The 110,000-nt window shown below is 40.9% G+C and overlaps 5 protein-coding genes across 8 annotated transcripts; 1 reads left to right on the top strand and 4 right to left on the bottom strand.

Annotated features, from left to right (window-relative positions):
- Window positions 1-34,753: 34,753 nt before the first annotated feature.
- Window positions 34,754-58,643, bottom strand: LOC308313318 (GTP-binding protein 1-like). 4 transcript variants are annotated; one of them, XR_013963881.1, is made up of 16 exons: window positions 58,571-58,643; window positions 58,130-58,327; window positions 57,497-57,608; window positions 54,365-54,545; window positions 51,954-52,137; window positions 50,564-50,728; window positions 47,718-47,841; window positions 45,478-45,592; window positions 45,214-45,358; window positions 44,636-44,818; window positions 43,028-43,163; window positions 41,555-41,733; window positions 40,630-40,776; window positions 37,690-37,740; window positions 35,174-35,632; window positions 34,754-35,115 (listed from the first exon to the last, which is right to left on the bottom strand). XR_013963881.1 is itself a non-coding variant. In XM_080760391.1 (15 exons), the coding sequence occupies exons 2-15, from the start codon at window positions 58,310-58,312 to the stop codon at window positions 35,516-35,518; spliced, it is 2,022 nt and encodes a 673-aa protein (XP_080616517.1). In that variant the 5' UTR covers window positions 58,313-58,327; window positions 58,571-58,643; the 3' UTR covers window positions 34,754-35,515. The 4 variants fall into 4 exon arrangements, 3 of the variants coding, with proteins under 3 accessions (XP_080616517.1, XP_080616518.1, XP_080616519.1); XM_080760391.1 differs by having other exon boundaries at window positions 34,754-35,632; XM_080760392.1 differs by having other exon boundaries at window positions 34,754-35,632; window positions 58,486-58,578.
- On the top strand, window positions 58,601-69,288 carry LOC308313323 (galectin-2-like). The gene is made up of 4 exons (XM_080760402.1): window positions 58,601-58,731; window positions 66,635-66,708; window positions 66,844-67,003; window positions 68,899-69,288. Exons 1-4 carry the CDS (start codon window positions 58,699-58,701, stop codon window positions 69,043-69,045), a joined length of 414 nt encoding a protein of 137 aa, XP_080616528.1. The 5' UTR covers window positions 58,601-58,698; the 3' UTR covers window positions 69,046-69,288.
- A 2,497-nt stretch (window positions 69,289-71,785) lies between these two features.
- uts2r4 (urotensin-2 receptor 4) lies at window positions 71,786-72,880 on the bottom strand (the record flags this gene model as incomplete). Its single annotated transcript, XM_080758596.1, has 1 exon — window positions 71,786-72,880. One exon carries the CDS (start codon window positions 72,878-72,880, stop codon window positions 71,786-71,788), a length of 1,095 nt encoding a protein of 364 aa, XP_080614722.1.
- Window positions 72,881-76,852: 3,972 nt separating this feature from the next.
- On the bottom strand, window positions 76,853-97,957 carry LOC308313320 (arf-GAP with dual PH domain-containing protein 1). Its single transcript, XM_080760396.1, has 11 exons — window positions 97,456-97,957; window positions 95,555-95,685; window positions 94,109-94,200; window positions 89,891-89,973; window positions 89,675-89,787; window positions 87,274-87,420; window positions 87,016-87,099; window positions 86,771-86,833; window positions 82,569-82,640; window positions 77,254-77,485; window positions 76,853-77,111 (listed from the first exon to the last, which is right to left on the bottom strand). The coding sequence occupies exons 1-11, from the start codon at window positions 97,541-97,543 to the stop codon at window positions 77,083-77,085; spliced, it is 1,134 nt and encodes a 377-aa protein (XP_080616522.1). The 5' UTR covers window positions 97,544-97,957; the 3' UTR covers window positions 76,853-77,082.
- A 2,546-nt stretch (window positions 97,958-100,503) lies between these two features.
- On the bottom strand, window positions 100,504-100,860 carry LOC308311830 (elongin-C-like; the record flags this gene model as incomplete). The annotated part of the gene is made up of 1 exon (XM_080758606.1): window positions 100,504-100,860. The coding sequence occupies one exon, from the start codon at window positions 100,858-100,860 to the stop codon at window positions 100,504-100,506; it is 357 nt and encodes a 118-aa protein (XP_080614732.1).
- Between the last annotated feature and the right edge of the window lie 9,140 nt (window positions 100,861-110,000).

The raw sequence follows: 110,000 nt of genomic DNA on the forward strand, positions 1-110,000 counted from the left end.
ACACCTAGAAACCCCATTCAAACCTATTAGTGTGGAACTATAGTGGCCCTCTGGAGTGAGTGTGGAAATATAGTGGCCCTCTGGAGTGAGTGTGGAAATATAATATAGGGTTAGGGTTTGTAGAGCGTTAGGCTAAAGATTTAAAGGTCGGTTCCTGGTTCAATCCTGGATTTAGGCAGTTCAAATGAGGTACAGAAAACCCTTTGGCCCAATCCCAATTCGTTTTTTAACCCTACCCCTCAGCCCTTACCCCTTCCCCTTGTCCCTACATAATGAGTGTCAAGGGGTAGGGAGATAAATCATCCCCCTAGGATTTGGAACGTCCCTAAATATTGAACGTCCCTTGTAGATATTGATATACAACCTGTTCTCAGAAAATAGCTGATCTGCAAGCTCACTACAGGCCACAACTATGTACAAACTATCACTTAGCCCATAACCCACTTTGGAAACTACTTTCCATTTGATTTAAGCTGTAGAGATGGAACGTAAATATAACATAAATATGAATTGCGGAAATGGTGGAAAGTGTCAGAGCCACATGACTAATGTGGGATTTGAACCATGGACCTGTGGATCACTAGCACAGCCACTCATCACACTGAGCTAGCGCGCAGGGTCCGGCCCATTCCTCTCTGTTATGTCATATGACGAGCATTTAACTTTTAATATCACAATTATTGTAGCTAATCTTTAACTGAATCTGGAAGTATTCCTTTATTAAATGATTCTTCATAGTCTGGAATTGTAACTGATCAATTTTCTTTTGTGACTTTCGCCTTTATTTTATATGGAGGGACAGTCAGTGGTGTAAACTTTATTTATATAGCACATTTCATACATAAAATGCAACTCTGTCACATTCTGTCTCTCCCTCAGTCTCCACACTGGCCTCCCATATACCATTCCAGCACACCCAGTTCCATTTACACACCTGTCAACTACCTAATCAGCCCAGCAGTGAACACTTCTCCAATCAACCTGCTCACTATAAAACTGGACTCAGTACAAACACTCATTGTCAGTTCATAACCTGTGTCACAGATGTCCTGCCTGTTCATGTGTTGACTTTGATGTCATTCTGATTCATGCCTGATTCCTACCTGCATTCCCCTGTGTAAGATATCTCGTAATTCTTTATTAAATACTTTATTATTATACTCTAGTTTGTTGTGACTTTGCTCCTGGGTTCAACTCTGTCTGCATCCTTGACAACTAAAGTACTTCACATATTAAACTTTATTTATATAGCACATGTCATACATAAAATGCAACTCAAAGTACTTCACATGAAAATAAAATAAAAAATAACAAGCAGCGGAATGCCAGAAACAAAAAGTAGGTCAATCTACAATTAGCAAATAAAAATAGCAATACAAAACTAAAACATTAAAAATGGTAAGGAAATTTGTATTGGATAATACATTTTAAATTGATATTATTAGATATTCAACTTTATTGACATTTATAATTAAATTGGTGTCTTTACACTGTAGAATCCATTGTTGTTTGTTTCTGTTGCTTAACTCTGTTGCTTTAACTACATATAAGTGTCTATTTGTTTGTCTCTAAATGTTTTGATGAATTGAACAATGCCCTTTGTTCAATTCATGCCATACTATAGCACGCCGTTTTTCATCATTTTTGAGGATTTGAAGAAAATTCAAAATTTCAAAAAACATGGGTTATAGCCCATCGTTTTTTGAATTTTTGAAAAAAATGTTATCCTCATTTTACATCATTTTTGAACATGGGCTATAGCCCCTACCGTACGGCATACTATAGCACGCCGTTTTTCATCATTTTTGAGGATTTGAAGAAAATTCAAAATTTCAAAAAACATGGGTTATAGCCCATTGTTTTTTGAATTTTTGAAAAAAATGTTATCCTCATTTTACATCATTTTTGAACATGGGCTATAGCCCCTACCGTACGGCATACTATAGCACGCCGTTTTTCATCATTTTTGAGGATTTGAAGAAAATTCAAAATTTCAAAAAACATGGGTTATAGCCCATCGTTTTTTGAATTTTTGAAAAAAATGTTATCCTCATTTTTCATCATTTTTGAACATGGGCTATAGCCCATACCGTACGGCATACTATAGCACGCCGTTTTTCATCATTTTTGAGGATTTGAAGAAAATTCAAAATTTCAAAAAACATGGGTTATAGCCCATCGTTTTTTGAATTTTTGAAAAAAACGTTATCCTCATTTTTCATCATTTTTGAACATGGGCTATAGCCCCTACCGTACGGCATACTATAGCACGCCGTTTTTCATCATTTTTGAGGATTTGAAGAAAATTCAAAATTTCAAAAAACATGGGTTATAGCCCATTGTTTTTTGAATTTTTGAAAAAAATGTTATCCTCATTTTTCATCATTTTTGAACATGGGTTATAGCCCCTACCGTACGGCATACTATAGCACGCCGTTTTTCATCATTTTTGAGGATTTGAAGAAAATTCAAAATTTCAAAAAACATGGGTTAAACTTATAGCCCATCGTTTTTTGAATTTTTGAAAAAAATGTTATCCTCATTTTTCATCATTTTTGAACATGGGCTATAGCCCCTACCGTACGGCATACTATAGCACGCCGTTTTTCATCATTTTTGAGGATTTGAAGAAAATTCAAAATTTCAAAAAACATGGGTTATAGCCCATTGTTTTTGAATTTTTGAAAAAAATGTTATCCTCATTTTTCATCATTTTTGAACATGGGCTATAGCCCCTACCGTACGGCATACTATAGCACGCCGTTTTTCATCATTTTTGAGGATTTGAAGAAAATTCAAAATTTCAAAAAACATGGGTTATAGCCCATCGTTTTTTGAATTTTTGAAAAAAATGTTATCCTCATTTTTCATCATTTTTGAACATGGGCTATAGCCCCTACCGTACGGCATACTATAGCACGCCGTTTTTCATCATTTTTGAGGATTTGAAGAAAATTCAAAATTTCAAAAAACATGGGTTATAGCCCATTGTTTTTTGAATTTTTGAAAAAAATGTTATCCTCATTTTTCATCATTTTTGAACATGGGCTATAGCCCCTACCGTACGGCATACTATAGCACGCCGTTTTTCATCATTTTTGAGGATTTGAAGAAAATTCAAAATTTCCAAAAACATGGGTTATAGCCCATCGTTTTTTTAATTTTTGAAAAAAATGTTATCCTCATTTTTCATCATTTTTGAACATGGGCTATAGCTCCTACCGTACGGCATACTATAGCACGCCGTTTTTCATCATTTCTGAGGATTTGAAGAAAATTCAAAATTTCAAAAAACATGGGTTATAGCCCATAGTTTTTTGAATTTTTGAAAAAAATGTTATCCTCATTTTTCATCATTTTTGAACATGGGCTATAGCCCCTACCGTACGGCATACTATAGCACGCCGTTTTTCATCATTTTTGAGGATTTGAAGAAAATTCAAAATTTCAAAAAACATGGGTTATAGCCCATCGTTTTTTGAATTTTTGAAAAAAATGTTATCCTCATTTTTCATCATTTTTGAACATGGGCTATAGCTCCTACCGTACGGCATACTATAGCACGCCGTTTTTCATCATTTTTGAGGATTTGAAGAAAATTCAAAATTTCAAAAAACATGGGTTATAGCCCATAGTTTTTTGAATTTTTGAAAAAAATGTTATCCTCATTTTTCATCATTTTTGAACATGGGCTATAGCCCCTACCGTACGGCATACTATAGCACGCCGTTTTTCATCATTTTTGAGGATTTGAAGAAAATTCAAAATTTCAAAAAACATGGGTTATAGCCCATCGTTTTTTGAATTTTTGAAAAAAATGTTATCCTCATTTTTCATCATTTTTGAACATGGGCTATAGCCCCTACCGTACGGCATACTATAGCACGCCGTTTTTCATCATTTTTGAGGATTTGAAGAAAATTCAAAATTTCAAAAAACATGGGTTATAGCCCATCGTTTTTTGAATTTTTGAAAAAAATGTTATCCTCATTTTTCATCATTTTTGAACATGGGCTATAGCCCCTACCGTACGGCATACTATAGCACGCCGTTTTTCATCATTTTTGAGGATTTGAAGAAAATTCAAAATTTAAAAAAACATGGGTTATAGCCCATCGTTTTTTTAATTTTTGAAAAAAATGTTATCCTCATTTTTCATCATTTTTGAACATGGGCTATAGCTCCTACCGTACGGCATACTATAGCACGCCGTTTTTCATCATTTTTGAGGATTTGAAGAAAATTCAAAATTTCAAAAAACATGGGTTATAGCCCATAGTTTTTTGAATTTTTGAAAAAAATGTTATCCTCATTTTTCATCATTTTTGAACATGGGCTTTAGCCCCTACCGTACGGCATACTATAGCACGCCGTTTTTCATCATTTTTGAGGATTTGAAGAAAATTCAAAATTTCAAAAAACATGGGTTATAGCCCATCGTTTTTTGAATTTTTGAAAAAAATGTTATCCTCATTTTTCATCATTTTTGAACATGGGCTATAGCCCCTACCGTACGGCATACTATAGCACGCCGTTTTTCATCATTTTTGAGGATTTGAAGAAAATTCAAAATTTCAAAAAACATGGGTTATAGCCCATCGTTTTTTGAATTTTTGAAAAAAATGTTATCCTCATTTTTCATCATTTTTGAACATGGGCTATAGCCCCTACCGTACGGCATACTATAGCACGCCGTTTTTCATCATTTTTGAGGATTTGAAGAAAATTCAAAATTTAAAAAAACATGGGTTATAGCCCATCGTTTTTTGAATTTTTGAAAAAAATGTTATCCTCATTTTTCATCATTTTTGAACATGGGCTATAGCCCCTACCGTACGGCATACTATAGCACGCCGTTTTTCATCATTTTTGAGGATTTGAAGAAAATTCAAAATTTCAAAAAACATGGGTTATAGCCCATCGTTTTTTGAATTTTTGAAAAAAATGTTATCCTCATTTTTCATCATTTTTGAACATGGGCTATAGCCCCTACCGTACGGCATACTATAGCACGCCGTTTTTCATCATTTTTGAGGATTTGAAGAAAATTCAAAATTTCAAAAAACATGGGTTATAGCCCATTGTTTTTGAATTTTTGAAAAAAATGTTATCCTCATTTTTCATCATTTTTGAACATGGGCTATAGCCCCTACCGTACGGCATACTATAGCACGCCGTTTTTCATCATTTTTGAGGATTTGAAGAAAATTCAAAATTTCAAAAAACATGGGTTATAGCCTATCGTTTTTTGAATTTTTGAAAAAAATGTTATCCTCATTTTTCATCATTTTTGAACATGGGCTATAGCCCCTACCGTACGGCATACTATAGCACGCCGTTTTTCATCATTTTTGAGGATTTGAAGAAAATTCAAAATTTCAAAAAACATGGGTTATAGCCCATCGTTTTTTGAATTTTTGAAAAAAATGTTATCCTCATTTTTCATCATTTTTGAACATGGGCTATAGCCCCTACCGTACGGCATACTATAGCACGCCGTTTTTCATCATTTTTGAGGATTTGAAGAAAATTAATCAAAAAACATGGGTTATAGCCCATCGTTTTTTGAATTTTTGAAAAAAATGTTATCCTCATTTTTAATCATTTTTGAACATGGGCTATAGCCCCTACCGTACGGCATACTATAGCACGCCGTTTTTCATCATTTTTGAGGATTTGAAGAAAATTCAAAATTTCAAAAAACATGGGTTATAGCCCATCGTTTTTTGAATTTTTGAAAAAAATGTTATCCTAATTTTTCATCATTTTTGAACATGGGCTATAGCCCCTACCGTACGGCATACTATAGCACGCCGTTTTTCATCATTTTTGAGGATTTGAAGAAAATTCAAAATTTCAAAAAACATGGGTTATAGCCCATCGTTTTTTGAATTTTTGAAAAAAATGTTATCCTCATTTTTCATCATTTTTGAACATGGGCTATAGCCCCTACCGTACGGCATACTATAGCACGCCGTTTTTCATCATTTTTGAGGATTTGAAGAAAATTCAAAATTTCAAAAAACATGGGTTATAGCCCATAGTTTTTTGAATTTTTGAAAAAAATGTTATCCTAATTTTTCATCATTTTTGAACATGGGCTATAGCCCCTACCGTACGGCATACTATAGCACGCCGTTTTTCATCATTTTTGAGGATTTGAAGAAAATTCAAAATTTCAAAAAACATGGGTTATAGCCCATCGTTTTTTGAATTTTTGAAAAAAATGTTATCCTCATTTTTCATCATTTTTGAACATGGGCTATAGCCCCTACCGTACGGCATACTATAGCACGCCGTTTTTCATCATTTTTGAGGATTTGAAGAAAATTCAAAATTTCAAAAAACATGGGTTATAGCCCATCGTTTTTTGAATTTTTGAAAAAAATGTTATCCTCATTTTTCATCATTTTTGAACATGGGCTATAGCTCCTACCGTACGGCATACTATAGCACGCCGTTTTTCATCATTTTTGAGGATTTGAAGAAAATTCAAAATTTTAAAAAACATGGGTTATAGCCCATAGTTTTTTGAATTTTTGAAAAAAATGTTATCCTCATTTTTCATCATTTTTGAACATGGGCTATAGCCCCTACCGTACGGCATTTGTAAGTGTAAGGCTTAATTGGGTCGTCCACTCACAGTTAACAGTCTTTGTATTGAGTTTGTGCTTGAAATGTAGGCCTACTGTAATTCTGCAAACTGTTAATAAATATTTCAATCAATCAATCAATCAAAATTGACATTTCAACTATTGATCAGACGCTATGCATTGACGACACCTAGTGGTCATTCATTTTAATTGCATGCATGCAGAGAAATCACAACATTGTGAGACGCACTGGGTCGTTGCCTTGTTTTGCCACGGAAACCAGCGACCTGCCTTGTGTAAGTAAGTAAGTAAATTTTATTTATAAAGCACCTTTCTTAACAATGTTACAAAGTGCTGTACAGTGACACAATAAAATCAATCATAATTAAAACAGGACAGTACAACAAGCAAATAAGAACAACATAATCAAGTCAAATAAAATCAGAAAAATGTTCCCGAAATAAAAACGTTTTCAGTGGACGAAGCCAGGCTTGATACGAGCAGACGTGGCAACGCGATCGAAACACAGGGGCAATCTCCCGTTGGCCGAGAGGTTGGAACTCACGGGCCAATGGGAGCCTGTGTCGTGTAATTTCTCCCTTTACACTGACTATAATTCTATCTATTTGAGACAGAAACGGCTAAGCAATACGGCAGGCTGTAGGCTGTAGTCAAAAGCACCGGACGAATGAAGGCAGGCAGAGAGTGTTCTGAAGTGTAGTGTAGAGTCGATCATTTTATTGCAACCGAGACCAAGACAGAGAGCTTCGCCATTGTCCCTGAGCCTGGAGCTCAGGGACTCCCTCGTACTGAACCGCTGCCGCGGCCAGTTTAAGACTCCCTAAACCTTGCATTTTACAGGACATATATACAGTGTTTTTGCATAGACACAGATATACGGAGGTGGAGACTGAAACTTTACATACCGGTATTCATCAACATATTTCCACTTGGTAAGCAAAGGTCTCTCCTGGATACAATAGAATGCTAAGTTCCCTATCACACCTGGCCAGGCCAAGCTACTTGACTAAGGCCCACGACACCTTGACTTTAAATATCAAAGACAGGCCTCTGCAGACACAGTGACTGCAGATAGTGACAGTTGACTTATTTAGCATGACCAAATGCTAAGTCGGACATTTTAACATGGCTTATATATGAATATCATGAAATATAGATACCACACCTGCATGCTTTTGGGCGGCCAATAAGGGCAGGGGTAAAACAGAGAGAATTGTTCCGGATCCTTAACATCAACTAGCACAGAAAAGCTGTGTTGTAGTAACCAGCAGTTAGCTCAGTGTGATGAGTGTCTGTGTTTGTGATCCACAGGTCCAGGGTTCAAATCCCACATTATTCATGTGTCTCTGTGATGCTTTGCTTTGCACACTGACTTTCAGAAGGACAACTTTAAAGCAGCACAGAAATTCCCAATGATTGTGTGCCTCAGTGGACCAACGGATAAGTCAAATGATATCCGTAGTATACCTAGTAGAAGTGTGCCGGTTCGAACCCCGACATACTCAAATCTTTACTGACACTTTGCATTCCACACTAACATCAACTAGCACAGAAAAGCTGTGTTGTAGTAACCAGCAGATAGCTCAGTGTGATGAGTGGCTGTACTTAGTTGTGATCCACAGGTCCACGGTTCAAATCCCACATTATTCATGTGTCTCTGTGATGCTTTGCTTTGCACACTGACTTTCTTGAATAAAAAATAAAAACTCAAAAGCACCAGGAGACATCTGCTGAATGCCCCAAGGTGCCTTGGCTCAATGGTGTGGAGCGCTTGACCCGTTGCCTCTGCTTCAGACAGTTGGCCGGTTCAAGTCCCATGTCATGACATCAAGGTGCTGGGAAGGACCATCGGGAGACGGTGCTCTCTCCCCCTGTTTCCTGAAAAGTAACGGTCGGGGTTTATGCCGTACGATATAGGCTATAGCCCACGGTCCAAAATGATGAGAAACGAGGATAACTTTTTTTTTCAAAATTTCAAAAAACATGGGCTATAAGCCATCGTTTTTTTTCATTTATTCCGCAATTTCCGCAATTTCCATTTCCACAATTTCCATTTCCGCAATTTCCACAGTTTCCATTTCCGCAATTTCCGCAATTTCCATTTCCGCAATTTCGCAATTTCCGCAATTCCCGCAATTTCCGCAATGCCGCAATTTCCGCAATTACAATTTCCGCAATTTCCGCAATTTCCATTTCCGCAATTTCCGCAATTTCCATTTCCGCAATTTCGCAATTTCCGCAATTACCATTTCCGCAATTTCCGCAATTTTGCAATTTCCGCAATTACCATTTCCGCAATTTCCGCAATTACAATTTCCGCAATTTTGCAATTTTTCAACTTCCGCAATTTCCATTTCCGCAATTTGCGGAAATTGCGGAATAAATGAAAAAAAAACGATGGGTTATAGCCCATGTTTTTTGAAATTTTTAAAAAAAATCGTACGGCATAACCCCCAACCGTTACTTTTCAGGAAACAGGGGGAGACAGCACCGTCTCCCGATGGTCCTTCCCAGCACCTTGATGTCATGACATGGGACTTGAACCGGCCAACTGTCTGAAGCAGAGGCAACGGGTCAAGCGCTCCACACCATTGAGCCAAGGCACCTTGGGGCATTCAGCAGATGTCTCCTGGTGCTTTTGAGTTTTTTTTTTTTTTTCAAGAAAGTCAGTGTGCAAAGCAAAGCATCACAGAGACACATGAATAATGTGGGATTTGAACCGTGGACCTGTGGATCACAACCAAGTACAGCCACTCATCACACTGAGCTATCTGCTGGTTACTACAACACAGCTTTTCTGTGCTAGTTGATGTTAGTGTGGAATGCAAAGTGTCAGTAAAGATTTGAGTATGTCAGGGTTCGAACCGGCACACTTCTACTAGGTATACTACGGATATCATTTGACTTATCCACGTATCAAGCCTGGCTTCGTCCACTGAAAACGTTTTTATTTCGGGAACATTTTTCTGATTTTATTTGACTTGATTATGTTGTTCTTATTTGCTTGTTGTACTGTCCTGTTTTAATTATGATTGATTTTATTGTGTCACTGTACAGCACTTTGTAACATTGTTAAGAAAGGTGCTTTATAAATAAAATTTACTTACTTACTTACACAAGGCAGGTCGCTGGTTTCCGTGGCAAAACATGGCAACGACCCAGTGCGTCTCACAATGTTGTGATTTCTCTGCATGCATGCAATTAAAATGAATGACCACTAGGTGTCGTCAATGCACAGCGTCTGATCAATAGTTGAAATGTCAATTTTGATTGATTGATTGATTGAAATATTTATTAACAGTTTGCAGAATTACAGTAGGCCTACATTTCAAGCACAAACTCAATACAAAGACTGTTAACTGTGAGTGGACGACCCAATTAAGCCTTACACTTACAAATGCCGTACGGTAGGGGCTATAGCCCATGTTCAAAAATGATGAAAAATGAGGATAACATTTTTTTCAAAAATTCAAAAAACGATGGGCTATAACCCATGTTTTTTGAAATTTTGAATTTTCTTCAAATCCTCAAAAATGATGAAAAACGGCGTGCTATAGTATGCCGTACGGTAGGAGCTATAGCCCATGTTCAAAAATGATGAAAAATGAGGATAACATTTTTTTCAAAAATTAAAAAAACGATGGGCTATAACCCATGTTTTTTGAAATTTTGAATTTTCTTCAAATCCTCAAAAATGATGAAAAACGGCGTGCTATAGTATGCCGTACGGTAGGGGCTATAGCCCATGTTCAAAAATGATGAAAAATGAGGATAACATTTTTTTCAAAAATTCAAAAAAAGATGGGCTATAACCCATGTTTTTTGAAATTTTGAATTTTCTTCAAATCCTCAAAAATGATGAAAAACGGCGTGCTATAGTATGCCGTACGGTAGGGGCTATAGCCCATGTTCAAAAATGATGAAAAATGAGGATAACATTTTTTTCAAAAATTCAAAAAACGATGGGCTATAACCCATGTTTTTTGAAATTTTGAATTTTCTTCAAATCCTCAAAAATGATGAAAAACGGCGTGCTATAGTATGCCGTACGGTAGGAGCTATAGCCCATGTTCAAAAATGATGAAAAATGAGGATAACATTTTTTTCAAAAATTCAAAAAACGATGGGCTATAACCCATGTTTTTTTTTATTTTGAATTTTCTTCAAATCCTCAAAAATGATGAAAAACGGCGTGCTATAGTATGCCGTACGGTAGGGGCTATAGCCCATGTTCAAAAATGATGAAAAATGAGGATAACATTTTTTTCAAAAATTCAAAAAACGATGGGCTATAACCCATGTTTTTTGAAATTTTGAATTTTCTTCAAATCCTCAAAAATGATGAAAAACGGCGTGCTATAGTATGCCGTACGGTAGGGGCTATAGCCCATGTTCAAAAATGATGAAAAATGAGGATAACATTTTTTTCAAAAATTCAAAAAACGATGGGCTATAACCCATGTTTTTTTAAATTTTGAATTTTCTTCAAATCCTCAAAAATGATAAAAAACGGCGTGCTATAGTATGCCGTACGGTAGGAGCTATAGCCCATGTTCAAAAATGATGAAAAATGAGGATAACATTTTTTTCAAAAATTCAAAAAACGATGGGCTATAACCCATGTTTTTTGAAATTTTGAATTTTCTTCAAATCCTCAAAAATGATGAAAAACGGCGTGCTATAGTATGCCGTACGGTAGGGGCTATAGCCCATGTTCAAAAATGATGAAAAATGAGGATAACATTTTTTTCAAAAATTCAAAAAACGATGGGCTATAACCCATGTTTTTTGAAATTTTGAATTTTCTTCAAATCCTCAAAAATGATGAAAAACGGCGTGCTATAGTATGCCGTACGGTAGGAGCTATAGCCCATGTTCAAAAATGATGAAAAATGAGGATAACATTTTTTTCAAAAATTCAAAAAACGATGGGCTATAACCCATGTTTTTTGAAATTTTGAATTTTCTTCAAATCCTCAAAAATGATGAAAAACGGCGTGCTATAGTATGCCGTACGGTAGGGGCTATAGCCCATGTTCAAAAATGATGAAAAATGAGGATAACATTTTTTTCAAAAATTCAAAAAACGATGGGCTATAACCCATGTTTTTTGAAATTTTGAATTTTCTTCAAATCCTCAAAAATGATGAAAAACGGCGTGCTATAGTATGCCGTACGGTAGGAGCTATAGCCCATGTTCAAAAATGATGAAAAATGAGGATAACATTTTTTTCAAAAATTCAAAAAACGATGGGCTATAACCCATGTTTTTTGAAATTTTGAATTTTCTTCAAATCCTCAAAAATGATGAAAAACGGCGTGCTATAGTATGCCGTACGGTAGGGGCTATAGCCCATGTTCAAAAATGATGAAAAATGAGGATAACATTTTTTTCAAAAATTCAAAAAACGATGGGCTATAACCCATGTTTTTTGAAATTTTGAATTTTCTTCAAATCCTCAAAAATGATGAAAAACGGCGTGCTATAGTATGCCGTACGGTAGGGGCTATAGCCCATGTTCAAAAATGATGAAAAATGAGGATAACATTTTTTTCAAAAATTCAAAAAACGATGGGCTATAACCCATGTTTTTTGAAATTTTGAATTTTCTTCAAATCCTGAAAAATGATGAAAAACGGCGTGCTATAGTATGCCGTACGGTAGGGGCTATAGCCCATGTTCAAAAATGATGAAAAATGAGGATAACATTTTTTTCAAAAATTCAAAAAACGATGGGCTATAACCCATGTTTTTTGAAATTTTGAATTTTCTTCAAATCCTCAAAAATGATGAAAAACGGCGTGCTATAGTATGCCGTACGGTAGGAGCTATAGCCCATGTTCAAAAATGATGAAAAATGAGGATAACATTTTTTTCAAAAATTCAAAAAACGATGGGCTATAACCCATGTTTTTTGAAATTTTGAATTTTCTTCAAATCCTCAAAAATGATGAAAAACGGCGTGCTATAGTATGCCGTACGGTAGGAGCTATAGCCCATGTTCAAAAATGATGAAAAATGAGGATAACATTTTTTTCAAAAATTCAAAAAACGATGGGCTATAACCCATGTTTTTTTTTATTTTGAATTTTCTTCAAATCCTCAAAAATGATGAAAAACGGCGTGCTATAGTATGCCGTACGGTAGGGGCTATAGCCCATGTTCAAAAATGATGAAAAATGAGGATAACATTTTTTTCAAAAATTCAAAAAACGATGGGCTATAACCCATGTTTTTTGAAATTTTGAATTTTCTTCAAATCCTCAAAAATGATGAAAAACGGCGTGCTATAGTATGCCGTACGGTAGGGGCTATAGCCCATGTTCAAAAATGATGAAAAATGAGGATAACATTTTTTTCAAAAATTCAAAAAACGATGGGCTATAACCCATGTTTTTTTAAATTTTGAATTTTCTTCAAATCCTCAAAAATGATAAAAAACGGCGTGCTATAGTATGCCGTACGGTAGGAGCTATAGCCCATGTTCAAAAATGATGAAAAATGAGGATAACATTTTTTTCAAAAATTCAAAAAACGATGGGCTATAACCCATGTTTTTTGAAATTTTGAATTTTCTTCAAATCCTCAAAAATGATGAAAAACGGCGTGCTATAGTATGCCGTACGGTAGGGGCTATAGCCCATGTTCAAAAATGATGAAAAATGAGGATAACATTTTTTTCAAAAATTCAAAAAACGATGGGCTATAACCCATGTTTTTTGAAATTTTGAATTTTCTTCAAATCCTCAAAAATGATGAAAAACGGCGTGCTATAGTATGCCGTACGGTAGGAGCTATAGCCCATGTTCAAAAATGATGAAAAATGAGGATAACATTTTTTTCAAAAATTCAAAAAACGATGGGCTATAACCCATGTTTTTTGAAATTTTGAATTTTCTTCAAATCCTCAAAAATGATGAAAAACGGCGTGCTATAGTATGCCGTACGGTAGGGGCTATAGCCCATGTTCAAAAATGATGAAAAATGAGGATAACATTTTTTTCAAAAATTCAAAAAACGATGGGCTATAACCCATGTTTTTTGAAATTTTGAATTTTCTTCAAATCCTCAAAAATGATGAAAAACGGCGTGCTATAGTATGCCGTACGGTAGGAGCTATAGCCCATGTTCAAAAATGATGAAAAATGAGGATAACATTTTTTTCAAAAATTCAAAAAACGATGGGCTATAACCCATGTTTTTTGAAATTTTGAATTTTCTTCAAATCCTCAAAAATGATGAAAAACGGCGTGCTATAGTATGCCGTACGGTAGGGGCTATAGCCCATGTTCAAAAATGATGAAAAATGAGGATAACATTTTTTTCAAAAATTCAAAAAACGATGGGCTATAACCCATGTTTTTTGAAATTTTGAATTTTCTTCAAATCCTCAAAAATGATGAAAAACGGCGTGCTATAGTATGCCGTACGGTAGGGGCTATAGCCCATGTTCAAAAATGATGAAAAATGAGGATAACATTTTTTTCAAAAATTCAAAAAACGATGGGCTATAACCCATGTTTTTTGAAATTTTGAATTTTCTTCAAATCCTGAAAAATGATGAAAAACGGCGTGCTATAGTATGCCGTACGGTAGGGGCTATAGCCCATGTTCAAAAATGATGAAAAATGAGGATAACATTTTTTTCAAAAATTCAAAAAACGATGGGCTATAACCCATGTTTTTTGAAATTTTGAATTTTCTTCAAATCCTCAAAAATGATGAAAAACGGCGTGCTATAGTATGCCGTACGGTAGGAGCTATAGCCCATGTTCAAAAATGATGAAAAATGAGGATAACATTTTTTTCAAAAATTCAAAAAACGATGGGCTATAACCCATGTTTTTTGAAATTTTGAATTTTCTTCAAATCCTCAAAAATGATGAAAAACGGCGTGCTATAGTATGCCGTACGGTAGGGGCTATAGCCCATGTTCAAAAATGATGAAAAATGAGGATAACATTTTTTTCAAAAATTCAAAAAACGATGGGCTATAACCCATGTTTTTTGAAATTTTTAATTTTCTTCAAATCCTCAAAAATGATGAAAAACGGCGTGCTATAGTATGCCGTACGGTAGGAGCTATAGCCCATGTTCAAAAATGATGAAAAATGAGGATAACATTTTTTTCAAAAATTCAAAAAACGATGGGCTATAACCCATGTTTTTTGAAATTTTGAATTTTCTTCAAATCCTCAAAAATGATGAAAAACGGCGTGCTATAGTATGCCGTACGGTAGGAGCTATAGCCCATGTTCAAAAATGATGAAAAATGAGGATAACATTTTTTTCAAAAATTCAAAAAACGATGGGCTATAACCCATGTTTTTTGAAATTTTGAATTTTCTTCAAATCCTCAAAAATGATGAAAAACGGCGTGCTATAGTATGCCGTACGGTAGGGGCTATAGCCCATGTTCAAAAATGATGAAAAATGAGGATAACATTTTTTTCAAAAATTCAAAAAACGATGGGCTATAACCCATGTTTTTTGAAATTTTGAATTTTCTTCAAATCCTCAAAAATGATGAAAAACGGCGTGCTATAGTATGCCGTACGGTAGGGGCTATAGCCCATGTTCAAAAATGATGAAAAATGAGGATAACATTTTTTTCAAAAATTCAAAAAACGATGGGCTATAACCCATGTTTTTTAAAATTTTGAATTTTCTTCAAATCCTCAAAAATGATGAAAAACGGCGTGCTATAGTATGCCGTACGGTAGGGGCTATAGCCCATGTTCAAAAATGATGAAAAATGAGGATAACATTTTTTTCAAAAATTAAAAAAACGATGGGCTATAACCCATGTTTTTTGAAATTTTGAATTTTCTTCAAATCCTCAAAAATGATGAAAAACGGCGTGCTATAGTATGCCGTACGGTAGGAGCTATAGCCCATGTTCAAAAATGATGAAAAATGAGGATAACATTTTTTTCAAAAATTCAAAAAACGATGGGCTATAACCCATGTTTTTTGAAATTTTGAATTTTCTTCAAATCCTCAAAAATGATGAAAAACGGCGTGCTATAGTATGCCGTACGGTAGGGGCTATAGCCCATGTTCAAAAATGATGAAAAATGAGGATAACATTTTTTTCAAAAATTCAAAAAACGATGGGCTATAACCCATGTTTTTTGAAATTTTGAATTTTCTTCAAATCCTCAAAAATGATGAAAAACGGCGTGCTATAGTATGCCGTACAGTAGGAGCTATAGCCCATGTTCAAAAATGATGAAAAATGAGGATAACATTTTTTTTCAAAAATTCAAAAAACGATGGGCTATAACCCATGTTTTTTGAAATTTTGAATTTTCTTCAAATCCTCAAAAATGATGAAAAACGGCGTGCTATAGTATGCCGTACGGTAGGGGCTATAGCCCATGTTCAAAAATGATGAAAAATGAGGATAACATTTTTTTCAAAAATTAAAAAAACGATGGGCTATAACCCATGTTTTTTGAAATTTTGAATTTTCTTCAAATCCTCAAAAATGATGAAAAACGGCGTGCTATAGTATGCCGTACGGTAGGAGCTATAGCCCATGTTCAAAAATGATGAAAAATGAGGATAACATTTTTTTCAAAAATTCAAAAAACGATGGGCTATAACCCATGTTTTTTGAAATTTTGAATTTTCTTCAAATCCTCAAAAATGATGAAAAACGGCGTGCTATAGTATGCCGTACGGTAGGGGCTATAGCCCATGTTCAAAAATGATGAAAAATGAGGATAACATTTTTTTCAAAAATTCAAAAAACGATGGGCTATAACCCATGTTTTTTGAAATTTTGAATTTTCTTCAAATCCTCAAAAATGATGAAAAACGGCGTGCTATAGTATGCCGTACAGTAGGAGCTATAGCCCATGTTCAAAAATGATGAAAAATGAGGATAACATTTTTTTTCAAAAATTCAAAAAACGATGGGCTATAACCCATGTTTTTTGAAATTTTGAATTTTCTTCAAATCCTCAAAAATGATGAAAAACGGCGTGCTATAGTATGCCGTACGGTAGGGGCTATAGCCCATGTTCAAAAATGATGAAAAATGAGGATATTTTTTTTTTCAAAAATTCAAAAAACGATGGGCTATAACCCATGTTTTTTGAAATTTTGAATTTTCTTCAAATCCTCATAAATGATGAAAAACGGCGTGCTATAGTATGCCGTACGGTAGGGGCTATAGCCCATGTTCAAAAATGATGAAAAATGAGGATAACATTTTTTTCAAAATTTCAAAAAACGATGGGCTATAACCCATGTTTTTTGAAATTTTGAATTTTCTTCAAATCCTCAAAAATGATGAAAAACGGCGTGCTATAGTATGCCGTACGGTAGGAGCTATAGCCCATGTTCAAAAAAGATGAAAAATGAGGATAACATTTTTTTCAAAAATTCAAAAAACGATGGGCTATAACCCATGTTTTTAGAAATTTTGAATTTTCTTCAAATCCTCAAAAATGATGAAAAACGGCGTGCTATAGTATGCCGTACGGTAGGGGCTATAGCCCATGTTAAAAAATGATGAAAAATGAGGATAACATTTTTTTTTTAATTCAAAAAACGATGGGCTATAACCCATGTTTTTTGAAATTTTGAATTTTCTTCAAATCCTCAAAAATGATGAAAAACGGCGTGCTATAGTATGCCGTACGGTAGGAGCTATAGCCCATGTTCAAAAATGATGAAAAATGAGGATAACATTTTTTTCAAAAATTCAAAAAACGATGGGCTATAACCCATGTTTTTTGAAATTTTGAATTTTCTTCAAATCCTCAAAAATGATGAAAAACGGCGTGCTATAGTATGCCGTACGGTAGGGGCTATAGCCCATGTTCAAAAATGATGAAAAATGAGGATAACATTTTTTTCAAAAATTCAAAAAACAATGGGCTATAACCCATGTTTTTTGAAATTTTGAATTTTCTTCAAATCCTCAAAAATGATGAAAAACGGCGTGCTATAGTATGCCGTACGGTAGGGGCTATAGCCCATGTTCAAAAATGATGAAAAATGAGGATAACATTTTTTTCAAAAATTCAAAAAACAATGGGCTATAACCCATGTTTTTTGAAATTTTGAATTTTCTTCAAATCCTCAAAAATGATGAAAAACGGCGTGCTATAGTATGCCGTACGGTAGGGGCTATAGCCCATGTTCAAAAATGATGAAAAATGAGGATAACATTTTTTTCAAAAATTCAAAAAACGATGGGCTATAACCCATGTTTTTTGAAATTTTGAATTTTCTTCAAATCCTCAAAAATGATGAAAAACGGCGTGCTATAGTATGCCGTACGGTAGGGGCTATAGCCCATGTTCAAAAATGATGAAAAATGAGGATAACATTTTTTTCAAAAATTCAAAAAACAATGGGCTATAACCCATGTTTTTTGAAATTTTGAATTTTCTTCAAATCCTCATAAATGATGAAAAACGGCGTGCTATAGTATGCCGTACGGTAGGGGCTATAGCCCATGTTCAAAAATGATGAAAAATGAGGATAACATTTTTTTCAAAATTTCAAAAAACGATGGGCTATAACCCATGTTTTTTGAAATTTTGAATTTTCTTCAAATCCTCAAAAATGATGAAAAACGGCGTGCTATAGTATGCCGTACGGTAGGAGCTATAGCCCATGTTCAAAAATGATGAAAAATGAGGATAACATTTTTTTCAAAAATTCAAAAAACGATGGGCTATAACCCATGTTTTTAGAAATTTTGAATTTTCTTCAAATCCTCAAAAATGATGAATAACGGCGTGCTATAGTATGCCGTACGGTAGGGGCTATAGCCCATGTTAAAAAATGATGAAAAATGAGGATAACATTTTTTTTTTAATTCAAAAAACGATGGGCTATAACCCATGTTTTTTGAAATTTTGAATTTTCTTCAAATCCTCAAAAATGATGAAAAACGGCGTGCTATAGTATGCCGTACGGTAGGAGCTATAGCCCATGTTCAAAAATGATGAAAAATGAGGATAACATTTTTTTCAAAAATTCAAAAAACGATGGGCTATAACCCATGTTTTTTGAAATTTTGAATTTTCTTCAAATCCTCAAAAATGATGAAAAACGGCGTGCTATAGTATGCCGTACGGTAGGGGCTATAGCCCATGTTCAAAAATGATGAAAAATGAGGATAACATTTTTTTCAAAAATTCAAAAAACAATGGGCTATAACCCATGTTTTTTGAAATTTTGAATTTTCTTCAAATCCTCAAAAATGATGAAAAACGGCGTGCTATAGTATGCCGTACGGTAGGGGCTATAGCCCATGTTCAAAAATGATGAAAAATGAGGATAACATTTTTTTCAAAAATTCAAAAAACAATGGGCTATAACCCATGTTTTTTGAAATTTTGAATTTTCTTCAAATCCTCAAAAATGATGAAAAACGGCGTGCTATAGTATGCCGTACGGTAGGGGCTATAGCCCATGTTCAAAAATGATGAAAAATGAGGATAACATTTTTTTCAAAAATTCAAAAAACGATGGGCTATAACCCATGTTTTTTGAAATTTTGAATTTTCTTCAAATCCTCAAAAATGATGAAAAACGGCGTGCTATAGTATGCCGTACGGTAGGGGCTATAGCCCATGTTCAAAAATGATGAAAAATGAGGATAACATTTTTTTCAAAAATTCAAAAAACAATGGGCTATAACCCATGTTTTTTGAAATTTTGAATTTTCTTCAAATCCTCAAAAATGATGAAAAACGGCGTGCTATAGTATGCCGTACGGTAGGGGCTATAGCCCATGTTCAAAAATGATGAAAAATGAGGATAACATTTTTTTCAAAAATTCAAAAAACAATGGGCTATAACCCATGTTTTTTGAAATTTTGAATTTTCTTCAAATCCTCAAAAATGATGAAAAACGGCGTGCTATAGTATGCCGTACGGTAGGGGCTATAGCCCATGTTCAAAAATGATGAAAAATGAGGATAACATTTTTTTCAAAAATTCAAAAAACGATGGGCTATAACCCATGTTTTTTGAAATTTTGAATTTTCTTCAAATCCTCAAAAATGATGAAAAACGGCGTGCTATAGTATGCCGTACGGTAGGAGCTATAGCCCATGTTCAAAAATGATGAAAAATGAGGATAACATTTTTTTCAAAAATTCAAAAAACGATGGGCTATAACCCATGTTTTTTGAAATTTTGAATTTTCTTCAAATCCTCAAAAATGATGAAAAACGGCGTGCTATAGTATGCCGTACGGTAGGGGCTATAGCCCATGTTCAAAAATGATGAAAAATGAGGATAATTTTTTTTTCAAAAATTCAAAAAACGATGGGCTATAACCCATGTTTTTTGAAATTTTGAATTTTCTTCAAATCCTCATAAATGATGAAAAACGGCGTGCTATAGTATGCCGTACGGTAGGGGCTATAGCCCATGTTCAAAAATGATGAAAAATGAGGATAACATTTTTTTCAAAAATTCAAAAAACGATGGGCTATAACCCATGTTTTTTGAAATTTTGAATTTTCTTCAAATCCTCAAAAATGATGAAAAACGGCGTGCTATAGTATGCCGTACGGTAGGAGCTATAGCCCATGTTCAAAAATGATGAAAAATGAGGATAACATTTTTTTCAAAAATTCAAAAAACGATGGGCTATAACCCATGTTTTTAGAAATTTTGAATTTTCTTCAAATCCTCAAAAATGATGAAAAACGGCGTGCTATAGTATGCCGTACGGTAGGGGCTATAGCCCATGTTAAAAAATGATGAAAAATGAGGATAACATTTTTTTTTTAAATTCAAAAAACGATGGGCTATAACCCATGTTTTTTGAAATTTTGAATTTTCTTCAAATCCTCAAAAATGATGAAAAACGGCGTGCTATAGTATGCCGTACGGTAGGAGCTATAACCCATGTTCAAAAATGATGAAAAATGAGGATAACATTTTTTTCAAAAATTCAAAAAACGATGGGCTATAACCCATGTTTTTTGAAATTTTGAATTTTCTTCAAATCCTCAAAAATGATGAAAAACGGCGTGCTATAGTATGCCGTACGGTAGGGGCTATAGCCCATGTTCAAAAATGATGAAAAATGAGGATAACATTTTTTTCAAAAATTCAAAAAACAATGGGCTATAACCCATGTTTTTTGAAATTTTGAATTTTCTTCAAATCCTCAAAAATGATGAAAAACGGCGTGCTATAGTATGCCGTACGGTAGGGGCTATAGCCCATGTTCAAAAATGATGAAAAATGAGGATAACATTTTTTTCAAAAATTCAAAAAACGATGGGCTATAACCCATGTTTTTTGAAATTTTGAATTTTCTTCAAATCCTCAAAAATGATGAAAAACGGCGTGCTATAGTATGCCGTACGGTAGGAGCTATAGCCCATGTTCAAAAATGATGAAAAATGAGGATAACATTTTTTTCAAAAATTCAAAAAACGATGGGCTATAACCCATGTTTTTTGAAATTTTGAATTTTCTTCAAATCCTCAAAAATGATGAAAAACGGCGTGCTATAGTATGCCGTACGGTAGGGGCTATAGCCCATGTTCAAAAATGATGAAAAATGAGGATAACATTTTTTTCAAAAATTCAAAAAACGATGGGCTATAACCCATGTTTTTTGAAATTTTGAATTTTCTTCAAATCCTCAAAAATGATGAAAAACGGCGTGCTATAGTATGCCGTACGGTAGGGGCTATAGCCCATGTTCAAAAATGATGAAAAATGAGGATAACATTTTTTTCAAAAATTCAAAAAACGATGGGCTATAACCCATGTTTTTTGAAATTTTGAATTTTCTTCAAATCCTCAAAAATGATGAAAAACGGCGTGCTATAGTATGCCGTATGGTAGGGGCTATAGCCCATGTTCAAAAATGATGAAAAATGAGGATAACATTTCTTTCAAAAATTCAAAAAACGATGGGCTATAACCCATGTTTTTTGAAATTTTGAATTTTCTTCAAATCCTCAAAAATGATGAAAAACGGCGTGCTATAGTATGCCGTACGGTAGGGGCTATAGCCCATGTTCAAAAATGATGAAAAATGAGGATAACATTTCTTTCAAAAATTCAAAAAACGATGGGCTATAACCCATGTTTTTTGAAATTTTGAATTTTCTTCAAATCCTCAAAAATGATGAAAAACGGCGTGCTATAGTATGCCGTACGGTAGGGGCTATAGCCCATGTTCAAAAATGATGAAAAATGAGGATAACATTTTTTTCAAAAATTCAAAAAACGATGGGCTATAACCCATGTTTTTTGAAATTTTTAATTTTCTTCAAATCCTCAAAAATGATGAAAAACGGCGTGCTATAGTATGCCGTACGGTAGGAGCTATAGCCCATGTTCAAAAATGATGAAAAATGAGGATAACATTTTTTTCAAAAATTCAAAAAACGATGGGCTATAACCCATGTTTTTTGAAATTTTGAATTTTCTTCAAATCCTCAAAAATGATGAAAAACGGCGTGCTATAGTATGCCGTACGGTAGGGGCTATAGCCCATGTTCAAAAATGATGAAAAATGAGGATAACATTTTTTTCAAAAATTCAAAAAACGATGGGCTATAACCCATGTTTTTTGAAATTTTGAATTTTCTTCAAATCCTCAAAAATGATGAAAAACGGCGTGCTATAATATGCCGTACGGTAGGGGCTATAGCCCATGTTCAAAAATGATGAAAAATGAGGATAACATTTTTTTCAAAAATTCAAAAAACGATGGGCTATAACCCATGTTTTTTGAAATTTTGAATTTTCTTCAAATCCTCAAAAATGATGAAAAACGGCGTGCTATAGTATGCCGTACGGTAGGGGCTATAGCCCATGTTCAAAAATGATGAAAAATGAGGATAACATTTTTTTCAAAAATTCAAAAAAAGATGGGCTATAACCCATGTTTTTTGAAATTTTGAATTTTCTTCAAATCCTCAAAAATGATGAAAAACGGCGTGCTATAGTATGCCGTACGGTAGGGGCTATAGCCCATGTTCAAAAATGATGAAAAATGAGGATAACATTTTTTTCAAAAATTCAAAAAAAGATGGGCTATAACCCATGTTTTTTGAAATTTTGAACTTTCTTCAAATCCTCAAAAATGATGAAAAACGGCGTGCTATAGTATGCCGTACGGTAGGGGCTATAGCCCATGTTCAAAAATGATGAAAAATGAGGATAACATTTTTTTCAAAAATTCAAAAAACGATGGGCTATAACCCATGTTTTTTGAAATTTTGAATTTTCTTCAAATCCTCAAAAATGATGAAAAACGGCGTGCTATAGTATGCCGTACGGTAGGGGCTATAGCCCATGTTCAAAAATGATGAAAAATGAGGATAACATTTTTTTCAAAAATTCAAAAAACGATGGGCTATAACCCATGTTTTTTGAAATTTTTAATTTTCTTCAAATCCTCAAAAATGATGAAAAACGGCGTGCTATAGTATGCCGTACGGTAGGGGCTATAGCCCATGTTAAAAAATGATGAAAAATGAGGATAACTTTTTTTTCAAAAATTCAAAAAACGATGGGCTATAACCCATGTTTTTTGAAATTTTGAACTTTCTTCAAATCCTCAAAAATGATGAAAAACGGCGTGCTATAGTATGCCGTACGGTAGGGGCTATAGCCCATGTTCAAAAATGATGAAAAATGAGGATAACATTTTTTTCAAAAATTCAAAAAACGATGGGCTATAACCCATGTTTTTTGAAATTTTGAATTTTCTTCAAATCCTCAAAAATGATGAAAAACGGCGTGCTATAGTATGCCGTACGGTAGGAGCTATAGCCCATGTTCAAAAATGATGAAAAATGAGGATAACATTTTTTTCAAAAATTAAAAAAACGATGGGCTATAACACATGTTTTTTGAAATTTTGAATTTTCTTCAAATCCTCAAAAATGATGAAAAACGGCGTTCTATAGTATGCCATACGGTAGGGGCTATAGCCCATGTTCAAAAATGATGAAAAATGAGGATAACATTTTTTTCAAAAATTCAAAAAACGATGGGCTATAACCCATGTTTTTTGAAATTTTGAATTTTCTTCAAATCCTCAAAAATGATGAAAAACGGCGTGCTATAGTATGCCGTACGGTAGGGGCTATAGCCCATGTTCAAAAATGATGAAAAATGAGGATAACATTTTTTTCAAAAATTCAAAAAACGATGGGCTATAACCCATGTTTTTTGAAATTTTGAATTTTCTTCAAATCCTCAAAAATGATGAAAAACGGCGTGCTATAGTATGCCGTACGGTAGGGGCTATAGCCCATGTTCAAAAATGATGAAAAATGAGGATAACATTTTTTTCAAAAATTCAAAAAACGATGGGCTATAACCCATGTTTTTTGAAATTTTGAATTTTCTTCAAATCCTCAAAAATGATGAAAAACGGCGTGCTATAGTATGCCGTACGGTAGGAGCTATAGCCCATGTTCAAAAATGATGAAAAATGAGGATAACATTTTTTTCAAAAATTCAAAAAACGATGGGCTATAACCCATGTTTTTTGAAATTTTGAATTTTCTTCAAATCCTCAAAAATGATGAAAAACGGCGTGCTATAGTATGCCGTACGGTAGGGGCTATAGCCCATGTTCAAAAATGATGAAAAATGAGGATAACATTTTTTTCAAAAATTCAAAAAACGATGGGCTATAACCCATGTTTTTTGAAATTTTGAATTTTCTTCAAATCCTCAAAAATGATGAAAAACGGCGTGCTATAGTATGCCGTACGGTAGGGGCTATAGCCCATGTTCAAAAATGATGAAAAATGAGGATAACATTTTTTTCAAAAATTCAAAAAAAGATGGGCTATAACCCATGTTTTTTGAAATTTTGAATTTTCTTCAAATCCTCAAAAATGATGAAAAACGGCGTGCTATAGTATGCCGTACGGTAGGGGCTATAGCCCATGTTCAAAAATGATGAAAAATGAGGATAACATTTTTTTCAAAAATTCAAAAAACGATGGGCTATAACCCATGTTTTTTGAAATTTTGAATTTTCTTCAAATCCTCAAAAATGATGAAAAACGGCGTGCTATAGTATGCCGTACGGTAGGGGCTATAGCCCATGTTAAAAAATGATGAAAAATGAGGATAACTTTTTTTCAAAAATTCAAAAAACGATGGGCTATAACCCATGTTTTTTGAAATTTTGAACTTTCTTCAAATCCTCAAAAATGATGAAAAACGGCGTGCTATAGTATGCCGTACGGTAGGGGCTATAGCCCATGTTCAAAAATGATGAAAAATGAGGATAACATTTTTTTCAAAAATTCAAAAAACGATGGGCTATAACCCATGTTTTTTGAAATTTTGAATTTTCTTCAAATCCTCAAAAATGATGAAAAACGGCGTGCTATAGTATGCCGTACGGTAGGAGCTATAGCCCATGTTCAAAAATGATGAAAAATGAGGATAACATTTTTTTCAAAAATTAAAAAAACGATGGGCTATAACCCATGTTTTTTGAAATTTTGAATTTTCTTCAAATCCTCAAAAATGATGAAAAACGGCGTTCTATAGTATGCCATACGGTAGGGGCTATAGCCCATGTTCAAAAATGATGAAAAATGAGGATAACATTTTTTTCAAAAATTCAAAAAACGATGGGCTATAACCCATGTTTTTTGAAATTTTGAATTTTCTTCAAATCCTCAAAAATGATGAAAAACGGCGTGCTATAGTATGCCGTACGGTAGGAGCTATAGCCCATGTTCAAAAATGATGAAAAATGAGGATAACATTTTTTTCAAAAATTCAAAAAACGATGGGCTATAACCCATGTTTTTTGAAATTTTGAATTTTCTTCAAATCCTCAAAAATGATGAAAAACGGCGTGCTATAGTATGCCGTACGGTAGGGGCTATAGCCCATGTTCAAAAATGATGAAAAATGAGGATAACATTTTTTTCAAAAATTCAAAAAACGATGGGCTATAACCCATGTTTTTTGAAATTTTGAATTTTCTTCAAATCCTCAAAAATGATGAAAAACGGCGTGCTATAGTATGCCGTACGGTAGGGGCTATAGCCCATGTTCAAAAATGATGAAAAATGAGGATAACATTTTTTTTCAAAAATTCAAAAAACGATGGGCTATAACCCATGTTTTTTGAAATTTTGAATTTTCTTCAAATCCTCAAAAATGATGAAAAACGGCGTGCTATAGTATGCAGTACGGTAGGGGCTATAGCCCATGTTCAAAAATGATGAAAAATGAGGATAACATTTTTTCAAAAATTCAAAAAACGATGGGCTATAACCCATGTTTTTTGAAATTTTGAATTTTCTTCAAATCCTCAAAATTGATGAAAAACGGCGTGCTATAGTATGCCGTACGGTAGGGCCCATGTTCAAAAATGATGAAAAATGAGGATAACATTTTTTTCAAAAATTCAAAAAACGATGGGCTATAACCCATGTTTTTTGAAATTTTGAATTTTCTTCAAATCCTCAAAAATGATGAAAAACGGCATGCTATAGTATGGCATGAATTGAACAAAGGGCATTGTTCAATTCATCAAAACATTTAGAGACAAACAAATAGGCACTTATATGTAGTTAAAGCAACAGAGTTAAGCAACAGAAACAAACAACAATGGATTCTACAGTGTAAAGACACCAATTTAATTATAAATGTCAATAAAGTTGAATATCTAATAATATCAATTTCAAATGTATTATCCAATACAAATTTCCTTACCATTTTTAATTTTTTAGTTTTGTATTGCTATTTTTATTTGCTAATTGTAGATTGACCTACTTTTTGTTTCTGGCATTCCGCTGCTTGTTATTTTTTATTTTATTTTCATGTGAAGTACTTTGAGTTGCATTTTATGTATGACATGTGCTATATAAATAAAGTTTAATATGTGAAGTACTTTAGTTGTCAAGGATGCAGACAGAGTTGAACCCAGGAGCAAAGTCACAACAAACTAGAGTATAATAATAAAGTATTTAATAAAGAATTACGAGATATCTTACACAGGGGAATGCAGGTAGGAATCAGGCATGAATCAGAATGACATCAAAGTCAACACATGAACAGGCAGGACATCTGTGACACAGGTTATGAACTGACAATGAGTGTTTGTACTGAGTCCAGTTTTATAGTGAGCAAGTTGATTGGAGAAGTGTTCACTGCTGGGCTGATTAGGTAGTTGACAGGTGTGTAAATGGAACTGGGTGTGCTGGAATGGGATATGGGAGGCCAGTGTGGAGACTGAAGGAGAGACAGAATGTGACAGAGTTGCATTTTATGTATGAAATGTGCTATATAAATAAAGTTTACACCACTGACTGTCCCTCCATATAAAATAAAGGCGAAAGTCACAAAAGAAAATTGATCAGTTACAATTCCAGACTATGAAGAATCATTTAATAAAGGAATACTTCCAGATTCAGTTAAAGATTAGCTACAATAATTGTGATATTAAAAGTTAAATGCTCGTCATATGACATAACAGAGAGGAATGGGCCGGACCCTAGACGTAGTTCCACTGATAAAGATCTCTCTTTATTATCATTGAATAAGCGTCCATACAACGACAGCAATGACAGCATTTACGTGTGTGCGTCATAGACAGGTCTGCTCTCTCAACCTAACTAAGCCCATATGGGCTAACACGGGTGGGCCCTTTGTCTAAACTGGGTGCACGGCCCACTCGGAACCCATGCCCATAGCTCATGTCAAAACCCAAGTGGGGCCCAGATGGACATGTTAGCTGGGTAGCCTGCTACATTGTACTTGGACAGTAGATAATGACCATGCTGAATTTCTAATATTGAGTTGTAGCCTGCTGCCTATTGCTGCAATGTTTACCACAATTCTGTTGCAGGGAAGGAGTTGAAAAATATCTTCGATTTTGTTCTGGCTTAACAGCAGTGTTTTTTCTTCATCTCCTCGTAGCCACCGGCACTGCTGTCTGCCACCTAATTGGTGTTTTTTTCTGAATAATGGCGTGAACTTTATCTTAGCTGCCACTAGACCAAAGGCCTCCAGAAACCGCTAGTAGTGCATGGTCAGAGATAAACAAGTGATGCCAAAGCCAAACCGTGAATCTTAATGAGCAATGCCCACAAGGGCCAGTGGTGTTTGGGTGCGCATGAGCAGCAGGCATGCCCATATGTATAAGTGCAGACACACACACTTTGGCAAGAACACACTGACATGCAGCTACTACACGCTCACATAAGCATGTACTCCAGGTTCAGGAATGCAAGAACCAAAATAGCCTAGTACAACAACACATTGCCGTAGGTTTGATTATTAAACATGTCTGCATGTATTGTAGTAGAGGTTAAGAAGAACCACACATCTTTGTCCAGCCAGAAACGCTTCTCCTTTCAACCCCCTAGTCTGTCTCACTTTCAGCTTTACCGTGTCAGAGAAGGAAACTTTGTGGAATATAAATGCATCCATCGACTCTGGAGCTGCCCGTCTGCCAGACAGGTGCATGTCAGGTTCTACAGCCAATACAACGTTTGGACAAGGATAAGGTGAAGTTGAAACAATTTGTTTTGGCCTTTATTGGAGAGAGTATGTTTTGCACTCCGTTCGTGTGTGTCCGTCTGAGTACAGCTAATCTCCACCACCGTTGGCCCGGTAAATGCCAAATTGTGCATACAAATTCCCTGGATGCCAACAACGAACCTCTGCCCCAAATCTTCCACAATGCCCTGTTATAGCACCACCATATACGGCAAAACACATTGCTGTAATTACTCATACACATTTTATCCATACATCACGCAATTCAGTATAAACATCTCCAGTCATGTGATCAACACAGACCTGTCCCGCTTTCCCAAATTCCATCCCCATTGGCTAAGATTGCCTTACAAAGTTCACAGGATTGGTCCGTTTTGAACAAAATGCCTTGAATCTTTCCATGCACATTCCTACTAGTTTTTGTCCAGAGTGAGTTTATGGTCCACTGTGTGTACTTGTCCTTATTGTTTAGTTTGTTGTATTTTTGGCAAGTGACACAGTCATATACGACAAAGTATAAATATACAAACTTAAAGTTTGTAACTTGTATGGCCACATCCAACTAAAGTTTCAAACTTTTGTTGGATGTCAAGTTAAGTGAGGAGTCAGGACATAAATTGCTGACCAGGTTTGACAAGAGTTGGATTGAGTTGATACACACTGAATCAATATGAAGGCTATCACTGTCCTTAGATAGCACTGTAGACTTAGATAGCATTTGATACAGACTTATAGCATGTTATGTAGACAGCATTATAATTGCATAGTCATAGCACGTCATATAATACATATGTATAGCATAGTAGTATTATGTATAGTTTATATGTATAGTTTCATTATATAGATATTCCAGTTACTTTCTTAGCTTACGCATGTTTCATGATAAATGTTTTTATGTGATGTATTCCCATGCTTTTTTGTTCTTATTGTAAATCGCTCTGGATTAAGAGCGTCTGCTAAATGCCTAAATTGTAAACTGTAAATTCTTAAAACAGAAAATGTATTTTTGTCACACATGAGGGAACATGACATATTTTGACTGCCATCTGGCTTATTCACGCCATCCACTTTAATTATTTGCCAGTCGCATCAGCAGGTGGATAAAGTGCTTTGAAAACTGCCATTTGTGTTTGATTCAATCAAAGTGGGGAGAGGCACACATTTCAAACAGCAGCAATGGAGCATACGCAAAAACAATGAATGTGAGAAATGGCGTTGAAGGTTGATTTCATACTTTAATAAACTGTGCAGTGTGCAACATTGGAAAGCTCCACTGGTGTTCATAAAAATCATTCATCGATTCTGGGTTCTGCTTCAAAGACCATTTCGATTTCCATTTTTATTCCATCTGGGTGTGTGTACACACCAGCCCTGAAAATGAGGTGAGGAGTTCACACAGGAGGGGGTTTGATTGACCCGAGACTGAAGCAATGACTTGGTTTCAGCCAGCCGTGTTAATGCCCGGGGGGGGGGGGGGGGGGGTGTGTGTTAAAACAATTATCATGGCTGGAACTTTCTCTGGGATTCAACACATTCGATTTGAAATCTCTCTGGAGCCTTACAGGGCCACAACGAAAAAGTATCTTAAAGTTGAGGAAAAGCATAAAGCTTTGCCATTTTAATATACCCATACACCATACCTAACACCATGCCAACATTCAAAAAGTAGTTACCAATTGCATAATTGTGATTTTTTACATGTTTTACACAGTTTATAGGCATTTTAGCTCATTTTAGCCACCGTGGACAACAGAGCCGAAGAGTTTGATCAATCTTGAATACGATGCCTTTCTGGTTGTTCGTTTTTGACAAATCTATTTTATCAATTATTTTGGTTTACAACCATAGCTATACGTATCTAATATTTGAGCCTGTGCAAACAACCCACTAGGGGGCACACCCAACACGTTTGCACAGCTTTTTGAAGTCAAACTCTGTCCACTCCAAAGGACATTAAAGGAATCAACTCCAAGATTTTCCAACTCAATCAACTTTTATTTTCCAAACTTTTTCATGATGTGCAGTTGGCTTCACTTGTTGATTTGGTTGGTTTTTTTTAAGGGTTAGGTTGAAAACCTTTGAACACAGAGAAACAAAGAATTAACAACAATGTCAAACAACAAATTATAACTATTTTTAAACACTTTTCCAATCAATAAGTTCTTTTTAACCAGTCTTGTTTTTAAGCAATAAAGTAATTTAAACAAGCAAATGTATTTTAAGCAATTCAATGCCTCATTTAAAGGACTTTTAAACTAATTTAGCAAAGTCAATTTAAGAAAACCATTTTAATTAAATATTTCAAATTAACCATTTAAACACTTGGAATAAAGAAATTAGATAAATAGCTGATCCCAGAGCTTGTAGATCAGCTCTATTCTAAACAGGCATTTTAAACCTTCATCGTATGAACCATGAACTGTTCACATTTTAGTTGGTATTTTAAATTCTTAAAGTAAATCATTTCTAACTTTGTCTTATTTTGTAAAGTTATACTTTTGAAACACAAATGAATGCTTCCAATCATAACATGAAATACTGCAATGTGGTCCTTCGCCAATCCAAATTATAGCAGTTACTAAATACATTTAGCCCATTAAAGCCAGATTTTAAACACATTAAGCAGTATTTACAAATAAGTAAAACAAATAAGACAAAATATTATCACCGACCATTGGCGTCTTTGGACTTGGAACATCCCGAGTAGATCTTGCTTCTTGTTTGTGGTGTATAGTTTGTTTGAATGCTCACTCCACCTTTTCAGGTGTTCCAGCTCAGCCAAACGAGCAGCCATCTTGCTGGTGCACTCTGGGAGATGTAGTTGTCTGAGGTGCCTTGTTGAAGATTCATGCTCCATTTATGAGTTTATGCTCCACTTATGAGTTTTAACTCAACAATATCCATACCTAACACCACGCCAAAATTCTAAAACGAGTCACCGAAAGCCAAATCTTTACAAGTGCGCCCCCAGCTACAAGGGATTAACACAATCTATAAATCAATATCTCAATTCCTAAAATGACGTTCCCGTTGCTGGCGGATAGATCATCAGTAAGTCGAAATGATCAGTGGCTTTGAGCCACTGTAGCAGATATTTAGTGTGGGTCATGGTTGCTGATATTTTTGTTTTACAATATGCACCCTGAGATTCTTTGAGATGTCAGCTGAATGTGAAAGACAGATTGCTCCCACTTCTTATATACTCAATCTAGCATTTCTGAAACAACTAAAGAAGTCTACCAGCACCTGGTTATTATCTTGTCTTCCACCTATTTGAATCTCATGATAGGCCCACATTCTGAGGCCCAAGGACATTTGTCTGAATTAAATTAAATGAAATGTATGAATTTTGAACCTTTTAGAGAACATCACTTCTGGTTTCCTCAGAGGGATTACGAGCATCAGACGAACGTAAATAAAACTGGACTCGGTATCTTAATATTCTGAAACAGATTTATTTAAAATGATTTACAACACAGACTGGCACCACTTAAGTTAAATGGTATTTTCCTGTAACTCTTTGAACAATTGCTTTTTGTATATGTATATACATACAAACAAAATGTCTCTCTTCAAAAATAAAACCATGCACTATTAGCAAGTTATTTAGAAAACAAAATGGAAAAAAAAGAAAATACAAATTCTGGCAGTTCATATCCATCATAAAATCTGATACGAGTATGCAGCTGCCCCAAAGACACCGACCTCAAACAGTTTTAAGATTGACCAGCTCATGTTCATGGTACTGTATATGAACAGGCGAGTATGATCAGAGATCAGTGCTACAAGGCATGAGAATTATTATCCTTAACGCTATTTCACACTCAAAAGTAATACCAAGCGGGAAGGAGTGGGGAAGGGGGTCTTGAAACAACCCGATATATACAATTATCATTTGAAAATCATTTCAACGCCTTAACATCTTCCTTTGTGACTGCCTGGGTATCATAGCATCCCAGATGAGGCTGAAGCCTTTCCACTCGTCCGTTTAGCTTATTAGGGGCGTTGCTTGTCTAGACGCCAAACTGTGATGATCTTGAGTGCAGAGATAGAAACTCATTTTCTATCCATCGGTCACAGTAGCTTGCTCGGAGTGCAAACCAGCCACCATTTTTACAAAACAAATATGATTCATTTGAAAATTAATGGAGCCTCCAAGAAACCGCTTTAGTGGCTGACAGGATTGAGCTCACACCTCCCCTTTGTGGTGCCAAAACATTTCAGGGTCAGATGGAAGTGAATTCCAACTAAACAGGGCTGCTTCGCATAATTTCTTTGTCATTTATGCTTTAGTGTGCATCAACACTTCACACATTACACTATTTTACGTGGGTAGCACAACGTGGGCACAAACAGGGCCCAAAGAATGGCTCCCAAATGTTGATGGTGGCAGTGTAGGATCATAGTGGAGAACTTTGAAGTCAGGTCGGATTCTCTTGCTTGACAGAATCCAGTTTCCAATCGAGTTGTTCTGTATTGGTTGACATCAAAGCTAAAACTACAATTTGCACATGTCTTATTATATTTGTACAATTTACAAATTAAGACAGACTAGCTCATTTGAATTCAATGACGGCTTTTCACTTTTTTGCCTCTTTGCTATACACAAAGTCAGTTTGAGTCAACGGGTTATGGTTAAATAAAACATAAAATGAAGAATGTCAAGCAGGACTACACTGGGGGGAAGGGGGGGGCGCATGTGAAGTTGAGTAATGAGAATTATTTCCACAAGCAGCACAGTAGTATAGCAGCCATGAGTCCAGGGGCAGGAAACCAACTCTGGCCGTCACATCTCAATTTATTCAAGCTGGCTTTTCCAGACAGATGCTTCAAAAGATGTTACTTTCTCACACTGGTTATGAGCTGTACCAACCCTAAAAATGTGTATGTTCTAAAAACAGAGCTGCCTCTAAAAGTTGCTATTTAGGTTTTGGTTGTCCGAGATGTTCATCCTTATTGTTGGAATATATGGTACACTTTCACTATATATTTAAAAAGAGAGTATGCTACCGGGACACGCCGCCCCTCATCTAGACAGAAGTGGCAAAACATTGAGCAGCGTGGAGCATTGGAGTCTGGAAGTGCTCGTTGGAAATCACTCAAAAGGTCTTACGTACCAACCATTTCTATATTGCACATAATGCAGGAGGCAGCAGGACGTTGCATTGTTGAAAACGAGTGCTTCCAAACTGACACTCAGATTTCGCAGATAGAAAGAGGATAATTTAAGTTTTCCGTACATATGCAATGTTGGCGAGTTTAACGTTGTTTAATAATATCAGATAGGATGGATGCATGTGCTGTCAATACCGAAAATGTTCCCTTTTTTTGCCACTCAGTAGGCGTGCCCGCATAACTTCTGGGTTACGCATATAGCCTCTATTCCATCCACCATTTGCATGACTGTCAAGTCTAACATTACTCTATCAATCCCTGCCTTAGAGTCTCAACCCATTGATGCCTGGTGCAACGTATACGTCATTCTACCCTTGATGCCGGCTCGCTCTCTGTGTCTCATCAGCTATTGCTATACATGTAGCAACATAACTATTAAAAAAAAAAAATCAGAATTTGAAGGTTTTCAGAAACCTTAGGTCAGGCCCTAGAAGGCGTTCCCAGATTCGGCCTCAGGCATCAATGGGTTAATTTACACATTAAATCCTGAGCCTTACACATACAGTCCAAGGGACAGGATTTTGCCGCGTATAAAGCTTTAAAGGCAAAGTAGTTTTGAGGAAAAATCCACTTACTTGACTGAAATGAAAGTGAACACACTGCAGGTTATGGAAGAAAGGAAGGGAAACGGTTAAAAGGGTATGGGGAAATACAGCAAGGAAACAAGACAAACCAGCACACCCCACGCACTGGCTGCATCAATTCCTGAGAAAACCCCTGTTCTTTTCCCCCCAAAAATAACAAGCTAAAGTCCTTGTGAATATGTTGAATGAATCATTAATTTTAGGTGAGGGCAACAGACATGGCAAATTGCTTTCCCTTCTTATGTGGTACACGGAAATTAAATTAAAAACAACCTTCAACCACAAAGTTAAGTAGTTAGCGATATCTAGCCCATATACTGTAGATGTGAAGCCGATTTTAAAACTATTTTTATATGTGTGGTACTGTCCTTAAAGTGATGAAAAAAAGTTTTTGGAAATGTATTTATATTTTTTTTATATGTTTTCTGAGCTCAGTTGCACCCAAAAAACCTGAACATTTAACATTCAGTAGAGTTTCTGTGGTTTTCTGTCTCAAATGCTCTGGTTTGCCTGTGGACTGTGAGGTTAAGAGTCCACAAAACCCATACATGACATAAGAATTTGTCTATTTGGGTCCGTGGCCCAATAGATATAATTCTGGGGGTCCTTGACATGAAAAAGGTTGAGCACCACTGACATAGAAACATAGGTTTTTCCAGGAACATTTTAGGATTTAGAAGCCTTTTTTTTTAATCGACCTCAGTCAAAAATGGGTTAAGGTTTGCAATGAGGTCAAGTACTTAGACCATTATTTAACCCATTCTGACCGGGCACCCATTTTGGTGTTAGCATCATGTTATGCTTTACCTATTGAAAAATAGCAGATCTACAAGCTCATATCGCGCCACCGAGTGGCGCGATACGAGCTTGTAGGTCTGCTATTTTTGAAAAATTCGAAGAACGACTGACATTTTTAGAATCTGATCTCAGGTCAGAATGGGTTCATCAGACCAGTGTGTGTCCAGTGGAAACCTCGTATGAATCTGATCTGAGGTCAGAATGGGTTAACAAATGACCCATCTGATGATAGGAGAAAGGTCCTTGCAACTGAATGTGTTTTTAATCAAAGGAGGGGATGCGCGTGACGTCATCGTCAAACCAGGAAGTTATGCGGCAACGCCTACCGAGTGCCAAAAAAACTACTTTCTGGCCTTGACAGCCAATAAATACATCCAAACAGAAAAGTCCAATAATATGATTGCATTAAACGACGTTAAACTCCCTTCGCCACTCGATTTGCCATTCACTGTATGCATATGTGCATACCCTCTATTTCAATGCAGAGTGTGTCAGAGTGGGAATACTTTTTTTTCTTATATCAGGAATTTTACCATATAAGTCATATTTCAAAAACACACAAAAAACAACAATTTACCTACAATATGACTTATCTTTGTTTGGTTAAATGAAAGTCTTCTTCATTTTATATACATTTGCCGAGAGAGAGAGAGGGGGGGGGGAAACAAAAGGTTTTCAACGAGCTTTGAAGGCAAACCAGAGGGAGGACGGGCTGTTGTCTTTCATTCCATGTCACGGAAATCAGAGCTGAAGCTGGAGGCGGAGGAGGAGGAGAGGTGAAATAGGTCATTTTTCCTGGATTGGTGGTGGTGGTGGTGGTGGTGGTGGAGGAGGTGGTGGTGGTGTTTTTAAGCAATGCCGGCTCCTCCTCCCGCCGCCACAGGTGTGGCGGTGGGAGCGGCGTTCAGGGCTTTCCCTCGGTGACGCTGGCCTCCTCTCCGGCGGCCGCCACCTCCGGTCTTGGGCTGTGCACATGAAAGGAAAACACCAGTGTCAATGAGGGGGGAAACACACTACCAAGTGGTAGTAGTAGACCGGAGAGGATTCATTGTTTGGTATATCCGCCTGGCTGAGCTATACCTGGAGAGGAGCAATAATGTGCATTAACCCATTCTGACCTGAGATCAGATTCATACGAGGTTTCCACTGGACACACACTGGTCTGATTAACCCATTCTGACCTGAGATCAGATTCTAAAAAATGTCAGTCGTTTACAAAAATAGCAGACCTACAAGCTCGTAGCGCGCCACTCGGTGGCGCGCTATGGGCTTGTAGATCTGCTATTTTTCAATAGCTAAAGCATAACATGATGCCAACACCAACATGGGTTCCCGTTCAGAATGGGTTAAACCATTTAGGCCCCGACATAAAAAAAAGAAAAAAAAAAGTCTTCTGAAAGAATACATTTTCACGATTTTTCAGATATAGCAGACCTACCAGCTCGTAGGTCTGCTATTTTTCAATAGCAAAAAGTATAACATAATGCTTTCATTGCTTACCGGTAGTTAAAACACGACAAGGGAATGTCCAGAATGGGTTAAAGCACATTGATATGTATTTGGCCGCGGATCCCCATCTGAAAGGAGTTTGTGCCAGGGACCCCCCCCCCCGCCCCCAGAAGAGAATATGTAATTATGTACAACAGTTAGTCAATTGAATGGTTGTCACGGCAAAAGTGGAACGACCCAGGGTGAGAAATATGAGCGTTTTAGAAAATCCTCGAACATGGAAGTGGATGGGAGGAGACCAAACGGTTTCCTTCTTCCTCGCTTCACTGGGAGTTGAAGTTGTAAAAGTCATCCTTGGCAGTCAATGAATTACACCTGGACCCCCCCCCCCCCCTCCCCCTCCCAAGGACCCCCTGGGGGTCCCCGGACTGCTTTAAAAGAGACCGGGTCACTCAACAAGACGGCACATTTCTCAGCTTCAAGTTTTGAGCAGAGAAGGCGTTATTTACGAGTCATACGCAGCAGGTGCTTTTAGTTGTGTGTTAATGTTTAAGTCTCTGTAGCTGCAGTACCAGCGTACGAAACCTAACTTAGTTGACTATGGTCATTCAGATTTTTAAGTGGTGCAACCACTTCCTTAAGTGTGGGTGGGTGGCTGGGTGGGTGGCTGGGTATGATGAGCACGAAGACAGCATGGTTGTTTTTCACCACCTGCTGCGCAACCTAACACACACACACAAACCCACACGCATATATTAACTGTATATATGGTGATTTCGGGTGTGCCAGTACAGTACAGTGACAGTAAAGTACAGTACAGTGGAGGGTACAGTAGAGGGACCCCCACACGGTAACTCTGTCATTTCTCAACCGTTTCGCACCCTGGGTGCGTTCCTGTGCGTCTGGAACGCCCCGCCCCCCTGGGAACCCCACACAGAGTTGCACCACTTACTTCACACGGGTGTGATTTTTTTTACTTACTCACAATAGTTAAGCAACTAAAACAAAACAAACAATAACAGCATGCCAGTTTATAGGTCTGATATTGCCTTCCTTAAAGTTATAATCCGGGACAAATATTATTGAATACAATGTGATTTTAACCCATTTTGGGCGGGAACCCCTTTTTGGTATATTATGTTATAATTTAGCTATTGGAAAAATAGCAGATCTACAAGCTCACAAGCTCTACAAGCTTGTAGGTCTGCTATTTTTGAAAAATCGAGAAAATAGTTATTTCAGAAAACTGGAGGATATAGAAGTTTTTATTTATTTATTTCAAGGTCAGGCCAAAATGGGTTAACTATACCTTTCAAACCGGGATCCCCTTTTGGGGTTGTTGTTGTTGCCATGTACAGTATATACAGTAGCAACGTTTTTGTTTGTTTGTGTAAATAAATATTTGAAGTTTTTCAGAAAAATTGAAGCGTTTTTTTTTTTTTTCAATCGGCCTCAGGTCTAAATGGGCTATTGTAGTATTGTAATTTCAGGAGAGACACAAGAACTTATGGATTATAGCTTTAACGATGGAAGACATACTGTATGAATTTAGCTATGGAAGACCGGCTTTTACCTTGTTCTCTTTGTCGCCATCGTAACATAGCGTTTCCTCCTCTGCGGTTGTCTAACGCAGCACAGCCCAGCCCAGAAAAGGGTAGAAAGGCCATGCAGGGATAATGGCAGAAAGCCATGTTAAGATGCAAGGAGGTTTTTAAGATGTCACCATACGAGACGGGTGAGGGAAAGACGGGTGGTACATACGGGAGCAGAGCAGAGTCACATTGGCAGACAGGGGGAATAACATATGTTACAGGTGGAATAACATATGTTACAGGAGAGACAGGGGGAATAACATATGTTACAGGAGAGACAGGGGGAATAACATATGTTACAGGTGGAATAACATATGTTACAGGGAGAAAAACATATGTTACAGGAGAGACAGGGGGAATAGCATATGTTACAGGAGAGATATGGCAGACAGGGGGAATAACATATGTTACAGGAGAGATATGGCAGACAGGGGCAATAACATATGTTACAGGAGAGATAATCGGTTTAAGGGCAGAGGGAAGAGAGGAGGTTCGGAATGAGACGTTGGTGAGACGAAAAAGCAAAAGGGAGGAGACAAGAGGGAGGAGAGAGCAAGGAAATGAAAGATAAATTAGTCGGTGCAGAGCGAGAGACTGAAAGGAAGAGGGCGTATAGCAGTGCAAAACGGATGTTTTCCCATAACATTTATCAGTATAGCATGCACTGTGACTGCTGTATGATGGGCGGCTATCTGCATCCATCTATGTTGTTGGCAAAATTCCTACATGCTTGAGTGTATCGACTTATCTTGATCAATATCATAAGCCTGTGTTTGCCACAGACGGAGTGTATTTTTTACTATTTTCTTTATCTGTCTAAATTCACACAACCTGTGTCTGCAGGCCTGTGTGTCCAGGCATTGACACTAAGGGTTTCCCACCTGCCCCTGGCAATTAACTTAGACATTTTTAGAATCTGATCTCAGGTCAAAATGGGTTGTTTGAAAATGACAGTTTTCTGACATGTCGTTCTTCAATTTTTCAAGAATAGCAGACCTACAAGCTCGTAGTGCGCCACTCGGTGGCGCGCTATGAGCTTGTAGATCTGCTATTTTTCAATAGCTAAAGCATAACATAATGCTAACACCAAAAGGGGTTCCCGCCCCAAAATGGGTTAAACTTTCGGGCAGGCGGAGTTTGTTTTCAGGTTTTCCCGACCGTGCAAGTGCTCGTTTGAGAGAGGACGCAACACCACACGAGATATCCGTCCGTCTAAAAAGAAAACTGAACGTGGCCAGACTAGCACTCTGTCTTCTGGTCTGTAGAATGTAAAATAAGAGCACCGTTTACCTATAATGTGCCGTTTTCACTGTTGCTACACTATTAAAACAACAAAAATGTGAACCCATAGTCATATTCATAGCTATGTAGGTATTTGGCATAAACATTGAGGTATGACATTTTGTAACGCAAACGCGAATTGTTAAATTGAATGGTAATAGATTTACCTATCATTTTAAAATAGACCATTTACTTTTTGGGCAAGTGGGCAAGTAGAACATGACCTGGAAGTAGAACCTCTGAGACCTTAAGTGTCAATCCATGGTGTCCGTCTGTGTGTATACCTGTCTGTGTGTATACCCGTCTGTGTGTATACCCGTCTGTGTGTATACCTGTCTGTGCGTATACCCGTCTGTGCGTATACCTGTCTGTGTGTATACCCGTCTGTGTGTATACCCGTCTGTGCGTATACCCGTCTGTGCGTATACCTGTCTGTGTGTATACCCGTCTGTGCGTATACCCGTCTGTGTGTATACCCGTCTGTGTGTATACCTGTCTGTGTGTATACCCGTCTGTGTGTATACCTGTCTGTGTGTATACCCGTCTGTGTGTATACCTGTCTGTGCGTATACCCGTCTGTGCGTATACCCGTCTGTGCGTATACCCGTCTGTGTGTATACCCGTCTGTGTGTATACCCGTCTGTGTGTATACCTGTCTGTGTGTATACCTGTCTGTGTGTATACCCGTCTGTGCGTATACCTGTCCCGGGCATAACTCGAACACTATCGGACCGTGTGACTTTAAACGCGACGCAGATAACCCACATTCGGTGGAGACCAACCAATGGTTGTTGAGAACCGAAAAAACCAACACAAACCAACCCTTCGTCTTCACGGAGTGGCCGAGCTTTGCTGCACGTTTGTGCCGTTGCACGATACGAAGTGGTAGTGTGGAACTCCCATTTACAGTGACAGTAAAGTACAGTGACAGTGGAGGGTACAGTAGAGGGACCCCCACACATGTACAGGGATGGTGGTGGGTACCACACTGGGTACTCTGTACAACAAGTACAATAGGTATATTGTGGGTGGGGCATGCATTCCAAACTCGCATTGTTCGGAACTCGCATCGATTCCGAGTGGGCCAGTGTCCATCTATAAATCACCCACTGGCTGTAATATCTAACGTTATTTAAGCACCGTGGTAGCGATCGGCAGAGGTTCCCAACCACCGGTCCACCGGTCCGCGGGACATGTGCCACTAGTACGCGAGAAGGGAATCCCAAGTTTTCCCGTTGTATCTAGTAAATCCATTTGAAAAACACGACTGAGAAAAAAAAACACACCAGACCTGAGAACTATTAGTGGGCAGCGGATTTGCCGCTTGCGCGCATAGAGCGCTATTTTATCACACTCTGCGCTAATGAAACAAAAACACCACGCGGTGACGGTGCAGGATTATTATCTCATGTCAAAACATTCAAGTATCAGAAGATGATGTTACCCAGGTAAGGAAATAATGAGTCACTAACTTTTCCACATGTCCAAAGTCATTTCTGAAAAAGACATAAGCCTAATATAATAATATCAGCGGGTAGCCTATTTGAGGGCCAGTCAACTGTCTTTCCGTGAGAACGTTCGGTTTTGGCACGATGATCTCTTTAAGAGATTAATATCTCTGTATTAAAGTTTGAGCTCACCGGTAGTAGAGTTCCGTTGGGACTTGACGGCCGCATGCTGGAGCCAGACTCCTCATTGGCTGCAGTGCCTTCCTTAAAGGCCTTTTTATTGGCCAGCATCTTGGCTTGCTGATTCTTGGCTGCCTGAGTGGCTACCGATTGGAGCAACTGAAAACAAGAGAGTACACGATACAGTCCATTAGCAAAGTATCAATGCCTTAATTAATGTGCATCACATGACAAGGTTCAGACATCAATGTCATTTTATACTCACCTTTCATCTGAAAATAAACTGAATTAAGTGCCAAGTACATTTTATCAACGTCTGGTCATGCCACCTCACAAAACGTTCGGGCAATATGTAGCTTTAAAATGTGAAAACTGAGCTTTATTGAAACCTTTGTTTATTCTCGAAAATGCTGCCGAGAACATACACAAAATCAAAAATTAAGACAGATAAAAAAACAAAAACAAACCTACGAGTAAAGGCATAAAGATACGGAAGGTCAATGAATCTGTAGAAAAAGTGGAAAGTCACTCTGCAGGCACTAGTACAGTGTGCCTTTTATAGATAAGACACATCTTGCATAATATTTTATTTAGACCCCATGAATCTTATTGCGTTGGTGCTGGTGTCCATATAGCCTTGATGTGTTCTCTGAGCACCAGTCTGAGGTCACTTTGCAGATACTTACCCATTTGTTTTATAACCACATAACAATATTCCATTATGAACCCTTACAAAATCATGTAGTAGCTTGGCAACACAGTATGCAGCATTCGTATCAACATATTATAGCAGGATAGACTACACATATGACGTTGTGCAAAAATGCAAGTACAATATTTGAACCTCAACGATCATATTAAAGCTGCTATACGCAATAATATCTCAACATTTTAATGACCTTTTTATTTATTTTCCCATATTAACATCCCACTGTACCTTGGTGATGGTGCCCACAGCTTTTGTGCGTCCCTCCCTGAACACCAGCCTCTGGTCACAGTGGAGGTACTCGGGGGTCTTGATGAAGCGGAAGTGGACCGTGGCCTTGTCTCCTGTCCGTAGACAGTCCCTGTTCATGGTCAGGATGGTCGCCGTCTGCCGGATGCTCCCACAGTGGACTGAGGCAAAACGCAGACAGGCAGAAAATGGGACATTTAAAGAAACCGTTTCCATTTTGAAAAATCAGTAGGTTCTACTACAGTGTGGATTTGGGGACCTTCCAGAGGGATACTGGTTGGTTTGACTACAGCAGGGATTCTCAAACGTTTTCATCATAACACAACCCATTATTGCGAGGGAAACTTTCTGAAGTACAGAATCTTGTTTTGTGTTTGTATTTTCTTTAACCCATTTTGGGGCGGGAACCCAAATGTTTTAAACATTATGTTATAATTTAGCTATTGAAAATATTTATTTCAGAAAACTGGATGTAGAAGATTTTTTTTTAATTTCGAGGTCAGGCCTAAATGGATTAAGCAAAAATAATTTAACTCAAATCTTTACAAAATAGCTTTCAGACGTGGCCAAATTGTCGCGTTGAAGGTTTGAAGGTTTTGAGTAGCACTCATAACAACATAAGTTTTTCACAAAACTGTTTTGTAGAATCAGCCTCAGGGCAGTGTTGTTTTCGTCGACTAAAACCAAGACGAAAAATGTTCGTCAACTACCTTTTTTCACTGACAAAAACTAAATGGAAACTAAAATGAAAACTAAGCTATGATGACTAAAACTAAGACTAAATATACTGACAATTTTGTCAACAAATAAAAAATAGAAAAATAGATAAAATGTTAGGAAGGGACTAGTGGACAAGAGATCCAGTATAAGTCATTTTACACTTGGTTGCATGCTGAAAATAGCAGATCTACAAGCTCACAACGTGTAGATCTGCTATTTTCAGCAAGTGTAAAATCAGCCATTACGACGGCATCAAGGCCCGCCAAAACATATTTTAGTCGACGAAATCAACTGTAGATTTAGTCGACTAAAATCTTATGACATTTAGGGCTGTATTTGTATTTTGCGTGTCTTAAGTACCAGGTCTTATTCCCTATAACTTGAGTAAACTAAAGACCTGGAGGCGTGATCAATGCCATTTGCCTATTCTGAGTGGCCAAAGAGCATTGATCACGCCTCCAGGTCTTTAGTTTACTCAAGTTAGGGAATAAGACCTGGTACTTAAGACACGCAAAATACAGCCCTTAGTCGACTAAAACTAGACCAACACCAAGACCTTCCAGGTGACTAAAATGTGACTAATACTAACGTAACACTATTCAAGAGACTATGACTAAAACTAAAATCAAAACTTGCTGCCAAAAACAGCACTGCCTCAGGGTCTATGAGTGAGTGTGTGTGTGTGTGTGTGTGTGTGTGTGTGTGTGTGTGTGTGTGTGTGCTGCCACCACTGACCCATGGCCTGGTATCGTGGTGATATGGTGGTGGGGTGGTGGAGGACCAGGATCTCAGCCTCAAACTCCCAGGTGGCCTGTGGCGTTAGCTTGGGGGAGATCATCACCATGCCTTTCCTTATGGATGAACGTTTGATCTGAGAGAGAGAGAGAGAGAGAGAGAGAGAGAGAGAGGGACCGTCCAAAGAAGATTGATAACAAAAAACGAACAAGGGGCATATTAATAAGGAGGAAGAAAATAATCAAACGGACATTTACAAAACAACTTCTCTGTGCTCATCCCTAGGCTTTGTGAAGAAGTCATTTTTTTTTATGGCTGAGCTTAATGTTATAGCAGCCGAGTATCTGTGTCGACGCTCGGGATGTCCCTTTTTTCACTTTTCCGATCCGATCCCGACACCTCGATTTCTGCGTTAGCCGATACCGAATACCGATACTAGTGTCGTGATCTCATGTTGTGTTTATAGCTATCAAGCTATACAGTATATATCTCGTGTTTATAGCAAGACTCCTCACTCAAATGTGCACTTGCAGTTTGGGGCAACTCCAAAGCAAACTCCACATGTCCCAACATTTTATTTACCTTGCCATGGTGTCAACCCCTTACCCCCTGTGTCGGATCTGTGGTTTAGACTGGCATATTCACCGATACCGATATGACCCGAAATAAGGGCCGATCCGATACTTTTCCCCCATACCGATACAGTATCGGGACATCTCTAGTTGACGCGTATATCTGCCTTCTATGGCACCTCTCTGATCGCTAGATTTAACAAATATTGTTAACCCCGACTCCGCCAGATTGTGGCAGCATTGAGTTCACGACTTCCCTCCTCCTACCTTGATCTGGTCTCTCTCTCTCAAGCGGAAACGATGAACCGGAAGCAAAAAATCGGGACAAAAATCGGACAATTTCGAGTCGTGTCTTATACTGTCTTGTTAGGTTGCGTTTACATTTGCGCTGTGGCACAACTACAATACGTCACCGGTCTCGCGTTGATCCCGCCTCTAGCGGCCGCATATCGCTCCGATCAGATTTTGTTCGGAGTACATCATCGTCTCCGCCCGAGAGAGAGACCATAAAAAAAAGCATAATAAAGAAATTATACAAAATGGAAAAGGGAGCGCTACCGCCACCTCACGTTCATATTTTAATTTAAAGGGATTGTGACATTAAAAAAAAGGTTTTGGAATTGTTCTATTTTTTTTAGGTTTTCTAATCTCAATTGCACCCAAAAAACATGAACTTTTAACATTCAGTAGATTTTCTGTGATCTGGGGTTTTCTGGCTCAAACAGGTGCTCTGATTTGCCGGCAGTTTGTGATGTAAGAGCCTGCAAATCCCATATATGTCAATGGGATTTGCCAGCAGATGTCACTGTTTTCACAGTGTTGCCGGTTTTCATTGTAGCTCAAAAGGCTTCCAAACCCCAAAGGAAACTTCAGACCACAGAAAATCCACTGAATGTTCAAAGTTCAGGTTTTTTGGGTGTAATTGAGGTCATAAAACCTAAAACAAAAATAAATGAAAATGAATGTCATAAAACCTTTAACCCATTCATTCATTCATGCTTACTGTACGTAATGAAACGCTATCGCCACAACGAACCTTTTTGAGGGCAAAGGAGGCCGTCTGCCCTCCGCGGACCTCTCTGACGGGCATCCTCTTGCGGTGGATGGACTTCACAGCGATGGGGATGAAGGTGCCCAGCGGGTCGGGGCCTAACAGCAGTGTGTCGTTGAGCTTAATTAACCCGCGTAACGTCGTACCGGACACCACTGTGCCGACGCCCTGCGGACAGAACATACCACACGCACTCAACATTTATGGTGTAATGGCAGATATTTGGTGCAGAGTAATGCTGGCCTGACTTTATGCCACTGTGACAAGTTCACCCGCAAAAAAAAAACTAAACTAAAAGAAAACCCATATAAATGTACACGACACTATAAAACGGCAAATTACAAGTCATTCCGCTTTAGTGTCATTTCCGTGTGTTGCTAAGAAGGAAACTTGAGACGGGAACAAAAGTACAAAAAGTACTGTTGTGGGACGAGAAAAGTGACGAGATTGACTGGGCGCTTGGAAAAGATTAGAGAAAAGACCACAACATAGTTGCAGCTGCTGTGTGTGTGTGTGTGTGTGTGTGTGTGTGTGTGTGTGTGTGTGTTGTGTGCGAGTCGTACAGGTACAGAGTACGTGTCGTCTATCTGGAACTCGGCAGGCTCGTCGTCGCTGTAAGAGGTCCTGGAGGAGAGCAGGTTGAGGAACATCTTCAACAGGTCCATGTTCTCCCCCGTGACGTTGGAGATCTGAAAGATCGGACACATCCTGCAGCGGGGACAGACAGAGGAGCAACGGAGGGGAATAATATTCATCTGTCTCGCTTAAATGTTGAGACGTGTTGAGGTGTCTCCCGAGGTGACTTCTGTGTTCTCGCACACGCTCACCTCTCAGAGCTGAAGTTGGAGGCTGTGACGATGACGTCATCGTAGTTCTGGACGAGCACAGGGATTTTTCTGCAGCCCGGCGACTTTAATAGCCTCTGTAATAACTTCAGTGTCTCTGTGCGTGCGCACACACGCACGCACACGTACGCACACACACACACACACACACACACACACACACACACACACACACACACAATAGACAAACGTTTAAATGAAGCTGCCTTCGTCTGCAGGGCTGGGTTTTGACCTGAGATCAGATTCTAAAAATGTCTTCTAAATCCTGACAGTTTTCTGAAAAAGCTTATGTTTCTATGTCAGTCGTTCTTCGATGTTTTTTCAAAAATAGCAGACCTACAAGCTTGTGAGCTTGTAGATCTGCTATTTTTCAATAGCTAAAGCATAACATAATGCCGACACCAAAAGGGGTCCCCGCCCATTACCCACATTACTATTGGGTCTATTTTTTTATAGTGCTGATTTTTGTTTAGTGGTGAACTGTGTGAACTGAGTGGTGCAACTCAACTGAATGGATAACTTACGTCATAACATTTTTTATTCTTCATAAGATCGCAAGACATTTACATTTGCGGTGGAATCTCTAATCATTTTAACAGTTTGACTCCATAAAACGCGTTACCCTGCTATTTAATCAAATATTCTACGCTGCCAAGATTGTTTTATTACCTTTAGAGCATACGCTGAAGTATTTGCAGTTTTCAACGACAAAAATCAGCCTAAAAATGGTCCGTCGGCATGATCATCAGCACCAGCTGATGATCATAACATGATCAATGCGCTACAGGTTCCGCCTCCATGAGGCATTGTAGTCCAAACAAACCCCCCACGTCCACTTACATTGAGCTCAATTTCCCAGAAGCCCTAGCAGCCCAGATGATGACTTGATTTCCAGTTTCGTCATCATAACGCGTTTCTTTTTTAATTATTTTAAAACAGCGAATTGTACGCATTAAACAAATGTTGGGTATAGCGTTTTACTTGTAGGTCTGCTATTTTTGAAAAATGTGCCTGAAATCTTTGAATATACATTCTTTCAGAGTTTCAGTTTTTAACTCAAATCTTTGCTTCTGGGGTGTCCCTGGAACAACATATTTTTAAATATTGAGAACCACTGATATAGAAACATGAGCTTTTTCAGAAAAAAATCAAATGTAAAAATATTTTTTTTTATTTCGACGTCAGGCCTAAATGGGTTAGGTTTGGTATAACGTCCTTCTCCGGCCCCTCTCATGACTGAAGCTGAACGATGGAAAATGGAAAGTGTATTGTCCCTCTCAGAGCTCTACAATGTGGAAAAGGAGCTTCTCAGAGCTCTGAAATAATAGCATCAAGTGGCAAAAGAATGAATGTTTCATCATACTGTGTGCCATATCAGGAATCCATTTCACATCTGTCAAATACTGATAAGTCTGGTGTACTTGAAGCATAATAGTCAAAACCTACAGCCCCGTTTCATAGTCAACATTTCTCGTGGACGGCTAGCACAGGGACAGGTCTATGCAGACGGAACAATGACTGCTGCGCGGACCTCCGGAGGTCCACTCACACATTTTCGGCCACTATGAATAGGATAATACCGTGCAAGTTATATACACACAATGGCCGCTGTGAAGGCATGCCCAGACAGATTCTGTCCACCATTCTCTGAGCCCAACACGTCGCTCTTTAAACGGCACAATGGACACGCTACTGTCCGCCTCGTACGAGAGGACGAGAGGCCGAATCATGGCATCATGTGAATTAGCTCATTCCGTGCATTCCTCGAGACCTCTCATGGAAAGTTATTAAGGTCATCTGGGGCCATCCACGAGAAACACGATTTGATGACACCTGTACACCTGGCAATAACATGCCTTTTCCCTTATATCCAAATACACATTGCATTTTAACCCATTTAGGCCCAACGTCAAAATAAAAAAAGAACATACACAATATATATTCAAAGATTTGTGCCGCATTTTTAAGATTTTTCAAAAATAGCAGACCTACAAGCTCGTAGCGCGCCGCTCGGTGGCGCGCTATGAGCTTGTAGATCTGCTATTTTTCATAAGCTAAAGCATAACATAATGCTTAGTGAAAACACCAAAAGGGGTCCCCGCCCAGAATGGGCTAATACAAGGTGTATCCAAGGGGTGAACTGGATGGTTACTTTGAACGATACCACTTAAAACGGCACCAATAACCAAATATGTCAAGGACGTCGAAGTGCATCTTTTTACCTTGTAGGATGTTGGCTGGACACATGTCTATTTTAGTGACCACTACGAATACGGGCACGTTGAGGGCAAGTGCCAGGCCAAGGTGCTCTTTGGTCATGCCAACGATGCCAGCATTGCTGCCAACCTGAGGGGAAGGGTCGGTGGGATGGTGGAGACAAACAGAAAAGGGAGGGTGAGATATTAAGTGGTTCATTTAGCTCCGTTACAGACTCTTTGATTTCAAACTTGCGGCACTGAGAATCTTATATACACAGTACACACGTTACATTTTAACGGATACATATCATTTAAGAGGAACAGCCTTCCTATCGATTTAAGAGCATCCGCAGACCCTTAACTCTTTAAAAACAGGCTTAAAAACGTTTTTATTCAGGAAGGCCTTCATGTTAAAGGCAGGGTAACATTTTTGGCACTACTTTCTCCCAATTAAATCGTGTAATAAATGTTATAAACAGTTGCCAATGCAACTATATGCGTGTACTTTGAGAGCTGTCAGGAGGAGGAGGTTCAACCTGCGAAGCACCGCCCATCCACCTCGGAAAATGACTGAGTCATAATAGAGTGTCACTGGCTGCGGGAATCTCCAATAGAAATACATTGAAAAATTACGATATTAAACACTCTACTAACTAAGGGAGTAAATACATGTTACTAAACTAACCATGACCGGCGATATTTCGGCTATCACACGTTATGTTTTTTCGAGACACATGAACCAGGATCGAAGTAGTGTGTTGCATAAATCAGTACTCAGTAGGCTATTGATTAATTAAAAATATCAGGGTTTCCTGTATTTATAGTAAACTAAATAATATCTAATCTACTCCATCATGCAGATGTGAATAAAGTGGCTGTGATGTTTTGGGACTTTGGGACATCTCATTCAACCGTAATATGCAAAACCTAGTTTATTTTGTTAAAATGTATGTCATCATGAATTGTATCCATTGCAGACAGACGGTCACAGTGCTTGCTTATGCAATAGCATCCACGTTTTGTTATCTCCATTCTACCTCGATCGGAATCCTGGCTTCTTGTTCATCGTCACAATACTACTAGCTTGGCTTTGGATTCACGCGATGATAGCGGGGAGGAAGCGAGAGCGAATCCACAACGTTATCAGTTTGACGGCTATCAAAACACCTGAAGGAAAATTGTGAGGACCAGCAGAGCCATGAATACGTCTACTATGAGCAGACCTCCCACATCTGTAGCGTGTGTGAAAGCTTGATGCGTGCTTTTGCCGTATCATCCGTATGACGGTGTTGTTGTGTGCACTGAAAATAGCAGAGATACAAGCTCACAACGCGGCGCCTATTTTCAACGCACGACACCATCGTACAACGGATATATCGAAAAGACCGAGGTGTCAGCAGCACGCAGCAGCAGCCGCCACCACCATCGCGTTCTACGAGCCAGTCAAAACTCAACTTTGTAAGTACTCGAGGCTAGCCAAACTTGTGGCACTTTTATCGATTCTGACAGAACAGATAAAATAACATCTACGTCGAGATTCTAATACTTAGGGCTAGCTCGAGACGACCAGACAAAGAAATGGGTGTGTGTCGAGCTCAGAGGACAGCTCCCTGCTGTCCTCCGTTGGGCAGTGCGTCATCGAGGCATTCCGAAGTGATTTCCCCAAAATGGCAGATGATACACCTCAAATGTCAAATGCCCCCCCCCCCCCGCCCCCCCCAACAAAAATAAATATAAAATAAATAGTTGACATACTTAGGGGTTTATGAGAGACGTGAGTCAACAGTTTTGCAAATAAATAACAAGGTGCCTACACTTTAAATTGTTGTGCAACTACTGTCGGCAATATCCTTTTGTGCTTGACATTACAAATAAAATATATCAATATTAAAGGTTTTCATGAAAATGTATATTAAGCATGCGTTTGAATTCATTTTGTCAGCTCAAAAAAACTCCAGAACTGTAAGCTGACGGCCACCATTATCCATTTGTTTGGTTAGATTCGAATTGTTTTCCCCTAAAGACATTCTTGGAGGCAGCCAGCCATCATCATGTTACAATGTTGCAAATTATGGTAATCTTATGCAACAGCTGCTGACAAGTGCAACATCTAGAGGCTGAATGTTGTCTATTAAATAAAACCCACAAATACATTTTCAATGAGATAAGGCAGAGGGACCAAGCAGGCACAATACTGTGAAACTGCCGCGGTCGTGCTCGTCTCAGTCGAATAGTCTTTAACTTTTTCTACACTACAGTGCATCAGTTAAAGGACCACTTCACCACTTTTCAAACTCATATAATAGGTCCTCACTAATAATCATGAAAAAAATTGCACGATTTTATTCTACTCAGTCTGTGTCTAATAGGAGGGCTGTGGGCAGTTTAGTTTTTTTAAACAAGATTTCTTTACAAAGATATTTCGATTTTCATTATCGTGAGAACGATGGCTTCCATTTTCGCATTGCAACTTTTCAGGACTAGAAAGCCTGCAGTTTCTATTAGCTTGGATTCCCCATCGACGATGTCACTGGAAGACTGTTTCTGACCTATTATATGAAGATAGGTTGAAAAGTGGTGAAGTGGTCCTTTAACGAGAGACCGATCCTTTCAGCTCGTGTTGCCTGAATTACCTTTTATTAAACCGTTATGGGGCTTCGATATTTTCTAGGAATTTTGCAATAGCCTATAAAGAAAGAAGAAGATACAGCAGGCTGGTGGTGAAAAACTGGACATGAGTCGTTTCCATGGTTATATCACATACGAGCGCCTGGCTGTTCTTGCTCGTCTTTCTTGTCTTTTCAAACGAGGAGAACAGTGAGACCCTGCGGACACCTCCCCCCACCTCCCATCGATTCGTCTTCTCTCACCATAAGCATGCAGAAGTCAGGCAGGTGCCCCGTCATGCCGAAGACGGTCGTCTTGAGGTATTTCTCGTGGCCGGCCAGGTCGATGAAGGTGATGACCTTGGAGGACTTCTCACAGATCTTCGTCCAGTCTAGGCTGCCCCCGTGGCTGTCCGGCTTGTTCACCACCTGAAGAGGGCAGCAAAGACAAGCAACTTGCTGGTTACAGAACATACTAACTCGACCCGTCCAAGGACCTTTTTTAGCAAGAAAAGGAATCCTTCTCTGCTCAACCGACTACAAGGCAATTGCTACATGGAAAAAGGGCTGCTTCAGTAGGAGTTTTGTCCCCTCGGCCATCGCGGCATTAACCCATTTGCTATTTTTGCAATAGCTAAATATTTTTGAAAATTTGTTAAAATGTGGCGCAAATCAATGAATATATATTTCAGAGCGAACATTTTTAACTAAAATATTTGCTTCTGGGGGGGGGGGGGTTCCTGGAACTACATATTTTGAGATGGGGGTCCGTGGCCCAATAGAGATAATTCTGGGGGTCCTTGAAATGAAAAAGGTTGAGCACCACTGACATAGAAACATATTTCAGATTATTATTTTTTTTTAGAAGCTTTTTTATCGACCTCAGTCCAAAATGGGTTAAACGAACTTCCCCGCCGATAGGATGGTTCTGTGTACAGTGGGGCCCTCATGCTTTGTATTGTCTTGGCGATACGTTTTTCTGTGTTATGTGTTGTTTTGTTGTGGGTGTTGAACAGACTGTGAAGATGAATAGCCTTTGGGACAATAAAGATTATTATTACGTGATTGTACGGACTAAAACAAAACCCACAAAAGGGACAATCAGACAGAATAAGATAGAGGAAATAGAATGATTGTCTGAGAGAATGATGATTCAAATTCATCAAAAGTCTCAGGGGCAAACCAGGAAGACTGTGTGAAAAAATAACCAGACCACTACTGAGAGGGCAACGAAAATGCAGCGTTCTATTTTATCTTTTCAAACAATAGACAGCTCATTGATACAGTATGGACAGAGATTAAAGTGGGTACCCAGTTGTTGTACACAGGTCTGTCAGTACTATTACAATACATTTACAATACAGCAAGTCGCTTGATGTTGTGCGATTGAGTGCTCAAACAGCCATTGTCTCCAGAGGACAAACAGGCAAATCCCCACCCATTTGTGGTTTAAAGGAGTAAAAGGTGACAGCCAGAGCTAAGTACAAAGCACTTTGGAGCAGGCAGTTCCTTTCCCAGGGCTTGGTCGATGTCCACAGTTTAATCTAACATCTACTATCATCTATTCGATAATGTGTAAAATGTGCATAATGGCAAAGAAAAGTGATATTTTTATCGAATATCAAGCCTATAAGACCAGCCGTCTCTCCCTTACCTGTCCCTCTTGGTCAAAGCCCAGGATGTCGTTGCCTACGCTGCTGGTCCTGCCACTCTCCATCTCGTGTTTGTGTCTGAAGAGCTTCTGGCGGGCGAAGCCCCTGCCGTTGTCCAACTCGCCGTGGGTCAGCACGCCCAGGAGCGTGCTCTTACCGGCGTCCACGTTCCCCACCACCGCTACCCTGGTGGAAGTAAAAAAGGAACGAGGAGAAGTTGGAGAAGAAAAGCAGACGAGGATAAGAGACGAGGGTGCAAAAATGAGACCGCGAGACACAATGCCCCCGATACGAATAGGTGATAAAGGAAGACGGAGATATCTTTTCCGATTATCTGTTGCTAGAGGGTTCGCTCCTGTGTTCCGTAAACGTCCACCCTCTTGTTGAGTTTATTTTCCCTCATATTGAGTTATGCAGCAGTGGCTCAGGAGGTAGAGTGGTCACACTTGGGAACCGGAAGTTTCCATAGTTTATTCCGTAAGATTAAAAAATAAAACAAAATATGATGAGTAGCACTCTTTACACAATACACAATACTACCGAGTGTGGCGCCAGTGCCAGCAAAATACGCAAAAATAATCATGGAAGACGGGTCAAGCGCCGGAAGTTTCTGTAGGGTAAGCGTAGGGATGAGGAAGGGACGGACCATTTCCCTCATAGCAGCGATGATGATCAGTGCGGGTTGGATTAACGTTTTCTTTTAACTAATTTTCCTTTACCTCAATTTTTTTTGAGGTATTTATTGGAGACACTATAGATCCATATACATATGTATATCCAAAACAAACAAACAAACAAACAAGCAGTAGCACTGATATCATTGACTGTGCACTTGCTAAGATTTCATCAAGTGCACAGTCAATGATTTTGAACGTGTCATTCACGCTTTCATCACAGTGCCAGATATATGCATTATTGTGTATTTAATATCTTCCTTCCATTACATCTCTTTGCTCAACAATGTGCTCAGTCTAATTCATGCAGCTGTCAATCTAACAGCTGACTTGACTTCCTCCACGCTGTCGGCAAAGGTATACTTATTTGTGTGTCGCCCTTATGTTTAGCGCAGATCCGTATATGGACATTACATGACTATAAGGACTGTCTGGGAATGGGGGTTGAGGAGACTTGCGCCCGGATGGGCTGCTGGAACAGGCATGGAGGCCTGTTCCTCACTCTCTGTATGTTGTTTCTCTTCTTCTTAATACATTCTCAATACTTCACCCTGAAGAACTGTGTCATTCCTTCATCTTTGGAAGATTGTTTAACCTACAACATCTTCCGATGGCACGTCTACAACTGGCCCAAAGTTCTGCTGCGCGTCTCCTAACTGGAACCCGTAGGCGGGACCATATTATTACACCTGTTTTGGCCTCCCTTCGACTCAGGGCTCCCCGTCCGTTTTAGAGTTGATTTTTCAAGATTCTATTGTTTGTCTTTAAAATCACTGAACGGTCTTGCGCCACAGTATCTCTGTGACCTTATAGAGAGGTTTACACTCCCTCAAGGTATTATAATATTTATTGAGTGCACCACTTGTGCACTCAATAAAGTTCAATCTAATCAAATCTAGATTTTAGTGTAAACTGTGAAACTGCAGTCATGCTGTGTTTACGAATAAGTCGTTTGCAGTTCGGCTATTTGCCACCCCACTTTGAAATTAATCATCTGACCGTTTGATACAATGGCTTATACAATACATGTATTGTAATTCTAGAAATCATGGGTGTAACAAAAATGCACTTGCACTTGCGCAGAGATATATATATTGAGTTAAAACGGTAACAAAAACAAAAGATACAAGTCAAACTATTCTGGTTAATATCCAAACTGGTGTTTCCTGGTGTTAGAACGTTTATAGTTTATAACTGGGTGGATTTGTGGTCACAAGACACTAATAACCATCTCTCTTGCATTTATTAACCTTTACTTCACAAAAGGACAGTTTGCTGAGCACACAGTCATTCACACAACTACACCCATCTTCGCATTCATGAAACTAATGCATGAGCAAACACTGCGACTGCTCAGTACAACCAACAACAACTCTGTGGTCTAGAGCAGCCAGCCACGCTGGAGCATCCGGTCCATCCAGTGCTTGCTCAAGGCCACCTGTGACCCGAGGTGTTGTCAAACTTCCGCCCATTCAGGTCACAAGGTATTTATAGTTTGACTTTTTTTTTCTTTCCGTCATGTACCTTGAAAAGCAAAGCTTTTGCACACCTACAAACGACAGGTGCGTAGGAGAGGGTACGGTGTCCCAAAATTGAAAAAGGAAAAAACAACCGCACACCGTCTTCAAATGCAGTGACATTTATTAGGGAAATAGGCCGAAACGTTGCTATTTCCCTAATAAATGTCACTGCATTTGAAGACAGTGTGCGGTTGTTTTTTCCTTTTTCCGGTCACGTACCTGACTTCCAGGAAATCCTCTTCGCCCACTCGCCGGCGGATCAGGTAGTCCCGTACCCTTCCCCCGCTGTCCGTTCTCTCCCTCAGGAGGATGAGGTCTGCGCCGATCTGCTCGCAGAGCGAGTGTATCGTGGCCACCGACGCCTCCATGTCCTTGTCGTCCAGACCATAGTCGCCACCGTCTGGGGGAGTGGGAGCATAAGAGGGACATAAGAACAGTGATTTATCCATGTCCTTGTCGTCCAGACCATAGTCACCACCGTCTGGGGGAGTGGGAGCATAAGAGGGACATAAGAACAGTGATTTATCCATGTCCTTGTCGTCCAGACCATAGTCACCACCGTCTGGGGGAGTGGGAGCATAAGAGGGACATAAGAACAGTGATTATCCATGTCCTTGTCGTCCAGACCATAGTCACCACCGTCTAGGGATTGGGAGCAAGAGGACATGAGAACAATGATTCTAAAATCAGATTTTTTGTTCATGTAAACCTATCAAACTGGGGTTATATATGCACATTAGGCCACGGACCCCTACTTGGTACCATTTCATGACTTCCTGGTGGTCCCCAGAACCCTAACACCGGGGCTCCACCGGGCGCGTCGCGTCTCCGTCACCGTCAGGGAATGTCCCCTTTTTAATCAATGAAGGGTGGCTCCACCTCCCGCGTTGCGTGACTGCATTAAAATTGCCCCGGTTCGTTTTTTGACGCACGCGACGGAGACGCAACGCGCCCGGTGGAGCCCAGCCGTAAGTTGGAAAGCAATGCGTTAGAACAAGGAGAGGAAGGGACATATGGACGGAAAACAATGAAAGGTCGGTTAGGAAACTGTGAGGTGAAAGAGGAGCAAAGTAATAATATGAAACATGATGTAGGGGAGCTCCGATCAGGTTTTTGGGACCAATCCCGATCACAGTTTGTTTTGTTTTTCTCATGATCGGCCGATACCGATCTTGTGTGTAAGGGGAACAATTTGAATAGTTCCTAGATTATTGTCAAAACCCCATGTCAAAAACTGTTCCTGTGTGTGAGGAGGAAGGGGAGAATGTTCAGGCCAAAGTGATATTATACTATATATACGATTGACTTTTATACCACTTAAAAATGGTATAAAAGATCCGTTTCTCCAGATCGGGTAAATTGCCGATCACCGATCGAGTCAGTTGGGAGTGGAAATTGGCCGATTTAAATCTGTGGACGATGGATCGATCGGAGCACCTCGGAGGAGAGAGGGTGAATGAAGGGGATGGTATGGTAGGAATTAAGGGAAGGATGAGACAAAAGAACAGCATGCAGGAGGAACACAGGGGACATTTAAAGAGTGACAAAGTCGCATAAAGATTGAAGGAGAAAAGGGGAGTGGATGTACTGTGGGTAAGAAGTCAGTATGCACTATACAGTGTAAACCACAGGGCCTCGCCCAAAATGACAACCAGGGATAACATTTTGCACAGCCATTAACAACCAGTTACCACGGCCCTTTACTCAGCATCTCAACTAAATGTCTTCAGATGTAATCATAGTGAGCAAGCAGCGACGTCACTGCTCACTTATAATCGAGTACTGTATCACAATTTGTCACAGAGGTTTTTCCACCCCCATTTAATTGTTTGTTGTACGATGGGTGTCACGCCACGGAAAATAGCCAATCTACAAGCTCACAATGTGTCGCATCATGGCACGTTGAGTGCTTGTACATTAGCCATTTTCAAAATGCCTAAAACAGGACCGCCAGGTTGAAAAGTGGTTAACTTTATATATAAAAAGAAGTCAGAATTCCCCAGACAAACACAGGATTTAATTAGGTATGACTGCGGAACAATACTTCCAAGAACCCGTTGCCATATCTCACAATATGCCCATGAGAGACCACTTTCTGATGTCTTTGTCAAGGTAGACTGAGAGAATCACTCACTAGGTAGACAAAATTGCTGACAAGGCTTTTTTATTTCATATAGATATATTTGACGGGGGTCTTTTTTGGGTTGTTGAATATAGTCATAACCCAATATTGGCCTAGTTGCATAAACATGCAGTCTTGCTAGGTGTTCGAGCCAGCCATACAGCAAACCTAACCATGTTCTCTGACAAAACCTTCTCAAAAAGACCAATTCTCTACTAACTTCAAACTTCAAATGACACAAAATCATAATAAGAGATTACTTTCACCCTAGGCTAATTCCAAATTTGCTATTTTTGAAGTCTTGAAGATTGGTACAAACCTCTGAAAATATATATTTTAAAGCAAACATTTTTAACTCAAATATTTGCTTCTGTGGGTCCCTGGAAGAAAACATTTTGAGATGGGGGCCCGACGGTCAAATACATATAATGTTGGGGGTCCTTGACATGAAAAAAGGTTGAGATCGAGAACCACTGATAAAGCAACATAGGTTTATTAGGTCTTAATAGGTTAGTCCCGTCTATGGGCTGGAAGCACTATGTGTTGCCAGCAGATCTGGCTACTACCGCCCACCTAAATGTAAATAAATGACACGTCTAGCCTGTCCAAGCTACCAACAGGGAGTTGAGTTGCTACTAGTGACAGTTAATCCCCGATGCAGAGAGCAGGGTAAGACAAGACCCCTTTCACATATGCCCTTTGACCCTCAACAGGCCACATGGGTCAGACATGTTGCTGTGGTGGGCAGAAAATTGGCACCTGTTGACCAACAAAGCCCTGTGTGTGTGTGTGTGTGTGTGTGTGTGTGTGTGTGTGTGTGTGTGTTTGTTTTGTGGGATTCAGAATAGACGCTCAACAGTAGACAAATGGGGCCAGCTCAGCTGTCAGGGTGGACCTACACTGTCAGGCAATAGAATTGAGTTTTCCACTGCACATTTTGTGCATCAAATTGCACGCCCTCTTTCCCTGTGGGATGAGATGAGACGCATGACATAAAGCAACATTTTGCGCAGCCATGATGTCAAGCACGAAGTATATGTATTTTTCTTTTCCGGATAGCAGATTTATATGTGGCCGATACCCTTTTCCACAAGCCATCGCTGTTGTGCTGTAGTAAACATTTGTATTGTGGGTAACGAGGCTCTTTACAGTTGCTGTGCAATGCAGACTGTATAACGTGTCCTGGCATGTGAGAGGAGGACCAATGGACCATTACTTTATGTGCTCACCTGAGCCCACTCCCACCACATAGATTGTCTCCCCGCAGCCTTCATCCATCCGCTCCCTTAGTTGCCGTAGTAACGAGTCATACTGTTCTCCTGTCGGGCTGACCAAAACCAGCTAAAAGGATGAGGAGGAAGAGAAAAAAGACAGTGAAAACCTCAATAGTAACTACAAGGGGATAAATGTAATATTTGCGATCTGGAGACAAGAAAGCACTTTGTGAATCGTGACTATCATAGATTATTAGTTTATAGATTATTTTTTTTTACAGTAAAGTCAGATTCGATTAAATGCATATTATGATAGTCTTGATCCGAGGCTATTTCAGTGCTCAAGGTTGCATTGTTTATGAAATGCCAGCTGCCAGCTGGTCATCGTTGCAGCGACATACGTGTCACACGACTAAAACATTGTTGCAGATCACAAAAATGCAACGTGTCCAGTCCTTGCAGCACAGGTTGCCGAACAAACACAACTGTACATTGCATTCGTTTGCACATCAAAATCCGTGTAAACATACACCCTCATGGGGAAATAACTCATGGGCATGGGGACTGCGCATTAGTTCGACATCCCGCTAGCGGCTAGTCCAACTACACTATAGTCTAAACTTCATCGCAGGGAACCACTTGGCCTACCTTACTGCTGAAGTCTAAATGATCCACGGACTCGCCGTTGGTACCCTCGCCGTCCTCAAAGTCCTCTCCGCCGGATGGGTCGTTAGCACTGTATCCATGTTCTGGTGCAAACATGCAAGCTGGTACTACGGACTCCGTTGCACCAGGGACTAATCCCGGTTCTGTCGCCATTAACGACGCCATTTGATTTCCCCAAACCTTAAGAAAACAAAAGTTACACGAAACTGCAAGAAAATAAACAAACAAAAACACCTTGCTTTAGCCTGATCAGCTAATTATTACCATTAGAGGCAGCTAGCTGATGCTAAGTAAACACTGAGCTTACAATACTAACCCAGAATGGAACATTAACGTACCAACTATATGTTCTAATTATGTCGTAGCTGAACTTTAATTTCAGCTTAAATTGTTAACGAAAATCCATAAGAAAACTTTGCATACCAGAAGTAACTGGCGAAGCTAACTCTGTAGCTGCTGTTAGCTTCGATTTGTGTACGTTGAACGTATGGCACGCCCATAATGAAATACAGACAGGGGATTGGCTACCGTACTTTAAACTCCGCCCTATCATGATGAAGATCCGTGACCTTATGTTTGGCAAAGTAGGTGAAATTTTTACTTTATTACATAAAATTAATTACAACCAAACTGTGACCGAGGCCTAACTAGGCCTTGCCTGGTCTGAGAATGCCGAGGAGATAGGGAGTCAGGGACAGGGACCTATCTTCCTTGAGCGCAGGTGTCGAACCGGCGGTCACTAGCGAGATCTTGATATGGTATCCGAGGTCTGCTACTTGCTACGTGATCTGGGTTCTTCTTTACTTCATTCTGCCTGTCACGTGTGTGCGTGTGACTGTGTGTGTGTGTGTGTGTGTGTGTGTGTGTGTGTGTGTGTGTGTGTGTGTTTTGCACACACTCCCTGGATTTATGAACCTCTGCCCCAAAATTTCCAGAACGGCCTGTTATAGCGCCACCAGGAGGCCGACTTTTAAAAAACATTTTTTTAATATTACTCCTCTAGATTCTGTCCAAAAATCCTGCAAATCGTTAGACACTATCTCTTATAGTCATGTGTTCAAGACGGATCTGTCCGATATTTCATATTCCATCCTAATTGGCTAACATTGACTTTCAAAGTTTGCAGAATTGGCCCGTTTTGAACAAAAAGCCTAAAATCATGAATGCAGCGTGCAATTTACGCGAAATCTTTCACAGACTTTCCTACTAGGCTGAGGAATATATCCCACCCTTTTCATATTGGCCTGTTATAGCGCCACCAACAGGTGGATTTTTGCAAAACACATTTTTGGAACAAAATGCCTCAAATCATCCAATTGCCAATTTGCCCTCCAAGGCGTAAGAAGAAATGGTACTCTTTTCACATTGGTCTATTATAGTGCCACCAGGAGGCCACAACCTGACCTGCCATGGTGGAGACCTGTGCCCTGAGGGGCACTTTATCTAGTTGTTACTGTCATTGATTGATTGATTGATTGATTGATTGATTAACAGTATGCAGAATAGGTACATTTCAAGCACAATTCAGTACAAAAACTGTTAACTGTGGACGACACCATAAAGAATTACACAAAATATATTTATGTAGGACAGGTAGCTTTCATTACTACAGTTTTACACTGGCCAGGTTTAAAGGAGTGGATCATGCAATTTTGGGCAAGATTCTTATGAATTTCAGCTTAGGCCTATTGAATAATAAAGTGTAAAACATATGCATAGATACAATTTTGAAAGACAGGATAAGTCTCCTATAACATGAAATTCAACCTTTTCAATTTCTTTTGAGTTTTTGGGGCTCCCATATGTGTTTTCTATCCCCACAAATAACCAATTTTGAACAATCAGGCTTTCATATCATATTATGCTTTAATGGAAATTGCTCTCAGGAACAGGTCTCATCGTGATGTCATCAATACTTACCTACTTTGTATAATTCCTCCTCTTCTTTAGTCTTCAGTTCCAATTTGGAATTTCCACTTCGTTTACAATGTCCACCATTGTTGATTTTCCAAGCTGGCATGGAATGGAAACAAGCCTGGTTTTATCTAGCATCAGTATTATACAATTTACAATTTACAATTTAGGCATTTAGCAGACGCTCTTAATCCAGAGCGACTTACATCAAGCAAGAACAAAAGCATGGGAATACATCACATAAAAACATTCATCATGAAACATGCGTAAGCTAAGAAAGTAACAGTGGAATATCTATATAATGAAATTTAATAATTTATACGTATAAACTTTACATATATACTACTATGCTATACATATGTACTATGGCGTGCTATGACTATATACAATGCAATTCTAGTGCTGTCTACATAACATGCTATAAGTCTGTTTCAAATGCTATCTAAGTCTACAGAAGTGCTATCTAGGGTAGAGTAAGTGCTATGGGCCATGATGGAGTCTGAAAAGGTGGGTTTTCAGACTACGGCGGAAGATTGGGAGTGATGCTGCAGTTCTGACTGCCATGGGAAGTGCATTCCACAGTTTTGGAGCCAGAAGGGAGAAGAGTTTGGGACGTGTGGAGCGTTGTCCCGGCGTTTTTAGTGAGGGTACTTCCAGCTTCCCTGCGTTAGCTGATCTGAGTGCGCGGGAGGGTTTGTAGGGTTCAATCATACTTGCAAGATATGGGGGAGCCATACCTTTGGTTGCTTTGAATGCCAGCATCAGAGTTTTGTATTCTGTGCGGGCAGCGACCGGGAGCCAGTGGAGGGAGCGGAGCAGGGGGGAGACATGTGAGAATTTTGGCTGGTTGAAGACCAAGCGAGCTGCGGCATTTTGGATCAGCTGGAGAGGCTTAAGTGCACATGCTGGTAGGCCAGTAAGGAGGGAGTTACAATAGTCAAGTTTTGACAAGACTGTTGTCTGGATTAGGAGCTGGGCTGATTCCTGGGTGAGGAACGGTCTAATTCGTCGTATGTTATAGAGTGTGAACCTACAGGATCGAGTGACAGCTGTGATGTGAGCTTTGAACGAGAGCTGACTGTCCAGGACAACACCAAGATTCCTGGCTGTTGGGACAGACGTTACCAGGGCGTTGTCTACGGAAATAGTTAACTCCCGCATAGGGCAGGACTTAGCTGGGAAGAAGAGAAGCTCAGTCTTGTCTGGGTTCAGCTTGAGGTGGTTGGAGGACATCCACTGTGAGATGTCAGCCAGGCATGCCGTGATGCGCTCTTCCACCTGAGTGGCAGAAGGGGGGAAGGATAGAAACAGTTGTGTGTCATCGGCGTAGCAGTGATAGGATATATTGTGGGCGGAGATGATAGTGCCAAGGGATTTAGTGTACAGTGAGAAAAGGAGGGGACCAAGTACAGATCCCTGTGGGACCCCAGTTTGGAGGGTTCGGGGGGATGATAACAGACCTTTCCAGGAAACCTGGTAGGTCCGTTCGGTGAGGTAGGAGGAGAACCACTTTAGTGCCGTTCCACCGATGCCTAGATCCGCTAGGGTGTCTAGGAGCAGCTGGTGGTTCACTGTGTCAAATGCTGCCGATAGGTCTAGGAGAATCAGTACTGCAGAGTGGGAAGCAGCTTGGGCAGCATGTAGTGCTTCTGTGACTGCCAGCAGGGCAGTTTCTGTGGAGTGGGCCTTCTTGAATCCGGACTGGTTGGGATCCAGCAGGTTGTTCTGTGAGAGATGGAGAGAGAGCTGGTTGGAGACAACACGTTCAATGGTTTTAGAAATAAATGAGAGGAGTGATACCGGTCTGTAGTTCTTGACATCTGAGGGGTCAAGAGTTGGTTTCTTGAGGAGTGGTGTTACTCTGGCTGACTTGAGGGCAGATGGGACGCAGCCTGAGGTTACTGAGGTGTTGATGATGGAGGTGATGAAGGGGAGCAGATCAGGTGCGATGGTCTGGAAGATTGGAGACGGGACAGGGTCAAGAGGACAAGTGGTAGGTCTAGAGGATGTTACTAGTTGTAAGACCTCGTCTGGGGAAAGAGGAGAGAAGGAGGACATGCATGGTATGTTGGGGTTAGTGTTGGTTGAGTCAGATGCCACTTTATGTGGGAGGGGAGGAAAGGAGCTGCTGATATCATCAACCTTCTTCTCGAAGTAGTTGACAAAAACATCAGCAGTGAGGGATGATGGTTGAGTGGGGGGAGGGGGTTTAAGGAGGGAGGAGAAAGTGGAGATTATAATGATTATAATGACTCAAATATTAAATAATCTGCATATGCAGCACCGTCCCCCACCACCTCAGGACATTGTGGTACTGCAGCTAAAACTGCTTTCAAAGTCCAGAAAGAAATGACAAGGCCTGGTTATATCAGAGTGGTGATTGAGGCTCAAACCATTAGAAATAACTTTGAGGGACATAGACTATATGATATTAAATATTAAAAGCAGTTTTAAAATGCATGTTATTTGCGCTTTAAGTAAAAGTATGCATAAAAATGCATACAAATCTTTTGAAAATAGCAGATCTACAACCTTGTCACATATTGTGAACTTGTAGGCCTATGTATTGTAAGCGTAAGTTTTGTAATAATATTCAAAATCTTCAAAGTAAATAAGGTTTTCAAATAATTGTAGTGGAGTAAAAGTAACAATATGTGCCTCTGCGATGTATTGGAGTAGAAGTAAAAGTAGGCTACTGCAAATTGGAAATACTCCAGTAATTTAAAAACAATACCTCATTGTACTTACAAGTACAATTAGGTATTGTTTTTTAATTAATTAATTAATTAATTAAAGTTAAGTAGTAAAGTAAATAAATTTACTTTACTGTATTTACTGTACTACTTAACTTTCTACTAACTGTATTTACTTTTAGTGGTGTTGCACTTTTTTAACTTTAACTTTTAACTTTTAACTTTTTCTACTGCAATCTATTTACTGATGTAATGTATTTTTGTTCATCATGCTCTTTAAATTCTGTATGTATGTATTGCACTGGAGCTGTTGGACAAAACAAATTTCCTTTAGGATCAATAATGGTATAATCAATGTCGGTCTATCTAGTCTTGCATTGTGTCACGCACAGCCTATAGGACCAGCCCCATCATTGGTTTACTCTAGGGCTAGGCCCTCACATAGGCCAATGAGACTCAAGGCTGTAAAGTTTCTAATTGGCTAGGATTTGTACAACCTTTCCCATATTGGTTGCTTACTGTAATAAAAACCATTCACCTGGCTAGTTACCATTGAGGGGTCTACCACCGAAGACAGCAAAGATGGTAAGTGGAATGATAAGGGGAACTGTGTGCTAAAGGAGCATACTTACTTACAGCTTACGGTGACAGGCTCAATTGTAAAACAGATTACAGCCGAGGTTCTTACTTCTTAGATCAAAGTCCTTTATAGCAACATAATGCTTTCCTAGTTGTGAGTTGTGACTGTACCATAGTTAGCACCACAATAGCCATGTGGATATGAACAGACAAGATGTATCATGATAGAGTCTTGTGTCTGTCTGTGTTTGGGGATGGCTGATTTATTGATGCATAACAGGTGTGTAGTAGTCACACCCAAGCTCTCAGTCTAATTAATTTGACTCAGGTTTAGGGTTAATGGGTTCAGTCAAACAAGGCCTATATACTCTTTCCACTTTGTGTAAAATGTTTGTTACATAATAAAGGATAGGAAGACAATTGCTATTAGCTATGGCTATATGCTATTGAATATGGCAATAGATTGTCCACTGGCAGGTTTTATTCTTCTAGGTAATGGTGAACTTCCTCTGATTTTGAAAAAAATAAGAATGTATCTACTTTGACAGATTAGATGATAATTGTATTAATGGTGATGATTTGAAGTGATTTGTACACAGTGATTGTATAGTATGCCGAACACACAATGTTGTACACAGGAACATTCAAGAACCCTTCAACCATTGATCTCCCTGGATGTTATTTCAGTACTGCAGCCTTGTACCCGATTATTCATCTTAAGAGAATCGACCAAGTTGCTTCAGCGCCCATTTTAGTTCAGGGTCCGCGCCATGCAGAGACTCACCGGATCAGCCGGAATTCGGCTTGAGGTGTGCTGAAATATCCCTTTAATATAGAAATTGAAAACACTGAAGTTTACTAGTAGTTTAACTAGGCCTACCTATTATGTAAAAATAATAGTTGTACATTAAACTGTGTACATTGGTGACTATAACTATAATCTACAGTAGTTGATATTGAGGCCTACTAGTACCAACAAGGTTGCAGGATTTACTAGTCGACAAGTTGAATAGTCGACTAGTTGCTTAAAGCCCTAGTCCACACCAAGAAAGCACTACATCATTCACCATACTGTCTGTCTACATCCACTTGAGTTGGAATGATTCTGAAAACAATTATGATATTGTGGACAGCCCATTATTGTGAGTTGCTTGTATTATATTCCATCCATTGCATTCTATCCTTAATTATTCCAAATTCTAATCTGGATACATTATAATTTAATTTTTTATTTAACCAGTAAAATCACATTGAGACCACACTGGCGCACTGGCCAAGAGAAGAGGCAAATAAATGTTCCACAGCTCTGCCAGTGACAACAAATACAGGACATGACATTTGGTACTACGGATATGACATCCGTAATACCAAAAGAGTGTGCCAGAGGCAAACCTCTTAAAAGTCACTAGGGGGATCAAGGAAGCCAATTTTAATCTGGTCTGTAGATTATGGAAGTATACTACTCGTGCCACCTCTTTTCTGGCTCAATTGGAACATTGTCCTCAAATGGACCATTGTCCTCCAGTGCAAGGCTCTATACCGGCATATGGTCAATGATAAACCAAGTATTGATGTGAAATAGGAGCAGACTGGTTTGTAGGTGTGGTACCAGTAGTGATGGAAGGGACGATATTGTTAAATTATATAGCTGTAACTGTCAGGCAATGCCGGGGACACCAATCACCTGATCGAGCGTGATATAGCCAATCCAATAGTTCTAGTAGAGTAGTCAATGTGGTTGTAATTTGTTTAAAATTTTACATTTATAACAGACATGCACGCACAATACATAAAGCGTCATTTTACTATGACTTTTTTCCCCTCCTTGCCCTGTAACCTGTTGACGTTTGTACTAACGTTGGCGCCTGGATTTCCCCCACGGGCTCATCCTAATCATGGCGACTATAATACTGATGATGATGATGATTACTGCATGTGTACTTTTATTATGTATATTTACAGTAGATAACGATGATTACCAAGCTTGGCATTAGAGTATATTGCACTCCAGGGGAGGTTCCAGGGCAGAACAGAGCATGCATGTGTGCTGTGCTCACATAACCACTTCTCTATTTTATTTCCATCGTCCACAGATTGATCAGTTCCTATTCTGTGTTGGGGGAAGTGGCCTAGTAATAGTATAGACCCCTGGGGGACTCCGTTCAACAGAAGTATAGGGTTTAAGGTTAACCACAAAGCCTCCCTTTTCCCCTATACACCAAATCATTTTGCCAATAATTGCCAATCTTCAAGTTCACAATGTGTGCTGTGTTGTGAGTTTGCAGATCTGATATTTGTGTCGAATGATGTATACATGGCCAGAATAGGAGAGAGCTAGGGCGTGGCATATGACACGTATTGTCTTACAGTCTGTCGTGGCAGAATATGCAGACTGACGGATGCTTTTATTCTTTTACTATCTACACGTGATGAACTGCGCCTCTGTGACCAAACATCTCTCCTTCCCGTTTCATGGTTTTTATAGCCCCATTTAATACACCGTCTCGTGTCTACCCTGGTTGATCATCAACACGGCTAGATGATAACGAACCTATTTAACGTACCACTATGCTGTCCCCATTGTTTCAACACATGCCTAACCCCTCCCATGACCAACTACATGGCAGTAGTTTTTTTTTATGTGTGTGTAAATGTAGTTTCTGTATTAATTCCCTGCACCCTCTTATAACTAGTATTGAATACCCAAAGTATACACTGGGTTTAATGTGGGTAAACTCATTTGGTTGGGGCCGTGGGCCCATGGACCACCAAGGGCCCTGGGCCACCTATTCAGTTTCTTTAGTACCTTTTTTATTGTGCACTTATCTGTAAACTGTAGGTTTGCGCGCCTTCATCTTTTCACAGAAGTAGCTTTTGTATATTGGAGTCCTATAGTTTATAACCCTGATCCACTCAGACCTTTTTAGTAGACCTATAATTTACCAAAGTCCAAGAGTGTCAAATAAAGTGTTATATGCCAAGACAACATGTCAGAAATGTAGATTTCCATATACTTCATTGAGGTGATATACATATATGGTCGATTGCACAAATGCCTAAAATCAGTATGCATAGTTCTTAAACGTTGTTATAATTCAAAATGATGTACATTTTCAAACACTTTCAAGATTTTTCTAAAATGGCAGCCAAGGCAAAAATCTAAAATGACAGATGCTTTCCCAGTTTTGATGGAATCACAGGCCTCCTGTGTAATTTAAAGCCATGAAGAGTGTATTGGTTGGTTTAATTGTCCGTCCATGTTTTTATGGTTCAGAGTTCTGTTTCTTTTTTTCATTAACAGAAAGTCACTAACATGACATTCAAGGAGGGGCAGGAATTTAAGATCAGAGTGAAGCCCAAGGATGACTCCGACGGGTAAGTATTCTCAATTTCTCCAAAATGTCAAAGTAAACGACCTATAAAAGCACTATTTAATCCAAGATAATTAAAATTTGGTATATAATAAAGCCAAACCCCTTTCTCTGTTTCTCTTCGTGCCTTTACCACTAGCTTTGCCATCAACATCGGTCATGATGAGGACAACATCGCGCTGCACTTCAACCCCCGTTTTTCAGAGCACGCCATCATCTGCAATTCTACATCTGGTGGCTGCTGGATGGACGAGCAGAAGGACGACTACCTCCCGTTTACATGTGGAGAGGAGTCCAAGGTGAGTCTGTGTACTGTTGGTCCCATCATCGATACAATGATTTATGCTGCATAAATTGAGCTTCATCATAAACCTAAAACGGCAGACATTAGCAATATTATATAATACCTGTGCTTTGCTATGGCATTTTTAGGACCTTGTCCTCTGCCCCGTACTGTCCACATATTACACTGATGACGATGCCATCTATCATAACTATATGGAGGATATGAGGGGTTTTATTGGATCATAAAAAAAATGTCATCGGTAGCTGACAGAGATTGCTTCTCCCAAATGACAGTCTAGCTCTGCTTGGTGTCAAAGTGAAAGTGTTGCAAATTTTGCCCTCGATTGACACTTGACTCGATGCATATTTATATTTTATGTTGGACCCTCCCAACTAAACTTTGAACATAATGACTAAAAGTAGGTAGTTTTATGGCATCGAAGCCCAAACGGTGTCTGTTTCTACTGTAGACTCCAGTATCTGTCCTCTGCAACCAATCACAGCACACCGATTTCGAGTGTATGGTGTAATAAAACACAACTGCACCACTTCTTGAACGGGCTTCACAACCAGGTATTGCAGGGATTGCATGGTGAAGTGAAATTTGTGAAAAGCATGACACATTTTATACAGTACATGGGAGGGGGGGGGGGAATTATTCTTTAGATGCACAAATTGTTATTTTAATATGAAGCACTTTTGTAGGTGAGGTATTCATAAAGATGGCTATTTCCATTTAGACAAAGGAGATGGGCCGCCCGTCACCACACTAGTCGGCCATTTTGGGCACTATTCCATCCCAGATTTGACCTGTGTGGCTTCACCACTGAACATTGAACATGTGTGCGGCACCAATTGTACATAATTGCCAAATATTGGACATGGACATGAGAGGGAGGCCAGACCCTTACTATATAGACCAGGGATACTCAAATAGATTTACCTGTGGGCCACATTACAAAAATGGCAAGGGGCCAGGGGCCAGTAGATAAAATTACGACATTAATGATACTTGATAACTTCTCTCTTTCAATTGCTTTATTTTCGCAAAATGTATCAAAGTACAATGTGCATGCACACAATATGTAAATAAATAAATGTGTTACATTTTCTTGCATAAACACAAAGAGCTGTTTCCATAACTGCACAAATTATTGCACATAACATGAGTAGCTGTCTGCCTGCCTGCCAGCCAGCAAGTTGGTTAACAGAAAATAAATTGTTATGGCTGAGTAAAATAAAATACAATAAACACAATTTGCCTGAAAATAGATTACCCAGCTATGACCTTTTTCATGAAAAAAATGAGTAGTGATATGGCTGACTGAGTAAAATAAAACAATCTACCTGAAAATAGATAGCTATAAGTGAAGAGCAATTTCCGCAATTTCCGCAATTACCATTTCCGCAATTTCCATTTCCGCAATTTCCTCAATTTCCATTTCCGCAATTACCATTTCCGCAATTTCCATTTCCGCAATTTCCGCAATTTCCATTTCCACCATTTCTGCAATTTCCGCAATTACAATTTCCGCAATTTCCATTTCCAACTATTAATGGCAGCTGGGTTTCATCATTCAAATAAAATAGAATTCTGTCCGTTTAGCTATAAAATTATGTCAGGGAATAGGACAGTATATGTCTTTCATTTGCATTGCATCTCCCCCCCTTTTATTTTCGTTCGAGTAATAGTACAACTCTAATAGTATTACTTATAATAATGTAATTAAAGATTCATTCAGATTTATTTATTTTTATTTCATTTTCCAGATTTTCTTTTTAGATTTTCATTGGTGGGCCAGTCATAATGGTCCCGCGGGCCTGATGTGGCCCGCGGGCCTGAGGTTGAGTATCACTGATATAGACCATTATTAAATATGTCTCCTTCCTCTCTGTCCCCGCCCCACAGTTCTACATCAACTTCACCTCGGATACCTTCTACATCAAACTTCCTGATGAGACCATGATGCACTTCCCCAATCGCATTGGCGACACCAAGTACAAATACTTCACGGTCAGCGGTGGCGCTAAGATCGTTGGCATCAAGATAAAGTAGAAGTCCACCTCTTCCCGACTCGCGCAACTCGAGAAAGAGACCCCGACTGTGAAATCTGTGTCAAATATTCCATCTTTAACGGCACTCTGAGGTCAACGTTCCATTGTTTTTTTTTCCTTTCTGAAAACGAGTTGATGATAACATAATTCATAAAGATGTAGATGTAGCCAATACATGTAGTGAGAGGAAATGGCCTCAAGAGGACCTCCAAACCAAGGCTAACCTCAATGCATTTAACGAATGTCTTCTCTTTAAAATATGAATAAAAAAAACCCACTGTGAAACGAGTCACATTTTGTTTATTGCTCTATTTTTCTGCTAATGTCCAGTTTGTGCTTTGCAATGTTTTGATATGACATCATTGATGTCGCTCTTATAGAAAAGCCTCTGTGTACACACACACACACACACACACACACACACACACACTCCTGAGTCCTATTCACGTTCCAGCTACAGACCACAACATGATTCAGATATGATGTATGTCTATTTATTAGACTGGAGGGCTTGTCTTAATTCGTTCACTACAATGACTTTCTACTCTTACAAGTTCCCCCATGCATTGGCATGGTCTATACGTTTAAACCCAAGTTAAAGTGGTTACAGAAGAGTTGTTAATGGAGGAAAAAGTAATTGCTCCTTTTGTCTGTGAACAGTCCTGAAACTATAATACATTCAATTAGACTAGATTCAGGCTAGAATGAGTTGAAGGGGAAACATATTAATCTTAATGGGAATGATTTATGGCTGTGGTGGTTGAGATGAAGAACATTCCTGGAGGCACAATTTGCAGATGGACTCAAAGAGAGACGTGGCCCAGGGCTGAGGAATGTAGCACTATGGGAACACATTCCCCGGAAGGAGATGAAATGCACGAGTGTCGGCGGTGTGTGTGTGTGTGTGTGCTCTTTCTCTCTCTGTCTTTGTGGCACACTTGTTCAGGGTTACACTGCATGGGAGGTCAAATGAGGTTCTGAAGAATAAGAGGATGGTTACTTTTGACAATGGATTGCGTTCTCTTCACCACCTATTGGAATGGCAGAGTGAGTGGCCATTCCATAGTCAAATCATTTCAGTCCACGTTCAAATACCCAATGGTCAGATCTCCAGGTTTGTCAGGTTTTCACTCAAATTGTAGTAGTCTGAGGGTTTGCCAGGATTGGCTGGAGAAAGACCATGGAAATTAATACAGACATTCAGGGTTAATTAAGCTATAGTGACTTTGTTGTGATCAATATTCACAGTGAACAGTATTGTAATATTTTGACACCTTTAGTGTTACATTTTTTTCCCGTTAAATAGTCAAACCATATACACCATTCTTTCATTGTAATTCAGCCTAGTCATTCACATATTACAAATTGACACTTCCGTCTTCTGACAGTACAGCCACCATTGCATCCAAGACAATAATTATTATCCTACGGCGCATACATCAGAAACTGAATAGGATGTTGCTTTTAATGATGCATCATAAGCGATGTCACGAAGAATGTAAATTTATAATGAGGACATTTAGACCGAGAAGTGATCAGGTCTTTACTCTTTAACAAGTCGCAAACTGATACGCGGAGCACCTTTTTTCAAATAGCCTCAAAACCCAACATTTTGGACACAAAGTCTGAAGAGAACTGTCTCTGAAGGCACACATTCAAGAAAAAAAGGTAAATGTGTGTGGATGGGGGGGGGGGGGGGGGGGGGTGATGTTCACCTTTGCCAAGTTACAGTATGCATATCTTACCCTGACAGCCTTGTACTGTATGTTAAAACAGAGAGACAGAATGATAGAAATAATTTGTGTACACTGTACAGGTGGTTTGTTTTGTACAAACAACAATATCCATAAATGAAATGATCACCTTCAACATTGTCAACATTTCCATTGCAGTACTATAAACTCAATATCCAATCAGAATTGGCCATATGCACTCTACTCTACACTACAGCAGTTTGTGTCCAGGGACCACCCTAGGGGTCCAAATGGAACTTATGGATCTGTAACTCTGAGAGTGTACTAATGGAACCTTATACGTTTGGTTCCATTTGTACACTCAGTTAAACACTGAGAATTTTAAAGTGTAGATTTTGGGTCCTTAACCCATTTAGGCCTGACGTTGAAATTTCGTTTCAAAAAAGTCCTCTGAAAGAATACTGTATATATATTCAAAGATTTGTGCCGCATTTTCACGATCTTTCAAAAAAAGCAGCCCTACAAGCTCGTAGCGTGCTATGAGCTTGTAGATCTGCTATTTTTCAATAGCTAAAGTATAACATAATGCTTAGTTAAAACAGCAAAAGGGGTTCCCGCCCAGAATGGGTTTTAATTGGCTGCATGCATATTAAACTGGCGTCCGTAGAAACATGTTGAGAAACCATTGCTCTACAGGTCTTGCATTGGCGTCGTTACAGCTGACCCCGGGTCGGCTCTGCTCTACAGGTCTTGCATCGGCGTCGTCACAGCCGACCCTGGGTCAGCTCTGCTCTACAGGTCTTGCATCGGCGTCGTTACAGCTGACCCTGGGTCGGCTCTGCTCTACAGGTCTTGCATTGGCGTCGTTACAGCTGACCCTGGGTCAGCTCTGCTCTACAGGTCTTGCATCGGCGTCGTCACAGCCGACCCTGGGTCGGCTCTGCTCTACAGGTCTTGCATCGGCGTCGTTACAGCTGACCCTGGGTCGGCTCTGCTCTACAGGTCTTGCATCGGCGTCGTTACAGCTGACCCTGGGTCGGCTCTGCTCTACAGGTCTTGCATCGGCGTCGTCACAGCCGACCCTGGGTCGGCTCTGCTCGACGGCGTGGAGTGACACTTCTGAGCGAGATAGTCTTTGTAGTTCCGCGTCAGCAGAGTGTACAGCAGCGGGTTTATACAGCTGTTGCCGTAAGTCAGACACGTGACAAAGAAATTCACATAGTTCTGCGTGGCCGGAGACAGTGCCCTGAGGGACTCCGGAGAGAACAACCTCGCCATCTGCCACCCCCAGAAGGGCAGGAAACAGGCCCAATAGGCCACGACGATGCTGAAGATCATCGACACCACCCTCCGCTTGAGGCCCTTCCTCCGAGCAGAGCGGCTGCTGCTGCTGCTGCTGCCGCCGCCGCCCACCAGGCTGGCCTGAGCGGCCCAGTAGTGCTTAGCCAGCCCCGCGTACAGCCCGACGATCACCAGCCCCGGGACCAGAACGCTGGTGACAAACAGGACGGTGATGTAGGCCTTGTAGGCCTCGTGGGTCCACGTGGGGAAGCAGATCCTCTTCGCCCGGCCGGTGGCGGCGTTGGGCTTGCCCTCCCGCAGCCGGATCATCACCATCATGGGCAGCGTCAGGACGAACGCCGCGGCCCAGATGACCGCCGCCGCCGTCCGCCGCCGGCGGGCCGAGGCGTGCCGGCGGGCGGCGAAGGGCCGGGCCACGGCGCGGTAGCGCTCCAGGCTCATGGCGACCAGCACGAAGGCGCTGGCGTGCATGGTGAGCAGGTCGAGGCTGAGGAGGACGCGGCAGCCGGCGTCGCCGAAGAGCCAGTCGTGGGCGAAGTAGGTGCAGACCACGAAGGGGATGGTGGAGAGGTAGAGCAGGTCGGCCAGCGCCAGGTTGAGGATGTACACGTACATGGAGCCCGCGCGGTGCAGCGCGGCCGAGCGCGTGACGGCGAGCGTGTACACGTTGCCCGCCACGCCCAGGGCACACATGGCGAGCAGAGTGGTGCCCAGGACGGACGTCACCCACACGCCGTTTCCCCCTCCTCCTCCTCCTCCTCCTCCCCCTCCGCCACTCTCCCCAGACCCGCTTCCTCCACGTTGTGGGGTGATGATAGTGACATTAGGCGTGCAGTTCATGATAAGTCAGCCAGCTTGCACTGGGAACGCACAGTATCCCAGAAATAAGAGGATATAGACTACGTGTTTCCCCCCTCTTTAAATATTTGAATAAATTCTAGGTATTCTCATATTCTCTCAGTGTATATACCTATAAGGGCTGGATCCCATATGGGATCGGAAAGGGGTTTCGAGTCTGTGTACTTTCCATACTGTACGATAATGGATAAATAGCAGGTTTTCAGCTCCGACACGCGATTAACCAGCATGAACTGTCAGCCGAAAGCAACAGAACAAAACAAAAAAAAATCATAAAGCCATACAATCCTTTAAGACATTTGTCACGCTCTTTAACATTCTACGGTTAAATGCACGAGACATAGCGGTTGCAGGCCGTGTGTGTGTGTGTGTGTGTGTGTGTGTGAGAGAGGTGTATGATCTCAGTGAGACACTGACCCATGGTAATGCACAGAGAGGCTGCAATGTGACCACTGGCATGCCTGACAGGTTGCTGTCATCTCTCACTTCTTGGAGAGCATGTGTAAATAAACCGTATAATCCTGTATGGAATTAAAATGCAAAAAAAAAGAGAAAAAGCTTACAAAAATGAGATCAAAAAAAAAAAAGCAGAGATCGGTCTGCCGGGCTTCATTCTCGAAAATGGATTATGGGCTCAAAAGGTTGAAATCACATGCCTGTTGACACGGTCTCCTGTAAATGTCCCTGACTAGATGTCCAGCATCTCCTGTAAATGTCCTTATTCATCTGGATCTGCTGTATATCTCCCCCGTGTATCCAGTCGAAATCCCAATAATGACGCAGTTGTGCAAGTTGCTCTGTCGTATATAGGCGTTCCTGTGCAGCTCTTCTGTGCCTCAACAGGTTGGATGCTGATAGCAGGTTAATGGATTCTTCAGCGGCCCAGCTTGTCCCGTCTGTTTTGATAGACAACAGACACAACTGTTGTATCTGTTGGAATCCCTACACTGTACAAGTCTCTCTCTCTCTCTCTCTCTCTCTCTCTCTCTGTGTCTCTCTGTCTCTCGCTCTCTCATTCCAACTCTAGTCTGTCCTCCGTCTTTCTCACCAGAGTGAAAACCTAGCAGGGGTCTATAGATTTACGAGGTAATCACTTTGCCCCCCCTCTGCTTCTGTGCACTAGGAGGTACATAGTAAAAATCTCCCATGTCGTCTGCAGCGAGTGTGAAAATGGACCTAAATTGTCAGATTTGACACGCTCAAGTTAAACGCTGAGGATTGTACAGTCTTTTTAGACACCCTGCACCGACTGCTGGCATACAGCTACTGTATAGGCGAAGTGTGCACATACAGTACACATGATGTGTCTAGTACACACATGCAGTGCACAGAAAAAAACATGCACGTAATATATATAGGCCTGCATGTACAGTAAAGCATCAACTATAGTAACTACCACACACTGAATCCAGGCATGGTCCAGGGAAGTGTGTATGCGGGCACGCACGCACGCACGCACGCACACACACACACACACACACACACACACACACACACACACACACACACACACACACACACACACACACACACACACACACACACACACACACACACACACACACACACACACACACACACACACACACACACACACACACACACACACACACACACACACACACACACACACACACACACACACACACACACACACACACACACACACACACACACACACACACACACACACACACACACAATAATTTTTAAATGTTCTACTTCACTACATCTCGGAGGTGAACACTGTACTTTTACGCCACCACTATCATGTGAAAACTATAACTTATAGTTACTATTACTATGAAGACAAAACATGCATTTAGTCCTATAAACTTTGTCCATTTCAAAATAGCCACAATGCGCAAAGCCACGAGTTGTGAGCGTGTAGATCTGCTATTTCCTAATGATTTCCATACACTGTGAAAACTAGAAATAGGACACAGCATAATAAGTACTTTTACTTTTGGTACTTTAAGTATATTTTGATGCCAATATGTTTGTTCAGCTGTAGCCTTAAATAACCTTAAACCGTTTGGGGCGGGAACCCCTTTTGGTGTTATAGCATTATGTTATGCTTTAGCTATTGAAAAATAGCAGATCTACAAGATCGTAGCGCGCCACCGAGTGGCGCGCTACGAGCTTGTGGGTCTGCTATTTTTGAAAAATCGACTGTCAGGATGTAGAAGACATTTTTTGAATTGGCCTCGGGTCTAAATAACCTTAAACAGTTCTGTAACTCTGAGTGTGTACAAATGGAACCAAATGAACCCGTAAGAGTATATTTTAGCCTTGCATAGCCAGCCTTCATCTGCCTTTGCAATGCATATTGCCCCAGGCAGCAGTGATACAGCATTAGTATCGCTGTACGTGTTCCATTTGTACACACTCAAAGAGTTACGGGGGTCCTTGAAAATGAAACCCCTGTCCCGTATTGTCATACAGTACATATTTCTGAAGAAAACCTGGAGACTTGACATTCAGTAATTGGGTCTTATGATCAAAATAGGAATATTGTAACTTAAGTGTGAAACAGAGAATCATTTGCCACGGATGAGACCAAATCTTTTTTTGTCCATGTACGGACATATTGATGAGTCCCCTGCGACAAAACGAAATGAAAAGCCAAACATAGCAGACGTACGTATGTATGCCAATGATGGTGCCACGGTATAGCTTTATTTGAAATGCCGGTATCAGCCATGTCAGTCAACCACTGTTTAATATAAAATATCTTAGAATCTTTTACTACACAACTGTGTATAGTATCTGTGAATGGTAAAACAAATGTGGAAAGGTTATTGCTGTATTTGAAAGATGCCACAAGGAGGTGCTGTTAAGACTATCATTTTCATTCACATCAACGTTAAAAGATGCGACGAGATTTGACTGAGAGCCTGCCATCGCACAAATTCCAGCATTTCTCCAAAATGAGTTAAGAGCACAGGCAGACTCTTCACATACTAGAGCATGTCTGAAATAAGGGTGAGAGCTCGAATCGACAGGTAAATATGAAATAAATGCTCAACATGTAGCCAGGTGTAATGTTAAGAGACCACAGAAGTGAACCTTTCAAGCCTGTTTTCTCAACTCGCTGATTTCTGCAAGACATTACTCTATAAGCCATATCTCCAAAACTGGTGGGTCAAACTGAACAACCAATATGTCAATTTGAAGCTATGATTCCCTGCTTTCATATGTCATGAAGAAATACGAAAATTCAAAAAAGTCCAATGGCAGTCCTTCAGTCAAATTTGGTCACAGATTTACATAGTAGTGCTTGAAAATCTCCACAGTATAAACTCCATTATGAATATGTCACAATATTAGGGAAAACAAAAACATCATGAGTCTTTCCATCTGCCCTTTAAAGAAACCACATACTGTAGGCCTATACTGACTGAGATGCAATCTATTTAATGTAAGGCAGGCTGGTGAAGCATTTCATAATAATACATGTAGTGTTTTAGAAGCTAAAAACAAAACTTGTGTAAAAAAAAAAAAAAACCCAAAAGAGAATAAAAATACCTTCAGGGCAACCACTTGAAATCCTTGGAGCTCTTGGAAAATCTTTGGTTTTGTGATTATTGTCACGATTCCAGATATACAGTACTTTTTTTCTAGTTAATTCGTACGGGTATGACATAAAACAATACTAAAATAATCAAGTTAATAATATATGACAAGTAATTGATTATATGTTTCACCAACTAGAACAGGACAGCACTTAATATATATATATATTTATTTTTTTGGCTTTTCTGCCTTTATTGATAGTATCTATCAAGTGGAGACACGCAACGCGCTGTCAGACCATGTGGCATGCGCCTGGACCACTAGGCCACCGGGCGCCCCAGGACAGCACTTTATTCTGACTGAGTCTATTACAATCATTTTGGATAGACTCAATTACTGTCTTTTTTCCCTTTTTCTTTAAGTAAAAACTTCCCTGGGCGACTGAAAAGCACCTTGCCATTAGTTCTCATATAATATTTTAGTTCATGACACGTTGAATCTCTCTTTTGAGCTTCAGTAATAGCAGCCAAACTAGAAACCCACATTCTGTCACATGGTAACATTATGGTAACACTCACAAATATCCAGAAGAAGGGCTTGTGGTAAAATGGAATGGGACCTCTATTGTCAGAGAGGGGCTGGGTTACGAAGAGGTTCTACATCGTCCATTAATGTCTGTGTTTGAAGAGAGCTTCCACTGGAAAACACAAACACACAACACACAATTAGTCAAATTGTTTAAACTTAAGTTATTTAAGCCTTAAAGTGATATAAGGACAGCAGCCAACAGTTATGTGGGTTTAAAAAAAAAACAAAAAAAAAACATGAATATATCTTACTGGTGAAGTCCTGAGGCGACATCTGAGCACTCATGACATCATTGAAGTGCCTCAGCCAATCCTGCTGTTCGCTCTCCGTCTCACAGGTAAACAAGAAGGAGCGGTCGGGTGTCACTATGGTGATGCCATGTTGCCAGGCCCCATTGCAGTTGGTACTAGCAGGCAAGCCAGGAGCAGCGCTGTATCCATGGTCCCTGTGGCCCAGGAACACCTCACCCTTGGCAAAGGCATCCTTCACAAAGGGACAGAGGTGAAGATGAAGTGAGACTGTGAGAGAGGATTAAAACGTAATGTATACTCCATCATGATACAACGCTGTAACGTGTGGAAGATTGCATCACGTTGATGTATTGTTGTGAGCTTGTGGATCTGCTGCGTCCGGGGGGGGGGGGGGTGTTAAACGTTGTCACACAGCGGCATTGTTCGCCACAAATAACTGATTTAAAACAGATATCACTCACTGCCACAGGCAGAGTAATACAAATGATAAGCAAGCTCATATTTACGGTTGGTTTTTCAAGACATCACGATTTATTCGTTTTAAATTTCTTTTTTTTGCGGCTTTCGCCTTTATTTTATATCTTTTATAGAGGGACAGACAGTAGAGGCTGACAGGAAATGGGGGAGAGAGATGGGGGAGTGACATGCAGTAAAGGCCGTCGGGATCGGGAGTCGAACCCGCGGCCACACTGCCAGACTCGAACTAAGGTGGCCAAGGTGCCTGGACCGCTGAGCCACGGCCCAGGCCTATCTTGGGTTGTTTTAAGGGAAATATTTATACATAACAGTTCTATACTGCAGATCATGAATTGAACTCATGAGCGTTTTGTAGCATGTGTGTTTGTTGTTGTCTTTAAAACATGACTTTTCATTACTCTGAATGGGTTTGTCCTGGATTGAAAGAAACAGAGGTTAAGGCCCCTGAATCAGGAACTACAGTACAGGACTGAATAGCACTACTGACGGGACTGAATTCTGCCAGAGTTTGTTCCACTGTTTGTCCTCTTCTCTGTCTCACTCTCAGTGTTCAACTTGCTCTAAAATTAATCTAATTCAAACAGTTTTTAGTGAATATGAAGTTGACTGGATTTAACCTGGGTCTCCTGCACTCCTGCTGAAACAAAACTTGCAAAGTAACGTCACTTTACCTGGGTTACAAATAATAATCCTGTTTAGTGTTTCGTTAGCGCAAATGTGACAAACTAGGGCAGCTTGTTGAGTCGACGCATCTGATCACGAATGCACGTGAAACTATGGCCTCACTCACACCTATACATCTAGCATACAACAATGTTGCATGGTAGATGTAGGCAAGTTGTAGGTGTCATGGCCGCCCCAATGCATTTCCAATGGAAGTCACATGGTTTGATACAACATTTTTGCCTACAAGCTGATGTATGTACATGTTGTATGTGTTTCGACTGCCCCCCTCCCCCTCATACAACACGTTTGTCTCTTCAAACCACGTGACTCCCATTGGAAATGAATTGCGAGCTTGCAACAGTCAACAAAGTCTCATGCATCAGCTATACAACATTCTGTTGTGACAGTGTGAGTGAAGCCTATATGGCTGCGATAAAGATGCCAAAGGAGTTGGCACTGATGTCACCGTTGAGCTGCTGCAACATGGAAGTAGCACAGACTCGAAGTGGTTTATAAACATGACTCATAATACCAACAACCAGGGACAAATCTCACTCGGGTGTAACACCAATGACACAGAACCGTAAGATATGTACAACATACACAGTACATTAAAATCCCCCCAGTCACCCCAGCGATGGATTGTCCACTGTGTTACTTGGTCTGGCAAGTAACACTTGGTCCTGATCCAGCAGGCTCAAAGACCAGTTTCTATCCTCAGGCCATAAAACTTACTAAATCAAACTTGTTGACCTCCCCATTCTTCACCCACACGTTTTCACACCGTCGAGGAAGGTTTTTGAAGTGCCTGCGTTGTTGCTGTGAGTGTTAATTATTAATCTAATTCAAACAGTAGTTAGTGGAAGGTGAAGTGGAAGGTGAGGTAGGCCAGCCTAGACTCATAATACAAAGGAAAAACATGTCGTTTTATGAAAGACCACCACAGACTGAAAGGTTCTGACTAATGTTAATTATGATGTTGTGCAACACTAATTACATTATATAGAACCCATTACAGTGGGTAGTGTAACGGTACACATATTCACATTGAACCGTTCCAATACAGGGCTTTCGGTTCGACATGCACTACGAACTGAAGGTTGTATAATATACATAATATATATATGTATATATGTATATAATATACAACCAGACCGGCTGAAAGACACCTAGATAAGTTCAACAGTAACAGTACCATAAACCAACAGCCAAGGCAAGTTACAACATGCTGCCTGCCCGTGCCACACCGAAACCCACTTCTCCAGTGAGACATGCTGAGAGCGAGGCATGCTACGATTAAACATACAGATAAACAGAAGAGAGCAACAGGTCTGGGTTTTCCCTGTGAATTATTAGGGTGATTGGCAAGAGAGTGCTGGATCAAACAACAAGGTAATGCTGCATCTAGAGCATTCACTTCTAGTCATTTTTACTAGTTACCTAGTTTAACCACCTATTGTGTAAAAAAATAATATATATATATATATATATATATATTTGTACAACTAGTCAACTAGTACCAGCAAGGTCGACTAGTGGATTTACTAGTCGACTAGTTGCTTAATGCCCGCCTGCATCCGATCCCTCTGATCTGCTACATGAGTGTTACATAAGTGAAAACTTCAACCATCACGCCAGCAGGGGGCAGCAGTGGATCATGAGGTAGAGTGGTATAGAATCTCCCCGTGGGTTATAGTGTCCTTGAGCAAATCAATGAATGTAATGCACATTTTAAAGCGCTTTGGAGAAAGGCAACTATACGTTGCACCATTTACTATTATATGCACACACAGAGCAACACCCACACTCATCCCCACATGATTTACGCAGCCATCCAACACGTGCTTCAAAGTAAATCACCATGACAATTGCTATACATTTGCCCCAGATATGACAAATTGTATTGAAAAAAAAAAAGCAGGATTTACCCAACATGCTCAAGACAAAAGAGCCCTTTAACTTTGTCCCCTGAATGAGCCCATCAAAAACAACAACAAAAACAGTTGATTGGTTTATAACTACAATTAGGTTTTAACCCATTTAGGCCTGACTGTATCAGTGGTTCTCAATATTTCATGTCAAGGACCCCAACAAAGAATGTATGTAATTGGCCTCCGACCCCCATCTGAAAATATGTTGTTCCAGGGACCCTCCAGAAGCAAAGATTTGAGTTAAAAACGTTCACTGTGAAAGAATATATTCAAACATTTGGGCCACATTTTCACATTGAAAAAAAAAATAGCTTAGATACTGTATACACAGTAGTAGGCCTACTGTACATTAGAGCCATCTAACTGTTCATTCTGAATCTGCACTGTCTGCCAAACGGTACCAGAGGATCACTTACTGATCCAGGGTCAGGGCCAGATTCTATCCTCACTGTCTGCCAAACGGTACCAGAGGATCACTTACTGATCCAGGGTCAGGGCCAGATTCAGATCCTCACTGTACTGTTGAGGAGACTTGGAAATAACACAATTTGTTTTCCGATCATGTTGTGCTTGTTAAGCACTTTCTCATGAAAAAAAATCAGAAACAGTAAGCAAATTTGGCTGTGTGTGTGTGTGTGTGTGTGTGTGTGTGTGTGTGTGTGTGTGCGCGAGCGAGCGAGTGGGTGCGCATGCACAAATGCGCTGTTGGGCTGGTGTCTAAGTTTGTAAAAGTATCTTCCAAGGCATTGTGTGGTGGTGCATGTGCATGCATGCCTGTATATCTCTGTGAGAATGTACCATCCAGTGGGTGTGTCAGTGTATGCATTATGCATCTCTCTCTCGCTCTGTGTGTGTGTGTGTGTGTGTGTGTGTGTTCATGTCTATCATTCATTCACCATCCTCAATAAATATTCCATGTAAACCACAAGCCCACTATGGTCCTGGTGCTCTAATAGGCACACTGGTGTAAGGGTGATATATACAACCAGCAAATCCCCTTCTTACAATATACAATTATTTCGTGTGTGTGTGTGTGTGTGTGTGTGTGTGTGTGCCCCTGCGTGCGTGCATGTGCGCCCTTATAATGTAGATTGATTGCCTGTGTGTCTGTGTATTTTAGGGGAAAGTGGGTGGGGGGGGGGGGGGTCCATAAGAGAAAAAGCCATGGATCAGATTCAAACCTATAGACACCAACAGGGTGTTGGTCAGCCTGTTTCTGGTATTGAACAATCTTTGGTCTACTGATACTACAGATTATTGACACCTTGGTCAAAACTATCACAAGTTAAAGGAGAATTCCATGCTATAAATAAAAACATTGAATACCCCTGCCCTAAAGACTTCACATTGTGTCTGTGATGCTGTTACTTTGTCAGGTTAAAGGAGAATTCCATGCTAGAAGGCTTTCTTACCTTTATTTGTAGTTGTTACGTCCCCACCAAAGAGGTCCAGGTGTTATTTTGTGCAAAAGCGCATTATTGGCTATTTCCCCTACCATAAGCCCTCAATGAATTGCATTGAATTGAATGGGGCTATGGGGTGTTATGCTAATTCGCTTATTTCCATCGCTCAAAAATCTATATTTTTTGTATATATCCTCTCTTCATAATGTAAATAGTATCCCGAGCGGCACACTTTACTACTTATTTCGATGAAAATAAGCGAATTAGCACAAAAACCCAATACAAAATAGCCAACCCAATGGAAATAGCCAATAATGCACTTTTGCACAAAATAACACCTGGACCTCTTTGTAAGGGACGTAACAACTACAAATAAAGGTAAGGAAGCCTTCTAGCATGGAATTCTCCTTTAACCTGACAAAGTAACAGCATCACAGACACAATGTGAAGTCTTTATAGGGGAGGGGTATTCAATGTTTTTATTTTTTTATCCCACGTTTTCCCCGGTGCCTAAACTGTAATCCTGAGGGCTACTCTCGCCCTCTCTCTCTGCCAACCTGGGGAGAGCCCCGAACTGAGCTCATGCTTCATTCAATGCATGAGGAGTGAGAAAGGCCACTTCTTATCACCTGACAGGGGGGAAGTTTCCCTGGTAGGACGTAGCAAGTGGAAGGAATAGTTCCTTTCCCCTCCATTAGGCTGACCAGGAGGAGGCAGTATAGAGACCAGGAAAACCCACATGTACATGGGGTACAATTGTAAACAATGAATGAATATTCATTAATTAAGTGTGTGTGTGTGTGTGTGTGTGTGCCCGATGTGCGTGAATCTCTCATACCAGGGGATCTTTGAAGTACATGAGCCGTCTACGGTCAAAGGTGAACCATCGTTTCTTGAAGCCTTCCGTATGCTGCAAAAGAGAGAGACAGAGAGAGAGAGAGAGAGAGAGAGAGAGAGAGAGAGAGAGAGAGAGAGAGAGAGAGAGAGAGAGAGAGAGAGAGAGAGAGAGAGAGAGAGAGAGATGGGGCGTAGTTTAGCCTTCATTGTTATGGTCTAATTTCACAGTCTGTTCATAAAATTGTACTGTACCAACCAAATCAGTAAGTGGTCAAAATGACATGTCATCCTCCTATCTCTATTCTTCCTAAACTCCCCTGAAAACGGATGGAGCCAGAATGGGGGAAAAAAAGAAGACAATAATAATTACACAGTTTAAATGTGACAATAAAGCATCATTAGAGCACCAGAAGCTTTAAAGTGAAATAAATCAAAGTACCATATTAAAAAAAAAAAAAAGTGCTTTGAAAACAGAAAGCAAAAGCAAATGTTGGCATAAGGGTGGTGCTATAGAGCGCAGCAGTCCCGCCCCCTTTCAGAAAAGCGAGTGGCCCAGGAAATGAAACCCCAATGCATTTTTCCATCGGCACTTCGAATATAATTTATTTAAAGACGGTTACGCCGCGGACAAAGCCAATTCGGATCATGACAAATCATGACAATGAACACAATGTTTTGGGACGATCAAATCATTAGAAAGAAGAAAATAAAGGCAGGAGACAACACTATTTGTTTTGTTTTTCGTCTTATAAATTATTTGATCGTCCCAAAACATTGTGTTCATTGTCATGATTTGTCATGATCCGAATTGGCTTTGTCCGCGGCGTAACAGTCTTTAAATAAATTATATTCGAAGTGCCGATGGAAAAATGCATTGGAGTTTCATTTTCTGGGCCACTCGCTTTTCTGAAAGGGGGCGGGACTGCTGCGCTCTATAGAGGAAAGGCCATGGTTGTCGCCAGAATTACTAGGGTTTATCCATAAATCTGCGCGCTGGATTATGATGAGATGTCATTTTTGTGTGAGATTTTGGCTTTTCTTACTAGAGGGTCACTCAAATAGTTAGGCGGATCACGAAAGCGTTCAGCAAGTTTGACAGTAATCCACCCATTTAGTTATCCTGTTCAAAAGTGAAAAAATCTTATCCTAGAGCTTATTTTCTATTCTCCCAGACGCAGCGAGAATGCATTCTCCGGCAATGAGACGCGGGCGGCGCTGACGGATGGGGGAGGAGGGGGCCGGCAGCCGCCGGAGTAGGCGGATGGATTATGACAGCTCCGTTCCGCTGCTCTGTCAATCCGCTCGGCAGCCGCGCTCCAGACGCCGCTAAACTGCCGCTAACCGCCGCAGCGCTGCCGGGGAGGAGGGGCGGCATCTGCCGGGGGGGGGGGGGGGGGGATTATGTCACTCCACGGCCACTCCGTCTCGCGGCCGCCGCAACTGCCAGTTAACCCATTCTGACCTGAGATCAGATTCATACGAGGTTTCCACTGGACACACACTGGTCTGATTAACCCATTCTGACCTGAGATCAGATTCTAAAAATGTCAGTCGTTCTTCGATTTTTCAAAAATAGCAGACCTACAAGCTCGTAGCGCGCCACCGAGTGGCGCTATTTTTCAATAGCTAAAGCATAACATGATGCTAACACCAAAATGGGTTCCCGTTCAGAATGGGTTAACAGCCGCGGAGCTGCCGGGGGAAACTGGGGGGGGGGGGGGATTATGACAGAATATGATACTCAACTGCCGCTCGCTTCCGCGGCAGTGCGTTGGTCCGACATGCTTGAGTTTAGGGTTAGGGTTTAGGTTTTAGGGTAGAGTGTCGGACGGATGCCGCCGAGAAACACTACCGCCTGCCGCGGGTGTTTTCCGCGGCCGATATTCTCTCATCACTATAATAATCATATTTAATTGTATTCAAATACCCTTTTATATAATGTGTAATTCTCTTAATACTCTTTAACGTTTTGTGTAAAGCACTTAGACTTGCCTGGTTGGGTGAAATGTGCTAAATAAATAAACGTGCCTTTGCTGGAGGAGAGGCCTTGGGGTCTCTCCACACTCTATACAGAGCATGAACATTCCATGGCTATCCACTCAATGGTGAAAAAAAAAGTACAAAAGAGATAACATGACAAAATACAGACTGTGTGGCTAGATTTGGCTCATTGTTGAGAATCTACAGTTATGTTGTTTGGAATGGAAAGGAATGTGGGGTGCGTGGTGAAAGACAAAATTCTACTACTTCCAAGTTACATCAAGTGAAGAGAATTAATAATATTAGTGTTTTCAAATCCAAAGTCAGAATATCGTAGATGCTGTAGCCTATAGGGTGTTTCAGATGGTATACTATAATTACCGGTATTCCTTGCGCGACATGCGTGCGTATATGCTATACGCTCGCGCGTGGTCATTGGTCATTTGTTTTCTTTTTTTCAAATACTACGTATACTGTATATAGTAGTACTGTAGCGTATAATGGTAGACTGCACCACTGAATCTACCGTAAGACATTATGACTGCAGATTCACTCCCCATCTTTTACCGCAGTCTGAAAACCTCCTTCCTTCATTTCTTATTGCTTATTTAGATTAGGTGCAGTAGTTAGTTTAGGCAGTTTTTGGTTTAGACTAGTCATTGGTTAGACCAGACATTAGACCTACAACTACAACCTATCTCAAACCCTCACCCTAACCCTAACCTCCCACGGGGGAAGCACACCTAGACCTAACCTTAACCCATGTCTAACCAATGACTAGTCTAAACTAAGTATGCACCCCCTAGTTATGTTATTCAGATATACAGTATACAGTAACTAGTTCCCATAATGATATTGTACAACTCTGTGTGCTTGTCCACAGATGGCAAGTTTATTATTTAGAAAATGTGTACAGTAATTTGCATAACATTCTTGTTTTCTTAGCACTTAAATTAACCTAACCACTTGCATTGTTATTTGATTAGGGTGCATTCCCCTTACTCTGAAATTGCACTAAATGCCAAAATTGTAAATTGTATACGAGCCTCAGGTACGTACATTTGCTATTTCTTCTCATTATAATTTGTTTCTAAACAGCTACGGTTTAAATGGCGAGGATATTCATTAATCAATGCACCAACGGCTGGCATATTGTTCTCATAAAAATGTTTGATATTCTTGTTGTGGCATCATTTTGGGCACGAGTCACGACACCCTCGGCAAATATGTCAAATACGAGAGGATATGAGAGGAAATTAATTATGGCATCCATTTAGCAAACAGTCGGTTTGTGATTCCTTTCATCTCTCACCCTGACAGACGAATACAATCAGAGCCTGTGAGTGTGTGAGTGTGTTTGTGCGTGTATCATTTTGAGTGTGAGAATCTTGTCTGAGTCTTGTGTGTTCGTGTGCGTGTGTGTGCGTGCGTGTGTGTGAGAGACCGTGCACACACACACACACACACACATGCATGTGCTTACCTGTATGCACATTTGTAGACATGGTTGTGTGTGTGTGTCTACGTCACATTTTTGTACCAATATGAATGCATGCCTTGTCTCTGTGTCTGCTTACACGCCTACCACTATAGCATGCCTTTATGCTCACATACCCACTTCTGTGTGTGTGTGTGTGTGTGTGTGTGTGTGTGTGTGTGTGTGTGTGTGTGTGTGTGTGTGTGTGTGTGTGTGTGTGCGTGTGTGTGTGTGTCTGTGCGTGCGTGCGTGCGTGTGTGCGTGCGTGTGTGTGTGACTGTCAACCAGACACCGATAAGGATTAAGCCTATGCTGCACTGTAAGCCTTTGATTCCACCTGAGACAGACAGACACCCAGGTCCTAGCTAGCTGCCAGTCAAATGTGTCGGTGCCTTGACTCCTAATTCATTAGAGGCCGAGAGCCTGAGAGCAAGCCTGAAGGCTGGGATGGGAGGTTGGCTGAGGAGGGAAATGTATTGTCGTTGTTGCAGAAGTAAATCCTTCACATTGAAACAGACCTGATATCTGGTACTGGGGGTTAAAGTTTGAGTTGAGTTGAAAGAAAGCTTTTTTTTTTACAACAAAAACAAAACATCTGGAGATATATTCCAAACTATATTTATGTACTGTACCTCTGTGTTCTCTCTCTCTATCTGTGTGTCTGTGCATGTGTGTGTGTGTGTGTGTGTGTGTGTGTGTGCGTGCGTGCGTGCGTGTGTGCTCGCGTGCGTGCGTGCGTACTTTACCCTGGGGCCTGTCTTTTCCATGTAACCTTCCTTCACAAAGTTCCTTGTCAATTTGGGCATGAGCTTAAACACAAGAAGCAAACATGAAAGCCGATACAGAATCTTAAAACCAATACTTATATAATATAGTAGCACATACTGTATATATAGTTATTAGTTATATACAAAATAGATGTTGTCTGTGCGTGTGTATGTGTGCGTGCATGTGTGTGTGTGCGCGCGAGCGCGAGCGCGCGTGTGGCTACCTCTGCGTCTGTAGCTCCGGGGAAGGCGCAGCTTAGATAGTGAAGCTGGACAGCCCGGATCGAATTAAACCAGTCTACTATCTCCTAATAGAGAGAGAGAGAGAGAGTGTGACAGGAGAGACAGGTAGACAAATAAATCATGTTGGGTGTTAAGCATCGACATGCATGACCCCATCACTGTCACACACCAACACACACACACACACACACACACACACACACACACACATACACACACACACAGCAGCAGCAGCGGACCTTGCCAGCTTCGTGGTAGAGGAACATGTTTCTGGTGCTGTAGTCTTTGATGTAGGTTATCTGCAGGCCGTTGGGGTTTCCTATCTTCTCTGGCTGGAAGGTAGCATTGATGGAGTCCACTTTGATCACTGCCTTAGGCTCCTTAGCCTGGGGGGGGGGGGAAGAGAAGATGGGAGAAGATATAGTGTGTGTGCACGCAGGGCCAGGTCTAGCTTTTATGCTGCCCCGGGCCTAGGCGAACCCTCCCTTTCAGCACCCTAACACACAAGTTATGCATTCCAGCCCGCTCCGAGTCCCCTGTACTTCTGACTACACAGTAGTCTAGTGACTGTGTAGGTTAACGAATTCCTCTCAGAGCAGCCCTCACCAACGAGGTCAATTGACACAAACGGTGATGTGACAACATGCAAAAACATGCACCCTAACCCCTAACCTGAACATTTAGGAATGTTGCAGTGCAGCATGTTGTGTGTGATCCTGTAAGATCTGCCTTTGGTGACAAAGTATAAATTTAACCCATTAAGGGCGGGAACCCCCGTTGGTGTTTTAAGCATTACGTTATGCTTTATCTATTGAAAAAACCTCATAGCGCGGCACTCGGTGCCTCGCTATGAACTTGTAGGTATTTTTGAAAAATCGTGAAAATGTGATGCAAATCTTTGAATATATATTCTTTCAGAGCCAACGTTTTTAACTCAAATCTTTGTGTCTGCACTGTCTGGAGGGTCATATTTTCAGATGGGGGTTGGCGGCCAATTACATATATTTTTGGGGGGGGTTTTTTCAGATAACCGTCAGCATTTAGAAGGCATGTGTAGAATCGTTCCCGGGTCAAAAACGGGTTAAGCATTTTGCCATGTATATGAATTATAAGGCCTATACAATATCCCCAGCTGTATTCTTTATGCACGGTGTAGGAGCCGTGATGCGTTTGCATTCTAATGTGCTATTATGATTGACGTAAGGTATGTCACTTTAATGGGCACTGCACAGGTAGTGGGCGTGTCACCGGGGCTGGGGCGCTGCCACTCTACTTTCATGGCGTTTACCTGTCACTTGGGTGAGGGAAGTTGGGACAACTGTTGTGACTTACGTGTGGTGACTGAATAAACGATAAAACGTACAGCTGGAATGGACCTGAATGCATTGCGTGAGCGTCATACAAGCGTCTCTTTACTCTCATGGGTGTCCTTGAAATTAAACAGTTTGAGAACCAACTCCTTTAAGCCATAGGCGTTAATTTAAATTGAAGTGGAGACTGGAATCCCAGTAGATTTGGGTTCATGAATAAACATCTTAAGGGGGACATAAATCGGCGCAGAGCTCTTTAGCTGAGGCGTCACCTGGAGTTACAACTGGATACTTTATGCCTCTGGGATCCTTTTTGCAAAAAAGCGACCCAATGTACCGGCTTAAGAACAACCAGGAATGTTGTGCTGCTTGATTGCATAAGTAGATATAGCTCACACCAAAGGCATCTACAGTAGAATACACACTTATACTGATATAATGTAGGCCTACACAAGATATAAACAAACAGACACACGACTGTTACGTGTTACGTGTTTAAAATAGAACTTCAAGTTGACTTTAGACTAATTTCCATTGACTACTTTCATTTCCGAGCCTAAACCCTAACCCTAAACGTAGCCGTTACCGCTACATGTCTAATCTTAACCTTAACCATTAAAGTCCTAAACTTGAAAAGTCTCTTGACAAAGTGGGGGACCAGCACTATGTCCTCACTTTCCAAATTCATCGTCATCTTTCCATTGTTCACACCCACCTCAACCAAACAGTTCTACTGTGACAGAGAAAGTTGTGGTTCTCCAAGTGGTTTGGCTGGTGTAAAGTTTGGTAACTCAACCATACAGTGAGGAAGGTGACTGTTAGGTGAACTTGTCTGAACACGCTAGGCCGGTATGTGTGTGTGTGTGTGTGTGTGTGTGTGTGTGTGGCATGCATCTGGTGTCTATCTGTGTGCATGTGCATGGATGGGTGTGTATGACGGGGGAGGAAGACGATTAAAGTTAAATGTGGACATAGTTACTTGTGCACTGTGATTATAAGGTTTCAGGTTTGTGTGTGTGTGTGTGTGTGTGTGTGTTACTGTGTGTGTGTGTGTGTGTGTGTGTGTGTGTGTGTGTGTGTGTGTGTGTGTGTGTGTGTGTGTGTGTGTGTGTGTGTGTGTGTGTGTGTGTGTGTGTGTGTGTGTGTGTGTGTGTGCGCGCGCGTGCGTGCGTGCGCGTGCGTGTGCATGTGTGTTTTAAATGCCTCAAAGGGTGTTTGCAATTAAGGTACCGGGTGTGAGTGTGTATGTGTTCTGTGTGTGTGTGTGTGTGTGTGTGTGTGTGTGTGTGCGAGTGTGTGTGTGTGTGACCACATGAAAACGGGGACCTACGTCATATTTGGTGAAATACTTCAGAGTCCCCTCCCTCTCTGAGAGGACAAATCGTCTGTTGAAGAACTGGCCGTTGTCCCGCCCCCTTTTCATCAGCATGTCATCTTTTAGTCCTGTAGGAAATCATAAAAGTGAGCATAGTTCTAAGCGTGTGTGTGTGTGTGTGTGTGTGTGTGTGTGTGTGTGTGTGTGTGTGTGTGCTTGTGCCGCACCCACCTTCCTCGTATACTAGTTTATTCCCAGGGTCTGTAAACTCTTTCCTCTCGTACTTTGCCCTTATCCACTGCTCTTTCAACACCCTGTTTTCACACACACACACACACACACACACACACACACACACACACACACACACACACACACACACACACACACACACACCAGGAAGAGAGAGAAAAGTCAACAATATGGATTGCTATTTGCTCATAGCTCAGAAAAGCTTAGCCTCAAACAAAGAAGTCTATACGTGTGTGTGTGTGTGCGATCGTGCTGCTATTTTCTCTGATGAACTCAAGTGTATAAATGTGAAAAGTCTGAAAACTATTGAACCCTACCATTTACAAAATGCCAGCCACAGTTATTTGATTTTCTTGTTCCTCCAAAACCTCTGGAAGCGTTCCAAGTACTGTACTGTTCTTTCCTCTCGCGTCCAGCTTCTGTTTTGCTCCATGACTTGTTTTCAAACTCGCAGGTCATTTGGCAGCGAAAGGGAAGTCAGTGTTTTGCTGGCATGAAATCTGTCAAATATCAATATCAATGGAGAACTATCATACTGTGTTTTGTTTACAGTACTGAATATTGTGGATGTTGTTGTGCCAACATGTACTGTAGGTAAAGTCAGTGGAAATCACTGACTCTGCTATTATGGCCCCAGAGGCCAAGTACTAGTCAATATTATATACAGCTGACAAGAAGTACTGATCCTATCCATGATATTCAGAGAGTAATGCTTCAATTTAAAGCAATGTGGAAATTAGTTAAACGGGATGCTGTGTGCGTGGTTGTTTTCAATGGCTAATTGTGCACCGAACTCTCGGGGACCAGCAAGCCCTGCAGAGGGTGGTGCGGTCAGCCGAGTGCGCGCGCGTGTGTGTGTGTGTGTGTGTGTGTGTGTGTGTGTGCGTGCGTGCGAGACTCTTACTAAGAGTTTCCTAATTGGGCTCTCACAGAAGACAGACTGGCTGTGAGAGGCTCTAACAAGCACTGTCTGTTCCTCTCTAAGAGGGCAGAGAGGTCATCTCCACCAATATGTTCATCTCCTGCTCTCCCCCCTGCCAGTGTGTCATCACTCCACCACTACCTTCTCTTTTATTATTATTATCGCTTATATTCCTCTATATACTCTCTCTCTCTTTCTCTCTCTCTCTCTCACACACACTCGTCATCGTCATCGCGTGCACGCATCCGCCTGAGAAGGGACAAGGGACTGCTGGGTGAGCGCTGGCGCTTTGAAATGGGGGGTCAGATCAACATATGGAATTAATTCTGTACTGGCCATATATGGAGCGTGTCTTGCGTGTTCAGGGTTTGATGAGGCCAGATCAACATATGGAATGTCACAACAGGTCAGCTCCATATATGGAGATCTAAAGGGTTGATATTGATAACATCAGGGATCTCCATCCCTGATGATGTGACCATGACCATATATGGTCATGCCTGGTTGTGACGGACTAACTAACTGACTGACGGGAAATGCACGTTTTCATAGTAAATGCTAACTGTGGTTGCAATTATATGTCGTCACTGTCCAGAGGACACCACTTGACTCCATTTCTGAGCTCCACTTCGGGTAATTCGGGTAAAGTGGTGATGATATAATTACACATGTAACTATCAATATACAAAGTCAGAATACCAACTTTGATGAGGCAGTATTGCTTTGTTTTAAAAAAAATATATAAGGTTTTCTGAAAATGTTATATATTATTATTATATATTTTGGACCTAGGAGTCCCCAAAGCAGCTCCATATATGGGCACAAGTTGGACCACGCCATCACACACATGTCACCATGACTCAGCCATAACCATATAAGGAGTCCCCAAAGCAGCTCCATATATGGGCACAAGTTGGACCACGCCATCACACTCATGTCACCATGACTCAGCCATAACCATATAAGGAGTCCCCAAAGCAGCTCCATATATGGGCACAAGTTGGACCACGCCATCACACTCATGTCACCATGACTCAGCCATAACCATATAAGGAGTCCCCAAAGCAGCTCCATATATGGGCACAAAAGCGTGACACACGGACAGACAGACAGACAGACATGATCTGCTAGGTCTCATAGTAAGTGCTCACTGCGTTCGCAATAATATAATTCTAAATAAAATATGTTGTTCAGTATATCTGTATTGACGATGAAAAATGTGCCATGTTGTGCAGTGATATAGAAAAAGTGCGATGCGTCGCGATGCATCATAGAATCGAATCAATTGTTACCTGGTGAATCGTAATCGAATTGAGGCGTGAGCGCTGTGCCAATGCATACCTCTAATATCCATATTTAAAATGTTTGTGCGATCAAAATTGAGGCGTTTGGAACTTTCTCCATAGAAACATTAAACAAAGCTTTTAAACACCTCAAACAATCAACAGCATAGAGATTCCTCGTAAAGAAAATGCAAAATGTCTATTCAATGAATGACTGTAAAGGTTTAAAATCTGATACATGGACAACAGTGTGTCAGAAGATGGTGCCATACTGCAATTGCAGGCATTGAACCAGACTTGAGCACACACACACACACACACACACACACACACACACACACACACACACACACAAGTCACACACACACACACACGCACACACACACACACACACTATAAATGATGGATTACCTAAGTACCTTGTTGAACCTGACTACTGCTTCTCTGCAGTTGGATGTAACTTGAGCATACAGTATTACAGTGTTAAGCCTTGAGAACCAGTTTAAAAACGTCGGATCAAAATGATATGGTTTAGGAGACAAGAAATTGTCACCTTGTTTCCTCATACCAAACTCTTGCCTCGCCTGAGAGTGATCTGGTCACATTAAAGAAGGATGAGGGACACCCAGGGGGACATGAAAGGAAAAAATGTGTAGCAGTATGGGGGTGCATACTTAGTTTAGACTAGTCATTGGTTAGACATGGGTTAAGGTTAGGTCTAGGTGTGCTGCCCCGTGGGAGGTTAGGGTTAGGGTGAGGGTTTGAGATAGGTTGTAGTTTTAGGACTAATGTCTGGTCTAACCAATGACTAGTCTAAACCAAAAACTGTCTAAACTAAGTACTGCACCCGCAGTATGTAGGTGTAGTTGTAGAAGTCATTCTTAGGCAATCAGGATGAAATATGCGAAACCGGAGGTCCAGATTGATGTGTACCGATTTACGTGACGTTTGGACAAAAGGAGAAAAAAATTCTGCCTCCTGAAAAAATAAAAAGGCCAAACCTTTGCCTCCACCGATGAATACAGTTATACTGTAGGTAAAAATCACACACGTGTGAACTGAGGGGCATAGTATTTAGCCAGATGATGTCTTGCATTGTCATTACAACAAGCATTAAAGTCCATAGACTTGGCTGGCACAAACGTGCCAGCACAAGTGAGCACCGCTCACTTCACACTAGTTTTCTTAACTAGTCAACTAGTACCAACAAGGTCAACTAGTGGATTTACTAGTCGACTAGTTGAATAGTCGACCAGTTGCTTAAAGCCCTAATTGGAGGGGCTAGCGCCCCTCAGAAACGTGACTCAGCCTGTTACAGTGTCACAGCCATGAGGCTGATTTGAAACATGTAGGATGGCATTTTCTTCCTTGGCCTAGTCGGAATGCGCGCGCACAATTTCACAGCAATCGGACGCTGCCGTGTTCATGAATGATGACAAAATGGAGCACTCCTGCAAACCTTTTACGCCAATCTTAGCCAATCAGACGTGATGTGAAAGACTTGGGGCAGAGGTTCTGCTCTGGCCTCCAGGGAGTTCACGGTTTCAAATAGTTCGGGCCAACAGCGGGACAAGAGGTGAGCGTGCTTTTGCATGTGGCAGCCCCTGAGCTATGGAACAACCTCCCCCCCTCCCATATTAGAGCTTTCAATGCTATCTGATTTGAACCTGTTTAGGCATTCCTACTATCCATGCCTCACGCTGGTTTTTATATGCTATGTTTTTTCTTCGCTCTGTTTGAAGTATTTTGCTTTTGTTGTGAAGCACTCTGGTCAACTCTTGTTGTGTCAATATGTGCTATATAAATAAAGGTTGATTTGATTTGATTCGACACAGGGGTACAGATGAGGTAATAATGTGAGGGACTTTGCAAAAATAAGAGCTTCACCGATACACACACACATGCACCCACCCACAATACATAATCATCTTTGTTTAATGTACATTTTCGGTGTGTGAGTGTGCGTGTGGCCGTGTTGCCATGGTCACTTACTGGCAGTCTCTGTGGGTAGGTTTGTAGTAGTAGACAGGGACCGCTGCTTCATATTTATTCTTCATCAAGTTGTTTCCATTCTGTGCCATGAACTGTCATGCATAAACACAGAGAGAGAGAGAGAGAGAGAGAGAGAGAGAGAGGGAGAGAGAGATATGAACAGAGAGAAAAGGTCAATGTAAGATAAATGTCAGGTAGACTCACAGTGACATTACACAGCTAAATTTAAAAAGGTGCAACAGTAGGACTAGCTTAAATTCTACAAATACCAGTTTTCAGTAGTGAGGCATGATGATACAACCCTAAACAAAATGGTTCATCTTCTTGTCACTTGTCACAGAATTACAAACCTCTAAAGGTCTGTTTGGAACACCCTCAAGGTTGCTTGAGGGTCAACAGTAGGACCCTCAAGGTTACTTGAGGGTCCCCACTTTGATAACCACTACTTTATTGTATGATAGAGAAGGGCACATCTATCATACTGGGCAAGAGCAAAATGGACTAGAGGAAGATAAAGGTGAGGTTCACTATCACTTTTGTGTCAGAGAAAAGATTATAAACTGTAAGGTAAAATGGAAGGTATTGACTGAGTCCCTCAAGGACAGTACAGCCGTCAGTCCTAGGATACAGATACGAATACAATAGAGCGCCGCAGAGACCCGGAAAATAAATCCCCGTTCATTTTCCTCCTAGACCTTTCAGAAAGTATTTATTTAAAGACGTTTACGCCATGGACAAAGCCAACTCTTGTCGTGACAAATCAGGACAACAAACACAATTTTTCGGGCTGAACAAATAATTAGAAAGAAGAAGAAAACGGCAAGTTACAACACTTTTTTGTTGTTGTTTTTCTTCTTTGTAATTATTTGTTTGGTCCAAAATATAGTGTTTGTTGTCATGATTTGTCACGACAAGAGCTGGCTTTGTACGACGCTTATAAGGTCTTTAAATAAATACGTTTTGAAATGTCTATGGGAAAAATGCATTGGGAACTATTTCCTGGGCCTGGCGTCGTCATGAAAGGGGGCGGGACTGCGACGCTCTATAAGATAACGTGTATATGCTAGACAAATATGATATTAGACAAAACTAGGACAACAAAACATCATTCAAGCATTCTTATTCATATTTACAACAACGTATTAATATACAACTATATTGTTATTTGCACATTAAGTTAATATTAATATCCGTAACAAATCAGCTAGATTCGAATATGAATGGAACATTCATTATAGCAGTGCAAGGCACAAATTAACTCTATTGTTTTAATTGAGAGGAGGACATGTGGAAAAACTGACATAACATTTTCACAATGTAAGATTCAGGTTAAAGGACCACTTCACCACTTTTCAATAGGTCAAAAGTGGTGAAGTGGTCCTTTAAATGTTATGCTGGGGCTGTCCGTGTGATGAGATGAAGTGCCACATTCCTCCAGGGTCTCACCTCCACCTCGTGGTCTTCCCAACGAGACAGACTCAGGGACTTGACCTTGCCGACGTCAGGAATGTTACGGTGGATCCCAGAGCACGCCAGACAAATGAACACCCCCAGCGAGCAGGAACCCCACTCTGGGTCTGAGAGTGGAGACAGGAGGCGTTGGTGAAGGATGGGGGAACGGAGTACAGGTTGGTTGGAGGAACCAGGAAGGCATAGGAGGGGAAGACATGTCGGGAAGGGGAGAGAAATTAAAACAGGGAAAGCATCTGTGACATTCATTACTTAACCCATTTAGGCCTGACGTAGAAATAAAAAAAAAAGTTTTCTAAATTCTGACAGTTTTCTGAAATTAATACCTCATATTTCTGTATCAGTGCCAGTGGTGCTCAATATTTAATGTCAATGAGCCCAAAAATGATATGTAATTGGCCGCCAACCCCCATCTGAAAATATGTTGTTCCAGGAACCCCTGGCAAAGATTTGAGTTATAAACGTTCCCTCTGAAAGAATATATATTCAAAGATTTGTGCTGCAATTTTTCAAAAATAGCAGACCTACAAGCTCGTAGCGTGGCACTCGGTGCCGCGCTACGAGCTTGTAGATCTGCTGAAACACCAAAAATTTGGTTAGGCACTTTAACCATTATTTCGGCCTCAGGTCCTACTAACTATACTATGGTAATGCAAGCAACAATAAATTGGTTAAATTAATTATCCGTCTGAAATATGGGTGAATAATTTACTTTTTTGAGTGTTAAAATGCTCATAATGACAATATAATTGCAGGAAAAGACAGAAATATGCACGTAGGAACTACTGTAGGTAGAAGACTGCACAAAACAAGCACCGACAGAATGAGTCCAAATCTGTGAAGTTGACTGCCTCGAACATGCATTCCTCCAACTCTTGAGAACTATTTTCTTTGGCTTGACCACGCCTGTCTTATCTCTGAGTGCTCTGCAGTGTGTGTGTGTGTGTGTGTGTGTGTGTGTGTGTGTGTGTGTGTGTGTGTGTGTGTGTGCCTAGTGCCATCTATAATAAATAATATTTCATGTCAGAGATGAATTGAGCCCTAATTCTAGCAGAATTAAGCATTAGGGCTATATATGGACCAGAGCTATAGTAGTGCATATTGCAGTAGCCTACTGTGGGCCTATAGTGTTGAATAGTTATTCTTTGTGCTTCAGATTCACTTGATTATTGACAGTTCTGATGCATTGCAGGGCGATTCACTTTGAATCAACAGTACTAGTGGTAGGCCTACTGCATGGCAGATGCTGACTGTCTGTCATGATACAATATAGCCTAGGACAAGAATGATAACATCATCCTGCGTCTGTACAAAATTGAACAGATATCCTACCAATGCTGCCATATAATGGTAATTATAGCATACAGCTACAGGTGTGTGTGTGTGTGTGTGTGTGTGTGTGTGTGTGTGTGTGTGTGTGTGTGTGTGTGTGTGTGTGTGTGTGTGTGTGTGTGTGTGTGTAGCTGCTACACACACACACAATGTAACACAATGAGTAAATTGGATTGGGCCTGATTTGAACAGGGATTTCCACCGTTTTGCTAGGGTGGGGGCGGGGGGCATAAAGTGCATGTCAATGCTTGCTTGCTCCCCTTGGGGGGTGTAATGTTTTATTTTTTAAGTAACTTCTGTAGGCTAAGCTTCTGCAAAGGAAGCTTCGGCCTAAACCGAAAATACAGTAATCATAAAACGTTAAGCATTATTGATTCTGATGGCACCATCAGTCGATCAGTGTGTGCCTTAAAAGTGGAGCCAGACGATCACCCTCTGCGAACGTCGAGTGACGTATACAATGATGTAGCCTACGGTCGGTTGTAACTGTGCAAACTGACGCTTTGTGATCGATATGAGCCGTAGGAAGTTAACTTTAAACTTACCAGAAGCTCCACAGTCTGCGCAAGCGTCATTGCCGGGATTGTGGAGAATCTCTCTCAGCGCGCGAGTTGACCTGTCGTGTCCAGACATTTTAAATTGTGTTTTCCCTTTTGGTTTCTACGAAGAGGAGAAGGATGATGACCGTACGGTACGGCTGCAGCAGCAGGGCCTGTAAAAGGTGTGTCTGCTCTGGCACTAGACTAGTTGACTGACTCCCCCACTGACGGCTTGTGGGCAAGTCAACACAGGTATACGCGCAGACAGACAGACAGGACGGGGGAGTAGCTGTAGTGTAGGCTGTAGGCAGCTGTGTCTCGCAAAGCAAAAATAGAAAAGCCTCAGTCAAGCCTGGTCAAAAGGAGTTCAGAGAAATGTCCATCCTTATTGGCCTCGCTCGTTTTCCGTGCCGTATCCAAACATCAAAATTATATAAGAACGTCTTGCCGAGATCTCTGTCCGAACCGGAATCACCTTGCACTGCAGCACCGGGTCTATCTGTGTGGGGGACTGTCTGAAACCTTACACTGAGTCGGAAGTAACAAGCAGCAGTTGTTCAAACTTGCTTTTCCGCATAATTGTGGGTTAGGTTAGGCTGCTCTGCTCTCAAAGCAACCTTTACAAGTTGTGTAGCCTGCGCTATTTTTGGAAAACAGTTAATTGGAATTGGAAATGTGTTTCTACTCCCCGATGTATTACACTATGTATAAATTAGGCCTACTTTATTCAGTGAGAGAATCAAAGTCTAGTTTGAAGAAAAAACTGAACCATATCAATAAACATAACCTAAATAGGCCTACTACTGCAAAGTAGTAATAACATCTTAACAATAACATTAATACCACACTATATGTATGATGCTAATGTTCTAAATATCATGTTTTGTTTTACGTAGACCGTCACCTACCCTACGGACGGTAGGCGGCAGGCCTAAGGGTATATTTATTTGTTTGTTTGTTTGTTTGTTCTACGTTTCTTTCTCCGTCCCTATGCTCTCCTCTGGGCCTCTGGCTATGCATTTCTCTATAGAGAAATATATCGGTAGCTACTATTCTGAGTCTAGGATTCTACTATCGCATTTGGACGCTAGGGGACAGTATATCATTATGGCATTCGTTTTAGAGAGCTTCATGCAGTGTGTGTGTGTGTTCTAAAGCTCCCATTTGAAACCCAATGAGTGACGGTTATGTGTTCAGACTCAGAGTGTAGTGCCCTCTGCCCTCCGATTGATGGGTATTATTGAAACTCTCCATGGTGCTGAAGAGGTACGTAGGAGCGCACACCAATAGTGGGGAGGTGCTGACCACGGGAGATACACTGATGCAAAGTGATGCAAAAATATCATACCATCGACAAAAAAGAAGATAATTAAATGTAGGCTATAATAAAATTCCTGGCCCTGAAAACATTATTGGACAATTTGTATAGCACTAGAGCGGTGCCCGCATTGGGCACATCTAGGGTTGATCAGGTGTGACCAATTGGCTAATTTGGGCCCTGTCCAGAGCCCAGGCATGCAGAGGCTTTGCGCGTGCCACACCCCCACAGGGAGTGCAGTGCCCGTGTGTCGAGTCCGTCGGACCCACGGTTATCCAGAACCGCCACAAAAGGCTTCTTTCTGCCCAGGCTCTAGCTGGCCTGTTCCGATATCACAAGACTCCATAATTGGGCACACCTGCGTCCTGCAAAGAACTCCATATATTGGAATAATAAAGGGACACAGAGAGACACATACAGAAATCTTCTCCATATATGGGCATAAAAGGTACAGATGGGTGGAAAGTAATACTCTGCATTTCCGGTTGTCCAGAACCAGCACAAAAGCCTCATTTGGTCATGCCTGACAAAGAACTCATACATAATAACTGGGTGGGGCCAGCGTGATCTAGTATGAGAGTGACGACACTATATAGCGTTGACTCCCATTGTAACTATAGACTGTGGAAGTGCTAATTCTATCTCAATGGGATAGTTCCAATGTTTGGAACTATAGCCAATAGCACCCCGCTTTGCGGCGAGATCAATGCACGTCGCGACTCTCACGTGTTCCACGCCACCACAATGATGTGCGACCTCGCCCTTTATTAGCCAATTAATCACAACTGATCGCCCCCCTGTTAAGTTGGACAGTATGTCCAACTTAAGGGAGGGTCGCAAGACCGAAACGTTGCTTCTTATCAATAAATGCTCTAAACCTATAGCAAGTGGTGGTGTACGGGTGTAACTCCTTTTCTTCTACTGTGTATACTGTATGTCCCATTTCACCATTTTTCTCAAAATGAATACAGATCTTTTATCTTTTGGAAATAGCCAATTCAAGCTCACAACGTATTGCATCTTGTAGATTGGCTATTTTTCGAATAGCCGAAGTAGAAAATAGTGTCAAATGCATGGTTTTGTATTAACTAGAGTGTGTAAGTAATCAACTGGCAGGTGTGGGCATAGTCAGCCAGTACAGAATTCATTCCATATATATGGAGAGTACCCGCTCCACCCAGCTGTGTGTGTCCCTTTTATGCCCATATATGGAGATGTCTGTATCTGTCTCTCTGTGTCCCTTTATTCCGATATATGGAGTTCTGTGTCAGGCATGCCCAGATATGAAGTGTAGTGATGTCAGAACAGGCGTTGTAAATATGGAGTTCTTTGTCAGGCATTCACGCATGCCCAAATATGGAGTCTATATGCAGATGTCGGAACATATTTGTGATGGCCAGCTCCATATGGTCACTGGGCAGGGTCCCTTGTCCAGAGCCCGGGCAGAGGCCTTCTGTGGCGGCTCTGGACACTGCCGTGGGTCTGGGTTAGGGTTAGGTTTCTAACTATTAGAATTTAGATGGTTCAAGAGTTTCCTAAATTTTCTCTCTTTTTCATGTAGATTTTTTTTTTTCTTAGTTCCCCCTGGACTTTTATGTATAGTTATTTGGTAGTTGTTGGAGAGAGACAGGAATCTAGGAGTAGGGAACGGTATGCAGCAAATGGTCCGGCCAAGCCACGAATCGAACCGGGGATTCTCAACAATCTTTTCTCCCTTTTTACTGTGTATGTCCATGTTAACAATCCAAGAAGTTTGAAGCCATGAGCAGGTCCATTGCGACTTCGCGGCGAATGACAAAGTCAGGAGTGTCTGGGGCGTCCCCCCCTTTCTGGTCGGAGACGGAGTAACGTTCCTTGTAGGCGTAGAAGTTGCAGACCAGAGCCAGGATGTGAGAGGGAATCAGCCCGAGGGACACCTCGTTCACTTCGTCCTCCGCCACCTCGCCGGGCCCGCTCATCATGGCTTTGATGGTGGGCGAGTATTTCAGGGCGAGGCTTTTCTTCACGATGAATTCAAAGCCATCGGAGGAGATCAACTTCACGTACGTGGCATCGGGCCCCGTGCAGCCACCGTTACCTACCGCGCCGTCCATTTCTATTTCCATTTCCATTTCCATTTCTATTTGAAAAGGTCCGTCTGTTAATGCAAACTATAGCAAGAGAATGCGTTCTTCTTATCAATGTGAAAGTTGTGAGGTTGGGTGTCTCCATTTTATGGAATTCATGACGTGTCATGATGTCACATAATGACAGCGTCACGTGTCACCAATGATGAATTTGTGACACGTGATGCTGTCATTATGTGACATCATGACACATCATAAATTGGCTCCTTATTTGGACAATGTTTTAGCCCAGACCGACAGCTTTTTGAATTCCACATCTTTCTTCTTTCTTTAATTCAAACTAGAGCGGTGCCCTTTGTGCCCACTGGCCTACTTGGAACGATGCAAGTTGGAAATGCATGCCCCCCCACCCAAGTTATTATGACTGTGTCCCTTTTATGCCCATATATGGAGTAATTTGTCAGGCATGTCCGGAGCCCGGGCAGAGGCCTTTTGTGGCGGTTCTGGACTGTGGCATACATAAAAGTATACATTATGCAGAATGTCCCATTTCACAATTTTTCTCTCTCAAAATGTACAGTATATACAGATCTTTTGAAAATAGCCAATCCAAGCTTATCCAACATATTGCATCTTGTAGATTGGCTATGTCTTTCGAATAGCCGAAGTAAAAAATAGTGGCAAATGCATGTTTTGTTGCGAACGCAGTGAGCAGTGCCCGTGGAGTGTGTAAGTAATCAACTGGCAGGTGTGGCATAATCAGCCGTACATAACTCACTCCATATATATACTGTATATGGAGAGTACCCGCTCCACCCAGTTGTCTGTGTCCTTATTTATATGCCCATATATGGACATTTCTGTATCTGTCTCTGTGTCCCTTTGCGTGTCTAATTTGAAGTCGGTGGGGCAAACGCATTTATAGATACCCATGTCAGAGTACCCGTTCCATCCAGCTGTCACATCCTGACTTAACTAGCCTGGGCGGCATTCCTTTCAGGGTTTATGATATAGTCTCAAATAGTACACTCACAATCTCACATTCATATTCTAGAAATCAGCTAAACTACGCCGCAATCAAGGCTTTTATTGCTATTGGGAAGGTATTATTCTTCCGGTGTGAAGGAAAGGAAGTTCTGGTTTGAGGGTTCCAGCCTGATGACTATACAAAACAGTGGATCACATGGCAATTTAATAACAGACCAGGCTTTCCTCCGAGGTGGAAAGTGATGCAAGGTTACATCCCGACAGGTTCTTCGACAGCCACAAGCATCTGATATGCACTCAGTGCATTTGTCCAGGATTTGCCATAATGACATTAGTGTACAGTACACCTTCCTATAGTCTTCCGGAAGCATCAAAGCGCTATACAATGTACTTCACTTTAACACTTTTAGTAAACTAAGTATGGTTCCCATTCATTACTAAGGGCCTTTCTCGGCCCCACCCTTCTCCCATTGTGTTTAGTTTAGTAAGTCAACTGCACTTTTGATGCCGTTTTAAACACACACCATCAGCAGCTTGATTTATTAGTTGTGGATTGCACTCACTAAAATTCTCTTTACATGGAGCACCCACCCTTCTGATGTTAAATAAATAAAGAATTCCACTTAGAACATTTATCAGAAAATATATTACACAATTGACACTAGTTTTCCTTCATAGAGGCGGGATTGACCTCCTTTAGTTACTATGCCAGAGAGTTTTAAGATTAAGATTGATGTATTTCACGCGTGGCAAAATCTAAACATTTTGTTTTCCGGGAACAATGGCCTGCATGCAGCCCATAAACATTTCATCTTAAAGTACAATAACAAACAATGCCAGAAAACGTCCCTGCACGGCAGCACAATTTAGTTAGCTAAGTGAGACGGATTACGTATTTAACGGTTGGGTAAGCGTGGTTTGACGCGAGGTTGTTTCAGCGGTGACAGCTGAGGCTAATGTTGCCCAGTGCCCTCATTAATGAGCTCATTTGTCAACACCAGTTCGCCAAGCAGTGGTTTGCCTTCCTCCAGCAGTCGTCAAATATTCTTATCCTCTGTACTCTATATAGCATTTTTTGGCCCTTGAACATCAATGCTGTCAAACTGTGGCTTGGCAATGGTGACCTATCTTGATTGGTGTTAAAGTTCTACTGTAGGCTACGTGCTTATCTCCGCGCGCGCGTGCGAGTGCGTGTGTTTGTGTGTGTGTGTCAGAAGAAAGTAAGAGAGCAAAAGCTGCATCTTGACATGAGTGAGACCAAATTTCTCTCCCAGACACTGTGTGTGCATGGTGCATATGTATAGGGAATACAAATACAAAATAGACAAGTCATGACAGCATTAACTCAACAGCTATTGACTGCTGTAACCCTAAGCTCTATATCCTGGGCATGATTTATATGCAAATAGAAATGGGTGGTATATGGTATATGTGGTAACTATGGGTTGTTCTGGGGAAATTGTGTCTCTTCTCCGACAAGCAATTGTCTTTAATGTGCCTTTCCCAAGAAAACAAAATCAATATGTGGGACAGTTATATAAAGAAGTGACTACACCAACCTCACATGTTATATAGGAGTATATATAAACCCATTAACGATACTGCAATGCAGACTTGTGCCAAACAGGGGTGAGTGACACTGCAGATAGTATCTTGTAGCACATATAATAAGGCACCAAAGTATAATCTGGACTAGTTATTGTGTATAGGTTTGACTGCTGGAGCTATGGGGAATATGCTTACACGAGGCTAATATAATGAGACTCAGTCACAAAAGGGGTTAAATGACTGTGATATAAAAAAATAACTGAGCAGTTGAGACAAATAAGTATAACCATGTAAGTCCATATACTACCGGTCATTATCCATAATGTATCAATCATGGATAAGGGGTCAGGGCAGATGGGGAGGGGAAGAGAAGGTGAGTCAGTGGCAGGTTCAAATGAGAGGAGAGAATAAAGCACAGTAACGGCGTGACGTTTTAACTGTCTAACTATAAGCACTGAGGGCTTATGTCTGGCTGTCTAATTTATTAACAACCGTAGACTGGGGAAGAACTGGCGCAGAGCTTCTTCTTCTACTCCGTGGGTTTTTTTGGCGATGGGCATCCAAATAGCTGCATTACCAGTAGGCCTTCACCCCCTTCTGTTACTCTCACTTTACTTACTTTTACAGTCTATCCCATAAACCCGTTTCTTTAATCAATCTCTCCCCGTGTTATCCTCTGCTGCACCAATTAACTTCAGCTCTTCTTCCACCATACTCTCTCTTTCTCTCTGATACTGTCTACAGTCCATAATACTGTCTACGCCGAGCTGCAGACAGACCTGGCTCTTGTGCAGGCTCATCAGGTGATTGCAATCAGGTGATTGCAGACGACGCTCAGGTGGGGAGGTTATTGTAACTGGGAGACGGGTGCTGTGGTGGAGTGCTCTGGAGCCCTCTGGTGGCGAGACGTAACATTGTCACCTTTAACCCTTCAACTCAAGTTTTGTTTAGTTCAAGCATACATGTCAATTGTCATCTGGAGACCCTCCCAAAATCATGTGGCGACCCCGACCCACAGATTGAGAACCACATGGTCTACTGTAGGCCTATGTGTGCGATGTGGGCGCAACCCGCCCCTCCCTGACTGTACGGAAGGGCCAGCAGCAATCTGAGTCATTGACCGTTGCTGCACAAGACTCATCTCTCACCGCGTAGGTGACTGCATGCTTATAATGTATTGATACGTTCTGATCGGCATCAAATTACACAATAGCATTGCTCCAGTTCATGAGTCATGATGGAATGCTCTGATAATGCCAGATTCCATGCCAGACGTTAAATGAGTAATCTGTTATGGCAGCTATCGAGCGAGGGCTTTTGTACAGCAGAGAAATACAGATAGAAAGATAGAAAGAGTGACTGAGTGAGAAGGTTTGAGGGGAGAGAGAGACAGACAGACAGACAGACAGACAGACAGACAGACAGACAGACAGACAGACAGACAGACAGACAGACAGACAGACAAGAATGAGGACTATAAACGAGTGAGGGGGCGACAACATTCAGCATACGACAAGAGAGGTGATGATATAATAGGGAAAGGCAAGCGAGAGAGAGAGAAAGAAAGAAAGAAGAAAGACGATGAAAGAAAAGAGACAGCTGGGGGCAGAGGAAGATCGCATTAACGTGAGGCAACCTCCGTCTGAGTTAATAGGGTTTTGCCTCGTCGTAAGCAGCCTATTGACATTTGAACCGTGCCCTTTGCATACAGAAAGATTATTAATTCTCCACTCTACCTCCTCCATGGCCTCATGCCTTCTCCCCCTTTTTTTGTATTATTCATCCAAGCCAAGGCCTGTGAAGCTCGTATATGCTCTTAAACAGCCCACTTCACATTCAGATTAAGTACTTTCACACCTGCATGCGGCCAGCATATTCTCACCTCGCAGCTCGTCACACGTGGATGCACTGGGGGACTTCATAGCATATACATTTTCTGGGTATAGTCCAAGTTAAGAAACATTGAAAAGAAGGCACAAGTAGTGCTCCGGCAGAAAGGGGACTTGAGCCCCCGGCTGTGAGGTGTGCCAGAGCGAGACGTGAGCCGAGCGAGTGCCTCTGCACAGTGGGGTACGAAGCCCGTTTCTGCCGGCCCAGAACCGTCCTGGTTGTCAGTTATTATGATCCGATCGTTCCATCGTCACGGCACGAAAGGGCGTCCTTGCATTGCATGCACAAAAAGGTTCCTGACTAAGCGTCGTAATTTGACACGTTGGGAATGTGTGAGGGTAACGGTGGCACAGTCGGTAGTGCTGGCGCCTCACAGCTAGAAGGTCCTGGGTTTGATTCCCGTTGGGGACGCTGTGGGCACTGGGGGTGTGTTCCCTCCTCCGTGTCATCAGTGCCCATACCCGAAGCGGGGGTTGGTGAAAGAGCCTTTCTGTGTGGAGTTTGCATGTTCTCCCCGTGTCCCCTAGGGTTGGTGAAAGAGCCTTTCTGTGTGGAGTTTGCATGTTCTCCCCGTGTCCCCTAGGGTAGGTACCCTCACAAAAACATGTAATCCTGGTCTCTAAAACTACCTCCCCCTGGCCTGACGGAGGGGAAAGGAACTGGTCGGAATAACGTGTTCCTTCCATGCGCTACGTCCGGCCAGGGAAACTCTCCCCTGTCAGGTGAAAAGAAGCAGCTTGGACTCCTCATGCACAGAAGGAAGCATGAGGTCAGTCCGCTGCCCCCCCCCCCCCCCCCCCCCCCCCCCCCAGGTTGGCAGAGGAAGTGTAGAGCCCAGGATTACATTAGATAATTGACACTAGGTGAAAAAATGGGTTACAAAATTGTGGGCTAAAAAGAAAAAAGTTGGGAATATGTTTGCATAGAGACACACATGGACTACAAATTTCGCTGCCCCACTTCAGGTCCGTTAGAATGGTGTACTGCAGCTGCCAATGCAATCCCTATGAGAGGCATCATAAAATACCCTAATTTCACTGCTTCATTACTGAGGCTGTAGCGATTTGTTTTGTGTTCCAATAAAGTGTCCCATATGTTTGATTTGTCCTTTTCAATGTCACATACCTGCCATCTCATTATACAATCCACAATGTACTATACTCCTGTACTATACTCCATCAGTGGTCCAGGCACCTTGGCTGGTAACCCAGTCTGGCAGTGGTTCGACTCCCGATCCCGACGGCCTTTACTGCATGTCTTTCCCCCCCCATCTCTCTCCCCATGTCCTGTCAGCCTACTGTCTGTCCCTCCATAAAATATACAAAATAAAGGCGAAAGCATTGTAAATCTGAAGTTAGAGTGGTCATTGTATATGTATTTGTGGAAAATGATCCAAACAGCATCTTGCAAGACTAATTATTAATACTCATCTGGAGAATTCACTAGGTAGTTGAAAATGTCAGGATACATGATGTCACTCCTCCATTTAGCTGGGTTATTTTCCCAACTATTCAACCAAGTGAATCATACAAGTTGACAATGTAAAACATACTGTCGGAGCTCCGCGGTAGGCAGTAGAGTAGAGCATATATAAGCCCATGACATACAGTACATGTTCAAAATATAGACATGAATGAACAAAGTCAGTGGGAATCGGAATTCCACTCTTCAAAGTCGGCGCTCGTAGCCTCGAAAAGGCAGTGACGTCCCTTAAAAGCAACAGGTTCTCTGTCTACCATCTCCCCTCGGCTCTGTTAACATTATGGGAAACTCGTTCAAGTGGTAAATTAAATGTGAAATACATCCTCTGAGAAAACAATATAATTATGGTCCGTTCTAACGGACCAGAAGTGCATGGGGCCGCTGTCTAATGCTGTCTAATGCTGGCTAATCGGCTGGAAGCATAGACTCTTAGTGAGTGAGGGGAGAGATATGTCGGGAAAAGGAGAGACAGGGATCCATGGACTGGGAGCCGTGGAGGCAACTATCATTAGCAAGACCTCATTCACATGCCTAGAGGAGAAAGACACTGGTTGATAAGAGATGTGAGCATGGCCGTAGCCAGGGCAAATATACATGAGATGAGAAGGAGACGTGGGTCCCCCATACTTACACTTAAGCTGTTGTTTCTGTGCAGTATTATTAAAAAGACCAAGCAGTCAAATAAGACATATAGGTAACTTTAACACAAACTGGTACATGATTATTTAACTATGCAGCTAATGCAGTGACTGTATGGCAGCATGGCAGGACATTCAGAAAAGGGTGCTGTAGGGGGAAATGGAAAGATCTCTCAGGGGACCAGAATTTCCAGGGAAGAAGCGCCTAAGTGGTGGGAAGACATCCGCTGAGAGAGGTCAGCAAAGGCGCGCAGAGATGCGCTCTTCAACCTGCGTGGCTGAGGGGATGAAGGCGAAAAACTGTTCTGCGTTGTCTGACAGACATTTGGAGAACTTGTGTAAGGAGTAACTTGTGTAAGGAGAGCCTTAAGGGATCCGGAATAGAGCCAGAAGAGGAGGAGGACACAAAGAAGACAGGGTCAGAACGACATAGGTCGGATATGAATGAGACGGGTTGACAAAGAAAGACTGACAGGGATGAGGCCGAGTGTGAAAGTGGGAGAGAGAGAAAGACTTTTGAGAGTGCAAACTGAGGGAGATACAGCAATATAAAATACTCCTCTTCCTTACATGATAAATGATTTGAGTGCAGCCTATAATACATCCTTAAATTCATCACTTCCTTGGTATATAGCGCAACTACGCCAAACAGAAGATATATAGGGCCCTCCGCCAGCTCTCTCCCAAACACTATCATTTACACTGATGAAACAAGGACCCGACGACATCACCTTCACCTCTCCTGTGTCTTATTTACATTGTCTTCCTGATGCTATAATACTGTATAATGCCTGCTCCTTCTTATTTCTCCTACACGTCTCCGCCAATTGTATAAACAAAGACGGCAAATTAATCATTGATCGTGTGCATGTTGACGCGTGGCGTTGGGTGGATTACATGTGTTTAGCCATGTCGCCCGTGACGGAACAATGCATGCTTTTCATTTGCCAAAAGGATGAGTAAACACGCATCTCATTATGCACCTGGCCGCGGTACGCAAATCGTAATGCTTGAGATAACGTCACGTATATAGGGACTATTTGCAGTGCCGACACGTATATGGGCTGAACGCAATAATGCTTAAGAATTGTGTCGGTCATGCTGTATGGAAATGATTTACATAATGGACCAAATTAATAGAATGTATTTATGACATCCATAATCTGTTATTTTCACAATTCCTTGAATCCTTGTATGATAAGTATATGCATATTGTGTGTGTGACTGTGTGTGTGTGTGTGTGTGTGTGTGTGGGTGTGTGTGTGTGTGTGTCTGTGTGTGCGTGTGTGTGTGTGTGTGTATGGCTCTCCATTCGTGCCACAACGAACCTTCATGTGGCGCATGAATGAACGCATTGATTTTTATGACACGTGCATGCTTGTGTGTGTGCACGTGTGAGGAGTCCCAGCTTATTTTGTCAGATGTAAGAAGGGGAGCCCCCCATCTGACAAAATGAGCTGGGACCCAAAGGAAAAGAAAAAAATCACACCTGTGTGAACTGAGTGGTGCAACTCCCCTCTCTCTCTCTCCCCTCTCTCTCTCTCATATTAGCAGTCAACAGTGCAGCACGTGCAGCACTATCTCTCTCTCTGTTTCTGGCAAACAGCACCCCTACTGGTACTAATAGTCATTCTCGTGCTCATGGCCACATAGGTTAACCTGACGCTGCCAGATGAGGGCGGTATTGCGGAAACATATTCCCCAACACAACACTCATCTGGGATCTCTGACAGAGTTGAGCCCTGAGTCAGATCTGCTTCGCACCGAACCAATCAGCGTGAGCTAAAGGCGGGATGCGGATGTGACGGTATATAGACACGTCGATATGATTGGTTGCGTTTGCACGCCCACACGGTGATAGACAGACGCTCCCATCCAATCATCTACCATGTATCTTGAAAAAAAGGAACAGCCCCGTCATCGAATTTGCTTCCGCGATCCCAGATCCAAATAAGCTGTGAAACAAATTTGTGTAGCAAGCTTTTTGGATCTGGCAGCGTCAGGTTACACATAGGTAGGTGAACAAGGACATTGCTGTTCCTATCAAAAATGATAGGGACCACTGTGGTAGAGGACGTTAATATACTGACTAACACAACTGCCGTGCTTGTCTCCCTGCTCTTCTATTGAGAACTTGGCTGCTGTGTTCAAGTAGGACCACTAGTGGTTGAAAAGAGGTATTGCCTCCCCCTGGTATTGCCTCCCCCTGGCCAGCCTGATGGAGGGGAAAGGAACTGGTTGGAATAACGTGTTCCTTTCCACACGCTACGTCCAACCAGGGAAACTCCCCCCTGTCAGGTGTAAAAGGAGCAACTTGGACACTCAGGCATGAAGGAAGCATGAGTTCAAGTCCGTTGCTCTCCCCATGTCCCCCATATATGGGGACTAGGTTGGCGGAGGGTGTGTAGAGCCCAGGATCACATTAGATAATTAGGGTACAAAATCGTGGGATAAAAATGATAAGAAAAAAAAGAAAAGAGGTATTGCAAGAAACCACAGATACAAATCTTGCCTCCGTTAAATAGCAGATCTACAAGCTCATAGCGCGGCACCGAGTGCTATGAGCTTGTAGAGCTGCTATTTTTCAATAGCTAAAGCATAACACCATGCTTAAAACACCAA

The sequence above is a fragment of the Protomyctophum bolini genome (assembly GCF_963924005.1).
Source record: "Protomyctophum bolini genome assembly, chromosome: 3".
In the NCBI taxonomy this organism is placed as follows: domain Eukaryota; kingdom Metazoa; phylum Chordata; class Actinopteri; order Myctophiformes; family Myctophidae; genus Protomyctophum; species Protomyctophum bolini.

Excerpts from the sequence above, each read along its gene's own strand:
- LOC308313318 (XM_080760391.1), bottom strand. The coding sequence starts at position 58,312 with ATGGCGTCGTTAATGGCGACAGAACCGGGATTAGTCCCTGGTGCAACG. Across the intron at positions 45,359-45,477 it reads TCCAACTTCAGCTCTGAGAG|GATGTGTCCGATCTTTCAGA; the intron begins GTGAGCGTGTGC and ends TCCCCGCTGCAG. Across the intron at positions 35,633-37,689 it reads ATGGCGACAAAGAGAACAAG|CCCAAGACCGGAGGTGGCGG; the intron begins GTAAAAGCCGGT and ends TCATGTGCACAG.
- LOC308313323 (XM_080760402.1), top strand. The coding sequence starts at position 58,699 with ATGATGAAGATCCGTGACCTTATGTTTGGCAAA. Across the intron at positions 58,732-66,634 it reads GTGACCTTATGTTTGGCAAA|AAAGTCACTAACATGACATT; the intron begins GTAGGTGAAATT and ends TTTCATTAACAG. Across the intron at positions 66,709-66,843 it reads CCCAAGGATGACTCCGACGG|CTTTGCCATCAACATCGGTC; the intron begins GTAAGTATTCTC and ends CTTTACCACTAG.
- LOC308313320 (XM_080760396.1), bottom strand. The coding sequence starts at position 97,543 with ATGTCTGGACACGACAGGTCAACTCGCGCGCTGAGAGAGATTCTCCAC. Across the intron at positions 95,686-97,455 it reads CGCAGACTGTGGAGCTTCTG|ACCCAGAGTGGGGTTCCTGC; the intron begins GTAAGTTTAAAG and ends CTCCACTCTCAG. Across the intron at positions 89,788-89,890 it reads TAAACTAGTATACGAGGAAG|GACTAAAAGATGACATGCTG; the intron begins GTGGGTGCGGCA and ends GATTTCCTACAG.